Source organism: Mobula hypostoma, chromosome 5 (assembly GCF_963921235.1).
Source record: "Mobula hypostoma chromosome 5, sMobHyp1.1, whole genome shotgun sequence".
Lineage (NCBI taxonomy): Eukaryota > Metazoa > Chordata > Chondrichthyes > Myliobatiformes > Myliobatidae > Mobula > Mobula hypostoma.
This window is the reverse complement of record NC_086101.1, coordinates 3,028,737-3,138,796: the sequence shown is the minus strand read 5'-3', so window position 1 is coordinate 3,138,796 and position 110,060 is coordinate 3,028,737. Positions and strand designations below refer to the sequence as shown.

Below are 110,060 nucleotides of genomic sequence, written 5' to 3'. Positions count from 1 at the left end.
TGTATGCCCGTAAAGTGACGCTAGGTACAGGAGTGTTGGTACATGAGGTGACTGACAGGAAATGATAAAGTGTTGGTGGTTGGGGTGTGGAGTAGTGGAGTTAGTGGGTGGAGGTGTTGATCAGTCTTACTTCTTGGGGAAAGTAACTGTTTTTGAGTCTGGTGGTCCTGGCGTGGATGCTACGTAGCCTCATCCCTGATGGGAGTGGGACAAACAGTCCATGCGCAGGGTGGGTGGGATCCTTCATGATGTTACTGGCCCTTTCCTGTATAAATGCCCTTGATGGCAGGAAGGCTGGTGCCAATGATCTGTTAACCAGTTTTGAGTACCCATTGTAGAGCCTCCCTGTCTGCCACAGTGTAGTTTCTGTACCATGTCTACTGTACATCTGTATAATGACCAGAGTATAGATGTGCAAAGCCCAACTCTCTTCATCCTCACCAGAAAGAAAAAGGCAATGGTGAGCTTTCCTGATTGTGTAGAATGCAGGGAACCAGGAATGGCAGGAACCTGGGGAGTACTGTGGGACCATGTGTTCTGGGACCAGGAACCTGGGGAGTACTGTGGGACCATGTGTTCTGGGACCAGGAACCTGGGGAGTACTGTGGGACCATGTGTTCTGGGACCAGGAACCTGGGGAGTACTGTGGGACCATGTGTTCTGGGACCAGGAACCTGGGGAGTACTGTGGGACCATGTGTTCATGGCAGGAACCTGGGAGTACATTGCTTAACCTGCTGAGTTCATCCACCATTTTTGTGTGTGCTGCTTTGGGTTTCCAGCATCTGCAGAATCTCTTGCGTTTTAAGTGTTACTGACGTCCCCGTCTCGACCACTGGCAACTCATTCCCAATACTGTACGCACTAATCTTTGTGTGAAGAAGCTGCCCCTGATGTCCACTTTGAATTTCTCACCTCTGACCTTAAACCTGTGCCCTCTTGTTTTTAGCACACTCCTTGGGGAAAGAAGAGTATGTGCTTTCACCCTTTCTGTGCCCCTCAATCTCCCACATTCTAGGGAATAAAACCCTAGTCTACACAGACTGTCCTTGGAACTCAGGCACCCGAGTGGAAAGAAGAGGAAATCTGAGCAACACACACAAAATGCTGGAGGAACTCAGCAGGCCAGGTTGGGAAAAAGCACAGTCGACATTCAGGTCAAAACCCTTCGGCAGGACTGGAGTAAAAAGCTGAGGAGCAGATTTAAAGGGGGGAGAGGGGGAAGAGAAACACAGGGTGATGGGTGAAACCTGCAGGGGGAGGGATGAAGTAAAGAGCTGGGAAGTTGACTGATGAAAGAGACAGAAGGCCATGGAAGAAAGAAAAGTGGGGGGGTGGGGGAGAGGAGCACCAGAGGGAGGCGATGAGTGGGCAGGGAGATTAGGTGAGAGAGGGAAAAGGGGATGGGAAATAGTCATACTTTATTGATCCCGGAGGAAACCGGTTTTCATTACAGTTGAACCATAAATAATAAATAGTAATAGAACCATAAATAGTTAAATAGTAATATGTAAATTATGTCAGTAAATTATGAAATAAGTCCAGGACCAGCCTGTTGGCTCAGGGTGTCTGACCCTCCAAGGGAGGAGTTGTAAAGTTTGATGGCCACAGGCAGGAATGACTTCCTATGACGCTCTGTGTTGCATCTCGGTGGAATGAGTCTCTGGCTGAATGCACTCCTGTGCCCACCCAGTACATTATGTAGTGGATGAGAGACATTGTCCAAGATGGCATGCAACTTAGACAGCATCCTCTTTTCAGACACCACCGTCAGAGAGTCCAGTTCCATCCCCACAACTGGACTCTCTCACGGTGGTGTCTGAAAAGGGGGCGGGGGGTGTAAAATTACCAAAATTGATGTTCGTGCCATCAGGTTGGAGGCTACCCAAACAGAATATAAGGTGTACTTCCTCCAAACTAAGTGTGGCCTCATCACGGCAGTGGAGGAGCCCATAGATGGACATGTAGGAATGGGAAGTGGAATTAAAATGATTGGCCATTGGGAGATCCCGTTTGTTCTGGCAGATGGATTGTAGATGCTCAGCGTAGTGGCCTCCCAGTCTATGTTGGGTCTCACTAATGTACAGGGGTCCACACCAGGAGCACCAAACACAGTAAATGACCCAAAGGTGAAGTGTCTCCTCACCTGGACGGACTGTTTGGGGCTCTGAATGCTAGGTAGGGAGGAGATGTAGCACTTGTTCTACTTGCAAGGATAAGTGCCAGGAGAGAAACCAGTGGGGACGGACGAATGGACAAGGGAGTCACGTAGGGAGAGATCACTGCAGAAAGCAGAAGATTTGGGGCGGGGGGAGAAATGTAAGGATATGTTTGGTGGTGGGATCTCATTGGAGGTGTGGAAGTTTCGGAGAATTACGTGCTGGGCATGGAGGCTGGTGAGATGGTAGGTGAGGACAACAGGAACCCTAATCCCTGGTAGGATAGCAAAAGAATGGGGTAAGAGCAGGCGTGTGTGAAGTGGAAAAGATGTGGCTGAGGGCAGTGTTGATGGAGGAGGAAAGGAAACCTCTTTCTTTAAAAAAAAGAGGACATCTCCATTGTTCTAGAATGAAAAGCCTCATCCTGAGAGCAGATGCAGCGGAGACATAGGAATTGAGAGAAGGGGATGGCGTTTTTACAAGTAGCAGGGTGGGACGAGGTGTAGTCCAGGTAGCTGTGAGAGTCTGTGGGTTTATAATCGACATAGGTGGATAAGCTGCCTCCAGAGATAGAGACAGAGAGATCAAGAAAGGGGAGGGAGGTGTCGAAAATGGACCAGGTGAATTTGAGGGCAGGGTGGAGGCAAAGTGGATGAAATCGACAAGTTTAGCATGGGTGCAGGAAGCAGCACTAATGTAGACATCGATGTAGCATAGGAAAAGTGTGGGACGGTTACCAGTGCAGGCTTGAAACGGAGACTGTTCCACACAGCCGACAAACAGGCAGGAATAGCTGGGACCCATGCGAGTGCCCATGACTACCTCTTTTGTTTGAAGGAAGTGGGAGGAGCCAAAGGAGAAATTATTTAGAGTGAGGACAAGTTCCACGAGATGGAGGAGAGGGTAGTGAAGGACAACTGTTCGGGTCTAGTGTCGAGAAAGAAGTGGAGAGCTTAGAGGCCTTCCTGGTGGGGGATGGAGGTGTACAGGGACTGGACATCTGCAGTGAAATTACTGTTAACATTGCATTTGCCTTCCTCACCACAGACTCAACCTGTAAATTAACCTTTAGGGAATCCTGCTAAGGGACTTCCAAGTCCTTTTGCACATTAGTTTTTTTAAAATATATTTTCTTTTCATTTCAAAAATAGTCAACTCTTTCATTTCTTCTACCAAAGTGCATGACCATACACTTCCTGACACTATATTCCATCTACCACTTCTTTGTCCATTCCCCTAACCTGTCAGGCACTTCCGTAAACTCTCTCCTCCTTCAAAGCTACCTGCCCCTCCACCTACCTTCATATCATCTGCAAACTTTTCAACAAAGCCATCAATTCCATCATCCAAATGATTGACATAAAATGTAAAAATCGTTCACAACACAGGCCCCTGTATAACCACTAGTCACCAACAGCCAAACAGAAAAGGCTCCCTTTATTCTCACTCTTTGCCTCCTGCCAATCAGCCACTGCTTTATCCATGCCAGAATCTTTTCAGTAATACCACAGGCTTATAGCTTGCGAAGCAGCATCATGTCAGAGGCCTTCTGAAAACCCAAGTACACAACATCAACCAATTCTCCTTTGTCTATCCTGCTTGTTATTTCTTCAAAGAGTTCCAACAGATTTATCAGGCAAGATTTTCCCTTGAGGAAACTGTGTTGACTGTGGCCTATTTTATCTTGGTCCAACCAAGCAGAGTCCACTGCCAAGAAGCCCCACCAGCGCCTTTACTTCCTGAGAAAACTAAAGAAATTTGGCCTGCCCCCTAAAACCCTCACTAATTTTTATAGATGCACCATAGAAAGCATTCTTCTAGGGTGCATCACAACCTGGTATGGAAGTTGTCCTGTCCAAGACCGGAAGAAACTGCAGAAGATCGTGAACACAGCGCAGCACATCACACAAACCAATCTTCCGTCCTTGGACTCACTTTACACCACACGCTGTCGGAGCAGTGCTGCCAGGATAATCAAGGACACAATCCACCCAGCCAACAGACTTTTCGTCCCTCTTCCCTCCGGGAGAAGGCTCAGGAGCTTGAAGACTCGTACGGCCAGATTTGGGAACAGCTTTTTTCCAACTGTGATAAGACTGCTGAACGGATCCTGACCCGGATCTGGGCCGTACCCTCCAAATATCCAGACCTGCCTCTCGGTTTTTTTGCACTACCTTTCTTCCCATTTTTCTATTTTCTATTTATGATTTATAATTTAAAATTTTAATATTTGCTAAGTTTAACTATTTTTAATATTTAATATTTGTAATCCAGGGAGTGTGAAGCGCAGAATCAAATATTGCTATGATGATTGTACATTCTAGTACCAATTGTTTGGCGACAATAAAGTATAAAGTACGTGCCTCCAAGTACCCTGAAACATCATCAGTAATAATCAACTCCGCCATCTTCTCAACCACTGAGATTAGACTAACTGGCCTACAGTCTCCTTTCTTCTGCTTCTCTCCCTTCTTGAAGAGTGGAGTGACTTTTTCAATTTCCCAATTCTCCAGGACCATTCTAGAATCTAGTGATTCTTGATAGATCATTACTAATGTCTCCACAATCTCTTCAGCCACCTCTTTTAGAACTCTGGGATGTAGACCATCTGGTTCAGGTGACCAATCGACCTCCAGACCTTTCAGTTTCCCAAGAACCTTCTCTCTAGTTGGTAGTCTCTTTAATATTACTGGCTAGCTTACTCTTGTATTCCAGCTTTACCTTCTCAATTACTTTTTTGTTGCCTTCTGATGATTTTCAAAAGCTCCTCAATCATTTAACTTCCCACTAATTTTTTGCTCTATTGTTTGCCCTCTCTTTGATTTTTATGTTGGCTTTGACTTCACTAGTTAGCTGCTGTTCTATTATCTTGCCTTGAGAATACTTCTTCCTCTTTGGGCTGTATATACCCCGTGCCTTCCGAATTGCTTCCAAAAATTCCAGCTATTGCTGCTCTGCCGTCACCCCTGCCAGTGTTCTTTTCCAATCAATTCTGGCCAACTCCTTCCTCATGCCTCTGTAATTCCCACTGCAATACTGATACATCTGACTTCAGCTCCTTCTCAAATTTCAGGATGAATTGGACCAAATTAGGATCACTTGTCCCTAAGGTTTCTTTCATTTGCAGCTCTCCACTCAGTGCTGGCTCTTTGAAGTGAATACTCACGAGCTCGTCCCGAGGAATGGGCGGGTTGAAGAGGAACCGGCTGGGGAGGTAGGCGAACACAGCAATAGGCCTGGGAACGTCGTTCACGTTCTGGAACATAGTAAGAGTGGGCGCGGTCCGCTCGATCTGAATCACTGAGAGACCCACAGGCAGAGAGTCAGCAGCTGAACGTTATCCGCCCGCCTCCCGCGGCCCCAGCCACGCGTGATCCAGTGACCAGACCCGCCGAGATTGCGTCGACCCACTGACCAGCGCCGGAGACTGCGCAGCGCGCTGAGCGACTGACGCGTGAGCAGGAAACTTCCACCACCCCCTCCCACTGATCACGGTTCCGCTCTCTCTCCACCGACCATTTGATTCATTCCGCCCCCCCGCCACCACCATCGTCCATTGACCGGGTGACCCACTCCCCCTTTCCCGTCATCGTCGCGGGGTCAGTCTCCCCAGTCCCGACAAAACGGGATCTGCCCCCCTCCCGCGACCCAAGAGGTCCAGGCTGCACCCCACCCCACCCCCCGACAAACAAACCATCCGTTCTCTCTCCCCCGCCAATCCCGGGAGTCTGAGATCCCGGTGAGATAGTCTGCAATGGTCGGACCTGATCTGTATCGGATCGGGAAGCAACCAATCACTCCGGCCTGAACCCGGTTGCCGGCGTGGTTTCGCCTGGTGCTCCCGACCCAGGCTATCTGCTCGGCGGCGGGTCTGCCCCTGGGATCTTCGAGGTGGCCTACCCGGTCTGTTTTTCTTGTTGAAGTATTCCCTCAGTCGCCGGATAGATTGGTACCTTCCCTCGGAGGGCAGAACCCGCGTGCCCACCCAGACAGTGGGCGCGTAGGCACGAGTCTGTGAGGGTGAGAAGGGTACACAGTCAGAGGTGGCGGGTCTGGTCACAGAGCCAACCTCACCTCGAGAAACAGGCAAAGATTATATAACATAGGCGGTAATTTCAAAGGAGATGTGAGGGGCACAGTGCTAGGTGCCCGGAATCTGCTGTCTGGGGTGTTGGTGGAGGCAGCTACATTAGGGACTTTTAAATGTGTAGGCAGAAAAGATTAATTTAGTTAGCCATTTAATTACTGCTTTACTGTGTTCTTCCGTGTTGTAGCAGTTAGCGCGGCGCTATTACAGCTCGGGGCGCCGGGGTTCAGAGTTCAATCCCAGCGTCTTCCCTGTGGGATGCGCGGCTTTCCCCTGCGTGCTCCGGTTTACTCCCACGCTCCAATGACGCACCTGGGAGGTTAATAGGTCATCGTAATTAGGTTAGTGTTACAGCCGGGGGTGGTAATGGGGACAAGCTCTCACTGCCTATTAAATGCTCCCTATTAAATGCGCCTTAAAAAGCCTCTGACAACCAAGTCCAGCTCCCGCCCTTCACGTGTGGTTTAGCTACTCAGCCCAGCGGAACCGTGTCTACTGACGGGAGAAGGAGCAAAGGCGGGTTACTGTCGCCTTAAGTACAGTCGGCTCGGGCAGATGGGGCTCGTCAGCTCATCCAGCAGAGGGGCAGCTCTGATCTCAAGCCTCCGCTGCCTTGCTTGTGGGGAAGAGTTTGGGAGTAAACCCCGAGGACAAATCCGGAGCTGGAGTCTCCGAAGGCAGTCCTACATTGAGTTCAACGCCGACTGGCGACTTCTACGACGTTGCTGGTACCAAATGGTCCCTGCTGTTCCTCTGGAGAGGGGGAGCTGGTTACATGGGCAACAGCTTGCTCTCCATATCGTACTGCCCAGGCTTGCGAATCCAGACACCTCGGACGCAATATCGTAAACTCAAAATACTCTGCAAATTCTGGGGTCAAAGCAACACTCACAACACACTGGAGGAACTCAGCAGGTCGGGCAACATCCGTGGAAACGATCAGTCCACGTTTCAGGCCGGAACCCTTCGTGAGGACGTCCTGATAGGATCCACCTGCCACTCACTCCGGACTCGTCACCAGCAGCCTATTTAGCCCCAGTTCTCAGCCACAGTCCTTGTTCACTCGGCGATCCAGCCAGCCTCAAAATTGCAGCTAACTTTGCCTGTTGCATATTGTTTCTTGTTTTGTGGCCTCTTGAATTGGGTGTCTATTATTAAAGCTATTGGGCCAGCTGGTGGTGTTGTGGCATCAGCACTGGACTTCGAGGCAGATGATACTGAGTTTAAAGCCAGTCGGGTCCCAACCTGGGCAGCAGCAGTATCTGCGCGGAAGGCCGGCCTGGCAATCTACTTCCGCAGCTTTGCCATGAAAACCCTGTGGACCCTATGGTCCACAAGGTCACGAAGAGCCGGACTCAACTTAACGACTGGACAAATTAAAGTTATTGATCACAGCTTAATCGTCTCCGCTGCGCTACTCTGTGTCTGGGTGAAGCCTCCTCTATATTTCTTACAGCACAATACAGGCCCTTCGGCCCTCAAAGTTCTGCCGAACATGTCCATACCTTGGAAATCACTAGACTTCCCCATAGCCCTCTATTTTTCTAAGCTCCATGTACCTATCTAAAAGTCTCTTAAAAGACCCTATTGTATCCGCCTCCACCACCGTTGGCGGCAGCCCATTCCACGCACTCACCACTCTCTGAGTAAAAAACTAACCCCTGACATCTCCTCTGTACCTACTCCCCAGCACCTTAAACCTGTGTCCTCTTGTGGCAGCCATTTCAGCCCTGGGAAAAGCCTCTGACTATCCACACGATCAATGCTTCTCATCATCTTATACACCTCTATCAGGTCACCTCTCATCCTCCGTCACTCCAAGGAGAAAAGGCCCTTTTTCGATACTTTCCTTCAAATTATGCCCCTCGTATTAGCCATTTCCACTCTCGAGAGAAAGCCTCTGGTTATCCACTCGCTCTATGCCCCTTATCATTTTGTACAACTCTCATCCTCCTTCACTCCAAAGAGAAAAGCCCCAGTTCTCTTAACCCATCCAATCTAACTCTTCCCCTTCACATGGTAAATGCATCCTGAGCACCTCCACATCACCGTTACGCATCTCCCTGAGAACATTTACCCTCTGGAGTTGCTGACTCACATCAAGGGGATTAACCCGTCCAATTAAATACCGTCGGCTCTATAATCTAACCAATTTCTGTCAGGTCTCCCTTTAGTCTCAATTGCTCTGGACAAAACAACCCAATTATGCCCCCTAATCCAGGTAGCATTTTTTGCATCTCTCTACGACCAGAAATGCTTCCAAAACTCCGAGCGGATCCCCAGTTTTACCCTTTACCGAGAGAAACAGGGCGGTAACAGGCCCTTCCGGCCCAAAAAACCCGCGCCGCCCAATCACACCCATGTGACCAATTAACCCATACGATTTCAGACTGTGCGCGGAAACGGGGGCATCCGTGGAGAACGTTATAGACAGTGGCGGGAACTGAACCCGTGTCACTGACACTGTCACCTGTTCAGTTCAGCGCAACGCTACCGTGCAGCCCCGCGCCCTACCACGAGGCCATAAACAATGGCGGGGTGGGGGGTGTGGAGCGTTGGCGCTTTGGGTGGGAAACTGGAACTCGCTCCAGGCAACCCCAGCTCCTCTCCCACCTCTCCCCATCCCGATGCACACTGCAGTACAGAGCGACCCCCTCACCTCGTAGTCCAAGTTCCGACACACGGTAATGTAGGAAGGGCATTCGGAAGCGTCGGTACAGGTGAGCTGAGCCCGGCTCCTGCAGGGGACAGCGGCAGGGTTAATGCCCGCACTACCGCGGATAAGTCATCTCTCTCTCTCACACACACACACACACACACACACACACACACACACACGCTCTCACTCGTCAACTCGGCCGCAGCTGTCTGGACCCACGCCGCGGAGACAGAATCAGGTTGATTATCAGGTTTATTATATGTCTCCTGAAAATTGTGTTTTTTTTTAACCTTATAAGGTAGAGCAGTTTTGTGCCCCTTTCTGGACTGGAGAGGGGGTTCATGAAAACGATCCCGGGAATGAAAAGGTTAACGTGTGAGGAAAGTTTGATGGCTCTGGGCCGATTCTCACCGGAGTTTAGAGGAATGAGAAGTGTCTCATTAAAACCTACAAAATACTGAAAGCGGAAGTGGGGAGGATGTTTCCTAGGGCAGGGTGAGTCTTGGAGCACAGAGCACAGCCTCAGAATGGGGGGGGGGGGGGCGTCCCTTTAAAACAGGGATGAGGATGAGGTGGTGAATCTGTGGAATTCATTGCCACAGACGGCTGGGTATATTTCGTTAATCTTTGGGTATATTTAAAAATGAGGTTCTTGATTAGTGGTCAAAGGTTAAGGGGAGAAGGCAGGACAACGAGGCGGAGAAGGAAAATAAATCAGCCATGATAGAATGGTGGAGCAAACTCGATGGGCTGAATGGCCTGATTCTGCTCCCCCGTCTTATGGTCGTTATCAGAGAGGGGTTGGTAGAGCCTGGAGCTGGAGATTTGAGGGGGCGGAATGGGGAAAGTGGAGGGGGTAGCGGGAGTGAGTGGACAGAGGGGAGGGAAGCAGAGGAGAGGACGGTGTAGGGTAGAGGAGGAGCGGAGTACGGGGAAGGGGGGATGGAGAAGGGAAGAAAGCGCAGAGGGCGGAGGGGAGGGGGAAGAGGGTTAAGGAGGGTGGAGTGGGGGGGGGGAGCGGAGGGGGGAGGGGGAAGGGCGGAATAGAGAGTTGAGGGGACAGTTGTGAAATAGGATATCTCGGAGCCCGGCGACCGCAGCGGTTCCTCCGCCCTCCGCCTTGGACACAGTCTCCGCCCCTACCCCTCCCCGAAGGACGAAGGTGCCGGGTACGTACCACTGAGTCGCGACCCCCTGACACAGGAGGGGCAGAGTCCACAGCAGCAGAGGCAGCATGGTACCCCCTCCCTGGATCACTGCAGGTGGAGAGAAAGGGGTTCGAATTAACTTGCGCTCCCAACCCCCGGGATCTGCCCCCTCCCCATCTCGGGAAACGGGAATCCCCGGTAGGGGCTCAAGTCCGGCAGACTCTCCCGTTCAACCTCCCCAATCCCTCCAGCCCTCCGTTCTCTTCCCACTTTGCCCTCCCCCTCTATCAGCCCCTTCCTCTTCCCCTCTCTCCCTCCCCTTTCCCCTTCATCCTCTAAACCTCCTCCCACTCCTTCCCTACGTCCTCTTCCTCCCTCCCCATCGCCCTTCAACTCTCCTTCTTCCCCGTTTCACCCCGGCCGCTCCAGCTCTTCCCTTCCCTACCTGACGCATCATTTCCCTCCTCACCCCTCCACACCTTCTGTTCTCCCGCACAGTAACTCTCTCCTGACCTACACCCGGGAGTGATTCTTCGGCAGTGGACGGAGCGAGGTCGTTCCTTCTCCCGGGGCTGCACAGGATAGAACAGGCGCGCCACAACCTCTGCGCGTCAAGACAGTGACCGATGCCCGTGACCGTGGATCGGTAACAGGGGAGACGGGAAGAGCGCTACGTCCCAGGGTGGCGACTCGTGTCCGTTGTCCGCCGCCTGGTGCTTTCCTGGTGTGCGGGATGGACAAAACCCAACGGTTGTCTCCGGGGGTCTCTCAGATCAGATCCTGCAAAAACAGGCCGCTCGGCCCCTCAATTTGTTCCACGTGCCTCAGCCCCTCCGTCTCCACATCTTCAACGACCCCCCACCTCCCTGCCCCTCTCCCCATTTCTGCTGGAGGGACAGGGTTCCTTGCTGTCTATCCCGCCCGACCCACTCAGAACCTAGTATCTTTTCACAGGTCACCCCTGAGCCTCCCCGGGTTCCGAGAGACAAGCCTCGCTTCTCCAGTCTCAGTTCTCATAACTGAGACTCCCTACCCCAGGTACCACCCCGGGAATCTCGTCCGCTCCCTGAGGAATGCCAGCGGGGACGCAGGGCTGCGCGCACTCCCGACTCAAAGCAGCGTCTAATATGTGAGCGGCACATACACACTCTTCCAAACAACCCCGTCCCCCACCTGAGACGTACGTACACACACACAAACACACCTCACCGGAGACCCAGTTCGGTGATCTTACCAGCCGGCTTCCCGGGTGCTCCCTTGTATAACAGCACGCCCTCCCCCGAACCACAAAACGATCGCCGCCCACCCCCGCCGCCGCGAAACAAACAAGGCGTGGGCCCAACCTGTTACAACCTTTCTTTAATGATATCTTCTTTTCCTTCCGTCAGCAGTTAACACGAGGTGACGTCGGGAGCTCTGGCCGCCGAATCGGGGGACCCTGAAGCGTCCTGGCGCTCGGAGTTGACCCCAGAGGACAGCCCCCCTTTCCCCCTGCATAGACGCTGGCCTGTCCTCTGAGTCTCTCTGGGACACAGCGGCGATGGCGACCGGTGGAGGTGTGTGACGGGGGCGGGGGGCCTCCACCTGTCACTGTAAAGATGAAGACAGCCTGACCCGTGTGATGTGGGTGTTGCCTCTGGGAGTCTTCGCCGGATTCAGTGAGGTGTCTCGCATTGACGGTAGCTGCCTTGCCGGTGACGGGCAGGGACTCGGCCACGGATAAGTGAGACACTCGCCCGCCTGTTGGTTTAGTGTGAATAGGGTTGCCGGCTCCTGAAGCCGCAGGCCGCAGTGCCCAGGACGCGCGGTTCGCTGACCATTGCGTCTGTCTGCAACGCATCTCTGACAGCTCAGGTCGCCGGCGTCTCTGTCCCATGCCCACTATCCTGTTCCAGACAGGTTAACAGGGTCTCCTGCGACGCCCCCGGTGTACAGGCACAGAGGTACGGTTCACAGCGACAAGCTTATCGGCCCGCTGTCTCCTACTGCCTACCAAATCGTCGACAATACTCCCGACAATTACCGGCACCTGGTCCGTGCCTTGGCGGTTTGTGACTCAATATTTCAAGCTTCCAGGGTGTTTAGTGCCATTCCTAGTACACAACGAAATAAATCTGGATCCGATGCAGTGCACAGAAAACCCCACAAGATAAAGAACACAATCATGACACAAACAACACAATGAGTATAAATACATAGGATGGCTGATATGCATCGATTGGTTGCATGTCCATAAAGCGACGCTAGGCACAGGAGTGTCCCGATTCTGTCAGGAAATGATAGAATAATGGTGGGTGGGGGTATTGATCAGCCTTGCTGCTTGGGGAAAGTGACTGTTTTTGCGTCTGGTGGTCCTGGTGTGGATGCTACGTAGGCTCCTCGCTGATGGGAGTGGGCTCTGCCTCCCGCCCACCCGTCTCGGACAATTCCATCCACGTCCTCCGCCCCCCCCCCCGAGTAAAACAACCCCGCCCCTTCTAAACCTCTGTATTACATTCCGTTCCATTCATCGTTAGATACCTCTTTGAGGGGTGTGCGGGCGGGGGGGCAGGGGGTCTTTGAACCCATCTTTGAGCTCTGAACCCACCTCGCCCCTCTCCGGCCCCGTACGCCAGCAGAGAGCCCAAGAAACAACACGCTGGAGGAACTCAACAGGTCGGGCAGCATCCGCGGAAACGAACAGTCAACGTTTGCTCCTTCCACTACCCATTGTGTTTTCCCTCATTCTTTCTTCACCTTTCCTGCCTATCACCTCCCTGCTTCCCTCCCCCCACCCCTTTATCTGTCCCCTTACTGGTTTTTCACCTGGCACCTACCAGCCTTCTCCTTCCCACTCTCCCCCCACCTTCCTTATCGGGGCTCTGCCCCCTCCCCCTACAGTCCTGACAAGTGTTCCGGCCCGAAGTGTCGACCGAACTTTTCCACGGACGCTGCCCGACCTGCTGAGTTCCTCCAGCCTGTTGTGAGTGTTGCTTTGACCGCAGCATCTGCAGATTATTTTGTGTGTGCCCAAGAAACAAGCCCAGTTAATCGGACCCAATCCGCCTTTACAAAGTTGAGAGTCACAATCAGGTGCCTGTTGTGGCGCTGGCTGAGTTTACTCCGACCCAGTGGAGTACCCCCCAGCCCCCTATACCACACAGTGACACAATCGGTCAGGGCGCTCTCCATGGTACATGTCTACAAATCTGAGAGTCTTTGGCGACACGTATAAGACAGCTTGAAAGATCCACCGCTTTTCTCTTTGGAGTGAGACGGTTCCGAAAGAGTTAGCGGTTTCCCCGGGACGTGGATTCGGGGATGCGCCCGGCTCCGATGCTCAGACGGTGACTCAGGTCCACGGGGTGTGCACCACCCTCGGGTGATACTGAGGTGGGTGAGCATCATTTTTGCGGTGTCTGGCGATGTTGTCACCCAACCACACTGTCCCGCACCCCAGGGACAGCAAGAGCAACACCCATTCCGTCAGAACGCAGGCGGCGGCTCCAGCCACCTCTCCGCACCGGCTGGGTCGCCTCCGTCCACGGCCACGAGCCGCGAAAAGGGTCGCACCGAATGGCGCAGGAGTCCGCCGCGGAGATGAAATACTGTATCTGAACATTTCACGCGGCGTCACAGTGAACCGACGACTCGGAAAGCAACGCCGCCACCCGCACGACAGGTGAGTGCCGGAGAGGGGAGCGCGGGATGGGGTGGGTGCGGAGGGGAGGGGAGGGAGGGCGAGGACCCTGCGAGAGCGCGGGGGTACGGTGAGGGGGGAGCTCGGGGGTGAGAGAGAGCGAGTAGAAGATGGTGGGGGCGGGGGGGGGGAACGGGATGGAGAGAGTGAGGAGGAAGGACAGAGGGAGGCAGGGTGGGGGAGGCACGGGAGCAGAGACCGAGGGGACAGGAGCCACGAGGAGCGACAGGGAAGTTGGAGGGGGAGGGGGAGAAACGCGGGTGAGAGATAGAGGGAGTGAGGGAATGAGCAGAGGGAGGGGAAGGAGAAACGGGGGAGGGGAAGGGACATTTGCGAAGGCGAAGAGAGAGCGATCAATAAAGGGGAGAGGAAGAGAGCGAGGCTGAGAGAGGAGGGGGAGGGAAAAGAGAGAGCAGGAGGGAAGAGCGAGAGGGGGAGGGGTAGGGGGGAGAGAGGAGTAGGGGAGAGAGTGAGGGGAGGGGAAAAAGGGGCAAGGTGAGAGAGGTTGAGGGAGGGGAAAGGGGGTGGGGAGGGTGAGTGGAGGGGAGAGACGAGGAGAGAGAAGAGGGGGAGGGGAGGGGAGAGAGGGAGGGAGGGGAGAGGAGGGAGAAGAGGGGAGGGGAGGGAAGAGGGGGAAGGAAGAGAGAGGGGGAGGGCAGAGAGAGGTGAGGAGGGGAGAGAAAATGTGTATGTATGTGATTGAGAACCACAGTCAAAATTCAAATGTGCAATGAAACCATCTACCTAAATACTTAAGGAGGAGGAGCTGTTAAGTCTTATAGGCTTAGGGGGAAATGATCTCCTGTGACGTTCGGTGGTGCCCCTTGTGGAACCAGTCTGTCACTAAAGGTGCTCCTCTGTTGGTCCAATAGGTCATGGAGGGGTGAGAGGGGTTGTCCATAATTCCCTGTAGCTTCTGCAGTGTCCTCTCCTCAGACACAACCCCCAGAACAGAACCAGCCTTCCCGACGAGCGTATCGATCTTCTAGGCATCAGCTGCTCTCACCCTGCTGCCCCGGCAGACTGCAGCGTGGAATGGAATGCTGGCCACCACTGAGTCGAAGAACATCCGCAGCAGAGTACCGCGGACGTGGAGTGACCGGAGCCCCCTCGGGAAGTACAGTCAGCTCTGTCCCTTCTTGTACAGAGACCCTGGATTTTTATTCCAGTCCAGTTAAATGTCCAGGTGAGTTCCCGGATATCTGTAGTTCCGGACGACTTCCACATCCATTCCCTTGATGGAGATAGGAATGCAGGGTGTTTTCACCTTCCTGAAGTCCACTACCAGCTCCTTTGTCTTAGTGAGGTTCAGCTGCAGGTGATTCAGCCCACACCCCTCAACGGTTGTCCACCGCTCTTCTGTACTCAGCCTCCTGACCTCAGCTGATCCAGCCCACAGCTGCTGAGCACTACAAGTTATTGAAAAGTTTACAAACAGGCAATTACCTACAGAAAAGATATCAATAGGGTTGAAAGAGTATAGAGAACATTTACAGAGAAGTTTCAGGGACATCTCCTTTTTCTCCTTCTGTCCCTCTCACTATACTCCTTGCCCATCCTCTGGGTTTCCCCCCACCCCGCCCTTTCCTTCTCCCTGGGCCTCCTGTCCCATGATCCTCTCGTATCCCTTTTGCCAATCACTTGTCTAGCTCTCGGCTCCATCCCTCCCCCTCCTGTCTTCTCCTATCATTTTGGATCTCCCCCTCCCCCTCCCACTTTCAAATCCCTTACTCACTCTTCCTTCAGTTAGTCCTGACGAAGGGTCTCGGCCTGAAACGTCGACTGTACCTCTTCCTAGAGATGCTGCCTGGCCTGTTGTGTTCACCAGCAACTTTTGTGTCTGTTGCTTGAATTTCCAGCATCTGCAGATTTCCTCGTGTTTGCGTAATCACTGTGGAGGATTTCTTACTCCTCGGGGATGATGTTTTTTCCTGATCACTCTGGCTGGCAGGAGATGTTTGTAGCTGTGAAACCATCGCAGGCTCTGGGTCCTCCTCTGTGGTGGTTCTAGGAGTTCACTCTGGGACTGCAGGAAGTGACCATCTCTCTTCTCAGACAATTAACTCTGCTCTCCTCAACTAATCGATGAGTTGCCTGCAGATGATCAGTAACAGAGGTCAACTCTCTCCCATACTGGTTCTGGTTAACAAGTTTTACACCCCAAACCAGACTTCAGGCCTTCCTGTCAATCTGTGCACAATTTTCCTCTGCAGCAGTTAGGGAACGTGATGCAAAAACTATGGGTATTGACATCAGCAGACACCAACAGAATCAACAAACTCATTCGTAAGGCCAGTGATGTGGTGGGGATGGAACTGGACTCTCTCACAGTGGTGTCTGAAAAGAGGATGCTGTCTAAGTTGCATGCCATCTTGGACAATGTCTCCCATTCACTGCATAATGTACTGGGTGGGCACAGGAGTACATTCAGCCAGAGACTCATTCCACCGAGATGCAGCACAGAGCATCATAGGAAGTCATTCCTGCCTGTGGCCATCAAACTTTACAACTCCTCCCTTGGAGGGTCAGACACCCTGAGCCAATAGGCTGGTCCTGGATTTATTTCATAATTTACTGGCATAATTTACATATTACTATTTAAGTATTTATGGTTTTATTACTATTTATTATTTATGGTGCAACTGTAACGGAAACCAATTTCCCCCGGGATCAATAAAGTATGACTATGACTATCCATCACACATAACATGCTTGCACCTACACCATAAGGTGAGGCATCACAGACAAGCTTCACTAGACCAGGGGTCCCCAACCTTTTTCGTACTGCGGACCGGTTTCATATTGACAATATTCTTGCGGACCGGCCGACCGGGGAGCCGGGGGCGGGGGGGGGGGGCGGTTAGTGTTGCCAATGGACAAGAGCAGCCGTCAAATACGTTGTTATCCCGTAATGACTACAATGACCATGAATCCTTGCGCGGGCACCTGTGTGCGCATGCGTGTACGTGCTGATTCCCCTCCCCCCCTTACAGATTGATTTTAGCGATTGTATTGGGGGGGTATTAATCACGACTGGAATACAGGTGATAAGTGGCTAATGTACTCAATTTCGTTTGTAAAAGGGTTTATCTAACGAATTTAATATTAAACACACAGTGCATATTTTCCTCGCATGAATATAGTGATGTCAACTATCAGGGAAGCTTGAAGTAAGTGTTGAATGAACTTCCAGCAGAAGTGGCTGAGGCAGGTTCGGTATTATCATTTAAAGTTAAATTGGATAGGTATATGGACAGGAAAGGAATGGTGGGTTATGGGCTGAGTGCAGGTCGGTGGGACTAGGTGAGAGTAGCGTTCGGCACGGACTGGAAGGGCCAAGATGGCCTGTTTCCGTTCTGTAATTGTTATATGGTTATAAAGTAAGTCAATAGCATCATAACATTTTAAGTAACGTTTGGATATTAAACACACAGCACATATTTTCCCCGTATGAACATATAAAATCATTGCAACACACCAATATCGCTGAATCAGTGGGAGCCCTGGGCTTGTTTTCCTGCAGCAACACGGTCCCATCGAGGGGTGATGGGAGACAGCGATACTCGAAGAGGGTTCCTATGTCCAGTCTATTCCGCAGTTTAGTTTTCATTGCATTCATTACAGAGATAGCAACGTTTTCAGTGCTTTCGTGGCTATCTCAGGATATTTAGCCTTGACTTTGATCCGGAATGCCGGCAGAGATGTTATGTCAAACATACTTTTCTGCCCGCCGTCATTTGCAAGCTCGAGGAGTTGATCTTTTTCCCGCGTTGATATGGATGACGCGCGGGTAATGACCTCGCGTGTGTTCAAGCTCAACAGTGACCGTGACAGGGAATGAGGAAAGGTGCAGCTGACTCATATCGCCGAATCATATCGTTTCCTCGCGGCCCGGTAGCGAATGCTTTGCTGCCCGGCACCGGTCCGCGGCCCGGTGGTTGGGGACCGCTGCTGTAACTGAACAAAGGCTGACTAAATGCTCACGAACTATACCGTTTCTTCTTCGCTTGTTTTCTGTGTGTCCTACCCATGGAGAGGCGGGGGAGGGGGGAGGAGGAGAGGGAGAGGGGGGAGGGGACGGGGAGGGGAGGGGGATGGGGGGGAGAGGAAGGGGGAGAGGAGGGGAGGGGCGGGGGAAGGGGAGGGGGCAGGAGGAGGGGGGAAGGGGAGGAGGAGGATGGGGAGTGGTAGGGGAGGGGAGGGGAGGGAGAGGGGGAGAAGAGGGGGGAGGGGAGGGGAAGAGGAGGGGTAAGGGAGAGGGAGAGGGGGGTGGGGGAGAGGGAGAGGGAGACGGAGGAGAGGGAGGGGGATGGGGAGTGGAGTGGGGAGGGAGGGGGAGAGGAGGGGTAGCGGGGAGGCGGAGGAGGGGGAGGAGTGAGGGGAGGGGGGAGAAGGGGAAGGGGAGGAGGGGAAGGGGAGATGAGGGGGAAGGGGAGGAGGGGGAGAGGAGGAGGAAGGGAGAGGAGGGGGAGAAGAAGGCGGAGAGGAGGGGGATGAGAGGGGGAGAGGAGTGGGAGGGGGAGGAGGGGATTGGGGGAGGGAGAGAGGAGCGGGGAGAGGGGGAGGAGAGGGTGGAGAGGAGGGGGGAGGGGGAGAGGAAGGGGACGGTGGAAGAGAGGGGGAGGGGAGGGGGCTGAGAGGGGAGAGGTGGGGGAGGGGGAAGAGAGGGGGAGGGGAGGGGGGAGGAGAGAGGAGGGGGAGAGGGAGAAGGCAAATAGTGGTGCATGTAAAGATAATTGTGAAGAGAGAAATAAAGGGAATGAGGAGTTAGTGAGGGACGGATGAATGAAAACGGAGACAAATGGAATAAAAGAATAAGAAATGACAGAGGAGAGAGCTCTGAAAGTGAGGAAGATGAACGTTCAGAAAGAAGGTTTTGTCATAATTAGGTTTAATGAGAAGGCTCAAGGAAACAGAAAATTAACCCATTTGAGCTAACAAGATAGGGGAAATAGTATTTCCAAAAGTCCTTAATGATGGCAACCTATTGGTAAGATGTGCGAATGAGGAACAACTTGAGAAAGCACTCAAGCTAAAAGAGATATGAAAACATAAGGTGGAATTCACAGGGAGGGTGGGAGCACAAAATAGCGGTGGTTATAAATCAGCGGTCCCCAACAACCGGGCCACAAAGCATGTGTTACCGGGCCGCGAGGAAATGATAAGATTTGGTGATATCAGTCAGCTGCACCTTTCCTCATTCCACCACGGCCACTGTTGAGCTTGAACACACGCGAGGTCATTACCCGCGCATTATCCATGTCAGCGCGGGAAGGAGATCAACTCCTCGAGCTTTCAAATGACTACGGGCTGAAAAGTATGTTTGACATAACATCTCTGCCGGCATTCTGGATCAAAGTCAAGGCTAAATATCCTGAGATAGCCAGGAAAGCACTGAAAACGTTGCTTCCATTTCCAACATATCTCCGCGATGAATGCAACAAAAACCAAATTGCGGAATAGACTGGACATAAGGAACCCCCTTCGAGTATCACTGTCTCCCATCACCCCTCGATAGGACCGTCTTGTTGCAGGGAAACAAGCCCAGGGCTCCCACTGATTCAGCGATATTGGTGTGTTGCAATGATTCTATATGTTCATATGGGAAAAATATGTGCTGTGTGTTTAATATCCAAACGTTACTTAAAATGTCATGATGCTATTGACTTACTTATATAACCATATAACAATTACAGCACGGAAACAGGCCATCTCTGCCCTTCTATTCCGTGCCGAACACTACTCTCACCTCGTCCCACCGACCTGCACTCAGCCCATAACCCTCCATTCCTTTCCTGTCCATATACCTATCCAATTTTTCTTTGAATGATAGTATTGAACCTGTCTCTACCACTTCTACTGGAAGTTCGTTCAACACTTACTTCAATCTCCCCTGTCCTCCCCTGATAATTGACTTATCACTATATTCATGCGAGGAAAATATGTGCTGTGTGTTTAATATTAAATTCGTTAGAGAAAACCTTTTAGAAACGAAATTGAGTGTATTAGCCACTTATCACATATATTCCGGTCGTGATTAACACCCACCCCCCCCCCACAGAATCACCAAAAATGATTTGTAGAAAGAAAAAGGCACGTACATGCGTGCGCAAATCTCGCATGCGCACTGGTGCCCGCGCAAGGCTTCATGGTCATTGTAGTCTCCCATGGTAAATAACGTATTTGACTGCTACTCTTGTCTGTTGGCAACTCTACCCCTCCCCCGCCCCCGGGTCGGCCGGTCTGCAAGAATATTGTCAATATGAAACCGGTCCGCAGTGCAAAAAAGGTTGGGGACCCCTGTTGTAAAGGAGTGTCGGGGGGGGGGGGTACCAATGAGTACAAATATGGAGCCGTTAAAGAGGAATATCAAAGGAGGAAAAGTAATGAATGGTCAATGACTGAAACAGCAAAGGAGGGAGTGAAAAAGGAAAGTGAATCAGTACTGATTGAATTTGAAGAATAAAGAGTGCCAAGGAAGGTGTTCCTGGGTTTCATGAGTCACCCAGTAAGGGTGTATGTACCAAAGACATTGAGGTGCTATAATTGTCAAAGGTTTGGACACATAGCTAAAAACTGTGAAAGGCAGAGGAGATGTGCTAGATGTGGGGGTGACCGTGAATACGGAAAGAGCGGAACAGGAGTGCAACCAAAATGATGCAATTGTGGAGGAAATCATACTGTGGCATATAGTGGGTGTGAGGTTATGAGACCATATAATCATATACTGTAACAATTATAGTACAGAAACAGGCCATCTCGGCCATTCTAGTCCGTGCTGAACTCCTACTCTCACCTACTCCCACCGACCTGCACTCAACCCTTAACACTCCATTCCTTTCCTGTCCGTATAGTTGTCCAATTTAACTTTAAACGACAATATTGAACCTGCCACAACCACTTCTGTTGGAAGCTCATTCCACACAGCTACCACTCTCTGAGTAAAGAAGTTCCCCCTCGTGAGGCACACTGCTAGTCACTGGCCTCCAATCTGACAAAGAGTTATCCACCACTACTCTCTGGCGTCTCCCATCCAGCCACTGCTGAATCCATTTTACTACTTCAATATTAATACCTAACGATTGAACCGTCCTAACCAACCTTCCATGTGGAACCTTGTCAAAGGCCTTACTGAAGTCCATATAGACAACATCCACCGCTTTACCCTCATCAACTTTCCTAGTAACCTCTTCAAATATTCAATAAGATTTTTCAAACATGACCTTCCACGTACAAATCCATGTTGACTGTTCCTAATCAGACCCTGTCTATCCAGATAATTATATATACCATCTCTAAGAATACTTTCCATCAATTTACCCAACACTGACGTCAAACTCACAGGCCGATAATTGCTAGGTTTACTCTTAGAACCCTTTTTAAACAATGGAACAACATGAGCAATACACCAATCTTCTGGCACCATCCCTGTTTCTAATGACATTTGAAATATTTCTGTCAGAGCCCCTGCTATTTCCACACTAACTTCCCTCAAGGTCCTAGGGAATATCCTGTCAGGACCCGGAGACCTATCCACTTTTATATTCCTTAAAAGGGCCAGTACTTCCTCTTCTTTAGTCATCATAGTTTCCATAACTTCCCTTCTTGTTTCCCTTATCTTACACAATTAAATATCCTTCTCCTTAGTGAATACCAAAGAAAAGAAAACTTCTTCACACGGAGAGTGGTGAATCTGTGGAATTCTCTGCCACAGGAAACAGTTGAGGCCAGTTCATTGCCTATATTTAAGAGGGAGTTGGATATGGCCCTTGTGGCTAAAGGGATCGGGGGTATGGAGGGAAGGCTGGTACAGGGTTCTGAGTTGGATGATCAGCCATGATCATACTGAATGGCGATGCAGGCTCAAAGGGACGAATGACCTACTCCTGCACATATTTTCTATGTTTCTATGTTCAGAATCTCCCCCATCTCTTTTGGGTCCACACATAGCTGTCCACTCTGATTCTCTAAGGGACCAATTTTATCCCTCACTATCCTTTTGCTATTAATATAACGGTAGAAACTCTTGGGATTTATTTTCACCTTACCCAAAGCAACCTCATATCTTCTTTTAACTTTTCTAATTTCTTTCTTAAGATTCTTTTTACATTCTTTATATTCCTCAAGCACCTCATTTACTCCATGCTGCCTATATTTATTGTAGATATCTCTCTTTTTCCAAACCAAGTTTGCAATATCCCTTGAAAATCATGGCTCTTTCAAACTCTTAACCTTTCCTTTCAACTTAACAGGAACATAAAGACTCTGTACCCTCAAAATTTCACCTTTAAAGGACCTCCATTTCTCTATTACATTCTTTCCATGAAACAAATTGTCCCAAGCCACTACTCCTAAATCCTTTCGCATCTCCTCAAAGTTAGCCTTTCTCCAATCAAAAATCACAACTCTGGGTCCAGACCTATCCTTCTCCATAATTATATTGAAACTAATAGCATTGTGATCACTAGACCCGAAGTGCTCCCCAACACATACCTCCGTCACCTGCCCTATCTCATTCCCTAACAGGAGATCCAACACTGCCCCTTCCCTAGTTGGTACCTCCATGTATTGCTGAAAAAAACTATCCTGCACACATTTTACAAACTGCAAACCATCCAGCCCTTTCATATTATGGGCTTCCCAGTCTATGTGTGGAAAATTAAAATCTCCCACAATCACAACCTTGTGCTTACTACAAATATCTGCTATCTCCTTACACGGGAGAATAAAATTCAAGAAATAAGAGTGAAAAGAAAGATCACTTATGCAGAAGCTGTAAGAATGTCAAGAGAACAGAATAATGCTCCTAATGAACAGGGAGCAATAGGGATGTGAGAGATGCAACAAAGAACAAATGACAGGATTTATGTAGACAAAAAGGCTCTAGTAACATTCATTGCAGGAGTGATTAATAGTACGGCTGAGGTAAAGTCAAAAAGTGACAAAATTCAGCTGGTGGTCAAAGCAGCAGTGAACCATTTAGGGTTAGTAGGACTGACATGAGAAGAAGTGAGGGAGCACCTCACTAATCCGTCAAGCCAGGAAGTGTCATGTGTTGGTTAATACTAATTATGGTGATTCTTTTGCAATGGAATGCAAGGAGCTTACTGGCCAATAGCCAGGAATTCAAGCACTTTATTAAAGAAATGGTTGTAAAACCGATGTAGTGTGTATTCAGGAAACTTGGTTGAAACCAACTTTAGACTTTGTGGTATATGGGTATACAATGATAAGGAAAGATAGAAATCTAGGGGGAGGAGGGGGTTGTGCTATGTTAATCAAGCAAGGTATACCATTTAGGGTACTGGAAAAAGGAGATCATCAGGAATACATAGTGGTGGAAGTGTGGGAGAGAGGGGAGGAAGTGTTGAAAATTGTGACAGGGTCCTGAATTACCCCTATGAACTGTACTTTTGAAAAGAGAGAGAGAGTTATTTAACACAGACATGTTGTTTTGAAAAGAGACAGAGAGAGAGAGACGAAGACTGCTCACAGGTTGTTGATACTTTCTTCAAGGACATCGCCTGCTTGTACATTTCTTCCACAGACAGAGATGGGTGAGGTTACAGTATTTCAGAGACAGCTGGTGCTCAGCACGGGAAGATAAAATAGGAGGAAAGATTATATAGACCTTGGACACAAGTTTTGGACACTGAATGAGCTTTGTTGTGCCTGCAGAAAAAATGGGTTTTTTGGAGGATCGAACAGGCAGATCGATCAGTCGCTCTTGTAGTGAGAAAAGGGATTGACTGGTGGGGAGTTGTCCATGTGTCCATCCTTGCCTGGGTTGATAGCTCCACCACAGAAAACTGGTCCCCTTTGTTGTGGTCACAGTCAGTGACTTTGAAAGGATTTCAGAGGACAAAGAGAAGATTGACAGGGTCAGCTCAACTGAAGATTCAAATCTCTCCCTCTCTCTCTCTCTCCATCACTACTCAACTCAATACCACGAACTGAACTGAACTTTACTCATCATCATAAGACTGTATCTTTTTACCCCTAGACTTGAAGAAGCTTGATTTTCACATATATTTCCACACTTACTGATATAGATAATCATTGCTAACCTGTTTGATTTATCTACATTTATATTACTGTATTACGTAGTTACTAATAAATATTATTAGTTAATAGCAATACTGGACTCCAAAGTGTTTTCCATCTCTGCTGGTTCTTTATCGCCGTCACAGGGTACGTGACAAAATTGGGGCCTGCATCCGTGATAGGAACAAATTGGTCGGGAGGCTTGTTTGAAATGATTGGGAAAAATCCCTTTTGATTTGGTTGTGTGGAAAACAGCAGAAATGGATGTTAGGAAATTTCTGGCATCGCCAAACCCCGTGGTTTTCAAGAGAGCTAAAAAGGATGATGTGCGGGACATTGCTAAAGAATTGAGAATTGAGGTAAAGAAGAGTATGACTAAGATAGAAATTCAAAGAAAAATAGTTGAATATTATATTTTGACAAAGCAATTTACTGAGGATGTATTGAAAATGTTTGCAGAAGGCAAACTTACCGAGGCTGAGATTCACCTTCAGATGGAGCCATGCAGGCTGGAGGTATTCATTAGAAGATATTCAGAAGATTTGGTGGCACCAAAGTCTATCCAATTTCTACAGAAATTCTCTGCTCCCTGTAACAGGTGTGAGGATGATAACTTCTCCATGTTTTATCACCACTGTCCCTGTTGGTGGATCCGTCCACTTCCCCATCCTCCAACCAGTGAGGACAAGTACGAGGTGACTCTGGAGAAAACGTCCCCGAACCAGCTGAAGATCTTGGCCTGGATGTCAGACCAACCGGAGAGTCCGTACGTGATCCGGCTGTCCTACAGGAACCGGATTCACTTCCGGACAGATGGTGTTATCGAGATGCGAGGCATCAAGATGAGTGACAAGGGGACATACGAGGTGCAGACAAACTACTTTGGGAGGGAGCTAAGAAACAGTCTGACACCCGCGGCGTCGCTGGAGTTGCCAGTCAGTGTTGAACTGAAGATACAATCCGGTTCCGGATTTCTCCTTGGGATTTACTCCTGAAGCCTTTCCCATGAGTGGGTTTGAGATCAGAGTTTTCCTTCTCTGACGTGAGCTGCCAGTCACAGCTGAGGAGCCCCATCGGCCCAAAGCAACCTGCTTGAAGGTGACAGTAACCGGCCTTTGGCCCTTCTGTGAGCAGAAATGATCCTGCTGGGTTTAATAGCTGAGCTGTACGTGAGAGTCAGGAGCTGGACTTGGTTGTCAGAGGCTATTTGAGACACGCCATTGGGAGCATTTAATAAATTGTGGAGTTTGTATCCTCACTACCCGCTCTCCCGGCTGTAACAATGTTAAAGAACCTCGACCAGCACCTGACTGAATCTTTCCCCAGTGTGTGGGTGACGGGTAAAATCTATGGGGGTGGAGTGGATTTGGTTGTGGGGGGTTGTTGAGGGGAATGTTTTCAAGAATTTAATGTTAATTCATAATGAAATCTCTCCTGGCAGAGCCGGTGTCTGAGCCAAGAGTGGAGATCAGCAGGAATACCTCCCAGGTCACGCTGAACTGCACGGCTCTCGGAAGCGGACAGACCACCTATTGGTGGGAAAGGCAGACAGACGCTGCTGTTGGGAACGACACCTTCCATGGAGCCCTGCTGGTCCTGCAGGATGATGGGCTGAGTGGCCACACCTACAACTGCATTGCTGAAGATTGCTGCAGTCGGCAGATCAGCCTCCCAGTCTCTGTTGACTTCAACCCCGCCAGCAGTGAGTGGGACACAGTGGATGTGTTTCCAGTACTGGGGGAGTCTCAGGATATCGGGGTGTCCAGTTAGGACAGAGATGAGGAATTTCATTAGCCAGAGGGTGGTGAATCTGTGAAATTCATTGTCTCAGATGGCTGTGGAGGCCAAGTCATTGGGTGTATTCAAAGCGGAGGTTATCGGTTCTTGGTTATTCAGGGTGTCAAAGGTTACAGTGAGAAGGCAGGAGAATGGGATGGAGAGGGTCAATGAATCAACCACAGTGGAATGGCAGAGCAGACCTGATGGGCTGAATGGCCTACTTTTGCTCCTGTGTTCTAGTCATATCATCTCCTAGAGTCGGGTGTGAAGTGGGGACTGCTTGGAATCGAGAACGTGCCCCAGGACCCGACTGGACAGGGGCTGGACTGAGAGAGGGGAGGAGGGAGTTCCAGTTTCCAGACACAAAGGTTCTGGTTGTGGGTTTCTGACCATGGAATGGATCAGTGAACTGAGGTTTAGTGCTGTCTGTCTTTCTGTCCCCCAGAGTCCAGAAATTACTGGGGAATCATTCTCAGCTTTACAGTCGTTGTGGTGTTAATCGTGGGTCTGTATCTGCTCAGGAGATCTCAGTGAGTATCCTCTTCACTATCATCCCACTCTCCGTCTAAAGAGTGAGTCTGGTGATAATAATCCTAAACAAACAAGCGGAAAAGGCCGGCTGGTCTTCGATAGATCTCATTATTAATATATCTCATTGTTTACTCCAGAATCCTTCCCCAAGAGTGGGAGATCAGAGTTTTCCTCCTCTTTGTCCATTTTCTCCTTTGACTTTGACTTGATTTATCATTGGTCTCCAAGTACCCCGAAAGCTCATTCTTAATAATAGCCACCTCTGCTCTGCCGTCAGCCTCCAGTATCACCCTCCAATCGAGCTTGTGACGATGTCCTGAGTTATTCATGATGGACTATGACTTTAAAAAGAGAGAGAGATTGTGCATCTGTACAGCACAAACAGTGTGTGAGTGTGTGAGCGTGTGACACTGACTGCTCACGGTTTGTTTGGGATTTCTGCACGGACACTGCCAGCTTCTGAGTTCCTACAGAGAGAGAAAGGAGGAGCTACTTGATGGACAGCTGGTGTTCAGCATGGTGAGATAAATACAAGGTCAGCTGGTAGACAGACAGACACACACAAGGATGCACAGAAGAAGGGACATGCAGACGCACTAAGTGTGGGACTGAGGATCAATTAAGAGGAATCGATCTGTGATTATTCGTGCGTGAAAGAGCAACCCTGTGGAGTCTACCAGTGTGTCTAACCTTTGCCTGGGTTGGTAGATTATCACTTGAAGATGGCGCTCTTAAGTTGGTCAAGTTTGGCTGACTTGGAAGTTTTGGAGGACAACAGGAAGAATCAACGGCCTCGACTTACATGGACAACAGTCCACCTCTCTCTCTCCTCAATTCTACTCAACTCAATATCGGAAACTGAACTGACTTTATTTACATACCACCGTAAGACTGTATCAATTGCCACCTAAGTTTGAAGGAGTTTGGGTTTTTGTATTTCCACACCTATATATGCATAAACTCTGCTAACCTGTTCGATTTACCTAGTTTTATATTACTGTATTGCGTCGTTGCTAATAAAAAATGTTAGTAAACATGAGTGTGCTTGGAAGTAGGTACTGGATGGGCAGAAGGGCCTGTATCACGACGACTCCGTGTCAATGAGCAGTACAACCTTGCCCAGGCCTGCGCCCTGGAAACTTTCCAAGGCTCAGCTCCATGGTCTCATGAGACTAATGGATGCCTCTACACTTGCATAACACTGCTAACTTTGCATTTATCTGGTTTAAGTTACTGTATTAACTAGTGGTTTTAACATGAAAGCCAGACTCCAGGTGTGTTCTATTGCTGCTGGTTCACTTAAACCGTTGCGGGTGCATAACAATAGGTAGATATGTCGACGGATAAGCATTAATCAGATGTAGAGGGATAGACAATCATTAGAGATACCAAGGGATAAATATTAATTATAGATACTGATGGATAAATATATTAATAATGAGATCTATCGAAGGCCAGCCAGCCATTTCTGCTTGTTTTTTTAGGATTATTATCACCAGGACTCACTCTTTATGAACCCATGAATTCTTCAGTTTTCTGCCTTTTGTTTTTAACTCGACGGCCTCTACACATCCAGGGCTACATTTTTTACCTGCCTTTGTCACTGTGTTTTAGTTCAAATGTCTCGCTGGCATTCAGGTCCAGAGGTGTCATTTCAGAAACACCTCGTCACCAAGGTTATGCATTGAAACTTCAAAACATTAAATTATTTCAAAGAAAGACAATGGGGTCCAAAACGTGAGTCTAACTTTGTGATCACTTTAAACGAGGCCCACACGTATCATTTGGTAGCAACAGGACAGTTTTTATATATTCACTTATTCTTACAGAGTGCCAGGAATGATTTATCTCAGCTAATAACATGTGAACAACAAAGAATGTACAAAACGATTATAAGTTCAAACAACTACATTAACAACATGTAGAATCATTAAACAAGTATAATTAATAAATACTCAATCAAGGTGTAATCAATCAACATACTGAAATATTACAGAAATATTAAATACACAACAGCATTATATACATGGCAGCATTTCATTACAGGCATTCACAGCAAAACACACAAATATAATACAAATTGTGAAAAATGACTCAAAAACAAAACTGACAAACAACCAACGTGCAAAAGACAAAATGTAGAAGCTGAGAAGATGCGTTGTCGAATCCACAGGATTCAGTTCAATCAGTAAATGCTGAGTGGATTAGGGAGCTGGTCTGATGAGGAGAGGTTGAGTGAGCTGGGGATTTTCTCTTCGCAGTGAGGGAGGACGAGAGTGACTTGGAGTTGTACAAGTTGATGAGAGGGACAGACAGTGGACAGTCAGAGACGTTTCCTCAGGGTGGAAATGGCCAACACAGACAGCATCAATTTATTGTGATTGGAGGAAAGTACAAGGGAGATATCAGAGGTGTGTTTTTATAGAGAGTGATGGATGCAAGGAACGTGCTGCCAGGGGTGCTGGTAGAGGCATTTTAAGGAACGTGGATGATAGAAAAATGGAGAGCAACGTCGGAGGGGAGAGTTCGATTGATGTTAGACTGGATTACAAAGTCAGCACAGCATTATGGGCCAAAGGGCCTGTATTGTGCTGTAATGTTCTGTGTAAAACCTGAGACAGAACAAATAAACAGGACACAGGGACAGACACTGACACAGTCACCCCGAGCTCCCATCTCAATGCACACAATCATCGATCGGTTCCCCAGTAGTTGCTACAGTCAGGAACTGCCCCACAGTGGGGAGCCCAGCATCTCAGTGACACCTCCCACACAGTGTGAGGTACAGTCGTCCTGTGATCAGGGGTTGGGTGGGTGGGGGTCACGGTAGAGACAGCAGCTGGAGGGAGGGACATGTTCAGCACTGTCCCGGTTCCAGTTCACACTGGGTCAGAGGAGCCTCGAGATTCCAAGATCGGACAGTCCGTACCCCCATCCTCATTGGAACTCTCCTGGCCCATCGTTTCTGAGTGGGCTTAACCTGTGAGAGAAAATGTCACACGTCACTTCCCAGCCAGTGACGAGGTGGGGTAGTTATTCCCTCCCGAGCACCAAGGACGGGGCATCCATTCTCAGTCCCTGAAATACACCTGGTTTACCTGTGGACACGGGACTGGTGTGGTGCAGGAAGTACTTAGATATATCGAAGGATGAGTGTATCAATTATTAGTAATAATGAAGTAGAAAGATAATAATTAGTTATAACAAAGATAATGATAATAATAATAATTAGATATATCGGGCCTGTTTATTCCCCTCGTAGGTGCTCCCTGACCCACTAAATCCTCCAGCATTGTGTGTGTGTGTTGTCCCAACATCGGGCTCACCTTACACCAGAGGTGAGATGGATGAAAGGGAGCTAGATGGAGAGTGGGATGATTGTGAAGAGGATACTCACCGATCGGTACAGATTTCCTGAGCAGATACAGACCCAAGATTAACACCACAACGACTGTAAAGCTGAGGACACTGGCCCAATAATTTCTGGACTCTGGGGGACAGAAAGACAGACAGCATTAAACCTCAGTTCACTGATCCACTCCATGGTCAGAAACCCACAACCAGAACCTTTGTGTCTGGAAACTGGAACTCCCTCCTCCCCTTTCTCAGTCCAGCCCCTGTCCAGTCGGGTCCTGGGGTACGTTCTCGATTCCAAGCAGTCCCCACTTCACACCCTACTCTAGGAGATGATATGACTAGAACACAGGAGCAAAAGTAGGCCATTCAGCCCATCAGGTCTGAATTCCACTGTGGCTGATTCATTGACCCTCTCAAACCCATTCTCCTGCCTTCTCACTGTAACCTTTGACACCCTGAATAACCAAGAACTGATAACCTTCGCTTTACAGGGCCCTGGTGAGACCACACCTGGAGTACTGTGTGCAGTTTTGCTCTCCAAATTTGAGGAAGGACATTCTTGCTATTGAGGGAGTGCAGCGTAGGTTCACAAGGTTAATTCCCAGGATGGCGGGACTGTCATATGTTGAAAGATTGGAGTGAGTGGGCTTGTATACTCTGGAATTTAGAAGGCTGAGAGGGGATCTTATTGAAACATACAAGATTATTAAGGGATTGGAGATGCTGGAGGCAGGAAGCATGTTCCCGCTGATGGGGGAGTCCAGAACCAGAGGCCACAGTTTAAGAATTAGGGGTAGGCCATTCAGAACGGAGTTGAGGAAAAACTTTTCACCCAGAGAGTGGTGGATGTATGGAATGCTCTGCCCCAGAAGGCTGTGGAGGCCAAGTCTCTGGATGCTTTCAAAAAAGAGATGGATAGAGCTCTTAAAGATAGTGGAATCAAAGGTTATGGGGATAAGGCAGGAACTGGATACTGATAGTGGATGATCAGCCATGATCACAGTGAATGGCAGTGCTGGCTCGAAGGGCCGAATGGCCTACTCCTGCACCTATTGTCTATAAATACACCCAATGACTTGGCCTCCACAGCCATCTGAGACAATGAATTACACAGATTCCCCACTCTCTTGCTAATGAAATTCCTCATCTCTGTCCTAAATGGACACCCCCATATCCTGAGACTCCCCCAGTACTGGAAACACATCCACTGTGTCCCACTCACTGCTGGCTGGGTTGAAGTCGACAGAGACTGGGAGGCTGATCTGCCGACTGCAGCAATCTTCAGCAATGCAGTTGTAGGTGTGGCCACTCAGCCCATCGTTCTGCAGGACCAGCAGGGCTCCATGGACGGTGTCGTTCCCAACGGTAGCGTCTGTCTGCCTTTCCCACCGATAGGTGATCTGTCCGCTTCCGAGAGCCGTGCAGTTCAGCGTGACATGGGAGGCATTCCTGCTGATCTCCACTCTTGGCTCAGATACCGGCTCTGCCAGGAGAGATTTCATTATGAATTAACATTAAATTCTGGAAAACATTCCCCTCAACAAACACCCGACAACCAAATCCACTCCACCCCCATAGATTTTACCCGTCACCCACACACTGGGGAAAGATTCAGTCAGGTGCTGGTCGAGGTTCTTTAACATTGTTACAGCCGGGAGAGCGGGTAGTGAGGATACAAACTCCACAATTTATTAAATGCTCCCAATGGCGTGTCTCAAATAGCCTCTGACAACCAAGTCCAGCTCCTGACTCTCACGTACAGCTCAGCTATTAAACCCAGCAGGATCATTTCTGCTCACAGAAGGGCCAAAGGCCAGTTACTGTCACCTTCAAGCGGGTTGCTTTGGGCAGACGGGGCTCCTCAGCTGTGACTGGCAGCTCACGTCGGAGAAGGAAAACTCTGATCTCAAACCCACTCATGGGAAAGGCTTCAGGAGTAAATCCCAAGGAGAAATCCGGAACTGGATTGTATCTTCAGTTCAACACTGACTGGCAACTCCAGCGAGGCCGCGGGTGTCAGACTGTTTCAGTGTCTGCCGTGCCTTTGGATTCATCAGCTGATGGTGAGAGGGAGCCTGCGGCATGGACGACAGCTTGGTCTCCGTATTGTAATGGTGTGGCTGGTGTATTCATAGACAGCTGGTCGACCCCGATCAACAGAGGGACTCTGTCTCTCCCTCCTCTTCATGGGGTTGAGGGGAGGAAACTGGGCCAACAATCGCAAGTGGGGACGGGGCAGTGGGAGCTCACACGTGCAAACTCCACACAGAGAACCCTCGAATCTCCAGATCCAAGAGGTAGGGACACTACAGGGCTGTAGGGATTGTCCACGTCCCAGGAGGATAAGAACATGGTTCCCTGAAAGTGGCTCCACAGGTAGACAGGGTGGTGAAGGAGACTTTCAGCGTGCTGGCCCAATCGAGTCAGGGTATTGATTACAGGAGTGAGGGCCATCACATCACAGTTGTACAAGATGTCGGTGAGGCCACACTTGGTGGTGTGGTTACCCTGTTAAAGGGAAGGTGTGGAAAAAATGCAGAGGAGATTGACAAGGATGTGAGCAACACGAACACACACACAAAATGCTGGAGGAGAATTCAGTAGGTCAAGCAGCATCCATGGAGTCGACATTCCAGGCCAGGACCTGCCTGGACAAGGAACAGGCTTATAGGGTGAGGATAGGCAGGCTCCAACATTATTCCCTGGATTACGGAGTGACTTTATACTGATTTACTTCCCGTTACACCTGCTGGTGTTCAGGGCAGAAATGAAGGTCCACCATCTCTGTCTGTCCTCGGTCACTCAGATGCAGAAAGATTTTTCATTGCTGTTTCCGTAACACTTATACACCTTAAAGATGTGTATTATAAAGGGGCTTAGAATGGAGTCAGTACTCTCCCCCCAGGGAAAAGAATCAGGAACTCCACACGAGATTTCAAGGATCCAGAGTGAGGGAGGGGGTGATTGGGCTGAGATAGACCCTGCTGCTGGTCACAGTGAGAGGGGGATGGCACAGTGGGTGGGCGGGGGGAGCTCAAGGCAGTGACAGGGTCAGCTGGGTGGTGTCTGGGTTCTGGAGATCAGAAAGTCTCGTGGTGGGGTCCAGCAGGTGGGAAAGGTGGTTGGTGTCTCTAAAACATGGACATTGTGGGACACGAGGACCTGGGTTACAGGGAGAGGTTGACTGGGCTGACACTTTATTCCTTGGAACACAGACGATTGAGGGGGGATTTGATGGAGGTGTACAAAATTATGTGAGGTATTGATAGGGTAAATGCAAGCAGGCCTTTTCCACTGAGTTTGGGTGAGACGACGAGAGGTCATGTGTTAAGGGTGAAAGGTGCACTATTTAAGGGGAAGAGGAGGGGGAACTTCAGCACCGAGAGGGTGGTGAGAGCGTGGACTGAGCTGGCAGAGCAAATGGTGGATGTGGGTTTGATTTCTGTATTGAAGAGAAATTTTGGATGGTACATGGATGGGAGGGGTAAGGAGGGCTATGGTCCACATATGGGTCAATGCAACTCGGGAGAATACAGTTCGACAGACTAAACGGACCGAATGGCTGTGGCGATCTATGACACTTTCATAATCCAGTGCAGACTGGATGGGCTGAATGGCCTGTTTCTGTGCTCTCGTGCTTTCTAACACTGCTACTCATCGACAACATGGATCTCAAACTGGTCAAGGTCACGGTTTCTCAGCTCCGTCCCAAAGTAGTTTGTCTGCACCTCGTACGTCCCCTGGTCACTCATCTTGATGCCTCGCATCTCAATAACACCATCTCTCCTGAAGTGAATCCGGTTCCCGTAGGACGGCCGGATCACGTACAGAGTCTCCGGTCGGTCTGACATCCAGGCCAAGATCTTCAGCTGGTTTGGGGATGTTTTCTCCAGAATCACACGGTACTTGTCCTCGCTGGTATGGCGGATGGGGAAGTGGACGGATCCACCAACAGCGATGGTGGTGATTGAGTCCGGGGAGGCCACGGCCGTTCTGCACTGGACCACAGTGAGAAGGACTGGAATAAAACATGGAGAAGTTACCATCCTCACACCCGTTACAGGGAGCAGAGAATGTCTGTAGGAATTGGATAGACTTTGGTGCCACCAAATCTTCTGAGAAACTCCGAATGAAGTATAGTCACTGGTGTGGAAGTTAGGGCGAGGCAGGGGATAAAGACAATGTCCAGTCATGATGGATCTGGGGCAGTTGTGGTCCACCAGACCTTCGAACTGAGAATAGGCATTACTGCAGATGGAATAGGTAGTGTTGATTGTGACCATCTGTAATCTACCCAGAGGTGGTTGTCTGGAGATAGACCTTTTTATCTTGGAAAGGTCTTTGAAGAACCTCAATTTTGGAGGTGCTGGAGACAAATGAAATAGGAATAACAGAATGATGTGAAAAACATTAAACAACTAAGGGTTGACAACATTGACAACTCGCGGATACCTCTTCTTATTTACCCCTCGATCGTGACCCCACTAAGGAGCACCAGGCCATTGTCTCCCACACCATCACCGACTTTATCCGCTCAGGGGATCTTCCCATCCACTGCTACCAACCTTATAGTTCCCATACCCTGCACTTCCCGTTTCTTCCTCCTACCCAAGATCCACAAACCTGCCTGTCCTGGCAGACCTATTGTCTCAGTTTGCTCCTGCCCCACCAAACTCGTTTCTGCATACCTCGACACAGTTTTATCCCTTGTTCAGTCCCTTCCTACCTATGTTCGTGACACTTCTCACGCTCTTAAACTTTTCGATGATTTTAAGTTCCCTGGCCCCCACCGCTTTATTTTCACCATGGATGTCCAGTCTCTATATACTTCCATCCCCCGTCAGGAAGGTCTCAAAGCCCTCTGCTTCTTTTTGGATTCCAGACCTAATCAGTTCCCCTCTACCACCACTCTGCTTCGTCTAGCAGAATTAGTCCTTATTCTTAATAATTTCTCTTCCTGGCACTTATCCGTGTAAGCGGAACAAGTGCTACACATGCCCTTACACTTCCTCCCTTACCACCATTCAGGGCCCCAGACAGTCCTTCCAGATGAGGTGACACTTCACCTGTGAGTCGGCTGGGGTGATATACTGCATCCGGTGCTCTCGATGTGGCCTTCTATATATTGGCGAGACCCGACGCAGACTGTGTAAAAAACACTAAACTAAAAAAAAGACATTGTACTTTCATATTACATCGGCTAAAATTATTTGTCATTAACTTCGCTGCTCTATACATGAACAAAAAATTACTACAGAGGATTCAGAAAGGGTCAACCTACATCGTATGAAAATATTAAACAAATGGCCTCCAAGTTTCTTCAAATTTAACTGAAGGATCCATAGTACTGCTCCTAATTTTTTCCCCAAGTTTAAGCATGTTCTCATTTGGGAAAACCATTGAAATGTAGTGGGGGGATTAGAATCCTTCCATTTAAGTTAAATGGATCTCCTGGCTATTAATGTAACAAATGCAATTAGACGACAAACTGACGAGGATAAACGACTAGAGTCTATCACTGGTAGTCCAAAAATTGCAGTAATAGGACGAGGTTGTAAATCAATAAGCAGAACCCTACTGAAATAATATCAAAAATATCTTTCCAATGTTTTTCTAGAAGAGGACAAGACCAGAACATGTGTCAAGGAAGCTGCCTCAGAATTACATCCATCTCAAACGGGATTTGTATAGCAGTAAAAACGAGCTAACTTATCCTTGGACATATGAGCCCTGGATCCAGGAATCCAGGATGTAAATTTTAAGCTGAAATTTAATTTCTCAAGTATATTAAATAAATATTCCCATTCATGTCTGTCAAACGCCTTCTCGGTGTCAAGCGAAATAACACATTCTCGAGTTTTAGATGAAGTAGTGTGTACAATGTTCATTAACCTCCAAACATTAAAATATGAGTAACGATTTTAATAAATCCTGTCTGATCTTCAGAGAAAATTTGTGGTAGTACCTTCTCTTTTCTAATTGCTAATGTTTTGGAAAAGTTTTTAGAATCCACATTCAACAAAGATATAGGTCTATATGATGCACATTCAGTGGGATCTGTATCTTTTTCAGGAATTAAAGAGATAGGTGCTTCATAATAGGATTGTGGAAATTTACCTATAGATAGAGCATCTTTAAAAATTCTACGTAACCAGGGAGAAAGTAAGTCTGAGAAAGATTTAAAATATTCAACTGTATACCCATCCGGGCCAGGTGCTTTACCAGAGTTCATCAAAAAAAAAATTGCTTTCTTTATTTCCGCTTCAGTAACGGGTGCATCTAATGCTAAACATTCATCAGCTGGTAATTTCGGAATGTTTAGTTTCCTTAAAAATTCATGCATTACGGTAAGGTCATAAGGAAATTCTGATTGATATAAATTAGTAAAAAATTCTTGAAAAGACTTATTAATTTCATCATGATCAGTGGTCAAAATACCATCCCATCTACGAACTTTACTAATCTGACATTTCGCCAAAGCAGCTTTGAATTGATTAGCCAATAATTTACCCATTTGATCACCATGTATGTGAAATTGACTTAGTTTTAAGTAATTGATTTTCAATCGGGGATGTTAATAACAAACTATGTTGCATCTGAAGTTCAACTCTCTCATTATAAAGCTCCAAATTAGGAACAATAGAATATTTTTTTCTCAACTTTCTCAACGGGAGGGAGGGGAGGGGAGAGGGGGGAGGGGGAGGGGGAGGGGGAGGGGCGGAGGGGAGGGGGGAGGGGAGGGGAGGAGGGGAGGGGGGAGGAGGGGAGGAGGGGAGGAGGGAGGAAGGTGAGGGGGAGGAGTAGGGGGAGGGGGAGGGGAGGAAGAGGGGAGGAGGAGGAGGGAGGGAGGAGGAGGGTGGCAGGGGGAGGAGGAGGGGGTGTGGAAGGGGGTAGAGGGGAGGGGGAAGAGGAGGAGGGGTAGAGGGGAGGGGGGAGTGGGAGGAGAGGGGGAGGGGGGAGTGGGAGGAGGAGGGGGAGGGGAGGGGGGAGGGGAGGAAGAGGGGAGGAGGAGGAGGGAGGGAGGAGGAGGGTGGCAGGGGGAGGAGGAGGACGTGGGAGGGAGAGGGGGAGTGGGAAGGAGAGGGGAAGGAGAGGGGGAGGAGGAGGGGGAGGGGAAGTGGGAGAGGGGAGGAGGGAAGAGAGGGAGTGGGAGGGAGGAGGAGGGGGAGGAGGAGGGCGGAAGGGGAGGGGGAGGAGGAGGGTGGAAGGGGAGGGGGAGGAAGGAGGAGGGTGGGAGGGGAGAGGAGGAGGGCGTGTGGGAGGGGCGACGAGGTGGAGGAGGTAGGGGGAGGGGAGGAGGAGGGGGGAGGGGAGGAGGAGGGGGAGGGGAAGTGGGAGAGGGGAGAGGGAGTGGGATAGGGGAGAGGGAGTGGGAAGGGGAGGTGGGAGTGGGAGGGCGAGGAGGGGGAGGGGGAGTGGGAGGGCGAGGAGGGGGAGGGAATGGGAGGGAGAGGAGGTGGGAAGCGGGAGGGAGAGGAGGGAGGAGAGGGAGTGGGAGGGGGAGGAGGGGGAGGAAGGGGGAGGGGAAGGGGAGGGGGAGGTGGGAGGGTGGGGGAGAGTGAAGAGGGGAGGGGGAGAGTGGAGGGGGTTGGGAGGAGGAGGAGGGAGGGGAAGAGGGGGAGAGGGAGTGGGAGGGGGGAGGGGGAGGAGGGGGAGAGGGGAGTGGCGGGGAGGTGGGAAGCGGGAGGGGGAGGATGGGGAGGAGGGAGCAGGGAGGAGGGAGGAGAGAGCGGTAGGAGGGAGGGGGAGGAGGGGAGAGGGAGGGGAGGGTGATGGAGAGGGGAGTGGGGGAGAGGGAAGGGGAGGGAGGAGGACGGAGGGGGTAGGGGAGGGGAAGGGGTAGGGGAGTGGAAGAGAGAGGAGGTGGGGAGAGAGGGAGGGGGAAGGGATGGGAAGGAAGGAGGGAGAGCAGGGGCAGGGGATGGGAGGAGGGGAGGGAGGGTGGTAGGTGGGGGGAGGGAAGGAGGGAGGGGATGGGGAGGGGTAGAGGGGAGGAGAGAGGGGGAGGGGGTGAGGGAGAGGGAGGGGGAGGTATCGGTCAGCGGATGATCAAAACAGTACAGCAAAACAATGGAAAGGACATGAGATTAAAGCGATTATAAAACTAAGCGAAGACGGGGCGTCTTTTGGTGATTGGAACCCGATTCGTTTGACGAAGATGCTTAACAAAATTCTAGACGAGATTAAAGGAGTAAAGATTTTACGAAATGGATCGCCATTAGTGATTTGTCGGGATAGTTCTCAGCAAGGTAAAGTGATAAGATTATGTAAAATAGACGGAAAAGTAGAACAATGCTCAATACCCAACAATAGAAAGTGGACTAGAGGGTTTATTTCAGGGATACCAACAAAAGTTACTATGGATGAGATTAAACAGAACATGAAGGGAGCAAAAATTATTGAGGCCAAACGTTTGCAAGTTACAAGAAACGGGAAAAAGTGTGATAGTTTATCGGTAATGATTAACTTTGAAGAAGAGAGATTGCCGACTAACGTTTACTTAGGGTATATGTGTTATGTGGTTATAATATATATACTACCGCCTTTAAGATGCTATAAATGTCAGAAATTTGGGCACATTGCGGCGGTCTGCGGAGAAAACAAAGATGTGGGAGATGCGCTGGAGAACATGAATATGGGAAACGTGAAGCGGGCGCTGGGTTTAAATGCTGTAATTGTGGGAGGAACAGCGCAGCTTATCGAGGGTGCATTTATAGCAAGAAGGCAGCTGAGATACAATATGTAAAAGTAACTCGAGGAATCGGTTATGCAGAGGCAGTGAAAGAATTTGATGAAAAAAAGGCTGTCAAGCAAACAAATACAGGGGATAATAAACTGGTGAATTATGAGAGATGTAATATGAAAAATAAGGATACACATTAATGAGTAGAAAGAATTTCGTGCATTTTGTGATGGATGCAATTAATTGCTCAGCGCAGACTAGCAAAAGAACTGAGGAAATTAAAGTTATCGTCAAGTCTGCAGAAAAGTATCTCGGTATTAAAGGGATCGGGTGGGAAGAAGTCAAAGAAACGCTGAATGCAGGATCCAACAGTTCACAGGTAGGGGAGATGGAATCTTAATGGCAGTATATTTATCACAAATGGTCAAGAATTTAAGAAATGTTTCAGAACACAAGGAAAATCCTCAGATTATATGGTTGAAACCCAGGGTAAATGTGTCGAACTCCAACACCTGTCAAGAATAGTGGGTTGGAAAGAGATTGGAAAATGGAGGAAAATATTACAAGGATACAAAAGGAAAAGGAATTTGTTGCAAAGTGAATTCTCTGCATTCAGATTATAAAATGAAAACATGGAAGCAAATGAAGAAGAACTCCAAGGTCTCAGTAAACAACTGCAAGCTACGATCCAAGAAAAGGAAAACCTGAAAAAGCAGATAGACTTGGAAAAACAGCAATTTTAAAAGTATAACATGCGATCATTACTACAGTATTCTTTAACAAGATGATTTTAGTCTTACAAGTGATGTAGATGAAATCAATGTAATTGAGGTAATGCAACTACACGAAAACATGACAAAATTAGGGAAGAATGGCAGTTTGTGGCATTTCCTAATGAGTGTATTAAGCATTCACGAGGAATTGCAACGACAGAGTGATGCTAATAGAGAACTGCAGGCTGAACTAGATTGTCTAAAAGTGGAGGACTCCAGGACACATTTGGTTGGAACACCACAAGTCTAGCAGGTGGTTGTAATGCACTGAAAAACTGGTTGCCAACCGCCATAAAACAAAAAAGAAGACGACTATGTGTCACGGCTACCAGCTAACCATTAACGATAGATACTGATGGATAAATTTATTAATACTGAGATCTATTGAAGGCTAGCTGGCCATTTCTGCTTGTTTTTTTAGGATTATTACCACTGGGCCCACTCTTCATGAACCCGTGAATTTCTCGACACATCCCGGACTGCATTTTTTACTTGCCTTCCCTTTGTCACTGCAGTTTAGTACGAATGTCTCACTGGGCTTCAGGTCAAGAGCCATCGCGGGTTCATTCGAAAAACACCTCATTGCCAAGGTTATGCATTGAAACTGCAAAACATTAAATTATTTCAAAGGACGACAGTGGGGTCCAAAACGTGAGTCTAACTTTGTGATCTCTTTAAGTGAGGTACACACATGTCATTCGGTAGCAATAGGATGTCTTTTAATAGATATTCACATATTTTTACAGAGAGGCAGGAATGATTTATTTCAACAAAAAATGTTTTTAATCAACAATGTACAGAAAATTTATACATTCATACAAAGAGTAGATTAACATGTAGAATCATTAAACATGTACAAATCAAAAATAAATAATCAATCAACATATTTACTCAAATATTAAATACACAGATTTATATACATGGCACCATTTCAATCAGTTTCCCAGTAGTTGCTACAGTCAGGAACTGCCCCACACTGGGGAGCCCAGCATCTCAGTGACACCTCCCACACAGTGTAAGGTGCAGACGTCCTGTGATCAGGGGTTGGGTGGGTGGGGGTCATGGTAGAGACAGCAGCTGGAGGGAGGGACATGTTCAGCACTGTCCCAGTTCCAGTTCACACTGGGTCAGAGGAGACACGAGATTCCAAGTCTGAACGCTCATCCTCATTGGAACTCTCCTGGTCCTTGGTTTCTGAGTGGGCTTGACCTGTGAGAGAAAATGTCACACGTCACTTCCCAGCCAGTGACGAGGTGGGGTAGTTATTCCCTCCCGAGCACCAGGGACGGGGCATCCATTCTCAGTCCCTGAAATACACCTGGTTTACCTGTGGACACGGGACTGGTGTGTTGCAGGAAGTACTTAGATATATCGAGGGATGAGTGTATCAATTATTAGTAATAATGAAGTAGAAAGATAATTAGTTATAACTAAGATAAAGATAATAATAATTAGATATATTGGGCCTGTTTATTCCCCTCATAGGTGCTCCCTGACCCTCTGAATCCTCCAGCATTGTGTGTGTGTTGTCCCAACATCGGGCTCACCTTACACCAGCGGTGGGATGGGATGAAAGGGAGCTAGACGGAGAGTGGGATGATAGTGAAGAGGATACTCACTGAGATTTCCTGAGCAGATACAGACCCAAGATCAACATCACAACGACTGTAAAGCTGAGGACACTGGCCCAATAATTTCTGGACTCTGGGGGACAGAAAGACAGACAGCATTAAACCTCAGTTCACTGATCCATTCCATGGTCAGAAACCCACAACCAGAACCTTTGTGTCTGGAAACTGGAACTCCCTCCTCCCCTCTCTCAGTCCAGCCCCTGTCCAGTCGGGTCCTGGGGCACGTTCTCGATTCCAAGCAGTCCCCACTTCACACCCGACTCTAGGAGATGATATGACTAGAACACAGGAGCAAAAGTAGGCCATTCAGCCCATCAGGTCTGCTCTGCCATTCCACTGTGGCTGATTCATTGTCCCTCTCAATCGCATTCTCCTGCCTTCTCACTGTAACCTTTGACACCCTGAATAACCAAGAACTGATAACCTCCGATTTAAATACACCCAATGACTTGGCCTCCACAGCCGTCTCAGGCAATGAATTTCACAGATTCACCACCCTCTGGCTAATGAAATTCCTCATCTCTGTCCTAAATGGACACCCCCATATCCTGAGACTCCCCCAGTACTGGAAACACATCCACTGTGTCCCACTCACTGCTGGCTGGGTTGAAGTCTGCAGAGACTGGGAGGCTGATCTGCCGACTGCAGCAATCTTCAGCAATGCAGTTGTAGGTGTGGCCACTCAGCCCATCGTTCTGCAGGACCAGCAGGGCTCCATGGACGGTGTCGTTCCCAACGGCAGCGTCTGTCTGCCTTTCCCACCGATAGGTGATCTGTCCGCTTCCGAGAGCCGTGCACTTCAGCGTGATGTGGGAGGTATTCCTGCTGATCTCCACTACTGGCTCAGACACCGGCTCTGCCAGGAGAGATTTCATTATGAATTAACATTAAATTCTTGAAAACATTCCCCTCAACAACCCCCCACAACCAAATCCACTCCACCCCCATAGATTTTACCCGACACCCACACACTGGGGAAAGATTCAGTCAGGTGCTGGTCGAGGTTCTTTAACATTGTTACAGCCGGGAGAGCGGGTAGTGAGGATACAAACTCCACAATTTATTAAATGCTCCCAATGGCGTGTCTCAAATAGCCTCTGACAACCAAGTCCAGCTCCTGACTCTCACGTACAGCTCAGCTATTAAACCCAGCAGGATCATTTCTGCTCACAGAAGGGCCAAAGACCAGTTACTGTCACCTTGAAGTGGGTTGCTTTGGGCCGATGGGGCTCTTCAGCTGTGAATGGCAGCTCACGTAGGAGAAGGAAAACTCTGATCTCGTTCAACAGAGGGACTCTGTCTCTCCCTCCTCTTCATGGGGTTGAGCGGAGGAAACTGGGCCAACAATTGCAAGTGGGGACAGAGCGGTGGGAGCTCACACGTGCAAACTCCACACAGAGAACCCTCGAATCTCCAGATCCAAGAGGTAGGGACACTACAGGGCTGTGGCGATTGTCCACGTCCCAGGAGGATAAGAATAAGATTCCCTGAAAGTGGCTCCACAGGTAGACAGGGTGGTGAAGGAGACTTTCAGCGTGCTGGCCCATACGCGTCAGGGTATTGATTACAGGAGTGAGGGCCATCACGTCACCGTTGTACAAGATGTCGGTGAGGCCACACTTGGTGGTGTGGTTACCCTGTTAAAGGGAAGGTGTGGAAAAAATGCAGAGGAGATTGACAAGGATGTGAGCAACACGAACACACACACAAAATGCTGGAGGAGAACTCAGTAGGTCAGGCAGCATCCATGGAGTCGACATTCCAGGCCAAGACCTGCCTGGACAAGGAACAGGCTCATCGGGTGAGGATAGGCAGGCTCGGATGTTATTCCCTGGATTACGGAGTGACTTTATATTGATTTACTTCCTGTTTCACCTGCTGGTGTTCAGGGCAGCAACGAAGGTCCTTCATCTCTGTCACTCAGATGTGGAAGGATTCTGCATTGCTGTTTCCATAACAGTTTTATTTGGCGAGTGGGGTTGGTAGCCCTGAGCTGGACCCCTGAACCTGGAGGACCGGTGGTGCAGCTTTAGTCTGACCTCTACCCTTTGACTTGTTTGGCATGGAAACCCAGACTCCAGCTTTCCGGGTCACAGAGGCACACAAGCTCCAGACAACAACAAAGCTGTGCTCCTCTTGGAGGAGTAACCTTATAGAGGTGTATCAAATCAGGAGGGGCTTAGAATGAGGTCAGTCCTTCTCCCCCAGGGAAAAGAATCAGGAACTTCACACAAGATTTCACGGATCCAGAGTCAGGGAGCGGTTATTGGGCTGAGATCTGAGAACAGAGAGATACAGCCTGCTGCTGGTCACAGTGAGAGGAGGGAAGGTCTAGACAGTGACAGGGTCACCTGGGTGGTGTCTGGGTTCTGGAAATCAGAAAGTCTCATGGTGGGGTCAAACAGTTGGGAAATGTGGGTACTGACCCTAAAACATGGCCATTGCTGGGACACGAGCACCTGAGGTATAGGGAGAGGTTGAATAGTTTGGGGCTTTAGCCATGGATATGGGTTGGATTTTCATATTTAAGAGAAATTTTGGATGGTACATCGATGGGAGGGGTAAGGAGGGCTATGGTCTAGATATGGGTCAATGGAACTTGGGAGAATACAGTTCGACAGACTACATAGACCGAATATCTGCTTCTATGCTGTGGCGATCTAGGATACTTTCATAATCCAGTACAGACTGAATGGGCTGAATGGCCTGTTTCTGTGCTCTTGTGCTTTCTAACACAACTACTCACCAACAACATGGATCTCAAACTGGTCACGATCACGGTTTCTCAGCTCCCTCCCAAAGTAGTTCGTCTGCACCTCGTATGTCCCCTGGTCACTCGTCTTGATGCCTTGCATCTCGATAACACCATCTCTCCGGAAGTGAATCCGGTTCCTGTAGGACGGCCGGATCACGTACGGAGTCTCCGGTCGGTTTGACATCCAGGCCAAGATCTTCAGCTGGTTCGGGGATGTTTTCCCCAGAGTCACCTCGTACTTGTCCTCACTGGCATGGAGGATGGGGAAGTGGATGGATCCACCAACAGGGACGGTGGTGATTGAGTCCGAGGAGGCCACGGCCGCTCTGCACTGGACCACAGTGGGAAGGACTGGAATAAAACATGGAGAAGTTATCATCCTCACACCCGTTACAGGGAGCAGAGAATTTCTGTAGGAATTGGATAGACTTTGGTGTCACCAAATCTTCTGAAAAACTCCTATTAAAGTATAGCCACTACTGTGGACATTAAGGTAAGATGGGATAAAGACAATGTCCAGTCAAGATTGGCCTGGGGCAGTTGTGGTCAACCCAGACCTCTGAAGTCAGAATGTGGAGCCACCCTTGCTTCCGGCAGATGGGACAGGGAAGGTTGATCATGACAATGTGTAATCTACCTGGAGATGGTGAGTCTGGAGACAGAACTTTTTCTTATGAAAGGTCTTTGAAGAACTTTGGTTCCCTTTATACATAGGGGTTGCTGGAGACAGATGAGATAGGAATAACAGAAAGATGTGAAACACATTGAACAACTAAGGGACAATCGCTTTACCAACTTCAAAGTATCATCTGTTGCCAGCTTGCAGTTTCGATTCACTTTTAACACGTGTATTGTGAATGGCAATTGTTCTGCCAAGGCCGGAATTCAAAGACAGACATTTTACCAGATGGTCAATATTTGTAACTGATACGACAATTCATTATTGCATCAGTATGTTGGGCCCAGGAGAGAGCTTCAGAGATGTTGCACCCAGAACCTCGAAAGTGCTCACCCTTTCCACAGTTAACTCCTTGGTGAGGACTGGTGTTTGATCCTCTTCCTGAAGTCCACAATCAGCTCCTTGGTCTTACTGACATTCCTGTTGCAACACCACTCAACTGAGTGGTCTTTAACCAAAGGGCACACACTGGGGCAAGTTCAAGTGGGCTCAAGCAGAGGGTGGTTGGAATTGGAGCACACAGCCTGACAGGGAGGTGGAGGCATTGGAAAGAGTGAGCAGTTTCAAGTTTCTGGGTGTCAACATCTCAGAATTTCTATCCTGGAGCCAAGATATTGATGCAATAATGAAGAAGACACATCAACATCTCTACTTCATTGCAAGTTTGAGAGGATTTGTTACATCATCAAAGACATACAAATCTCCACCATAGTCTGTTTCAGCTCAGCTATGAAAGGTTGAGGGTTGGGAACAGGGGGCGGGTGTGGTGTGACCAGCAACAGAAGCTCCAAAGACCTCATCCCTTAGGGAGGAAGGATCTTGGAAGATCGGCTGCATCTGCAGACAACTTGAAAGACTGGCCCAGGTCAGAGGAATTTGGAGAGTTGCTGTCAATAGACTATGTCCCAGTAGAGTAAAAGTTCTCCAGATGTACCAGAGAAAGCATTGTGATCGGTTGCATTACCACCTGGAACTGCCCAGGATCAGATGAAGCTACACAGGGTTGTAAACTCAGCCATCTCCATCACAAACACAACCCAACCACCAGCAGATGATCAAAGGCGAAGCCTCAGGAAGGCAGCATCCAACATGAAGGACCCTCAACACCCAGAACATACCCTCTTCTCATTGCTGCCAACAGGGAGGAGGGACAGGAGCCTGCAGACACTCACTCAATGATTCAGCAACACCTTCTTGTCCTCAGACAGGTTTCTGAACTCTCCATGAACAACTCCTCACTATTTTTCTCTTTATTTGTTTTTATAATTGATAGATTTTTATGTCTTTACACTGTACTGCTGCAATAAAACATAGAATTTCACACCATAGAACAGAGCTAATAAACCCAATACGAATAGCCGTTAGACATCAAGCCCACAGTGTTTCAGAATGAACCCACGGCCCCTTCTCCGGAGTGGGATCTCCCAGTACCTGTCAGTATCCACAGGAGCATCTCTGCCTTCCCATCGGAGTGCGGCATCCTCACGGGTATCCCAGTCTCTCAGCTCGCTCTCGTTCCTTCTGTAGGCAGAATTCCGGCTGTACAGGATTCCCAGTTCCAGGGCTGGAAGAACCTGGAACGTAGGACAGGACACAGTCACCACGCCGGTTTTAACTAATCCCACCCAAATGTAGAGAATTCAAATCACTCCATTCCCGTAATGTGTGAGTGTCTGTGTAAACGCCCCTGAAACACCACAATCATATGTGCTTCCACCCCACCCCGGAGCCCGTTCCAGGCACCTATCACTGTGTAAAACAACTTCCCCAAAACGCCCCCTCCCCACTCTCCGTCATCTTTACCCCGCGCCCTCTCCTATTTGACATTTCACCCTGGCTAAGAGACTGACAGCCAACCCTAATTATTTAGAGATCCGCCCCAGAAGCCCTCGACACCCAGTTCCACCCTTGTGAGCAATTAACCTTCTAACCAGGACCTCTTTACCCGGAGGAAACCCGGACGGTCCTGGGCAGAACCGATTAACTCCTTACAAACCGCGGTGGGGGGCTCTCGGCGCTACGCGAACCACTACACTACCGCGGCTAGCGAGTTCCCAGCGGGGCTGCGGGTCCGTGAGGGACGCGGTCAATCCGCGGGAGAGGGAGCGCAGCGTGTCCGGGTTAATGGTCACTCACCGGTCCGCGGACACGCTCCACTCACGGTCTGATCCTGTTTCACAGCAACCCGTGTCCCGGGATGATTTGAAATTGAATATCCCCGCGTTGTTATGTGATTTGTTCAAATTCAGCCAATGATCAGAGAAATACGGCTGGTTTAACCCGCATTATCCAATTACGTCCCCGCAAGGCAATCGCTGTAAACGTCCCGCCCCTACCCTACTGTACTGAAAAAGAACCAGCACTACTTCCTCCTGCTACTTAGAAATTCTCAGAGGCTGGAAACCTGGGCAGTAAACACAGACTGCTGGAGGAACTCAGCAGGTCAGGCAGAGCGCAGTGAGGTCTCCGTCGGTCAGTGTCGACCATGGATGTCGCGTTCGACTTGTCCGGATACGCGAGCCGGGGCAGTACAATACAGAGAGCAATCTGCTGCCCGTGTAGCAGCCCCGCAGCCGCCCCCACCCCTCTCCACACAACGGCAGAGACCGATCCAGGCAGAGACTCTCACCAGCAGCGTCGCAACAGTCGCCTGTCAGCGTCCAACTCATCGCAGGACTGCCTTGAGCTCACATGGATCACTTGTGTTGACAGCTCATTCCACACTCTCACGACCCTCTGAATGAAGAAGTTTCCCCTCATATTCCCTTTAGACTTCTCACCCATCACGCTTAACCCATGACCTCTCGTTGTAGTCCCACCCTCCCTCAGTAGAAAAGCCTGCTTGCATTTACCCTAAATATACCCCTCATAATCTGTATACCTCATCAAATCTCCTCTCAATCTTCTACGCTCTAAAGAATAAAGTCTTAATCTTTCCTGAGAACTCAGACCCGGCATCATCCTTGTCAATTTTCTCTGCACTCTTTCAAACTTTATTACATCTTTCCTGCATGTAACTGACCAAAACTGCAGACAATGATCCAAATTAGGCTTCACCAACGGCTTAACAGCCCATCTCTTGAACAATAAAACTTTGATTTATGAAGGCCAATGTGACAAAAGTTTTCTTCACGACCCAGTCTACCTGTGACGCTACTTTCAGTGAATTATGGACCTCTTTTGCCAGACTCCTCTGTTCTACCACACTCCTCAGTGCTCTACTGTTCGCTGTGTAAGACCTACTGTGGTTTGTCCTACCGAAATGAAAACAGCTTGCACCTGCCGCCATTAAATTCCATCTGACACTTTTCAGCTGACCCAGATCCTGCTCAAGCTCTGATGGTCGTCCTTGACCTGACCACACACCAGCCATGCTGACGATCCGTAATCAGCCCCCGTCTATCCAAATGCCAATATCCGATGCCTTAGAATATCTTCCAATAACTTTCCCACCAATGATGTCAGACTCACTAGCCTGTAATTTCCTGGTTTATGTTTAGAGCCTTTTTTGAGCAGCCGAACAACACTGGCTGACAGAACTGCCAATCCTACCCCTCCACAACAGCAGCCGACAGAGTACCTCTCTCGTTGGGACACACCTGGAGTCTGGTTTTGCTGTTAACTAACACTATTTTATTAGTAACTACATAATAAAGTAACATAAAACCAGATAAATCAAGCAGCCAAACAATATTGGCGATCCTCCAATCCTCTCGTACCTCTCTCATTGCTGAGGATGATTTAAATATCTCTGCTGTGGCTCCAGCAGTTTCTGCATTTGCCTCCCGTGGGGTCTGAGGGAGCTTCTTCTCAGGCTCTGGGGATTTATCCACCCTGACTTGCCACAGGACAGTAAGCACCTGCTTATCTGTATGGGGTCTATGAAGCTGGTGTCGCTTTGCCTCGCTTCTGTAGAATCTGTGCCTGGCTTCAAGTGGACAGGGCCTGGGAAGTGAATATTCAAGGGTATATATCCTATCGAAAGGACAGACTGATGGGCAGAGGGGGTGGGGTGGCTCTGTTGATGAGGACCTGACGAAGGGTTCCGGCCCGAAACATCAACTCATCGTTTCCACGGATCCTGCCCGACTGCTGAGTTCCTCCAACATGTTGTGAGTGTTGCTTTGACCCCAGCATCTGCAGATTATTTTGAGTTCTTGTACATCAGTCACTGAAAGCAAGCATGCAAGTACAGCAGATAGTGAAGAAAGCTAATGGCATGCTGACCTTCATAACAAGGGGAATTGAGTATAAGAGCAAAGAGGTCCTTCTGCAGCTGTACAGGGCCCTGGTGAGACCACACCTGGAGTACTGTGTGCAGTTTTGGTCTCCAAATTTGAGGAAGGACATTCTCGCTATTGAGGGAGTGCAGCGTAGGTTCACAAGGTTAATTCCCGGGATGGCGGGACTGTCATATGTTGAAAGATTGGAGTGACTGGGCATGTATACTCTGCAATTTAGAAGGCTGAGCGGGGATCTTATTGAAACATATAAGATTATTAAGGGATTGGACACGCTGGAGGCAGGAAGCATGTTCCCGCTGATGGGTGAGTCCAGAACCAGAGGCCACAGTTTAAAAATTAGGGGTAGGCCATTTAGAATGGAGTTGGGGGAAAACTTTTTCACCCAGAGAGTGGTGGATATATGGAATGCTCTGCCCCAGAAGGCTGTGGAGGCCAAGTCTCTGGATGCTTTCAAGAAAGAGGTGGATAGAGCTCTTAAAGATAGCGGAATCAAAGGTTATGGGGATAAGGCAGGAACTGGATACTGATTGTGGATGATCAGCCATGATCACAGTGAATGGCGGTGCTGGCTCGAAGGGCCGAATGGCCTACTCTTGCACCTATTGTCTATTGTCTCCTGAGTAAATACAAATGCGAAAAAGTATTTAATATCTCCCCATCTCCTTTGGCTCCACACATGGATTACCATTCTGATCTTGCAGAAAATTAATTTTGTCCATTGCAATCCTTCAGATCTGAACGTACCTCCAGAATCCCTTAGGATTCTCCTTCACCCTGCCTGCTAGGGCAACTTCGAGCCTTTTTTTTAGCCCTCCTGATTTCGTAAACATTCCCTAGTATTTCTCATGCTCCATAACTATAACTACAGTCGCACCATAAATAATTAAATAGTAATAAAACCATAAATAATTAAATAGTAATTTGTAAATTATGCCAGGAAATAAGTCCAGGACCAGCCTATTGGCTCAGGGTGTCTGACCCTCCAAGGGAGGAGTTGTAAAGTTTGATGGCCACAGGCAGGAATGACTTCCTATGACGCTCTGTGTTGCATCTCGGTGGAATGAGTCTCTGGCTGAATGTACTCCTGTGCCCAACCAGTACATTATGTAGTGGATGGGAGACATTGACCAAGATGGCATGCAACTTAGACAGCATCCTCTTTTCAGACACCACTGTGAGAGAGTCCAGTTCCATCCCCACAACATCACTGGCCTTACGAATGAGTTTGTTGATCCTGTTGGTGTCTGCTACCCTCAGCCTGCTGTCCCAGCACACAACAGCAAACATGATAGCACTGGCCACCACAGACTCATAGAACATCCTCAGCATTGCCCGGCAGATGTTAAAGGACCTCAGTCTCCTCAGGAAATAGAGACGGTTCTGACCCTTCTTGTAGACACCCTCAGTGTTCTTAGACCAGTCCAGTTTATTGTCATGCACACAGCCAGCCTCAGCAGCGACACCTACCGGAGCAAAAGGGCAGGGCAGCTCTATTTCGAGGGGTCACATCACCATCAGCATGTGCAGGATTGGGACATTTCTAACTGCCACCCATCATTAAGAGATAATTAAATCTTATTGTAATGACGTACTTCCAGACACCCATAAAACCCTTTGCTGCTGTCAAAGGACAGCGGTGACTATATCACGTCCATTTAGGAGAGTGCCAACCACATCATCAAGAATAATCAGCATCCTTTGGTGTTACTGCTTCGTATCTTCTATCCAGCATTAGGGTTTTAAAAAATGGTCAGCCTAATTATGCAGAGTGGAAAGGGAAGGGGGACATTATGGTCAAGAGATAATGCCAAACGTCATTGGGAAGCGCAAGGAGAGGGAGAGAAGAAGAATCGGATGAGGCGAGGGCCGCACGACTCCAGGATCAAAGAGTCAGGACAAAAAAAGACGAGAGAAGAAGAGACAGAGGAGGAGAGGGATGCATGTTTCCAGGATCAGAGTTAAACAGCAGAAGAGATGAAGAGATGGAGGATGAAAGGACTGCACATCTCCAGAATGACAACGAGAGGCACAAGGGTGGCAGATAAACCAGAAATGATGCCATCAAACATGTCCTTCGTTAAACGAGGAGGAGCCATATTTGCCCTGCTACGTGTCGTTCTTCTTTAATAAACTGAGGTTTACTACTTCAGTTTCCAAAGCAAAGTGATACCAATAGCATTCAGGAAAATTTAATGTACATTCTGGTCACATTAGACTGCACTACCCTTCTCCCAAAGCGTGCCCCAATGGGTCACCCTGTTGTCTAGTGTGTGTGTGTATATATATATCAGTTCTTATATTTTACATTTTAATATTATTTATTTATATATATATATGTGTGTGTGTGTGTATATGTATATGTATGTATGTATGTATATATTCTGTCGCAGGGATAGAGCGTCCTGAAGATTGTTTTACCTGCCTGGTGCCTGGGTTTGGAACATCTTATCTGACCTGTAGAGGAATTTGCAGTGGAAGGGGAAAGATGCAGTTGTCATGGCCAATGTGGGTACCAATGACATAGAAACATAGAAACATAGAAAATAGGTGCAGGAGTAGGCCATTCGGCCCTTCGAGCCTGCACCACCATTTATTATGATCATGGCTGATCATCCAACTCAGAACCCCGCCCCAGCCTTCCCTCCATACCCCCTGACCCCCGTAGCCACAAGGGCCATATCTAACTCCCTCTTAAATATAGCCAATGAACTGGCCTCAACAGTTTCCTGTGGCAGAGAATTCCACAGATTCACCACTCTCTGTGTGAAGAAGTTTTTCCTAATCTCGGTCCTAAAAGGCTTCCCCTCTATCCTCAAACTGTGGCCCCTCGTACTGGACTTCCCCAACGTCGGGAACAATCTTCCTGCATCTAGCCTGTCCAATCCCTTTAGGATTTTATACGTTTCAATCAGATCCCCCCTCAATCTTCTAAATTCCAACGAGTACAAGCCCAGTTCATCCAGTCTTTCTTCATATGAAAGTCCTGCCATCCCAGGAATCAATCTGGTGAACCTTCCTTGTACTCCCTCTATGGCAAGGATGTCTTTCCTCAGATTAGGGGACCAAAACTGCACACAATACTCCAGGTGTGGTCTCACCAAGGCCTTGTACAACTGCAGTAGTACCTCCCTGCTCCTGTACTCGAATCCTCTCGCTATAAATGCCAGCATACCATTCGCCTTTTTCACCGCCTGCTGTACCTGCATGCCCACTTTCAATGACTGGTGTATAATGACACCCAGGTCTCGTTGCACCTCCCCTTTTCCTAATCGGCCACCATTCAGATAATAATCTGTTTTCCTATTTTTGCCACCAAAGTGGATAACTTCACATTTATCCACATTAAATTGCATCTGCCATGAATTTGCCCACTCACCCAACATATCCAAGTCACCCTGCATCCCCTTAGCATCCTCCTCACAGCTAACACTGCCACCCAGCTTCGTGTCATGCGCAAACTTGGAGATGCTGCATTTAATTCCCTCATCCAAGTCATTAATATATATTGTAAACAACTGGGGTCCCAGCACTGAGCCTTGCGGTACCCCACTAGTCACCGCCTGCCATTCTGAAAAGGTCCCGTTTATTCCCACTCTTTGCTTCCTGTCTGCTAACCAATTCTCCACCCACACCAATACCTTACCCCCAATACCGTGTGCTTTAAGTTTGCACACTAATCTCCTGTGTGGGACCTTGTCAAAAGCCTTTTGAAAATCCAAATATACCACATCCACTGGTTCTCCCCATCCACTCTACTAGTTACATCCTCAAAAAATTCTATGAGATTCGTCAGACATGATTTTCCTTTCACAAATCCATGCTGACTTTGTCCGATCATTTCACCGCTTTCCAAATGTGCTGTTATCACATCTTTGATAACTGACTCCAGCAGTTTTCCCACCACCGACGTTAGGCTAACCGGTCTATAATTCCCCAGTTTCTCTCTCCCTCCTTTTTTGAAAAGTGGGGTTACATTAGCCACCCTCCAATCCTCAGGAACTAGTCCAGAATCTAACGACATAGGTAGAACAAGGAAAGAGATTCTGCTGAGGGAATTTGAGCTGCTAGGGACTAAATTAAAAAGCAGAACCAAAAAGGTGGTAATTTCTGGATTACGACCTGGGCCACCTGAAAATTGGTACGTTGCTTCCTGGGTGCCAGTGTCCAGGGCATCTCGGATCGAGTCCTCAGCATTCCTAAGTGGGAGTGTGAGCAGCCAGAGGTCGTGGTCCATATAGGTAGGGATCAATGACATAGGCAGGAAGAGTGACGAGGTTCATGCAAAGGGAGTTCAGGGAGTGAGGTTGTAAGTTAAAGGGCTGGAACTCCAGGGCTGTGATCTCAGGATTGCTACCATGCCACATGCTAGTGAGGCCAGAAACATGAAGATTATACAGTGACTAAGGAGTGGTGTAGGAAGGAGGGAGTTGGGGTTGGATCATAGTGCTCTCTTCCAGAGAAAGTGGGAGCTGTACGGAAGAGCTAGTTTGCACCTGAACTGGAGGGGGACTAATGTCTTTGTGGGATGGGTTGATAGTGAGACACGGTGGGATTTAAACTAGAATTGTAGGGGGATGGGAACCAGAGTGCCAGTACAGATAATGGAGAGGTCGTGGAGACCGATGTTGGTAAGACCTCAGACAAAGTCAAGAGTCAAAAGGGTAATGATAGTGTGATTTCTGTCCTGAGCTGTGTATATTTCAAAGGAAGAAGAATCATAGGAAAGGTGGGTGATCTCAGAGTGTGGATCAACACCTGGAATTAGGATATTGTAGCCATTAGTGAGACTTGGTTGCAGGAGGAGGAGGAGTGGCAGCTCGATATTCTGTTGTTTCAAAGACAGAGAGGGAGGGGTTAAAGGAAGCAGGGTGGTTTTCCTAGACAGGGAAAATGTCACAGCAGTGTTCAGTCTGGACAGACTGCAGAACTTGTCTAGTGAGTCTTTACAGATCAAACTGAGAAGTACGAGACATAGGACAACATTAATGAGGCTATATTACCGACCACTCAACAGACCAGGTATTTAGAGGAACAAACCTGTAGAGAGATCACAGACTGTTGTAAGAAACATAATGTTGTTTTAGTAGGTTATTTAAACCTTTCATATATTGATTGAGACTCCCACACTATAAAAGGACTAGGTAGGATAGAGTTTGTCAAACGCGTTCAAAAAAAGTTCCCTTAATCAGCATGTAGAAGCCTCAGTGACAGAGGATGCAATGGTCCATTTCCCCCAGGGAACGAGACAGGGTAGGTGACAGAAGTTTCTGTAGGGGAACACTTGGCACCCAGTGACCACAATGCCATTAGTTTCAACTGAAATATGGAAAAGGATAGGTCTGGTCCACGGGTTGAGATTCTAAATTGGAGAAAGGCCAGTTTTGACGGTTTCAGAAATTATTTGGCAAGTGTGGATTGGAAGAGGTTCTTTTCTGGGAAAGGTATTCGTAGTAAGTGGGAAGCCTTGCAAAGTGCAATTTTGTGAGTACAAAGCTTGTATGTGCCTGTTAGAACAAAAGGTAATGATAACAACTGTAGGGAAGCTTGATTTTCAGGAAATAATTACACCCTCGCTAAGAAAAATAAGTGCATAGTCGGTTTCGGCAGGTAGGAAAAATGTGGTAGTTATGGAGCATGAGAAATACTAGGGAATGTTTACAAAATCAGGAGGGCTAAAAGAAGGCACAAAGTTGCCCTAGCAGGCAGGGTGAAGGAGAATCCTAGGTGACTCTGGAGATAGGTTCAGAGCTGAAGGATCGCAATGGACAAAATTGGTTTTCTGCAAGATCAGAATGGTAATCCATGTGTGGAGCCAAAGGAGATGGGAGGATATTAAATACTTTTTTGCATTTGTATTTGCTCGGGAGACAATAGACAATAGGTGCAGGAGTAGGCCATTCGCCCCTTCGATCCAGCACCGCCATTCACTGTGATCATGGCTGATCATCCACTATCAGTATCCAGTCCCTGCCTTATCCCCATAACCTTTGATTCCACTATCTTTAAGAGCTCTATCCATCTCTTTCTTGAAAGTATCCAGAGACTTGGCCTCCACAGCCTTCTGGGGCAGAGCATTCCATATATCCACCACTCTCTGGGTGAAAAAGTTTTTCCTCAACTCCGTTCTAAATGGCCTACCCCTAATTCTTAAACTGTGGCCTCTGGTTCTGGACTCACCCATCAGCGGGAACATGCTTCCTGCCTCCAGTGTGTCCAATCCCTTAATAATCTTATATGTTTCAATAAGATCCCCTCTTGGCCTTCTAAATTCCAGAGTATAAAAGCTCAGTCACTCCAATCTTTCGACATATGACAGTCCCGCCATCCTGGGAATTAACCTTGTGAACCTACGCTGCACTCCCTCATTAGCAAGAATGTCCTTTCTCAAATTTGGAGACCAAAACTGCACACAGTACTCCAGGTGTGGTCTCACCAGGGCCCTGTACAGTTGCAGAAGGACCTCTTTGCTCTTATACTCAATTCCCCTTGTTATGAAGGCCAGCATGCCATTAGCTTTCTTCACTGCCTGCTGTACTTGCATGCTTGCTTTCAGTGACTGATGTACAAGAACACCTAGATCTCGTTGTACTTCCTCTTTTCCTAACTTGACTCCATTTAGATAATAATCTGCTTTCCTGTTCTTACCAACAAAGTGGTTAACCTCACATTTATCCACATTAAACTGCATCTGCCCAGTCACCCAGACTGTCCAAGTCACCCTGCATTCTCATAACATCCTCCTCACATTTCAAACTGCCACCCAGCTTTGTGTCATCGGCAAATTTGCTAATGTTACTTTTAATTCCCTCATCTAAATCATTAATATATATTGTAAACAGCTGCGGTCCCAGCACTGAACCCTGCAGTACCCGACTGGTCACCGCCTGCCATTCCGAAAGGGACCCATTAATCGCTACTCTTTGTTTTCTGTCAGCCAGCCAATTTTCAATCCATGTTTGTACTCTGCCCCCAATACCATGTGCCCTAATTTTGCCCACTAATCTCCTATGTAGGACTTCATCAAAGGCTCTCTGAAAGTCCAGGTACATCACATCCACTGACTCTCCCTTGTCCATTTTCATAGTTACATCCTCAAAAATTTCCAGAAGATTAGTCAAGCACGATTTGCCCTTTGTAAATCCATGCTGACTTGGACTGATCCTGTTACTGCTAATTGACTCCAGCATCCTTCCCACCACCGACATCAGGCTAACCGGTCTATAATTCCCTGTTTTCTCTCTTCCTCCCTTCTTGAAGAGGGGGACAACATTAGCCTCCCTCCAATCCATAGGAACTGATCCTGAATCTATAGAACATTGGAAAATGATTACCAATGCGTCCACGATTTCTAAAGCCACCTCCTTAAGTACCCTGGGGTGCAGACCATCAGGTCCCGGGGACTTATCAGCCTTCAGACCCAACAGCCTATCCAACACCATTTCCCGCCTAATATAAATTTCCTTCAGTTCATCCATTACCCTAGGTCCCTTGGCCACTATTATATCTGGGAGATTGTTTGTGTTTTCCCTAGTGAAGACAGATCCAAAGTACCTGTTCAACTCGTCTGCCCTTTCCTTGTTCCCCATAATAAATTCACCCGCTTCTGTCTTCAAGGGCCCAATTTTGATCTTAACTATTTTTTTCCTTTTCACATATCCTCCTTTATATTCTTGGCTAGTTTACCTTCGTACCTCATTTTTTCTCCATGTATTGCCTTTTTAGTTACCTTCTGTTGCTCTTTAAAAGTTTCCCAATCCTCCGGCTTCCCACTCGTCTTTGCTATGTTATACATCTTCTCTTTTATTTTTATACTGTCCATTACTTCCCTTGTCAGCCACGGCCTCCCTTTACTCCCCTTAGGATCTTTCTTCCTCTTTGGAATGAACTGATCCTGCAGCTTCCGCATTATTCCCAGAAACACTTGCCATTGCTGTTCCACTGTCATCCCTGCTAGGGTATTGTTCCATTGAACTTTGGCCAGCTCCTCCCTCATAGCACCATAGTTCCCTTTGTTCAACTGTAATACTGACACTTCCGAGTTTCTCTTCTCCCTCTCAAATTGTAGATTAAAACTTAACATATTATGGTCACTACCTCCCGATGGCTCCTTTACCTCGAGGTCCCTGATCAAATCCGGTTCATTGCACAACACTAAATTTAGAATTGCCTTCTCTCTGGTAGGCTCCAGTACAAGCTGCTCTAAGAATCCATCTCGGAGGCACTCCACAAACTCCCTTTCTTGGGGTCCAGTACCAACCTGATTCCTCCAGTCTACCTGCATGTTGAAATCCCCCATAACAACTGTAGCATTACCTTTGCGACATGCCAATTTTAACTCTTTATTTAACTTACACCCTACATCCAGACTACTGTTTGGGGGCCTGTAGATAACTCCCATTAGTGTCTTTCTACCCTTACAATTTCTCAGTTCTATCCATACTGACTCTACGTCTCCTGATTCTGTGTCCCCCCTCGCAAGGGACTGAATTTCATTCCTCACCAACAGAGCCACCCCACCCCCTCTGCCCATCAGTCTGTCCTTTCGATAGGACATATACGCTTGAATATTCATTTCCCAGGCCCCGTCCACTTGAAGCCAGGCACAGATTCTACAGAAGCGAGGCAAAGCGACATCAGCTTCATAGACCCTATACAGATGAGCAGGTGCTTACTGTCCTGTGGCAAATGAGGGTGGATAAATCCCCAGAGCCTGAGAAGAAGCTCCCTCAGACCCCACGGGAGGCAAATGCAGAAACTGCTGGAGCCACAGCAGAGATATTTAAATCATCCTCAGCAATGAGAGAGGTACGAGAGGATTGGAGGATCGCCAATATTGTTTGGCTGCTTGATTTATCTGGTTTTATGTTACTTTATTATGTAGTTACTAATAAAATAGTGTTAGTTAACAGCAAAACCAGACTCCAGGTGTGTCCCAACGAGAGAGGTACTCTGTCGGCTGCTGTTGTGGAGGGGTAGGATTGGCAGTTCTGTCAGCCAATGTTGTTTGGCTGCTCAAAAAAGGCTCTAAACATAAACCAGGAAATTACAGGCTAGTGAGTCTGACATCATTGGTGGGAAAGTTATTGGAAGATATTCTAAGGCATCGGATATTGGCATTTGGATAGACGGGGGCTGATTACGGATCGTCAGCATGGCTGGTGTGTGGTCAGGTCAAGGACGACCATCAGAGCTTGAGCAGGATCTGGGTCAGCTGAAAAGTGTCAGATGGAATTTAATGGCGGCAGGTGCAAGCTGTTTTCATTTCGGTAGGACAAACCATAGTAGGTCTTACACAGCGAACAGTAGAGCACTGGGGACTGTGGTAGAACAAAGGGGTCTGGTAATAGAGGTCCATAATTCACTGAAAGTAGCGTCACAGGTAGACTGGGTCGTGAAGAAAACTTTTGTCACATTGGCCTTCATAAATCAAAGTTTTATTGTTCAAGAGATGGGCTGTTAAGCCGTTGGTGAAGCCTAATTTGGAATATTATGTGCAGTTTTGGTCAGTTACATACAGGAAAGATGTAATAAAGTTTGAAAGAGTGCAGAGAAAATTGACAAGGATGATGCCGGGTCTGAGTTCTCAGGAAAGATTAAGACTTTATTCTTTAGAGCGTAGAAGATTGAGAGGAGATTTGATGAGGTATACAGATTATGAGGGGTATATTTAGGGTAAATGCAAGCAGGCTTTTCTACTGAGGGAGGGTGGGACTACAACGAGAGGTCATGGGTTAGGGGTGATAGGTGAGAAGTCTAAAGGGAATATGAGGGGAAACTTCTTCATTCAGAGGGTCGTGAGAGTGTGGAATGAGCTGTCAACACAAGTGATCCATGTGAGCTCAAGGCAGTCCGCGATGAGTTGGACGCTGACAGGCGACTGTTGCGACGCTGCTGGTGAGAGTCTCTGCCTGTATCGGTCTCTGCCGTTGTGTGGAGAGGGGTGGGGGCGGCTGCGGGGCTGCTACACGGGCAGCAGATTGCTCTCTGTATTGTACTGCCCCGGCTCGCGTATCCGGACAAGTCGGACGCGACATCCATGGTCGACACACTGACCGACGGAGACCTCACTGTGCTCTGCCTGACCTGCTGAGTTCCTCCAGCAGTCTGTGTTTACTGCAACACACAAGATACAGAGAGAGAGAGTAACCACAGGACCAGCAGCCTGAAAAACAGTTCCTTTCCCTCAGTAGAAAGGCTGATCATAACCCCACTCTCCACACCCCAACCACCACTACTTTATCCTGCTGCCTGAGAAATTCTCAGAAGCTGGAAACCTGGGCAGTAAACACAGACTGCTGGAGGAACTCAGCAGGTCAGGCAGAGCGCAGTGAGGTCTCCGTCGGTCAGTGTGTCGACCATGGATGTCGCGTCCGACTTGTCCGGATACGCGAGCCGGGGCAGTACAATACAGAGAGCAATTTCAAAGGAAGACATGGGGGATCCAAAACTTTGTGATCACTTTAAGCGAGGCCCACACGTATCATTTGGTAGCAACAGGGCATTTTTACATATTCACTTATTTTTACAGCGAGCCAGGAATGATTTATTTCAAAGACTGTGTAATCAACAATGTACAGAACGATTATAATTCTAAAAAAGAATAGATTAACAACATGAAGAATCTTTAAACAAGTATAATAAATAATAATCCAAATGAGTAATCAACATTTACTCAAATATTAAATTCACAACAGAATTATATACACAGCATCATATATTCATTTCATTACAGGCATTCACAGCAAAATACACAAATATAATAGAAATTGTGAAAAACTACAATAACAAAGCTGACAAACAACCAACATGCAAAAGACAAAAAGAACCAATAATTAAAATAAAAGCAACACACATAAAAGTTGCTGGTGAACGCAGCAGGTCAGGCAGCATCTCTAGGAAGCGGTACAGTCGACGTTTGGGGCTGAGACCCTTCGTCAGGACTAACTGAAGGAAGAGTTAGTAAGAGATTTGAAAGTGGGAAGGGAAGGGGTGGTAGGAGAAGACAGGAGGGGGAGAGATGGAGCCAAGAGCTGGACAGGTGATAAGCAAAAGGGGATACGAGAGGATCATGGGACAGGAGGTCCGGGAAGAAAGACAAGGGGGGGGAACCCAGAGGATGGGCAAAGGGTATAGTGAGAGTGACAGAGGGAGAAAAGGGAGACAGAGACAGAAAAAGAATGTGTGTATATAAATAAATAACAGATGGGAGATGGGCCATTAACAGAAGTTTGAGAAGTCAATGTTCATGCCATCAGGTTGGAGGCTACTCAGACGGAATATAAGGTGTTGTTCCTCCAACCTGAGTGTGGCTTCATCTTTACAATAGAGGAGGCCATGGATAGACATGTCAGAATGGGAATGGGATGTGGAATTAAAATGTGTGGCCACTGGAGATCCTGCTTTCTCTGGTGGACAGAGAAATAAGATAAAATACAATATAGAACATAGAAAGTCTACAGCAGATCACAGGCTCTTCCCCTCACTATGTTGTGCTGACCATGTAACCTACTCTAGAAACTGTGTACAATTTCCTCTACTTTTCTAAGCTCCACGTACCCGTCCAAGAGTCTCCTGAAAGACCCTGTTATATCCGCCTCACCCACCAACACCGCTGGCAGCCCATTCCACACACTCACCACTCTCTGTGTGGAAAAACTGACCCCTGACATTCCCTCAGTACCAGTTTCCAAACACCTTAAAACTGTGACCCCTTATGTTAGCCATTTCAGCCCTGGGAAAAAGCCTCTGACTATCCACACGATCAATGCATCTCATCATCTTATACACCTCTATCAGGTCACCTCTCATCCTCCGTCACTCCAAGGAGAAAAGGCCGAGTTCACCTAACCTATTCCCAAAAGGCACACTCTCCTATCCAGACAAAATCCTTGTAAATCTCGTCTGCACTCTCTCTATAGTATCCACATCCTTCCTGTAGTGAGGTGACCGCTTAGGGAGCTGGTCCGATGAGGAGAGGTTGAGTGAGCTGGGCATTTTCTCTTCGCAGTGAGGGAGGACGAGAGTGACTTGGAGTTGTACAAGTTGATGAGAGGGACAGACAGTGGACAGTCAGACCTTTCCCCAGGGTGGAAATGGCCAACACAGACAGCATCAATTTATTGTGATTGGAGGAAAGTACGAGGGGGGATATCAGAGGTGTGTTTTTATAGAGAGTGATGGATGAAAGGAACATGCTGCCAGGGGTGCTGGTAGAGGCATTTAAAGGAATGTGGATGATAGAAAAATGGAGAGCTACGTCAGAGGGGAGAGTTCGATTGATGTTAGACTGGATTACAAAGTCAGCTCAGCATTATGGGCCAAAGGGCCTGTATTGTGCTGAAATGTTCTGCGTAAAACCTGAGACAGAACAAATAAACAGGACACAGGGACAGACACTGACACAGTCACCCTGAGCTCCCATCTCAATGCGCACAATCATTGATCGGTTCCCCAGTAGTTGCTACAGTCAGGAACTGCCCCACACTGGGGAGCCCACCATCTCAGTGACACCTCCCACACAGTATGAGGCACAGACGTCCTGTGATCAGGGGTTGGGTGGGTGGGGGTCATGGTAGAGACAGCAGCTGGAGGGAGGGACATGTTCAGCACTGTCCCTGTTCCAGTTCACACTGGGTCAGAGGAGCCACGAGATTCCAAGATCGGACAGTCAGAACCCTCATCCAAACCCCCATCCTCACTGGAACTCTCCTGGCCCTTGGTTTCTGGGTGGGCTTGACCTGTGAGAGAAAACGTCACACGTCACTTCCCAGACAGTGACGAGGTGGGGTAGTTATTCCCTCCCGAGCACCAGGGACGGGGCATCCATTCTCAGTCCCTGAAATACACCTGGTTTACCTATGGACACGGGACCGGTGTGGTGCAGGAGGTACTTAGATATAGCGAGGGATGAATATATCAATTATTAGTTATAACAAAGGATAAAAATAAGAATTAGTTATAAGGAGGAATAAATATATTAATAATTAGATATATTGAGGAAAAGATATTAACAAATAGATATATTGAGGGACAAAGATATTAATAATTCACAAACTGCCCAAAAAATGTTAGTTCCTTCAAAGAGCAAATGCAAAACTGTGTGAACCAAAGGATTTATGTTTGCTGATTTAAGCAACCTCTTGGATAAGATTTTTCCAGGTATCCTCTTTCTGGGGCTGTGCATTGGAGATTATTCATGAAGTAAAAGTGAAATTTAACAGCACAAGACATAGCAGCTGAATGAGGCCAGTCAGCCTCTCAGCCTGTCTATTCCCGTCGTAGATTCTCCCTGACCCCCTGAATCCTCCAGCACAGTACAGCACAGTACAGGCCCTTCGGCCCACTATGTTGTGCCGACCCTCAAATCCTGCCTCCCATATAAGCCCCCACCTTAGATTCCTCCATATACCTGTCTAGTAGTCTCTTAAACTTCACGAGTGTATCTGTCTCCACCACTGACCCAGGCAGTGCATTCCACGCACCAACCACTCTCTGAGTAAAAAACCTTCCTCTAATATCCCCCTTGAACTTCCCAACCCTTACCTTAAAGCCATGTCCTCGTGTATTGAGCAGTGGTGACCTGGTGAAGAGGCGCTGGCTATCCACTCTATCTATTCCTCTTATTATCTTGTACACCTCCATCATGTCTCCTCTCATCCTCCTCCTCTCCAAAGAGTAAAGCCCTAGCTCCCTTAATCTCTGATCATAATGCTTACTCTCTAAACCAGGCAGCATCCTGGTAAATCTCCTCTGTACCCTTTCCAATGCTTCCACATCCTTCCTATAGTGAGGTCATCAGAACTGGACACAGTACTCCAAGTGTGGCCTAACCAGAGTTTTATAGAGCTGCATCATTACATCGCGACTCTTAAACTCTATCCCTCGACTTATGAAAGCTAACACCCCATAAGCTTTCTTAACTACCCTATCCACCTATGAGGCAACTTTCAGGGACCTGTGGACATGAACCCCCAGATCCCTCTGCTCCCCCTCACTACCAAGTATCCTGCGATTTACTTTGTACTCTGCCTTGGAGTTTGTCCTTCCAAAGTGTACCACCTCACACTTCTCCGGGTTGAACTCCATCTGCCACTTCTCAGCCCACTTCTGCATCCCATCAATGTCTCTCTGCAATCTTCGACAATCCTCTACACTATCCACAACACCACCAACCTTTGTGTGGTCTGCAAACTTGCCAATCCAACCCTCTACCCCCACATCCAGGTCATTAATAAAAATCACCAAAAGTAGAGGTCCCAGAACAGATCCTTGTGGGACACCACTAGTCACAATCCTCCAACCTGAATGTACTCCCTCCACCATGACCCTCTGCCTTCTGCAGGCAAGCCAATTCTGAATCCACCTGGCCAAACTTCCCTGGATCTCATGCTGTCTGACTTTCTGAATAAACCTACCATGTTGTTGTTGTTACACCAACATACATCAAAGTTGCTGGTGAACGCAGCAGGCCAAGCAGCATCTATAGGAAGAGGTGCAGTCGACATTTCAGGCCGAGACCCTTCGTCAGGAGGGTTGTTGTTGTTGTTGTTGTTGTTCGTCATTCACAGTCGAAGATGACCATGGCTTCAGAGTCAAATGGGAGATTGGTGGCTGTGGGTCCGGAGGTGACTGATGAGGCCAATCTGGGCCCTGAAGGCTCGCCCACATGTGGGACACAAGTGGGCGGGTGCTGTCGTGGCAGTGGATGCTGCTCGGGCCTTGCGCACAGCACGCTTTCGTTGCGCCTCGATAATGCGCCTGACTTCAGCTGCACGGGCTCCTGTGGTGATCTTGCTGCGCCAATCTGGACGGTCGAGGGCAAGCGTCTCCCACGTAGTTGATGTCGACACCCAGGCCTTTGAGGGACGCTTTGAGGCAGTCTTTGTAACGTTTCTTCTGCCCCCCGACTGAGCGCTTGCCCTGACACAGTTCTCCGTACAGCAGCTGCTTAGGCAATCGGCTGTCTGGCATTCTGACCACATGTCCAGCCCACCTGGCTTGGGCTTTCAGCAGGAGGGTGTAGACGCTGCAGAGCCCAGCTCGTTCCAGGATTTCCGTGTCGGGGACTTTGTCCTGCCACCTGATGTGGAGGAGTCTGCGGAGACAGCTCAGGTGAAAGTGGTTGAGCTGTTTGGCGTGTCTGCTGTAGACAGTCCAGGTCTCGCTGGCGTAAAGGAGGGTGGTAAGGACCACTGCACAGTAGACCTTCAGCTTGGTGGTAAGGCTGAGTCCTCTCCGCTCCCAGACGTTCTCACGGAGTCTCCCAAAGGCGGCGCTGGCTTTGGCAATCCTGTTGTTGACCTCAGCGTCTATGTTCACTGCGCGAGAGAGTATGCTGCCCAGGTAGGTGAAGTTGTCGACTGCCTGGAGGTTCTGGCCCTTCACCGTGATGCGCGGCTCCTGGTATGGCTTTCAAGGAATCTTCCAGCTGAGAAGGAGGGTATTTGGCATATTTTTCAGCACTCTCGCTGTGAGCACCGAGACAGCCGGCCGAGGTCGAGCCAACACCGGGCCGTAAGTGCTGAGACTCCTGTCCGAGGCCGCCGAACTGACACTGGACCCATTATACAGGTATATACGGTCGGGAGCAGCTGCAGGACCCGGCCAAGGTGGAGCAGCTAGCGGGTGAAAGCAAGTGAGGGGTGGTGATCATCCCAACGGCGGAGCAGGCGGAAGAGGAGACATCTCCCAACAGCTGCAAAGGCGGATGAGGATGTCCAACAATGGGTAGGGAGGCTTGCGAGCACGCCGCAAGAACTGCCGTAGACCCACAACACTCAGGGCTCGTCTACCTAGCGTGTGAAGCCTGGATTCAGTGGACTGCGCGGAAGAAACCATCACTGGTTCAATGGGCAGAAAGGCGATTCTCAGCAATGCGTCCTGGAGCGCTAAGTGGCACAGTGAAGCCTACCGTGTGGAACCTTGTCAAATGCCTTACTAAAATCCATATAGATCACATCCACTGCACTACCGAGCACCAGGGATGGGGCATCCATTCTCAGTCCCTGAAATACACCTGGTTTACCTGTGGACACGGGACTGGTGTGGTGCAGGAAGTACTTAAATATATCGAAGGATGAGTGTATCAATTATTAGTAATAATGAAGTAGAAAGATAATTAGTTATAACAAAGATAAAGATAATAATAATAATTAGATATATCGGGCCTGTTTATTCCCCTCGTAGGTGCTCCCTGACCCACTAAATCCTCCAGCATTGTGTGTGTGTTGTCCCAACATCGGGCTCACCTTACACCAGGGGTGGGATGGATGAAAGGGAGCCAGACGAAGAGTGGGATGACAGTGAAGAGGATACTCACTGAGATTTCCTGAGCAGATACAGACCCAAGATTAACACCAAAACGACTGTAAAGCTGAGGACACTGGCCCAATAATTTCTGGACTCTGGGGGACAGAAAGACAGACAGCTTTAAACCTCAGTTCACTGATCCACTCCATGGTCAGAAACCCACAACCAGAACCTTTGTGTCTGGAAACTGGAACTCCCTCCTCCCCTCTCTCAGTCCAGCCCCTGTCCAGTCGGGTGCTGGGGCACGTTCTCGATTCCAAGCAGTCCTCACTTCACACCCTACTCTAGGAGATGATATGACTAGAACACAGGAGCAAAAGTAGGCCATTCAGCCCATCAGGTCTGCTCTGCCATTCCACTGTGGCTGATTCATTGTCCCTCTCAATCCCATTCTCCTGCCTTCTCACTGTAACCTTTGACACCCTGGATAACCAAGAACCGATAACCTCCGCTTTAAATACTCCCAATGACTTGGCCTCCACAGCCGTCTGAGACAATGAATTTCACAGATTCACCACCCTCCGGCTAAAGAAATTCCTCATCTCTGTCCTAAATGGACACCCCCATATCCTGAGACTCCCCCAGTACTGGAAACACATCCACTGTGTCCCACTCACTGCTGGCTGGGTTGAAGTCGACAGAGACTGGGAGGCTGATCTGCCGACTGCAGCAATCTTCAGCAATGCAGTTGTAGGTGTGGCCACTCAGCCCATCGTTCTGCAGGACCAGCAGGGCTCCATGGACGGTGTCGTTCCCAACGGTAGCGTCTGTCTGCCTTTCCCACCGATAGGTGATCTGTCCGCTTCCGAGAGCCGTGCAGTTCAGCGTGATGTGGGAGGCATTCCTGCTGATCTCCACTATTGGCTCAGACACCGGCTCTGCCAGGAGAGATTTCATTATGAATTAACATTAAATTCTTGAAAACATTCCCCTCAACAAACCCCCCACAACCAAATCCACTCCACCCCCATAGATTTTACCCGACACCCACACACTGGGGAAAGATTCAGTCAGGTGCTGGTCGAGGTTCTTTAACATTGTTACAGCCGGGAGAGCGGGTAGTGAGGATACAAACTCCACAATTTATTAAATGCTCCCAATGGCGTGTCTCAAATAGCCTCTGACAACCAAGTCCAGCTCCTGACTCTCACGTACAGCTCAGCTATTAAACCCAGCAGGATCATTTCTGCTCACAGAAGGGCCAAAGACCGGTTACTGTCACCTTCAAGCAGGTTGCTTTGGGCAGACGGGGCTCCTCAGCTGTGACTGGCAGCTCACGTCGGAGAAGGAAAACTCTGATCTCAAACCCACTCATGGGAAAGGCTTCAGGAGTAAATCCCAAGGAGAAATCCGGAACCGGATTGTATCTTCAGTTCAACACTGACTGGCAACTCCAGCGACGCCGCGGGTGTCAGACTGTTTCAGTCTCTGCCGTGCCTTCGGATTCATCAGCTGATGGTGAGAGGGAGCCTGCGGCATGGACGACAGCTTGGTCTCCGTATTGTAATGGTGTGGCTGGTGTATTCATAGACAGCTGGTCGACCCCGATCAACAGAGGGACTCTGTCTCTCCCTCCTCTTCATGGGGTTGAGGGGAGGAAACTGGGACAACAATTGCAAGTGGGGACGGGGCAGTGGGAGCTCACATGTGCAAACTCCACACAGAGAACCCTTGAATCTCCAGAACCAAGAGGTAGGGCACCTCAGGGCTGTGGGGATTGTCCATGTCCCAGGAGGATAAGAACATGGTTCCCTGAAAGTGGCTCCACAGGTAGACAGGGTGGTGAAGGAGACGTTCAGCGTGCTGGCCCAATCGAGTCAGGGTATTGATTACAGGAGTGAGGGCCATCACGTCACAGTTGTACAAGATGTCGGTGAGGCCACACTTGGTGGTGTGGTTACCCTGTTAAAGGGAAGGTGTGGAAAAAATGCAGAGGAGATTGACAAGGATGTGAGCAACACGAACACACACACAAAATGCTGGAGGAGAACTCAGTTGGTCAGGCAGCATCCATGGAGTCGACATTCCAGGCCAGGACCTGCCTGGACAAGGAACAGGCTTATAGGGTGAGGATAGGCAGGCTCCAACATTATTCCCTGGATTACAGAGTGACTTTATACTGATTTACTTCCCGTTACACCTGCTGGTGTTCAGGGCAGAAATGAAGGTCCACCATCTCTGTCTGTCCTCGGTCACTCAGATGCAGAAAGATTTTTCATTGCTGTTTCCGTAACACTTATACACCTTAAAGATGTGTATTATAAAGGGGCTTAGAATGGAGTCAGTACTCTCCCCCCAGGGAAAAGAATCAGGAACTCCACACGAGATTTCAAGGATCCAGAGTGAGGGAGGGGGTGATTGGGCTGAGATAGACCCTGCTGCTGGTCACAGTGAGAGGGGGATGGCACAGTGGGTGGGGGGGGGAGGTCAAGGCAGTGACAGGGTCACCTGGGTGGTGTCTGGGTTCTGGAGATCAGAGAATCTCGTGGTGGGGTCCAGCAGGAGGGAAAGGTGGGTGGTGTCTCTAAAACATGGACATTGCGGGACACGAGGACCTGGGTTACAGGGAGAGGTTGACTGGTTAACACTTTATTCCTTGGAACACAGACGATGGAGGGGTGATTTGATGGAGGTGTACAAAATTATGTGGGGTATTGATAGGGTAAATGCAAGCAGGCCTTTTCCACTGAGTTTGGGTGAGACGACGAGAGGTCATGTGTTAAGGGTGAAAGGTGCACTATTTAAGGGGAAGAGGAGGGGGAACTTCAGCACCGAGAGGGTGGTGAGAGCGTGGACTGAGCTGGCAGAGCAAATGGTGCATGTGGGTTTGATTTCCATATTGAAGAGAAATTTTGGATGGTACATGGATGGGAGGGGTAAGGAGGGCTATGGTCCACGTATGGGTCAATGCGACTCAGGAGAATACAGTTCGACAGACCACACGGTCCGAATGGCTGTGGCGATCTATGACACTTTCATAATCCAGTACAGACTGGATGGGCTGAACGGCCTGTTTCTGTGCTCTTGTGCTTTCTAAAACTACTACTCACCGACAACATGGACCTCAAACTGGTCACAATCACGGTTTCTCAGCTCCCTCCCAAAGTAGTTTGTCTGCACCTCGTACGTCCCCTGGTCACTCATCTTGATGCTTCGCATCTCGATAACACCATCTCTCCGGAAGTGAATCCGGTTCATGTAGGACGGCACGATCACGTACGGAGTCTCCGGTCGGTCTGACATCCATGCCAAGATCTTCAGCTGGTTTGGGGACGTTTTCTCCAGAATCACACCGTATTTGTCCTCGCTGCCATGGAGGATGGGGAAGTGGACGGATCCACCAACAGGGACGGTGGTGATTGAGTCCGGGGAGGCCATGGCCGCTCTGCACTGGACCACAGTGGGAAGGACTGGAATAAAACACGGAGAAGTTATCATCCTCACACCCGTTACAGGGAGCAGAGAATTTCTGTTGGAATTGGATAGACTTTGGTGCCACCAAATCTTCTGAGAAACTCCGAATGAAGTATAGTCAGTGGTGTGGAAGTTAGGGCGAGGCAGGGGATAAAGACAATGTCCAGTCAAGATGGATCTGGGGCAGTTGTAGTCCACCAGACCTTCGAACTGAGAATGTGCATTACTGCAGATGGAATAGGTAATGTTGATTGTGACCGTGTGTAATCTACCCGGAGATGGTTTGTCTGGACACAGACCTTTTTATTTTGGAAAGGTCTTTGAAGAACCTCGATTCTGGAGGTGCTGGAGACAGATGAGATAGGAATAACAGAATGATGTGAAACACATTGGACAACTAAGGGTTTGATTTTGGAACTCACAGCCTGACAGGGAGGTGGAGGCAGAGACTTCCACAATGTTAAACAAGTCTCTGGACCAGCACTTGTATTGCCAGGGCACAGGCCAAGTGTTGGGACTAGAACAGATTGGTTCAATATCCAGCATGACCAGGACGGGCCGAAGGACCTGATTCAGTACTGCACACTTTTGACAGGATCTCAGATGGAGACGAGGAGACGTTCAGGAGTGAGATGGATCAGCTGCTTGAGTGGTGTTACAACAACAACCTCACCCACAACGACAGTCAGACCAGGGAACTGATTGTGGATCAGTCCTCACTGAGGGATCAGCGTTGGAAAGCGTGAGATCGGGATTACATTAATAACAGGTAACATGTACCAGCACAGATTCCAAGTAACAAATATAGTTCAGCCTCCCAATCTCATAGTAAGTAACCATGAAACAGATATTTTATAAAGAGAGAAGAACCCCTAAACTAAAAAAAAATTGTGCTATCATATTACATCAGCTAAAATTATTATTTGTCGTTAACTTCACTGCTCTATACATGAACAAAAAATTACTACAGAGAATTCAGAAAGGGTCAACCTACATCGTATGAAAATATTCAATAAATGGCCTCCAAGTTTCTTCAAATTTAACCAAAGGCTCCTAACGTTTTCCCAAGTTGAGGCATACTATCGTTTGGGAAAACCATTGAAATGTAGTTGGAGGGGGTGGAATTATAAGCTTTCCATCTTCTGGCTATTAATGTAACAAATGATATTAGATGACAAGCTGACGAGGATAAACGACTAGAGTCTATCACTGGTAGTCCAAAAATTGCAGTAATAGGATGAGGTTGTAAATCAATACCCAGAACTACTGAAATAATATCAAAAATATCTTTCCAATACTTTTCTAGAACAGGACAAGACCAGAACATGTGTCAAGGAAGCTACCTCAGAATTACATCCATCATAAACAGGATTTATGTGGCAGTAAAAATGAGCTAACTTATCCTTGGACATATGAGCCCTGTGAAACACCTTAAATTGCACCAGGGCGTGTCTGGCTCACATTGAAGAAGTATTAACTAGCTGAAGAACTTCCTCCCATTTCTCTGTAGATCAAGATACTTGAAGTTCTCTTTCCCACTCATTCTTAATTTTATCAGATGTACCTAGACATGTTTTCATAATCAGATCATAAACAATTGTTATTAAACTCTTCTGATAGGGGTTTAAACCTAAAATTTTTTCTGTAACTTCAATCTGATGCGATATCGGAAAGGTAGGTAAAGTAGTGTTCAGAACGTTTCTAATCTGATAAAGTGTGATCTTGGCAAATTACATTTATTAGACAACTGTTCAAAAGACATAAAACAATCATCCATGAATAAATCACAAAAACATGTTATTCCCTTTGTTTTCCATAGAAGAAAACTTTGATCAATTCTAGACGGTTGACAGAAAAAAATAGATATAATAGAACTTGACAGGATAAACTTGTTCAATCCAAAAAATTTACAAAATTGAAAGCATATTCATATTGTATGTTTAATTACTGGATTTATCATTTGTTTATTCAATTTAGTAAATGCAAAGGGAAGTGCAGCTCCTAGAACAGAAGCCAACGAAAATCCCTGTACAGACTCCCGCTCGAGGTTCATCCATCGTGGACATTGAGTTTCATCCAACTTTTCTGTCCAAAACATTAAATATCGAATACTAATTGTCCAGTAATAAAATCTAAGATTCAGCAAAGCCAAACTGCCTTCTTTTTCTGATTTCTGTAAATATTTCTTACTTAACCTGGGATTTCTATTCTTCCATATAGATGAAGAAATTTTAGAATCAATAATATCAAAAAAATTTAGGGATAAAAATTGATACTGCCTGACATAGATACAGAAATTTAGATAAAATAATCATCTTAATCATATTAATTCTACCAATCAAAGATAAGGACAATGGGGCCATTTAGTAAACAGTTGTTTAACATGATGAATTAAGGGTAAAAAAATTAATTTTACATAGATCCTTGTGCTTCTTAGTAATTCTAACACCCAAATAAATGAAATAATCAGTAACCAATCTAAATGGGGATTGTCTAGAAATTGGAACTTGCATATTTAATGGGAAAAGCACACTCTTATCAAGATTCAATTTATAACCAGAAAAACTACTAAACTGAGCAAATGGTTTTATTACTGCAGGGATGGATTTCTCTGGGTTAGAGATGTATAGTAACTGGTCATCTACGTTTGTACATATAGTGATACTTTAGGCGTCCCATTCCCACGGATAATGTCAAATATATTAGGTGAATGACGAATAACGATTGCCAAGGGCTCCAGGGCAATATCAAATAGTAAAGGGCTTAAAGAACAGCCCTGTCTGGTACCTCGAAAAACCTAAAAAACAGGGATCTCTGATTGTTGGTAAATACAGCAGCCAGAGGTGTATGATATATCAATTGAATCCAGGATATAAATTTTGAGCAGAAATTATATTTCTCAAGATGAAGGAATTGGTTGTTGACTTCAGAAGGAGCAGTGGACCGCACGACCCAATTTACATCGGTGGTGCACAAGTGGAACAGGTCAAAAGCTTTAAGTTCCTCGGGGTCAATATCACAAATGACCTGACTTGGTCCAACCAAGCAGAGTCCACTGCCAAGAAGGCCCACCAGCGCCTTTACTTCCTGAGAAAACTAAAGAAATTTGGCCTGTCCCCTAAAACCGTCACTAATTTTTATAAATGCACTGTAGAAAGCATTCTTCTAGGGTGCATCACAACCTGGTATGGAAGTTGTCCTGTCCAAGACCGAAAGAAGCTGCAGAAGATCGTGAACACAGCGCAGCACATCACACAATCCAATCTTCCGTCCGTGGACTCACTTTACACTGCACGCTGTCAGAGCAATGCTGCCAGGATAATCAAGGACATGACCCACCCAACCAACCAACACACTTTTCGTCCCTCTTCCCTCCGGGAGAAGGCTTAGGAGCTTGAAGACTCATACGGCCAGATTTGGGAACAGCTTCTTTCCAACTGTGATAAGACTGCTGAACGGATCCTGACCCGGATCTGGGCCGTACCCTCCAAATATCCGGACCTGCCTCTCAGTTTTTTTGCACTACCTTACTTTCCATTTATCTATTTTCTATTTATGGTTTATAATTTAAATTTTTAATATTTACTCATTTTTACTATTTTTAATATTTATTATTTGTAATCCAGGGAGCAGGAAGCGCAGAATCAAATATCGCTGTGATGATTGTATATTCTACTATCAGTTGTTTGGCGACAATAAAATATAAAGTATTAAATAAATATTCCCATTCAAGTTTGTCAAACACCTTTTCAGCATAAAGCAAAATAACACATTCTGGAGTTTTAGATGAAGTAGTGTATACAATGTTCATTAGCCTCCTAATATTAAAATATGAGTAACGATTTTTAATAAATCCTGTCTGATCTTCGAGACAATTTGTGGCAGTACCTTCTCCATTCTAATTGCTAATAGTTTGAAAAAGATTTTAGAATCCACATTCAACAAAGAATGTGCATAATGCACAGTGGACATATGTGTGTGGTATATAAGTATATATACTTTAAAGGTATCCCATAATATCCCACTGGAAGTTTCTTCGATTGAGTTAGATGAAAAGAAAAATGCAATTTGTCCTTTAATGAAATTATCAAAATTTAAATCCTGAAGCAAAATAGATTTGAACCGCCATTGTCTAGAACTAAAAATTGCATCCTTAAATTTAATTGATAATTTCAAAGGCACGTGGTCGGAAATGGCAATTGTATCATACTCACAGGAAGTGAGAAATGAAAGTAATCGAGAATCAATAAAGTAGTAATCGATTCTCGAGTAATTATAATATACATGAGAAAAGAAAGAGAACTCCAAATGTCTAAAATTGGTGAGACAACTAAAAAGGAATTAATAAAAGTAGCAGATTTGTTTGAAAGTACCTGATTGGTCTCAGACCAATTAATTGGGCACAGACCAATTCAAACAACAATTAAAATCACCACCCATTATTAACATATATTCATTTAAATTGGGAAGATACACAAATAAATGCTTAAAGCATTCAGGATAATCAATACTTGGTGCACAAACATTAACCAAAACTACTTTCAAACAACAATTTCTATCCTGGGACCAAGGTATTGATGCAATCATGAAGAAGACACACCAACATCTCTACTTCATTGGAAGTTTGAGAGGATTTGTTATGTCATCAAAGACATACAAATCTCCACCATAGTCTGTTTCAGCCCAGCTATGAAAGGATGGGGGTTGGGAACAGGGGGCGGGTGTGGTGTGGCTAGCAACAGAAGCTCCCAAGACCTCATCCCTGGAAGAGGAAGGATCTTGGAAGATTGGCTGCATCTGCAGACAACTTGGAACACTGGCCCAGGTCAAAGGAATTTGGAGAGTTGCTGTCAATAGCCTACATCCCAGTAGAGTAAAAGTTCTCCGGATGTACCAGAGAGAGCATTGTGATCGGTTGCATTACCACCTGGAACTGCCCAGGATCAGATGAAGCCACAGAGGGTTGTAAACTCAGCCATCTCCATCACAAACACAACCCAACCACCAGCAGATGATCAAAGGTGAAGCCTCAGGAAGGCAGTATCCAACATGAACATAGAAACATAGAAAATAGGTGCAGGAGTAGGCCATTCGGCCCTTCGAGCCTGCACCACCATTTATTATGATCATGGCTGATCATCCAACTCAGAACCCCGCCCCAGCCTTCCCTCCATACCCCCTGACCCCCGTAGCCACAAGGACCATATCTAACTCCCTCTTAAATGAAGGACCCTCAGCACCCAGAACATACCCTCTTCTCATTGCTGCCAAGAGGGAGGAGGGACAGGAGCCTGCAGACAGTCACTCAATGATTCAGCAACACCTTCTTGTCCTCAGACAGGTTTCTGAACTCTCCATGAACAACTCCTCACTAGCTTTTCTCTTTATTTGTTTTCATAATCGATATTTTTATGTCTTTACACTGTACTGCAATAAAACACAGAATTTCACACTAGAGGACAGAGCTAATAAACCCAATAACGATAGCCGTATGACATCAAGCCCACAGTGTTTCAGAATGAACCCACATCTCGGTCCCTTCTCCGGAGTGGGATCTCCCAGTACCTGTCAGTATCCACAGGAGCATCTCTGCCTTCCCATCGGAGTGCGGCATCCTCACGGGTATCCCAGTCTCTCAGCTCGCTCTAGTTCCTTCTGTAGGCAGAATTCCGGCTGTGCAGAATTCCCAATTCCAGGGCTGGAAGAACCTGGAACGTAGGACAGGACACAGTCACTACGCCGGTTTCATTAATCCCACCCACGTGTACAGAATTCAAATCACTCCGTTCCCGTAATGTGTGAGTGTCTGTGTAAATGCTCCGACACACCACAATCATATCTGCTTCCACCCCACGCCGGAGCCCGTTCCAGGCACCCATCACTGTGTAAAACAACTTGCCCTCAACACCCCCTCCCCACTCCCCGTCAGCTTTACCCCACTCCCTCTCCTATTTGACATTTCACCCTGGCAAAGAGACTGACCGCCAACCCTAATTATTCAGAGATCCGTCCCAGAAGCCCTCGACACCCAATTCCACCCTTGTGAGCAATTAACCTTCTAACCAGGACCTCTTTCCCCGGAGGAATCCTGGATGGCTGTGGGCAGAACCGATTAACTCCTTACAGACCGCGGTGGGACTTGAACCCGGCTCTCGGCGCTACGCGAACCACTACACTACCGCGGCTAGCGAGTTCCCAGCGGGGCTGCGGGTCCGTGAGGGACGCCGTCAATCCGCGGGAGAGGGAGCGCAGGGTGTCCGGGATAATGGTCTGATCCTGTTTCATAGTAACCCGTGTCCCGGGAATTAAATACGACCACTTGGCTATGTTATTAGTTCAAATTCAGCCAATGATACGGGAAATACGGTGGGGTGTAACCCGCAGTATCCAATTACCCGGCAAACCCTATCCGGGGAATTAAATTTCCTCCTGTTTGAATTAAATATCAGCACTTGGTTATGTGATTAGTTGAAATTCAGCCACTGATCAGGGAAATAGGGCGGGGTGTAATCTCCAGTATGCAATTACGTCCCCGCTAGGCAATGGCTTTAAACGTCCCACCCCAACCCTAGACTCTGGGACGAGTTTGGTGGGAGTTGTGGTGCTGGGAGAGCCAGCGTCTGCGTGAATATGTTTGCGGAACTTGTTGAAGAGAGCGGGGAAGGGGTGGGAATTGCTGGGAGGGGGTCGCGCGGGTCGGTAATGGCGGACAAGGCGAAGCGAGGGGTGGATTGAGGGAGAGTGGAGAAGGAGCGGGATGGGGATTCGGGATCAGAGGTAGGCATCTGGGGAGAAATGGATTATTGTGAAGGGAGAAATAAAGGGAATGAGAAGATAGTGAGGGGACGGATGAATGAAAACCGAGACAAAGGGGATAAAAGAATAAGAAATGACCGCTCTGAAAGTGAGGAAGATGAACAAGTTCAGAAAGAAGGTAAACACAAAATACTCTGCAGATGCTGGGGTCAAAGCAACACTCACAACAAGCTGGAGGAACTCAGCAGGTCGGGCAGCATCCGTGGAAACGATCAGTCAACGTTTTGCTTCAGAGAGAAGGTGTTGTCATAATTAGGTTTAATGAGAAGGCTCAGGGACATATGAAGAAAATTAACCCATTTGTGCTAACAACAACTTTGGCTAATAAGATAGGAGAAATAGTATTTGCAAAAGTACTTAATGATGGCAACTTATTGGTAAGATGTGCGAATGAGGAACAACTTGAGAAAGCATTCAAGCTGAAAGAGATTGGAAAATGCAAGGTGGAATACACAGGGAGGGAGGGAGCACGAAATGGCGGTGGATGTAAAGGAGTGATGGGGGGGTACCAATGAGTACAAATATGGAGGAGTTAAAGAGGAATATCAAAGGAGGGGAAAGTAATGAATGCTCAAAAGCTAAAAACAACAAATTTAGGCATCCATTAGTCTTGCGAGACCATGGATCTGCACCTGGAAAGTCTTCATTCTCCAGGGCGCAGGCCTGGGCAAGGTTGTATGGAAGACCAGCAGTTGCCCATGCTGCAAGTCTCCCCTCTCCACACCACCGATGTTGTCTAAGGGAAGGGCATTAGGACCCATATAGCTTGGCACCAGTGTTGTCGCAGAGCAGTGTGTGATTAAGTGCCTTGTTCAAGGACACAACATGTTGCCTCGGCTGGGGCTCGAACTCGCGACCTTCAGGTCACTAGTCCAATGCCTTAACCACTTGGCCACGTGCCCACAACTAAAAAAACAACAAAGGAGGGAGTGAAAAAGGAAAGTGAATCAGTATTGATTGACTTTGAAGAAGAAAGAGTGCCAAGGAAGGTATTCCTGGGTTTCATGAGTTACCCAGTAAGGGTGTATGTGCCAAAGCCATTGAGGTGCTATAATTGTCAAAGGTTTGGACACATAGCTAAAAACTGTAAAAGGCAGAGGAGATGTGCTAGATGTGGGGGTGATCATGAATATGGAAAGTGCGGAACAGGAGTTCAACCAAAATGCTGCAATTGTGGAGGAGCTCATAATGTGGCATATAGTGGGTGTGAGGTTATGAGACGGGAGACTAAAATTCAAGAAATAAGAGTGAAAAGAAAGATCACTTATGCAGAAGCTGTAAGAATGTCAAGAGAACAGAATAATGCTCCTAATGAACAGGGAGCAATAGGGATACGAGAGATGCAACAAAGAACAAATGACAGGATTTATGTAGACAGAAAGGCTCCAGTAACATTCATTGCAGGAGTGATTAATAGTACGGCTGAGGTAAAGTCAAAAAGTGACAAAATTCAGCTGGTGGTAAAAGCAGCAGTAAACCATTTAGGGTTAGTAGGACTGACATGGGAAGAAGTGAGGGAGAACCTTACTAATCAGTCAAGCCAGGAAGTGTCATGTGTTGGTTAATTCTAATTATGGTGATTCTTTTACAATAGAATGCAAGCAGCTTACTGGCCAATAGCCCAGGAATTCAAGCACTTTATTAAAGAAATGGTTGTAAAACCGGATGTAGTGTGTATTCAGGAAACTTAGTTGAAACTAACTTTAGACTTTGTGGTATATGGGTATACAATGATAAGGAAAGATAGAAATCTAGGGGGAGGAGGGGGTTGTGCTATGTTAATCAAGCAAGGTATACCATATAGGGTACTGGAAAAAGGAGATGATCAGGAATACATAGTGGTGGAAGTGTGGGAGAGAGGGGAGGGAGTGGTTATAATTAACTACTACAATCCATGTAAAAGGTTGGAATTGGACAGCCTATTAAAGATACAAGGACAAAACAGACATAAAGTAGTGTGGTGTGCAGATTTCAATGCTCATAGCAGAATATGGGGGGATCCGATTACAGATTCAAACGGAAAGGTAATTGAAGATTTGATGGAAGAAAGGGATTTGGTGTGTATGAATGATGGTAGCGGCACAAGGATAGATATAACAACAGGAACTGAGTCAGTGTTAGATATTACGTTAGTGTCTAATACCTTGGCTGGCATTAGTAACTGGGGAGTTTGGACTGCTTCAACAGTAGGCAGTGATCACTACCCAGTTTTGTGTTCAGTGGGTGAAAGAGTTGAAGTAAGACCAGGTGGTGGAACCCCAAAGTGGGTGTTTGGAAAAGCAGATTGGGGTAAGTTCCAGAAGTTGAGTGAAGAAGGGTTGACAAAGATTGATATTTCTGGAAATGTAGATGAATTAAACAGTCAGGTGACTTCAGCAATTATCATGGCAGCAGAAGGATCTATACCCAGGAGTAAAAATAGGATGAGTAGAAAACTGGTACCATAGTGGACAGAGGAATGTTGTCAGGCTGTAAAAAACAGAAATAGAGCATTCAGCCTAGTTAAAAGAACCCATAATATGCAGCATTTGGTTCAATATAAGAAAGCACAGGCAGTGGTGAGAAGAACTATACGTCAAGCTAAAAGGGCAAGTTGGAGGAGTTTTTGCGACAAGGTAGGAAGAACAACACCTGTGAGAGAGATATGGGGAATGATTAAGAGGATGGGAGGAGATAGAAGGGAATGGGAATATCCAGTAATGATATCTGAGGAGGAAACTGCAGTCTCCAGTAGGGATAAGGCTGAGGTCATGGCCAAGTCATTTGTACTGATACACAGTTCAGAAAATTTGTCTGAAGGGAGAAGGAGAAGGGAAAGAATGAGGTGTGTTAAACAGGAGGGAAGGAACAGATGATATAATTGATGATCCATTTACATTAGCAGAAATGGTGAGAGCAATAAAGAGATCGAGACCAACCTCCCCAGGGATATGCTCTGTGATGCTAAAAAATCTAGGAGAAGGAGCGCTCTTGAAGTGCTGCATTTTTATAACAGAGTGTGGGAGGAGGGAAGATTACCAAGTGCATGGAAAGAAGCAGTAGTAATTCCAATAAGGAAGCCTGGCAAGGATCTGTCAAAAGCCACTAACTACAGACCAATTGCATTAACATCAAATATATGTAAGATAATGGAAAGGATGATAACAGAAAGGTTGTCGTATGAGCTTGAGAAAGGGGGAATGCTGGCAAGTTATCAGAGTGGTTTTAGAAAGGGAAAGATATCATGGACTCAGTGATAATGTTAGAGACTGAAATAAGGAAGGCCCAGGCAAATAGAGAGTCAGTAGTGGCAGTGTTCTTTGACATTGAAAAAGCCTATGATGTGATGTGGAAGGAAGGTTATTAATTAAACTGCACAAGATGGGGTTCAGTGGGAGATTTTTTAATTGGATTAAAGATTTTTTGTTTGGTAGAAAAATTCAAGTTCGGATTGGATCAGAATTATCAAAACAGTACATAGTGGAAAATGGCACCTCAAGGTAGTGTGATTAGCCCGTTACTTTTCATCATTATGATCAATGATGTCTTCACAAAGGTACCAGTGGATATAGGTAGGTCACTGTTTGCGGATGATGGGGCCTTGTGGAAAAGAGGCAGGAACATGGACCATATAATCAGGAAACTACAAGAAGCAATTGAAGTGGTGGAGTGGGTTATGATTGGGGATATAGATTTTCAGTAGAAAAAAACTCAAACTGTATTTTTTTTTACCAGGAAAAGAGTTGAGGTAGGGAAGAAGTTAAGAATGTATGGGGTTGAATTAGAAAGGGTTGCATCATTTAAATTTCTGGGAGTTATATTTGATTCACGGTTAACATGGGCAGACCATATCAGGAAAGTTGAGGAGAAATGTAAAAAAGTAATAAATGTGATGAGATGTTTGACTGGTAGGGAATGGGGAGCAAGTTGTTCAGCGTTGAAGAGATGTATGTGACTTTAAGAAGGATGCAATTGATAGCAAATTACTGGGCTAACTTGCAGGGGCACAATGATTCTCACCCTACTAAAGGAGTGTTGCAGGAGTGCTGGGAAAATGGGAGGTTTCAGAGGGATACCTTTAGTCGGGTAGGGAATGATATCGCGAAAGAATGTGGAGTGTTTGATCTGAGGATAAGTCCTTCAGTAGTTTATCCGGTTGTAGCTCCATGGAAGCTTGTATGGCCTGACATAGACTGGCATTTGTTAGAGGTAAAAAGGAAAGAAAGATATAAAACAGATTTGGTAAATGCATTTAACTGTCACGTGATGGAAAAGTATAGTGATTATACTCACATTTATACGGATGGTGCGAAGGAACCTGAAACAGGAGTGACAGGGTTTGGGGTGGTTATACCAGCAAAAGAAATTGGAATCAGCAGAAGAACATCTAATAAGTTAGGGATGTTTACAGTGGAGATGCTGGCAGTGTTGGTTGCGTTGCAATGGGTGCAGAAAGCCAGACAAGTCAAAGCATTGATATGTTCAGATTCATCCTCAGATTAAATCCTCAAGTTTAAGGTCTTTTCACTCAAACAGTCGGCAAGATGTACTTTATGAAGTCCTTCAGTCAGTCACAAGAATTGCAGATCAGGGAGGTCAGGTAAAATTTCTATGGGTTCCAGCACATGTAGGGGTGAAGGGGAATGAGAGGGTGGATGAGTTGGCAAAGAGGGCGTTAAAGAAAGAAAATGTGGAAATGCACATTAGTATCAGTAAAGCAGAGGTTAAGTGTGTAATCTGGGAAAACATCAACCAAATGTGGCAAGAAAGATGGGACAGGGAGGGGAAAGGGAGGCATTTATATCAAATACAAAAGAGTGTTGCAGTTACTAGGGTAGGTAATGGAAACAGAAGAGAGGAGACTGTGTGGACTAGGTTAAGGCTGGGGCACTGTGCATTAAACAAAACATTGAAAATGCTAGGGAAACACCAGACAGGATTGTGTGAGGAATATCAGGAAGAGGAGTCAGTAGAACATGTAGTACTGAGTTGCTGGAAGTATGGGATACAGAGATGATGAGAATTAATCTAAGGGAACTGGGAGTTCAGGAATTCACATTAAAAGGGTTGCTGGGCATGGATGAGAGAGTACAGGTTAGGGTATTGTTAGCTTCCTTCAGAGGTACAGGGGTTTTTTATAGGATATGATGGATAAGCAGGAATGGGTTACTAGGGAGGTCAAAGATGTGAGGATAAAGTGTAGGTTAGGGTAAGTGTGTGTCTGTCTGTGAGAGAGAGAGAGAGAGAGAGAGAGAGATTGAGTGAAGAGATTGAAAATGTAAGTCTATTGCACACTCCGGAGCAGACGGTGGCGGTAATGTACCATTAAGGTGGGTGCCAACCGCGGTAAAACAGGAGGAGAAGAAGCGAGGTAGACTCTGGGACGGTTCACAACCCGGAACTGGACCCCACTGCTGAAGTTGTTGAGAAGACACCAGTAATCTGTTGCTGGTAAGTCAGTAACAGGATAAAGGAGGTTCACTAGCATCCACGACAGGACCAGCAGACTGAAAACCAGTTCCTTTCCCTGAGTAGAAAGGCTGATCATAACCCACCTCTCCACACCCCAACCACCACTACTTTATCCTGCTACCTGAGAAATTCTCAGAGGCTGGAAACCTGGGCAGTAAACACAGACTGCTGGAGGAACTCAGCAGGTCAGGCAGAGCACAGTGAGGTCTCCGTCGGTCAGCGTTGATCATGGTTGTTGCGTGCGACTTGTCCGGATACGCGAGCCGGGGCAGTACAATACAGAAAGCAATCTGCTGTCCGTGTAGCAGCCCCGCAGCCGCCCCCACCCCTCTCCACACAACGGCAGAGACTCTCACCAGCAGCGTCGCAACAGTTGCCTGTCAGCGTCCAACTCATCGCAGGACTGCCTTGAGCTCACATGGATCACTTGTGTTGACAGCTCATTCCACACTCTCACGACCCTCTGAATGAAGAAGTTTCCCCTCATATTCCCTTTAGACTTCTCACCCATCACGCTTAACCCATGACCTCTCGTTGTAGTCCCACCCTCCCTCAGTAGAAAAGCCTGCTTGCATTTACCCTAAATATACCCCTCATAATCTGTATACCTCATCAAATCTGCTCTCAATCTTCTACGCTCTAAAGAATAAAGTCCTAATCTTTCCTGAGAACTCAGACCCGGCATCATCCTTGTCAATTTTCTCTGCACTCTTTCAAACTTTATTACATCTTTCCTGTATGTAACTGACCAAAACTGCACATAATATTCCAAATTAGGCTTCACCAACGGCTTAACAGCCCATCTCTTGAACAACAAGACTTTGATTTATGAAGGCCAATGTGACAAAAGTTTTCTTCACGACCCAGTCTACCTGTGACGCTACTTTCAATGAATTATGGACCTCTTTTGCCAGACCCCTTTGTTCTACCACACTCCTCAGTGCTCTACTGTTCGCTATGTAAGACCTACTGTGGTTTGTCCTACCGAAATGAAAACAGCTTGCACCTGCCGCCATTAAATTCCATCTGACACTTTTCAGCTGACCCAGATCCTGCTCAAGCTCTGATGGTCGTCCTTGACCTGACCACACACCAGCCATGCTGACGATCCGTAATCAGCCCCCGTCTATCCAAATGCCAATATCCGATGCCTTAGAATATCTTCCAATAACTTTCCCACCAATGATGTCAGACTCACTAGCCTGTAATTTCCTGGTTTATGTTTAGAGCCTTTTTTGAGCAGCCGAACAACATTGGCGATCCTCCAATCTTCTAGTACCTCTCTGTGGCCTACGTCCCAGTAGAGTAAAAGTTCTCCAGATGTACCAGAGAGAGCATTGTGATCGGTTGCATTACCACCCGGAACTGCCCAGGATCAGATGAAGCCGCAGAGGGTTGTAAACTCAGCCATCTCCATCACAAACAGGACACAGTCACCACGCCGATTTGAACGAATTCCACCCAAATGTAGAGAATTCAAATTACTCCGTTCCCTTAATGTGTGAGTGTCTGTGTAAATGACCCTGACACACCACAATCATATCTGCTTCCACCCCATCCCGGAGCCCGTTCCAGGCACCCATCACTGTGTGAAACAACTTGCCCTCAACGCCCCCTCCCCACTCCCCGTCATCTTTACCCCGCTCCCTCTCCTATTTGACATTTCACCCTGGCTAAGAGACTGACCGCCAACCCTAATTATTTAGAGATCCGCCCCAGAAGCTCTCGACACCCAATTCCACCCTTGTGAGCAATTAACCTTCTAACCAGGACCTCTTTCCCTGGAGGAAACCCGGACGGTCCTGAGCAGAACCGATTAACTCCTTACAGACCGTGGTGGGACTTGAACCCGGCTCTCGGCGCTACGCCAACCACTACACTACCGCGGCTAGCGAGTTCCCAGCGGGGCTGCGGGTCCGTGAGGGACGCCGTCAGTCCGCGGGAGAGGGAGCGCAGGGTGTCCGGGATAATGGTCACTCACCGGTCCGTGGACACGCTCCGCTCACGGTCTGATCCTGTTTCACAGCAAACCATTCCCGCAACGTATTGAAATTAAATATGTTGTCACCTCTTTATGTGATTGATTGAAATTCAGCCAATGATCAGGGAAATAGGGCGGGGTGTAATCTCCAGTATCCAATTACGTCCCCGCTAGGCAATCGCTTTAAACGACCCGCCCCTACCCTCGACTCTGGGACGGTTCACAACCCGGAAATGGACCGCCAGCAAACTGCAGCTGGTAAATCAGTAACAGGATAAAGGAGGTTCACTCGCATCACCCACAGGAGCAGCAGCCTGAAAAACAGCTCCTTTCCCTCAGTAGAAAGGCTGATCATAACCCCCCGACCATGGATGTTGCGTCCGACTTGTCCGGATACGCGAGCCGGGGCAGTACAATACCGAGAGCAATTTCAAAGGAAGACATGGGGGATCCAAAACTTTGTGATCACTTTAAGCGCGGCCCACACGTATCATTTGGTAGCAACAGGGCATTTTTACATATTCACTTATTTTTACAGCAAGCCAGGAATGATTTTTTTCAAAGACTGTGTAATCAACAATGTACAGAACGATTATAATTCTAACAAAGAATAGATTAACAACATGAAGAATCTTTAAACAAGTATAATAAATAATAATCCAAATGAGTAACATTTACTCAAATATTAAATCCACAACAGAATTATATACACAACGTCATATATTCATTTCATTACAGGTATTCACAGCAAAATACACAAATATAATAGAAATTGTGAAAAACTACACAATAACAAAGCTGACAAAGAACCAACATGCAAAAGACAGAGAACCAATAACTAAAATAAAAGCAATACGCATAAAAGTTGCTGGTGAACGCAGCAGGCCAGGCAGCATCTCTAGGAAGAGGTACGGTCGACGTTTCAGGCTGAGACCCTTCATCAGGACTAACTGAAGAAGAGTTAGTAAGAGATTTAAAAGTGGGAGGGGGAGGGGGAGATCCAAAATGATAGGAGAAGACAGGAGGGGGAGGGATGGAGCCAAGAGCTGGACAGGTGATTGGTAACAGGGATATGAGAGGATCACGGGACAGGAGGCCCAGGGAGAAGGAAAGGCGGGGGCGGGGGGGAGAAACCAGAGGATGGGCAAGGGGTATATTCAGAGGGACAGAGGGAGAAAAAGAATGTGTGTATATAAATAAATAACAGATGGGGTACGAGGGGGAGGTGGGACATTAGCAGAAGTTTGAGAAGTCAATGTTCATGCCATCAGGTTGGAGGCTACCCAAACAGAACATAAAATGTTGTTCCTCCAACCTGAGTGTGGCTTCATCTTAACAATAGAGGAGGCCGTGGATAGACATGTCAGAATGGGAATGGGATGTGGAATTAAAATGTGTGGCCACTGGGAGATCCTGCTTTCTCTGGTGGACAGAGAAATAAAATAAAATACAATATAGAACATAGAAAGTCTACAGCAGATCACAGGCTCTTCCCCTCACTATGTTGTGCTGACCATGTAACCTACTCTAGAAACTGTGTACAATTTCCTCTACTTTTCGAAGCTCCACGTACCCGTCCAAGAGTCTCCTGAAAGACCCTGTTATATCTGCCTCACCCACCAACACCACTGGCAGCCCATTCCACGCACTCACCACTCTCTGTGTGGAAAAACTGACCCCTGACATTCCCTCAGTACCAGTTTCCAAACACCTTAAAACTGTGACCCCTTATGTTAGCCATTTCAGCCCTGGGAAAAATCCTCTGACTATCCACACGATCAATGCGTCTCATCATCTTATACACCTCTATCAGGTCACCTCTCATCCTCCGTCACTCCAAGGAGAAAAGGCCGAGTTCACCTAACCCATTCTCAAAAGGCACACTCTCCTATCCAGACAAAATCCTTGTAAATCTCGTCTGCACTCTCTCTATAGTATCCACATCCTTCCTGTAGTGAGGTGACCGCTTAGGGAGCTGGTCCGATGAGGAGAGGTTGAGTGAGCTTGGCATTTTCTCTTCGCAGTGAGGGAGGACGAGAGTGACTTGGAGTTGTACAAGTTGATGAGAGGGACAGACAGTGGACAGTCAGACCTTTCCCCAGGGTGGAAATGGCCAACACAGACGGCATCAATTTATTGTGATTGGAGGAAAGTACGAGGGGGGATATCAGAGGTGTGTTTTTATAGAGTGATGGATGCAAGGAACGTGCTGCCAGGGGTGCTGGTAGAGGCATTTAAAGGAGGATGGATGATAGAAAAATGGAGAGCTACATTGGAGGGGAGAGTTCGATTGATGTTAGACTGGATTACAAAGTCAGCACAGCATTATGTGCCAAAGGGCCTGTATTGTGCTGTAATGTTCTGTGTAAAACCTGAGACAGAACAAATAAACAGGACTCAGGGACAGACACTGACACAGTCACCCCGAGCTCCCATCTCAATGCACACAATCATCGATCGGTTCTCCAGTAGTTGCTACAGTCAGGAACTGCCCCACAGTGGGGAGCCCAGCATCTCAGTGACACCTCCCACACAGTGTGAGGCACAGACATCCTGTGATCAGGGGCTGAGTGGGTGGGGGTCACGGTAGAGACAGCAGCTGGAGGGAGGGACATGTTCAGCATTGTCCCGGTTCCCGTTCACACTGGGTCAGAGGAGCCACGAGATTCCAAGATCGGACGGTCAGAACCCTCATCCGAACCCCCATCCTCACTGGAACTCTCCTGCCCCTTGGTTTCTGGGTGGGCTTGACCTGTGAGAGAAAATGTAACAAGTCACTTCCCAGTCAATGACGAGGTGGGGTAGTTATTCCCTCCCGAGCACCAGGGACGGGGCATCCATTCTCAGTCCCTGGAATACACCTGGTTTACCTGTGGACATGGGACTGGTGTGGTGCAGGAGGTACTTAGATATATCGAGGGATGAGTATATCAGTTACTAGTAATAATGAAGGATAAAGATAATAATAATTAGATATATCAAGGGATGAATGTATCAATTATTAGTTATAATGGATAAAGATAATAATTAGTTATAACGAAGGATAAAGATAATAATAATTAGATATAACGGGCCTGTTTATTCCCCTTGTAGGTGCTCCCTATGTCACTCTAAGGTGGCTTCTTTAACTCATGTTTTGGTCCTGTCCTCTTTTGGAAAAATATTGGAAAGATATTTTTGATACTATTTCAACAGTTCTATGTTTTGATTTAAAACCCCATCCTATCTCGGCAACTTTTGGATTGCCAATGGTAGAACATAGATCTTTGTCTTTTTCAGCCTGTCGGATGATAACATTTGTTACTTTAATGGCGAGAAGATCTATTTTGTTGAACTGGAAGGAAATCAATCCTCCTACTACATTCCAATGGTTTTCCCAAACTATATTAAGTTTAAATTTAGAAAAAAATAGAAATGATATTTTTGACCCTTCGGTTAAATTTGAAGAAACTTGGAAACCTTTTATGCAAAATTTTCATATGATGTAATCTGACCTTTCCGAATCTTTTTTTTTTAAAACTTAAATTATATGAGTAGAGGAGCGGAGTTGACGACATTACTGAACGTGTCTGATTCAAGATATTGGTCGAGCCCTATTTCGTTCTGTTCTTCTTTGTTTTTTTTTTTGCTTTTCCTTTTGGGGATTTTTCTTTGTTTATATACATTTTTTTCTTTTTATTTCTTTTTTATGACTAATTTCATTATGAGTTTGGAAGTCTATAATTCCTATGTTACTTAAAATCCTTTTTGTATATGCTGATTAAGATTATTCCAATCTCTTTGTACCAACTTTGTTATTGAATTTATAATTTTGAAAATTAATAAAAAGATTTAAAATGTAAAGAAAGATGCTCCCTGACCCTCTGAATCCTCCAGCATTGTGTGTGTGTTGTCCCAACATCGGGCTCACCTTACGCCAGGGGTGGGATGGGATGAAAGGGAGCTAGACGAAGAGTGGGATGACAGTGAAGAGGATACTCACCCATCGGTACAGATTTCCTGAGCAGATACAGACCCAAGATTAACATCACAATGACTGGGACGACTGTAAAGCTGAGGACACTGGCCCAATAATTTCTGGACTCTGGGGGACAGAAAGACAGACAGCATTAAACCTCAGTTCACTGATCCATTCCATGGTCAGAAACCCACAACCAGAACCTTTGTGTCTGGAAACTGGAACTCCCTCCTCCCCTCTCTTAGTCCAGCCCCTGTCCAGTCGGGTCCTGAGGCACATTCTCGATTCCAAGCAGTCCCCACTTCACACCCTACTCTAGGAGATGATATGACTAGAACACAGGAGCAAAAGTAGGCCATTCAGCCCATCAGGTCTGCTCTGCCATTCCACTGTGGTTGATTCATTGTCCCTCTCAATCCCATTCTCCTGCCTTCTCACTGTAACCTTTGAAACCCTGAATAACCAAAAACCGATAACCTCGCTTTAAATACACCCAATGACTTGGCCTCCACAGCCGTCTGAGACAATGAATTTCACAGATTCTCCACCCTCTGGCTAATGAAATTCCTCATCTCTGTCCTAAATGGACACCCCCATATCCTGAGACTCCCCCAGTATTGGAAACACATCCACTGTGTCCCACTCACTGCTGGCGGGGTTGAAGTCTGCAGAGACTGGGAGGCTGATCTGCCGACTGCAGCAATCTTCAGCAATGCAGTTGTAGGTGTGGCCACTCAGCCCATCGTTCTGCAGGACCAGCAGGGCTCCATGGACGGTGTCGTTCCCAACGGCAGCGTCTGTCTGCCTTTCCCACCGATAGGTGATCTGTCCGCTTCCGAGAGCCGTGCAGTTCAGCGTGACGTGGGAGGCATTCCTGCTGATCTCCACTATTGGCTCAGACACCGGCTCTGCCAGGAGAGATTTCATTATGAATTAACATTAAATTTTTGAAAACATTCTCCTCAACAAACACCCCACAACCAAATCCACTCCACCCCCATAGATTTTACCCGTCACCCACACACTGGGGAAAGATTCAGTCACATGCTGGTCGAGGTTCTTTAACATTGTTACAGCCGGGAGAGCGGGTAGTGAGGATACAAACTGCACAATTTATTAAATGCTCCCAATGGCGTGTCTCAAATAGCCTCTGACAACCAAGTCCAGCTCCTGACTCTCACGTACAGCTCAGTGATTAAACCCAGCAGGATCATTTCTGCTCACAGAAGGGCCAAAGGCCAGTTACAGTCACCTTCAAGCAGGTTGCTTTGGGCAGACGGGGCTCCTCAGCTGTGACTGGCAGCTCACGTAGCCACGAAGACAGTGACAGGGTCACCTGGGTGGTGTCTGGGTTCTGGAGATCAGAAAGTCTTGTGGTGGGGTCCAGCAGGAGGGAAAGGTGGGTGGTGTCTCTAAAACGTGGACAATTGTGGGACACGAGGACCTGGGTTACAGGGAAAGGTTGACTGGGCTGACACTTGGAACACAGACGATTGAGGGGAGATTTGATGGAGGTGTACAAAATTATGTGGGGTATCGATAGGGTAAATGCAAGCAGGCCTTTTCCACTGAGTTTGATTGAGACGACGAGAGGTCATGTGTTAAGGGTGAAAGGTGAACTATTTAAGGGGAAGAGGAGGGGGAACTTCAGCACCGAGAGGGTAGTGAGAGCATGGACTGAGCTGGCAGAGCAAATGGTGGATGTGGGTTTGATTTCTGTATTGAAGAGAAATTTTGGATGATATATGGATGGGAGGGGTAAGGAGGGCTATGGTCCACGTATGGGTCAATGCGACTCGGGAGAATACAGTTCGACAGACCACACGGACCGAATGGCTGTGGTGATCTATGACACTTTCATAATCCAGTACAGACTTAATGGGCTGAATGGTCTGTTGCTGTGCTCTTGTGCTTTCTAAAACTAATACTCACCGACAACATGGATCTCAAACTGGTCACGGTCACGTTTTCTCAGCTCCCTCCCAAAGTAGTTTGTCTGCACCTCGTACGTCCCCTGGTCACTCATCTTGATGCCTCTCATCTCGATAACACCATCTCTCCGGAAGTGAATCCGGTTCCTGTAGGACGGCCGGATCACATACGGAGACTCTGGTCGGTCTGACATCCAGGCCAAGATCTTCAGCTGGTTCGGGGACGTTTTCCCCAGAGTCACCTCGTACTTGTCCTCGCTGCCATGGAGGATGGGGAAGTGGACGGATCCACCAACAGGGACGGTGGTGATTGAGTCCGGGGAGACCACGGCCGCTCTGCACTGGACCACAGTGGGAAGGACTGGAATAAAACATGGAGAAGTGATCATCCTCACACCCGTTACAGGGAGCAGAGAATTTCTGTAGAAATTGGATAGACTTTGGTGCCACAAATCTTCTGAAAAACTCCTATTAAAATATAGCCACTACTGTGGACATTAAGGTAAGACGGGTTAAAGACAATGTCCTGTCAAGATTGGCCTGGGGCAGTTGTGGTCAACCCAGACCTCTGAAGTCAGAATGTGGAGCCACCCCTGCTTCCGGCAGATGGGACAGGCAAGGTTGATCATGACGATGTGTAATCTACCTGGAGATGGTGAGTCTGGAGACAGAACTTTTACTTAGGAAAGGTCTTTGAAGAACTTTGGTTCCCTTTATACATCGGGGTTGCTGGAGATAGATAAGATAGAAATAACAGAAAGATGTGAAACACATTGAACAACTAAGGGACAATCGCTTTACCAACTTCAAAGTATCATCTGTTGCCAGCTTGCAGTTTCGATTCACTTTTAGCACGTGTACTGTGAATGGCAATTGTTCTGCCAAGGCCGGAATTCAAAGACAGACATTTTACTAGATGGTCAATATTCGTAACTGATATGACAATTCATTATTGCATCAGTATGTTGGGCCCAGGAGAGAGCTTCAGAGATGTTGGCACCCAGAACCTCGAAAGTGCTCACCCTTTCCACAGTTTACCCCTTGATGAGGACTGGTGTTTGATCCCCTTCCTGAAGTCCACATTCAGTTCCTTGGTCTGACTGACATTGCTGTTGCAACACCACTCAACCGAGCAGTCTTTAACCAAAGGGCACACACTGGGGCAAGTTCAAGGGGGCTGAAGCAGAGGGTGGTTGGAATTGGAGCACACAGCCTGACAGGGAGGTGGAGGCAGAGACTTGTACAATGTTAAACAAGTCTCTCCACCAGCACTTGTATTGCCAAGGCACAGGTCACTGGCCAAGTGTTGGGGCTATAATAGATAGGCACAATGTCCAACATGAGTGCGATGGGCCAAAGGGTTTAATTCTGTCCTGAACACTTTTGACAGGATCTCAGATGGAGACGAGGAGACATACAGCAGTGAGATGGATCAGCTGCTTGAGTGGTGTTACAACAACAGCCTCACCCACAACGACAGTCAGACCAGGGAACTGATTGTGGACGAGTCCTCACTGAGGGATCAGCGTTGGAAAGGGTGAGCAGTTTCAAGTTTCTGGGTGTCAGCATCTCAGAATTTCTATCCTGGGACCAAGATATTGATGCAATAATGAAGAAGACACGCCAAAATCTCTACTTCATTGCAAGTTTGAGAGGATTTGTTACGTCATCAAAGACATACAAATCTCCACAATAGTCTGTTTCAGCTCAGCTATGAAAGGATGGGGGTTGGGCACGGGGGGCAGGTGTGGTGTGGCCAGCAACAGAAGCTCCAAAGACCTCGTCCCTGGGAGAGGAAGGATCTTCGAAGATCGGCTGCATCTGCAGACAACTTGAAAGACTGGCCCAGGTCAGAGGAATTTGGAGAGTTGCTGTCAATAGCCTACGTCCCAGTAGAGTAAAAGTTCTCCAGATGTACCAGAGAGAGCATTGTGATCGGTTGCATTACCACCTGGAACTGCCCAGGATCAGATGAAGCCACAGAGGGTTGTAAACTCAGCCATCTCCATCACAAACACAACCCAACCACCAGCAGATGATCAAAGATGAAGCCTCAGGAAGGCAGCAACCAACATGAAGGACCCTCAGCACCCAGAACATACCCTCTTCTCATTGCTGCCAACAGGGAGGAGGGACAGGAGCCTGAGACACTCACTCAATGATTCAGCAACACCTTCTTGTCCTCAGACAGGTTTCTGAACTCTCCATGAACAACACCTCACTATTTTTTCTTCTTTATTTGTTTTTATAATCAATAGATTTTTATGGCTTTACACTGTACTGCTGCAATAAAAGATAGAATATCACACCATAGGTCAGAGCTAATAAACCCAATACCTATAGTCATATGAACACTCACAACACGCTGGAGGAACTCAGCAGGTCAGGCAGCATCCGTGGAAACAATCAGTCGACGTTTCGGGCTGGAACCCTTCGTCGGACCAAGTTTGGTCCTGACGAAGTGTTCCGGCTGGAAACGTCAACTGATCGTTTCCACGGATGCTGCCCGACCTGCTGAGCTCCTCCAGCGTGTTGTGAGTGTTGCTTTGACCCCAGCATCTGCAGAGTATTTTGTGTTACCGATAGTCATATGACATCAAGCCCACAGTGTTTCAGAATGAACCCACATCTCGGTCCCTTCTCCGGAGTGGGATCTCCCAGTACCTGTCAGTATCCACAGGAGCATCTCTGCCTTCCCATCGGAGTGCGGCATCCTCACGGGTATCCCAGTCTCTCAGCTCGCTCTAGTTCCTTCTGAAGGCAGAATTCCGGCTGAGCAGAATTCCCAATTCCAGGGCTGGAAGAACCTGGAACGTAGGACAGGACACAGTCACCACGCCGGTTTTAACTAATCCGGCCCAAATGTAGAGAATTCAAATCACTCCGTTCCCGTAATGTGTGAGTGTCTGTGTAAATGCCCCGACACACCACAATCATATCTGCTTCCACCCCACCCCGGAGCCCGTTCCAGGCACCCATCACTGTGTAAAACAATTTACCCTCAACGCCCCCTCCCCACTCCCCGTCATCTTTACCCCGCGCCCTCTCCTATTTGACATTTCACCCTGGCAAAGAGACTGACCGCCAACCCTAATTATTTAGAGATCCGCCCCTGAAGCCCTCGACACCCAATTCCACCCTTGTGAGCAATTAACCTTCTAACCAGGACCTCTTTCCCCGGAGGAAACCCGGACGGTCCTGGGCAGAACCGATTAACTCCTTACAGACTGCGGTGGGACTTGAACCCGGATCTCGGCGCTACGCGAACCACTACACTGCCGCGGCTAGCGAGCTCCCAGCGGGGCTGCGGGTCCGTGAGGGACGCCGTCAGTCCGCGGGAGAGGGAGCGCAGGGTGTCGGGGATAATGGTCACTCACCGGTCCGTGAACACGCTCCACTCACGGTCTGATTCTGTTTCAGGGGAAACCGCGTCCCGGGAATTAAATACCCCCACTTTGTAATTTAATTAATTCAAATTTAGCCAATTACGGTTTGGTGTAATCTGCAGTGCATCCAATTACCTAGCAACCGTATGCCAGTAATTGAATATCCCCGCGTTCTTATGTGATTAGTTGAAATTCAGCCAATGATCAGGGAAATAGGGCGGGGTGTAATCTCCAGTATCCAATTACGTCCCCGCTAGACAATCGCTTTAAACGTCCCGCCCCAACCCTCGACTCTGGGACGGTTCACAACCCGGAAATGGACCCCCAGCAAACTGCAGCTGGTAAATCAGTAACAGGATAAGGAGGTTCACTCGCATCAACCACAAGAGCAGCAGCCTGAAAAACAGCTTTCCCTCAGTAGAAAGGCTGATCATAACCCCCCTCTCCACACCCCAACCACCACTACTTCCTCCTGCTGCCTGAGAAATTCTCAGAGGCTGGAAACCTGGGCAGTAAACACAGACTGCTGGAGGAACTCAGCAGGTCAGGCAGAGCACAGTCAGGTCTCCGTCGGTCAGTGTCGACCATGGATGTTGCGTCCGACTTGTCCGGATACGCGAGCCGGGGCAGTACAATACAGAAAGCAATCTGCTGCCCGTGTAGCAGCCCCGCAGCCGCCCCACCCCTCTCCACACAACGGCAGAGACCGATCCAGGCAGAGACTCTCACCAGCAGCGTCGCAACAGTCGCCTGTCAGCGTCCAACTCATCGCGGACTGCCTGGAGCTCACATGGATCACTTGTGTTGACAGCTCATTCCACACTCTCACGACCCTCTGAATGAAGAAGTTTCCCCTCATATTCCCTTTAGACTTCTCACCCATCACGCTTAACCCATGACCTCTCGTTGTAGTCCCACCCTCCCTCAGTAGAAAAGCCTGCTTGCATTTACCCTAAATATACCCCTCATAATCTGTATACCTCATCAAATCTGCTCTCAATCTTCTACGCTCTAAAGAATAAAGTCCTAATCTTTCCTGAGAACTCAGACCCAGCATCATCTTTGTAAATTTTCTCTGTACTTTCAAACTTTATTACATCTTTCCTGTATGTAACTGACCAAAACTGCACATAATATTCCAAATTAGGCCTCACCAATGGCTTAACAGCCCATCTTTTGAACAATAAAACTTTGATTTATGAAGGCCAATGTGACAAAAGTTTTCTTCACGACCCAGTCTACCTGTGACGCTACTTTCAATGAATTATGGACCTCTGTTGCCAGACCCCTTTGTTCTACCACAGTCCCCAGTGCTCTACTGTTCGCTGTGTAAGACCTACTATGGTTTGTCCTACCGAAATGAAAACAGCTTGCACCTGCCGCCATTAAATTCCATCTGACACTTTTCAGCTGACCCAGATCCTGCTCAAGCTCTGATGGTCGTCCTTGACCTGACCACACACCAGCCATGCTGACGATCCGTAATCAGCCCCCGTCTATCCAAATGCCAATATCCGATGCGTTAGAGGATCTTCTGTTACGTACCCTGTGACGGGTTAAAATGGGACACACCTGGAGTCTGGTTTTGCTGTTAACTAACACTATTTTATTAGTAACTACATAATAAAGTAACATAAAACCAGATAAATCAAGCAGGTTAGCAGAGTTTATGCATATATAGGTGGGTAAATACAAAACCCAAACACCTTTAAACTTAGGTGGTATTTGATACCGTCTTACGAGGGTATGTAAACGTAATTAGAGTGGAATTGAGGAGAGAGAGAGGTGATTTGTTATCCAAGTAAGCCGATGCCGTCGACCTTTCCGTGGTTCTCCGAATCTTTTAAGGTCAGCGAAAGTGACCACACTAAAGGTACCGTCTTCACGTGGTAAAACTATCAACCCAGGCAAGGGTTAAACACACTGATAGCTTTCCACCGGTCACCCCTTTTTCCAGACTCCGAGAGCCAGTGGTTGATTCACCCGATCGATCCACAAAAACCTACCCGTCTGTGGGCACTCAAAGATCATCCAGTGTCCGTTTCTTCTGTGTCTGTGTGTCCGCTAAATCTTCCAAGTTAGCCAAACTTGACCAACTTAAGAGCGCCGTCTTCAAGTGACAACCTACCAACCCAGGCAAGGGTCAGACACACCGGTGGCTCCCACAGAGTCGCCCTTACACGTACGGCGATGACCACTGATCGACCTCTTCTGATCGTCCACAACCCACCCTCGTGGGCACTCAGAGAGTTCAGTGACTCTTTCATCACCAGCCTTTATGCGCCTCCTCTGCATGTCCTGCGAAACAAGCAGCTACGCTGGTTTAAGTACTGTGGAGTTGAACACCAGCTGTCCATCAAGTAGCTCCTCCCCTCTCTCTCTCTCTCTCTCTCTGCCAGAACTGAGAAGCTGGCAGTGTCCTTGCGTACATCCCAAACAAACTGTGAGCAGTCTTTGCCCCCGCCCCCCCCCGTAACAAGCTGTTTGTGCTGAAAAGCTTTTTCTGTCCCACAGTCAGTGTTCTTAAAGGCACAGTCCATAATGGGCAAACCTTAGGATTTCGTCACACTTCCAATAACTTTCTCACTAATGATGTCAATCTCACTGGCCTATAATTTTCTGGTTTATGTTTAGAGTCTTTTTTGAGCAGCCGAACAATATTGGCGATCCTCCAATCCTCTCGTACCTCTCTCATTGCTGAGGATGATTTAAATATCTCTGCTGTGGCTCCAGCAGTTTCTGCACTTGCCTCCTGTGGGGTCTGAGGGAGCTTCTGGGGATTTATCCACCGTGACTTGCCACAGGACAGTAAGCACCTGCTCATCTGTATAGGGTCTATGAAGCTGATGTCGCTTTGCCTCACCTAGGATTATCCTTCACCCTGCCTCCTAGGGCAACTTAGTACCTTCTTTTAGCCCTCCTGATTTCGTAAACACTCCCTAGTATTTCTCATGCTCCATAACTACCACATTTTTCCTACCAGCCAAAACCGACTATGCAGTTTTTTTTCTTACCGAGGGTGTAAATATTTCCTGAAAATCAAGCGTCCCTACACTTGTTATCTTTACCTTTTATTCTGACAGGCAGATACAAGCTTTGTACTCACAAAATTGTACTTTGCAAGGCTTCCCACTTACTAAGTATACCTTTCCCAGAAAAGAACCTCTTCCAATCCACAGTTGCCAAATAATTTCTGAAACCATCAAAATTCGCCTTTCTCCAATTTAGAATCTCAACCGGTGGACCAGACCTATCCTTTTCCATATTTCATTTGAAACTAATGACATTGTGGTCACTGGGTGCCAAGTGTTCCCCTACACAAACTTCTGTCACCTACCCTGCCTCGTTCCCGGGAGGAAATGGGCCATTGCATCCTCTGTCACTGGGGCTTCTACATGCTGATTAAAGAAACTTTTTTGAACACATTTGACAAACTCTCACCCTTTGACAGTGTGGGAGCCTCAGTCAATATCTGAAAAGCTAAAATCACCTCCTAAAACAACATTATGTTTCTTGCAACAGTCTGTGATCTCTCTACAGGTTTGTTCCTCTGAATGCCGAGTCTGTTGAGTGGTCGGTAATATAGCCTCATTAATGTCGTCCTACGTCTCGTACTTTTGATCTATACAGAGTCGCTAGACAAGTTCCCCAGTCTGTCCAGACTGAGCACTGCTGTGTCATTTTCCCTGTCTAGGAAAACCACCCCTCTTTCTTTAATCCCTCCCGCTCTGTCGTGTTTGAAACAACAGAACCCCAGAATAATGAACAGCGATCTGATTCTGAAAACCTTGCTAAAATCCTTCCAACCACATTTACCTCCTACCTTCAGCCATTTTCTCAGCTACCTCCTGCAGGGAAAAGCAAGAGACCTGATCTCCCCTGCACCAAACCATTCTGACTCCTCTTAATCCATCCCTGCTGCGTTTCCAGGAGAAAACAGATGCATTTCCTGTTACCTGATCTCCCCTGCACTAAACCATTCCGACTCCTGTTAATTCATCCCTCCTGCATTTCACGGACGCTGCCCATGAGGATGTTTTCCAAGTATTTCACCAGCCTTCAGTTTGCTGGCTCATCCCTACTGTCATCTTTGAGTGAGCGAACAGCATGAACCATCCTCTGGTCATCTGACACCCCGTCCGTGACAGACAAACCTCTGGTTTCCAGGTCTCCCTAACTACACCCCTCTTCCTTCCCGTCATCTCCTGGGACAGATTCTGTCTGACCCTGGGGACTCATCCACATTAACATGAGCCAATGTCCCTAACCTTCCTGAGACAGACAATTGCATCACTGTTTGGTAGGGAGGGGCAACGGCACAGTTTTGGAAAAGCTGTAGAAAGTTGTAAACTCAGCCAGCTCCAACATGGACATGAGCACTGTGAAAAATCTCTTTGAAAGTCCTCCATTGTTCCTCAACCGTCCCATCATATAGCCTGTGTTCCAGTCTACGCTATCCAACTCCTCCCTCATCCCTTTGTAGTCTCCCTTGTTTAGGCATAATACACTGGTTTTAGCTCAAACTATTGCACCCTCTATTTGTATGAGAAACTCAATCATACCATGATCACTCTTTCCAAGAGGATCCCTAACTACAAGATTACTAATTTTACCTGTCTCATTGCAGACGACCAGGTCTAAGACAACGCGTTCCCTTGTAGGAGTAACATGCAGTTCAAGAACGTTATCGCGTATTCACTCTACGAAGTCCTCAAGACTGACTCGACCAACTTGATTCACCCAGTCTATGTGCAACTTAAATTTCCCACGACAACTGCTGTTCCACTCTGACATGCCTCAGATATTTCTCTGTTTATTGCCTGTGCCGCTGTAATGTTATTATTCAGTGACGATAGACAACTCCCAGCAGTGATTTTTTTTCTAATCTCCACCCAGATGGTTCAACATTTTGCTCCTTAGATCTTATACCGTCTCTCACTATCGCCCTGATCTCATCTTTAATTAAGAGCCCTACCAAATATCCCTTACCTTCCTCCCTGCCTATCCTTCCGTATTACCTGATATCCTTGGATAATTAATTCCTAATCCTCTCCACCCTGCAACTATGTTTCTACCCCTAAATCATACCCCTTTGTAGTGATTTGTCCCACAAGCTCACTGACCTCGTTACGAATACTACGAGAATTCAGATAAGGTGCCTTTAAAATCTGTAATCTTTTTCTCTTTTGCACTTGACTTTTCTGCACGCCACTCTTACTTTTCTCTTTTTTAAATCAATTTCTTTTCCTATATCTCTATCCATGCTTTTATCTTTTACTTTATCCAGACGTCTCCAATCTGTTGAACCCACCCCCCATCTATTTAGTGTGGAGCCCTATCCACAGCCCTAGTTATGCCATTCACCGGGATCCGGGTCCCATCACGGTTCAGATGGAGCCTGTCCCATTAGGACAGATCCCTCTTCCCCAATACTGCTGCCAGTTTCCTATGAATTCAAACACACTTCTCCCACACCAATCCTTAAGCCACACATTTGAACTCTCTAATCTTCTTCACCCTGTGCCAATTTGCGAGTGGCTCAGGAAGTAATCCAGAGATGACCACCTTTTTGGTTCTGCTTTTTAATTTGGTCCCCAGCAGCTCAAATTCCCTCAGCAGAATCTCTTTCCTTCTTCTACCGATGTCGTTGGTACCCACATTGACCACGGCAACTGCATCTTTCCCCTTCCACTGCAAATTCCTCTACAGGTCAGATAGGATGTCCCGAACCCGGGCACCAGGCAGGCAAAACAATCTTCAGGATACTCTGTCCCTGCGACAGAATACATCTATATTAAACTGTAAAATATAATAGCTAATATATATATTAGTTCTTATATTTTATAGTTTCGAAAATTATGTAACATATTATACTGTTGCCGCAAAACAACAAATTTCACAACGCAGGCCAGTGATATTAAACGTGATTCTGAGAGATAAGGAAGGAGATTTCCCACTAACATCCAATTCTACCCCGCTCACTGCCCTGCCTGGAACCTGTCCTCTCAAACTCTTCCCCAATTCACCAGTCACCGCACTGCCCCTCTCTTCTCTCAGACCCGGTAATCTCCCCGCCCGCCATCACAAATATGGAAGTGTGGCGGTCAGCACAACACTCTTACAGCTTGAGATATCGGAGGAGACTACTGACATGACGAAGGAAGCCCTGAACACAATCAGCGATGGAGGGCCTTCATTCCTGCCCGAAACACCAGCGGCGTAACAGGCAGTAAAATCCCGGTACTGGGTGGGTTTGCTCCGCGCACCCTGGTTTCCCACAGCCCAAAAACGCATCGGGTAGTAGGTTAATTGGCCATTGTGACTGGGCTCGAGTTAAACCAATGGGTTTCGGTGGCCTGTGGTGCACGGTATCTCTAAATAAATAAAATGTGCTCGGCGCTCTGTGTTGATGGATCGATAGAACAGTACGGCACAGTGCAGGCAGTATTGTGCCGACCTAAGTTACTCCGAGATTAATCTAACGCTTCCCTCCTAAACAGACCATAACCTTTCGTCCATGTGGCTATCAAGGAGTCTCTAATGTTCGACGAACCCAACACTCTGGACAAAAAGACAAAATCTGACATCACCTCTATACTTCCTTGCAATATGAAGATGAATATCAAGATGAAGAGAGAAGGCGCCGGGGAGAGGCGGTCGTAGGATCCGCCCCGCCGGGAGACCCGTTTGTTTCAGAGGGATTGCGAGCGACGTTCGGAAGGTGGTGTGTGCTGTCACGCAGACCGAGGGACAGAGACGTTCATGGTCAGCTCCAACTTGTGCACTGTTGACTGTTTAATTAAAATGGGCCCTTTCCTTTACCAGCCCTTCAGTTAAGATTCATAAATATAATTCTTACGCATTGCATTGTCTGTTATTTGTGGCACTAATTTGTAACAGGGTAGGAAATTACACAGCATCCGAACAAACCGCGGTTTGGGACGGGGGAGACGACTCGATCTCACGGGTTTGGCGGGGCCGGAGAGCCTTTTCCCTGGATTTACGCAGCCAAGGCCACCAGGTCTGTATCCATGATTAAATTTCTTCAACAATTAGCTAGAGCGTTAGTTGCTTTGATCACCAAATTAGTGTTAACATTTGGAACATAGATGGGTAAATTTATCAGATTACTTGTTTACAATAGTAACTTTGAATATTCAGTACCGGTGTCTGTTCCGAAATGTTTCTAAGTACAAACTCAAATATACCTCTTGTTGCCGTGTTGGATGGCTCCAACTATATACAATTAACCGGAAGTCTGTTACAAAATACCCCTTTAATGAAGCGATTAAGGCTGGAACATTCATCTGTTGTTTCAATGCGACAGAATCCAAGTGTCCCAAAAATTGTTGTAGACGTTGACCCATAATCAGGCTGTCCATGATTTTATAACTCCAGAATGATCCCCAACACAGATTTGACCATAAATGGACATTGATTTTCAACACGGACGAACAAGAATGCAGAGTGAATTTGGGTGCCAAGATAGCTTAGCGGTTACAGCTCCGCGTATTCGGAGTTCAATTCCGGCCGTCTTTGTAAGCACGTGACTGTGTGGATCTCCTCCGGGTGCTCCGGTTTTCTCCCACAGTCCAAAGACATGCCGGTTAGTGGGTGAATTGGTCGTTGTAAATGGTCCTGTGATTTAGGCGGGTGTTACATTGGCAGGTTGTTGGGAAGCGCGACTGGTAGGGACAGACGGGCCAAATAAAGGAAAACTGCGCAGAGGGTAAAATGTTAGACAAAACCCTGTGCAGGTAGACATCGAGGTGTAAGGCCCCTGTCCGGTCACGGCTCTGATTTAGGAAGATATACACGCCTGAATGGTGGCGTGTGGACGCCAACGTGTCTGGTTGCAGACGGACGAAGCTGTCGGGTCTTTCTTTCTCTCCAGTCCTGCGGAGGAAAATTCAACTGTACTTTTTTCCAAAGATGCTGAGCTCCTCCAGCATTGTGTGTGTGTTGTTTGGGTCACAGTTGGAGTGTGGGGACGCAAAAGCCTGCAGAGGCTGGAATGTGCACCAATACACAGACTGCTGAAGGAATCTGCGCTTGGGATATCGTAAACACGAGGAAATATGCAGGTACTGAAATCTCTTACTAGCTCTTCTTTCAGTTAGTCCTGGCGAAGGGTCTCGGCCCGAAACGTCGACTGTACAGCTTCCTAGAGATGCTGCCTGGCCTGCTGTGTCCACCAGCAACTTTGATGTGTGATGCTTGGGATATCGTGTCGTGTTCCGGTCACCTTACTGTGGGAAGGATGTCGAAGCTTTAGAGAAGATTCGCCAGGATGCTCCCCGGATTTGAGAGCGTGTCATGTGAGGGAGGTTTGAGCAGGCTCGGGTTTTACTCTTTGAAACCAAGCGGGATGGGAGGTGACTTGATAGAGGTGTGTAAGATTTAAGAGTCAACAGCTGGTGCCGCAGAGGCCGATATCTATCTATATTTATTTATTCTACTAAAACTCTCATGCTCTGTCTGTCTGTTTGTGACCTCCAATTAGCGCAAACTGTGCATTACAGCGGCACTTTTGTTTTGGCTGAATCGAATTAAAATGCACTAACTTACAGAGTGCAAGCAAAGTCCGGGGTTATATATTCGTATAAAATTGCTCATTCGCCAAAAATCAACAAGGCTGCCTTTCACCCGACTTCATGCAAATCGGGACGCGACAGCCCAATGCAAGCGCACGGCCAGCCTCAGCACCGACACATAGTCGTAGTCGTACTCTATTGATCCTGGGGGAAATTGGTTTTCGTTACAGTTGCACCATAAATAATTAAATAGTGATAAAACCATAAATTATTAAATAGTAATATGTAAATTGTGCCAGGAAATAAGTCCAGGACCAGCCTATTGGCTCAAGGTGTCTGACCCTCCAAGGGAGGAGTTGTAAAGTTTGATGGCCACAGGCAGGAATGACTTCCTATGATGCTCTGTGTTGCATCTCGGTGGAATGAGTCTCTGGCTGAATGTACTCCTGTGCCATTATGTAGTGGACGGGAGACAAGATGGCATGCAACTTGGACAGCATCCTCTTTTCAGACACCACCGTCAGAGAGTCCAGTTCCATCCCCACAACATCACTGGCCTTACGAATGAGTTTGTTGATTCTGTTGGTGTCTGCTACCCTCAGCCTGCTGCCCCAGCACACAACAGCAGACATGATAGCACTGGCCACCACAGACTCGTAGAACATCCTCAGCATCGCCCGGCAGATGTTAAAGGACCTCAGTCTCCTCAGGAGATAGAGACGGCTCTGACCCTTCTTGTAGACAGCCTCAGTGTTCTTAGACCAGTCCAGTTTATTGTCATGCACACAGCCAGCCTCAGCAGCGACACCTACCGGAGCAAAAGGGCAGGGCAGCTCTATTTCGAGGGGTCACATCACCATCAGCATGTGCAGGATTGGGACAGATCAAACTGCCACCCATCAATAAGAGATAATTAAATCTTATTGTAATGACGTACTTCCAGACACCCATAAAACCCTTTGCTGCTGTCAAAGGACAGCGGTGACTATATCACGTCCATTTAGGAGAGTGCCAACCACATCATCAAGAATAATCAGCATCCTTTGGCGTTACTGCTTCGTATCTTCTATCCAGTATTAGGGTTTAAAAAAATGGTCAGCCTAATTATGCAGAGTGGAAAGGGAAGGGGGACATTATGGTCAAGAGATAATGCCAAACGTCATCGGGAAGCGGCAAGGAGAGGAAGAGAAGAAGAATCGGATGAGGCCAGAGACTCCAGGATCAAAGAGTCAGGACAAAAAAAGACGAGAGAAGAAGAGACAGAGGAGGAGAGGGATGCATGTTTCCAGGATCAGAGTTAAACAGCAGAAGAGATGAAGAGATGGGGGATGAAAGGACTGCACATCTCCAGAATGACAACGAGAGGCACAAGGGTGGCAGATAAACCAGAAATGATGCCATCAGAACTGTCCTTCATTAAACGAGGAGGAGCCATATTTGCCCTGCTACATGTCGTTCTTCTTTAATAAACTGAGGTTTACTACTTCAGTTTCCAAAGCAAAGTGATACCAATAGCATTCAGGAAAATTTAATGTACATTCTGGTCACATTAGACTGCACTACCCTTCTCCCAAAGCGTGCCCCAACGGGTCACCCTGTTGTCTAGTGTGTATATATATCAGTTCTTATATTTTACAGTTTAATATTATTTATATATATATATGTGTGTGTGTGTGTGTGTGTGTGTGTGTGTGTGTATGTATATATTCTGTCGCAGGGATAGAGCGTCCTGAAGATTGTTTTACCTGCCTGGTGCCTGGGTTCGGAACATCTTATCTGACCTGTAGAGGAATTTGCAGTGGAAGGGGAAAGATGCAGTTGTCATAGCCAATGTGGGTACCAATGACATAGGTAGAACAAGGAAAGAGATTCTGCTGAGGGAATTTGAGCTGCTAGGGACTAAATTAAAAAGCAGAACCAAAAAGGTGGTAATTTCTGGATTACTACCTGAGTCACCTGAAAATTGGTACGTTGCTTCCTGGGTGCCAGTGTCCAGGGCATCTCGGATTGAGTCCTCAGCGTTCCTAAGTGGGAGTGTGAGCAGCCAGAGGTCGTGGTCCATATAGGTAGGGATCAATGACATAGGCAGGAAGAGTGACGAGGTTCATGCAAAGAGAGTTCAGGGAGTGAGGTTGTAAGTTAAAGGGCTGGAACTCCAGGGCTGTGATCTCAGGATTGCTACCATGCCACATGCTAGTGAGGCCAGAAACATGAAGATTATACAGTGACTAAGGAGTGGTGTAGGAAGGAGGGAGTTGGGGTTGGATCATAAGGCTCTCTTCCGGAGAAAGTGGGAGCTGTACGGAAGAGACAGTTTGCACCTGAACTGGAGGGGGACTAATGTCTTTGTGGGATGGGTTGATAGTGAGACACGGTGGGATTTAAACTAGAATTGTAGGGGGATGGGAACCAGAGTGCCAGAACAGATAATGGAGAGGTCGTGGAGACCGATGTTGGTAAGACCTCAGACAAAGTCAAGAGTCAAAAGGGTAATGATAGTGTGATTTCTATCCTGAGCTGTGTATATTTCAAAGGAAGAAGAATCATAGGAAAGGTGGGTGATCTCAGAGTGTGGATCAACACCTGGAATTAGGATATTGTAGCCATTAGTGAGACTTGGTTGCAGGAGGGGGAGGAGTGGCAGCTCGATATTCTGTTGTTTCAAACACGACAGAGAGGGAGGGGTTAAAGGAAGCAGGGTGGTTTTCCTAGACAGGGAAAATGTCACAGCAGTGTTCAGTCTGGACAGACTGCAGAACTTGTCTAGCGAGTCTATACAGATCAAACTGAGAAGTACGAGACAAAGGAAAACATTAATGAGGCTATATTACCGACCACTCAACAGACCAGGTATTTAGAGGAACAAACCTGTAGAGAGATCACAGACTGTTGCAAGAAACATAGTGTTGTTTTAGTAGGCTATTTTAACCTTTCATATATTGATTGAGACTCCCACACTGTAAAAGGACTAGATAGGATAGAGTTTGTCAAACGCGTTCAAAAAAAGTTCCCTTAATCAGCATGTAGAAGCCCCAGTGACAGAGGATGCAATGGTCCATTTCCCCCAGGGAACGAGACAGGGTAGGTGACAGAAGTTTATAGAAACATAGAAACATAGAAAATAGGTGCAGGAGTAGGCCATTCGGCCCTTTGAGACTGCACCGCCATTTATTATGATCATGGCTGATCATCCAACTCAGAACCCAGCCTTCCCTCCATACCCCCTGACCCCTGTAGCCACAAGGGCCATATCTAACTTCCTCTTAAACATAGCCAATGAACTGGCCTCAACAGTTTGCTGTGGCAGAGAATTCCACAGATTCACCACTCTCTGTGTGAAGAAGTTTTTCCTAATCTCGGTCCTAAAAGGCTTCCCCTCTATCCTCAAACTGTGACCCCTCGAGTGCAAGCAAAGTTCGGGGTTATATATTCATATAAAATTGCTCATTCGCCAAAAATCAACAGGGCTGCCTTTCACCCGACATCATGGAAATCGGGACGTGACCCCCGACGCAAGCGCACGGCCAGCCTCAGCACCGACACGCAGTCATAGTCATACTCTATTGATCCCAGGGGAAATTGGTTTTCATTACACTCGCACCATAAATAATTAAATAGTAATAAAGCCATAAATAATTAAATAGTAATTTGTAAATTATGCCAGGAAATAAGTCCAGGACCAGCCTATTGGCTCAGGGTGTCTGACCCTCCAAGGGAGGAGTTGTAAAGTTTGATGGCCACAGGCAGGAATGACTTCCTATGACGCTCTGTGTTGCATCTCGGTGGAATGAGTCTCTGGCTGAATGTACTCCTGTGCCCAACCAGTACATTATGTAGTGGATGGGAGACATTGACCAAGATGGCATGCAACTTAGACAGCATCCTCTTTTCAGACACCACTGTGAGAGAGTCCAGTTCCATCCCCACAACATCACTGGCCTTACGAATGAGTTTGTTGATCCTGTTGGTGTCTGCTACCCTCAGCCTGCTGTCCCAGCACACAACAGCAAACATGATAGCACTGGCCACCACAGACTCATAGAACATCCTCAGCATTGCCCGGCAGATGTTAAAGGACCTCAGTCTCCTCAGGAAATAGAGACGGTTCTGACCCTTCTTGTAGACACCCTCAGTGTTCTTAGACCAGTCCAGTTTATTGTCATGCACACAGCCAGCCTCAGCAGCGACACCTACCGGAGCAAAAGGGCAGGGCAGCTCTATTTCGAGGGGTCACATCACCATCAGCATGTGCAGGATTGGGACATTTCTAACTGCCACCCATCATTAAGAGATAATTAAATCTTATTGTAATGACGTACTTCCAGACACCCATAAAACCCTTTGCTGCTGTCAAAGGACAGCGGTGACTATATCACGTCCATTTAGGAGAGTGCCAACCACATCATCAAGAATAATCAGCATCCTTTGCTGTTACTGCTTCGTATCTTCTATCCAGCATTAGGGTTTTAAAAAATGGTCAGCCTAATTATGCAGAGTGGAAAGGGAAGGGGGACATTATGGTCAAGAGATAATGCCAAACGTCATTGGGAAGCGCAAGGAGAGGGAGAGAAGAAGAATCGGATGAGGCGAGGGCCGCACGACTCCAGGATCAAAGAGTCAGGACAAAAAAAGACGAGAGAAGAAGAGACAGAGGAGGAGAGGGATGCATGTTTCCAGGATCAGAGTTAAACAGCAGAAGAGATGAAGAGATGGAGGATGAAAGGACTGCACATCTCCAGAATGACAACGAGAGGCACAAGGGTGGCAGATAAACCAGAAATGATGCCATCAAACGTGTCCTTCGTTAAACGAGGAGGAGCCATATTGCCCTGCTACGTGTCGTTCTTCTTTAATAAACTGAGGTTTACTACTTCAGTTTCCAAAGCAAAGTGATACCAATAGCATTCAGGAAAATTTAATGTACATTCTGGTCACATTAGACTGCACTACCCTTCTCCCAAAGCGTGTCCCAACGGGTCACCCTGTTGTCTAGTGTGTGTGTGTATATATATATATATATATATATATCAGTTCTTATATTTTACATTTTAATATTATTTATTTATATATATATATGTGTGTGTGTGTGTGTATATGTATATGTATGTATGTATGTATATATTCTGTCGCAGGGATAGAGCGTCCTGAAGATTGTTTTACCTGCCTGGTGCCTGGGTTTGGAACATCTTATCTGACCTGTAGAGGAATTTGCAGTGGAAGGGGAAAGATGCAGTTGTCATGGCCAATGTGGGTACCAATGACATAGAAACATAGAAACATAGAAAATAGGTGCAGGAGTAGGCCATTCGGCCCTTCGAGCCTGCACCACCATTTATTATGATCATGGCTGATCATCCAACTCAGAACCCCGCCCCAGCCTTCCCTCCATACCCCCTGACCCCCGTAGCCACAAGGGCCATATCTAACTCCCTCTTAAATATAGCCAATGAACTGGCCTCAACAGTTTCCTGTGGCAGAGAATTCCACAGATTCACCACTCTCTGTGTGAAGAAGTTTTTCCTAATCTCGGTCCTAAAAGGCTTCCCCTCTATCCTCAAACTGTGGCCCCTCGTACTGGACTTCCCCAACATCGGGAACAATCTTCCTGCATCTAGCCTGTCCAATCCCTTTAGGATTTTATACGTTTCAATCAGATCCCCCCTCAATCTTCTAAATTCCAACGAGTACAAGCCCAGTTCATCCAGTCTTTCTTCTTTGTACTCCCTCTATGGCAAGGATGTCTTTCCTCAGATTAGGGGACCAAAACTGCACACAATGCTCCAGGTGTGGTCTCACCAAGGCCTTGTACAACTGCAGTAGTACCTCCCTGCTCCTGTACTCGAATCCTCTCGCTATAAATGCCAGCATACCATTCGCCTTTTTCACCGCCTGCTGTACCTGCATGCCCACATTCAATGACTGGTGTATAATGACACCCAGGTCTCGTTGCAACTCCCCTTTTCCTAATCGGCCACCATTCAGATAATAATCTGTTTTCCTATTTTTGCCACCAAAGTGGATAACTTCACATTTATCCACATTAAATTGCATCTGCCATGAATTTGCCCACTCACCCAACATATCCAAGTCACCCTGCATCCTCTTAGCATCCTCCTCACAGCTAACACTGCCACCCAGCTTCGTGTCATCCGCAAACTTGGAGATGCTGCATTTAATTCCCTCATCCAAGTCATTAATATATATTGTAAACAACTGGGGTCCCAGCACTGAGCCTTGCGGTACCCCACTAGTCACCGCCTGCCATTCTGAAAAGGTCCCATTTATTCCCACTCTTTGCTTCCTGTCTGCTAACCAATTCTCCACCCACACCAATACCTTACCCCCAATACCGTGTGCTTTAAGTTTGCACACTAATCTCCTGTGTGGGACCTTGTCAAAAGCCTTTTGAAAATCCAAATATACCACATCCACTGGTTCTCCCCATCCACTCTACTAGTTACATCCTCAAAAAATTCTATGAGATTCGTCAGACATGATTTTCCTTTCACAAATCCATGCTGACTTTGTCCGATCATTTCACCGCTTTCCAAATGTGCTGTTATCACATCCTTGATAACTGACTCCAGCAGTTTCCCCACCACCGACGTTAGGCTAACCGGCCTATAATTCCCCGGTTTCTCTCTCCCTCCTTTTTTAAAAAGTGGGGTTACATTAGCCACCCTCCAATCCTCAGGAACTAGTCCAGAATCTAACGAGTTTTGAAAAATTATCACTAATGCATCCACTATTTCTTGGGCTACTTCCTTAAGCACTCTGGGATGCAGACCATCTGGCCCTGGGGATTTATCTGCCTTCAATCCCTTCAATTTACCTAACACCACTTCCCTACTAACATGTATTTCACTCAGTTCCTCCATCTCACTGGACCCTCTGTCCCTTACTATTTCTGGAAGATTATTTATGTCCTCCTTAGTGAAGACAGAACCAAAGTAATTATTCAATTGGTCTGCCATGTCCTTGCTCCCCATAATCAATTCACCTGTTTCTGTCTGCAGGGGACCTACATTTGTCTTTATCAGTCTTTTCCTTTTTACATATCTATAAAAGCTTTTACTGTCCGTTTTTATGTTCTCTGCCAGTTTTCTCTCATAATCTTTTTTCCCCTTCCTAATTAAGCCCTTTGTCCTCCTCTGCTGAACTCTGAATTTCTCCCAGTCCTCAGGTGAGCCACTTTCTCTGGCTAATTTGTATGCTACTTCTTTGGAATTGATACTATCCCTAATTTCTCTTGTCAGCCACGGGTGCACTACCTTCCTTGATTTATTCTTTTGCCAAACTGGGATGAACAATTGTTGTAGTTCATCCATGCAACCTTTAAATGCCTGCCATTGCATATCCACCGTCAATCCTTGAAGTGTCATTTGCCAGTCTATCTTAGCTAATTCACGACTCATACCTTCAAAGTTACCCCTCTTTACGTTCAGAACCTTTGTTTCTGAATTAACTATGTCACTCTCCATGTTAATGAAGAATTCCACCATATTATGGTCACTCTTACCCAAGGGGCCTCTCACGACAAGATCGCTAATTAACCCTTCCTCATTGCTCAAAACCCAGTCCAGAATAGCCTGCTCTCTAGTCGGTTCCTCGACATGTTGGTTCAAAAAACCATCCCGCATACATTCCAAGAAATCCTCTTCCTCAGCACCTTTACCAATTTGGTTCACCCAGTCTACATGTAGATTGAAGTCACCCATTATAACTGCTGTTCCTTTATTGCACACATTTCTAATTTCCTGTTTAATACCATCTCCGACCTCACTACTACTGTTAGGTGGCCTGTACACAACTCCCACCAGCGTCTTCTGCCCCTTAGTGTTACGCAGCTCTACCCATATCGATTCCACATCTTCCCGGCTTATGTCCTTCCTTTCTATTGCGTTAATCTCTTTTTTAACCAGCAACGCCACCCCACATCCCCTTCCTTCATGTCTATCCCTCCTGAATATTGAATATCCCTGAATGTTGAGCTCCCATCCCTGGTCACCCTGGAGCCATGTCTCTGTGATCCCAACTATATCATAATCATTAATAACAATCTGCACTTTCAATTCATCCACCTTATTATGAATGCTCCTTGCATTGACACATAAAGCCTTCGGGCGCTCTTTTACAACTCTCTTAGCCCGTTTTAATGCTTGCCCTGGATTTGTCGGCCTGCCACTTTTACTTTTCCCCTTTGTACTTTTTGCTTCTACGCTCACTTTACACCCCTCTGTCTCTCTGCACTGGTTCCCATCCCTCTGTTGTGAACTAACCTCCTCACACCTAGCCTCTTTAATTTGATTCCCACCCCCCAACCATTCTAGTTTAAAGTCACCTCAGTAGCCCCCGCTAATCTCCCTGCCAGGATATTGATCCCCCTAGGATTTAAGTGTAACCCGTCCTTTTTGTACAGGTCACGCCTGCACCAATAGAGGTCCCAATGATCCAAAAACTTGAATCCCTGCCCCCTGCTCCAATCCCTCAGCCACGCATTTATCCTCCACCTCATCGCATTCCTATTCTCACTGTCGCGTGGCACAGGCAGTAATCCCGAGATTACTACCTTTGCGGTCCTTTTTCTCAACTCCCTTCCTAGCTCCCTATATTCTTCTTTCAGGACCTCATCCCTTTTCCTACCTATGTCATTGGTACCTATATGTACCAGGACCTCTGGCTCTTCACCCTCCCACTTCAGGATATCTTGGACACGATCAGAAATATCTCGGACCCTGGCACCAGGGAGGCAAACTACCATCCGGGTCTCTGGACTGCGTCCACAGAATCGCCTATCTGACCCCCTTACTATCGAGTCCCCTATCACAACTGCCCTCCTCTTCCTTGCCCTACCCTTCTGAGCTACAGGGCCAGACTCTGTGCCGGAGGCAGGGCCACTGTCGCTTCCCCCGGGTAAGCTGTCCCCTCCAACAGTACTCAAACAGGAGTACCTGTTGTTAAGGGGCACAGCCACCGGGGTACTCCCCATCACCTGCCTTTTCCCCTTCCCCCTCCTAACCGTGACCCACTTGTCTGCCTCCCGTGGCCCCGGCGTGACCACCTGCCTTCCACTCCTCTCTATCACCTCCTCGCTCTCCCTGACCAGACGAAGGTCATCGAGCTGCAGCTCCAGTTCCGTAACGCGGTCCCTTAGGAGCTGCATCTCGATGCACTTGGCGCAGATGTAGACGTCCGGGAGGCTTGGAGACTCCAGGGCCTCCCACATCCGACACCGAGAACAGCAAACTGCCCTCACAGTCATAATGCCCCTCTCCTCAAATAGCAACAGAAAATGAATGTCAAACCTTCCTCGCCTCACCCGCTTCCGCCTAAGCCCGGTGAGCCGAAGCCCTTAAGTCTTCACTCTGCTCCCGGCTCACTCTGCTGCCCGCAAACTACGCTGCCCGCTCTATGAGGCTCTGTTCCTTTTAAATCTGCCGCGCTGCACTGCCCGACGTCACACGCCTGTGCAGTCCCGCCTCTCAGAAAGCCGTTGGAGAAAAAAAATAACGAAAATTTCAAAAATCTCTTTCTCGGCACTCCCACTCAGACTCTCAGACTCCTTCTTCGAATTATGTAGGAGAACACTTGGCACCTAGTGACCACAATGTCATTAGTTTCAAATTAAATATGGAAAAGGATAGGTCTGGTCCACGGGTTGAGATTCTAAATTGGAGAAAGGCCAGTTTTGACGGTTTCAGAAATTATTTGGCAAGTGTGGATTGGAAGAGGTTCTTTTCTGGGAAAGGTATACGTAGTAAGTGGGAAGCCTTGCAAAGTGCAATTTTGTGAGTACAAAGCTTGTATGTGCCTGTTAGAACAAAAGGTAATGATAACAACTGTAGGGAAGCTTGATTTTCAGGAAATAATTACACCCTCGCTAAGAAAAATAAGTGCATAGTCGGTTTCGGCAGGTAGGAAAAATGTGGTAGTTATGGAGCATGAGAAATACTAGGGAATGTTTACAAAATCAGGAGGGCTAAAAGAAGGCACAAAGTTGCCCTAGCAGGCAGGGTGAAGGAGAATCCTAGGTGACTCTGGAGATAGGTTCAGAGCTGAAGGATCGCAATGGAC

General features: G+C 47.4%; 4 protein-coding genes across 5 annotated transcripts in view; all 4 read right to left on the bottom strand.

Annotated features, from left to right (window-relative positions):
• Window positions 1-10,140, bottom strand: part of LOC134346082 (heme-binding protein 2-like) — a 13,380-nt gene extending 3,240 nt beyond the window's left edge. Inside the window, exons 1-4 of the mRNA XM_063047384.1 lie at window positions 10,082-10,140; window positions 8,905-8,983; window positions 6,059-6,170; window positions 5,325-5,458 (exon numbers count right to left, since the gene is read on the bottom strand). Coding sequence (XP_062903454.1) covers window positions 5,325-5,458; window positions 6,059-6,170; window positions 8,905-8,983; window positions 10,082-10,140 — 384 coding nt within the window. The remainder of the gene's footprint in view (window positions 1-5,324; window positions 5,459-6,058; window positions 6,171-8,904; window positions 8,984-10,081) is intronic.
• Window positions 10,141-39,614: 29,474 nt separating this feature from the next.
• On the bottom strand, window positions 39,615-46,157 carry LOC134346081 (uncharacterized). The gene is made up of 6 exons (XM_063047383.1): window positions 46,100-46,157; window positions 45,395-45,537; window positions 43,276-43,635; window positions 41,125-41,385; window positions 40,518-40,602; window positions 39,615-40,107 (listed from the first exon to the last, which is right to left on the bottom strand). Exons 2-6 carry the CDS (start codon window positions 45,441-45,443, stop codon window positions 40,065-40,067), a joined length of 798 nt encoding a protein of 265 aa, XP_062903453.1. The 5' UTR covers window positions 45,444-45,537; window positions 46,100-46,157; the 3' UTR covers window positions 39,615-40,064.
• Window positions 46,158-58,160: 12,003 nt separating this feature from the next.
• Window positions 58,161-82,248, bottom strand: LOC134346079 (uncharacterized). Of its 2 annotated transcripts, none has more exons than XM_063047381.1 (6): window positions 82,178-82,248; window positions 73,495-73,637; window positions 67,566-67,925; window positions 65,133-65,393; window positions 64,526-64,610; window positions 58,161-58,320 (listed from the first exon to the last, which is right to left on the bottom strand). In XM_063047381.1, the coding sequence occupies exons 2-6, from the start codon at window positions 73,541-73,543 to the stop codon at window positions 58,272-58,274; spliced, it is 804 nt and encodes a 267-aa protein (XP_062903451.1). In that variant the 5' UTR covers window positions 73,544-73,637; window positions 82,178-82,248; the 3' UTR covers window positions 58,161-58,271. The 2 variants fall into 2 exon arrangements, with proteins under 2 accessions (XP_062903451.1, XP_062903452.1); XM_063047382.1 differs by lacking the exon at window positions 58,161-58,320 and adding an exon at window positions 58,925-60,944.
• A 404-nt stretch (window positions 82,249-82,652) lies between these two features.
• Window positions 82,653-91,548, bottom strand: LOC134346078 (uncharacterized). The gene is made up of 6 exons (XM_063047380.1): window positions 91,444-91,548; window positions 90,731-90,873; window positions 88,068-88,427; window positions 86,783-87,043; window positions 86,160-86,261; window positions 82,653-84,929 (listed from the first exon to the last, which is right to left on the bottom strand). Exons 2-6 carry the CDS (start codon window positions 90,777-90,779, stop codon window positions 84,817-84,819), a joined length of 885 nt encoding a protein of 294 aa, XP_062903450.1. The 5' UTR covers window positions 90,780-90,873; window positions 91,444-91,548; the 3' UTR covers window positions 82,653-84,816.
• Between the last annotated feature and the right edge of the window lie 18,512 nt (window positions 91,549-110,060).

Bases quoted from the DNA above. Each gene is read 5' to 3' on its own strand.
- LOC134346079 (XM_063047381.1), bottom strand. From the start codon at position 73,543: ATGCCGCACTCCGATGGGAAGGCAGAGATGCTCCTGTGGATACTGACA. The intron at 67,926-73,494 runs GTACTGGGAGAT...GTTTTATTCCAG, and splicing joins GCTCCTGTGGATACTGACAG to TCCTTCCCACTGTGGTCCAG. The intron at 64,611-65,132 runs GTGAGTGGGACA...TCTGTCCCCCAG, and splicing joins CGACTTCAACCCAGCCAGCA to AGTCCAGAAATTATTGGGCC.
- LOC134346081 (XM_063047383.1), bottom strand. From the start codon at position 45,443: ATGCCGCACTCCGATGGGAAGGCAGAGATGCTCCTGTGGATACTGACA. The intron at 43,636-45,394 runs GTACTGGGAGAT...GTTTTATTCCAG, and splicing joins GCTCCTGTGGATACTGACAG to TCCTTCCCACTGTGGTCCAG. The intron at 41,386-43,275 runs GTGAGTAGTTGT...CTCTCCTGGCAG, and splicing joins GTTTGAGATCCATGTTGTTG to AGCCGGTGTCTGAGCCAGTA.
- LOC134346078 (XM_063047380.1), bottom strand. From the start codon at position 90,779: ATGCCGCACTCCGATGGGAAGGCAGAGATGCTCCTGTGGATACTGACA. The intron at 86,262-86,782 runs GTGAGTGGGACA...TCTGTCCCCCAG, and splicing joins AGACTTCAACCCCGCCAGCA to AGTCCAGAAATTATTGGGCC. The intron at 84,930-86,159 runs GTGAGTATCCTC...TTTCTCTCACAG, and splicing joins CAGGAAATCTGTACCGATGG to GTCAAGCCCACCCAGAAACC.